The 124,088-nt window shown below is 48.0% G+C and overlaps 15 protein-coding genes across 15 annotated transcripts; 6 read left to right on the forward strand and 9 right to left on the reverse strand.

Moving 5' to 3' along the window:
* Nucleotides 1-4,299: 4,299 nt before the first annotated feature.
* PtA15_8A672 (uncharacterized protein) lies at nt 4,300-5,598 on the reverse strand (the record flags this gene model as incomplete). The annotated part of the gene is made up of 5 exons (XM_053172126.1): nt 4,300-4,438; nt 4,502-4,941; nt 5,005-5,103; nt 5,187-5,348; nt 5,428-5,598. 5 exons carry the CDS (start codon nt 5,596-5,598, stop codon nt 4,300-4,302), a joined length of 1,011 nt encoding a protein of 336 aa, XP_053023321.1.
* A 7,904-nt stretch (nt 5,599-13,502) lies between these two features.
* PtA15_8A673 (uncharacterized protein) lies at nt 13,503-13,956 on the reverse strand (the record flags this gene model as incomplete). Its single annotated transcript, XM_053172127.1, has 2 exons — nt 13,503-13,512; nt 13,586-13,956. The coding sequence occupies 2 exons, from the start codon at nt 13,954-13,956 to the stop codon at nt 13,503-13,505; spliced, it is 381 nt and encodes a 126-aa protein (XP_053023322.1).
* Nucleotides 13,957-14,185: 229 nt separating this feature from the next.
* Nucleotides 14,186-15,498, reverse strand: PtA15_8A674 (uncharacterized protein; the record flags this gene model as incomplete). Its single annotated transcript, XM_053172128.1, has 6 exons — nt 14,186-14,191; nt 14,274-14,645; nt 14,700-14,863; nt 14,933-15,056; nt 15,266-15,326; nt 15,428-15,498. The coding sequence occupies 6 exons, from the start codon at nt 15,496-15,498 to the stop codon at nt 14,186-14,188; spliced, it is 798 nt and encodes a 265-aa protein (XP_053023323.1).
* A 19,339-nt stretch (nt 15,499-34,837) lies between these two features.
* On the reverse strand, nt 34,838-35,908 carry PtA15_8A675 (uncharacterized protein; the record flags this gene model as incomplete). Its single annotated transcript, XM_053172129.1, has 3 exons — nt 34,838-34,921; nt 35,002-35,748; nt 35,810-35,908. 3 exons carry the CDS (start codon nt 35,906-35,908, stop codon nt 34,838-34,840), a joined length of 930 nt encoding a protein of 309 aa, XP_053023324.1.
* A 1,412-nt stretch (nt 35,909-37,320) lies between these two features.
* Nucleotides 37,321-37,685, reverse strand: PtA15_8A676 (uncharacterized protein; the record flags this gene model as incomplete). The annotated part of the gene is made up of 2 exons (XM_053172130.1): nt 37,321-37,461; nt 37,542-37,685. 2 exons carry the CDS (start codon nt 37,683-37,685, stop codon nt 37,321-37,323), a joined length of 285 nt encoding a protein of 94 aa, XP_053023325.1.
* A 1,172-nt stretch (nt 37,686-38,857) lies between these two features.
* PtA15_8A677 (uncharacterized protein) lies at nt 38,858-42,626 on the reverse strand (the record flags this gene model as incomplete). The annotated part of the gene is made up of 8 exons (XM_053172131.1): nt 38,858-39,331; nt 39,412-39,533; nt 39,623-39,961; nt 40,039-40,240; nt 40,357-40,536; nt 40,622-40,681; nt 40,788-42,161; nt 42,234-42,626. The coding sequence occupies 8 exons, from the start codon at nt 42,624-42,626 to the stop codon at nt 38,858-38,860; spliced, it is 3,144 nt and encodes a 1,047-aa protein (XP_053023326.1).
* A 208-nt stretch (nt 42,627-42,834) lies between these two features.
* On the forward strand, nt 42,835-43,587 carry PtA15_8A678 (uncharacterized protein; the record flags this gene model as incomplete). Its single annotated transcript, XM_053172132.1, has 3 exons — nt 42,835-43,111; nt 43,236-43,300; nt 43,420-43,587. 3 exons carry the CDS (start codon nt 42,835-42,837, stop codon nt 43,585-43,587), a joined length of 510 nt encoding a protein of 169 aa, XP_053023327.1.
* A 3,581-nt stretch (nt 43,588-47,168) lies between these two features.
* PtA15_8A679 (uncharacterized protein) lies at nt 47,169-48,377 on the forward strand (the record flags this gene model as incomplete). The annotated part of the gene is made up of 3 exons (XM_053172133.1): nt 47,169-47,386; nt 47,495-47,577; nt 47,656-48,377. 3 exons carry the CDS (start codon nt 47,169-47,171, stop codon nt 48,375-48,377), a joined length of 1,023 nt encoding a protein of 340 aa, XP_053023328.1.
* Nucleotides 48,378-66,391: 18,014 nt separating this feature from the next.
* PtA15_8A680 (uncharacterized protein) lies at nt 66,392-67,553 on the reverse strand (the record flags this gene model as incomplete). Its single annotated transcript, XM_053172135.1, has 4 exons — nt 66,392-66,614; nt 66,750-66,886; nt 66,978-67,046; nt 67,134-67,553. The coding sequence occupies 4 exons, from the start codon at nt 67,551-67,553 to the stop codon at nt 66,392-66,394; spliced, it is 849 nt and encodes a 282-aa protein (XP_053023329.1).
* A 257-nt stretch (nt 67,554-67,810) lies between these two features.
* PtA15_8A681 (uncharacterized protein) lies at nt 67,811-68,099 on the forward strand (the record flags this gene model as incomplete). The annotated part of the gene is made up of 2 exons (XM_053172136.1): nt 67,811-67,849; nt 67,923-68,099. The coding sequence occupies 2 exons, from the start codon at nt 67,811-67,813 to the stop codon at nt 68,097-68,099; spliced, it is 216 nt and encodes a 71-aa protein (XP_053023330.1).
* A 6,627-nt stretch (nt 68,100-74,726) lies between these two features.
* PtA15_8A682 (uncharacterized protein) lies at nt 74,727-78,707 on the reverse strand (the record flags this gene model as incomplete). Its single annotated transcript, XM_053172137.1, has 17 exons — nt 74,727-74,774; nt 74,860-75,086; nt 75,157-75,235; nt 75,309-75,418; nt 75,477-75,573; nt 75,651-75,824; nt 75,901-76,028; nt 76,128-76,357; nt 76,435-76,504; nt 76,589-76,802; nt 76,900-76,997; nt 77,071-77,410; nt 77,480-77,596; nt 77,691-77,810; nt 77,946-78,273; nt 78,435-78,465; nt 78,533-78,707. 17 exons carry the CDS (start codon nt 78,705-78,707, stop codon nt 74,727-74,729), a joined length of 2,586 nt encoding a protein of 861 aa, XP_053023331.1.
* Nucleotides 78,708-79,914: 1,207 nt separating this feature from the next.
* Nucleotides 79,915-82,053, forward strand: PtA15_8A683 (uncharacterized protein; the record flags this gene model as incomplete). Its single annotated transcript, XM_053172138.1, has 6 exons — nt 79,915-80,163; nt 80,252-80,397; nt 80,465-80,683; nt 80,750-81,287; nt 81,353-81,770; nt 81,854-82,053. The coding sequence occupies 6 exons, from the start codon at nt 79,915-79,917 to the stop codon at nt 82,051-82,053; spliced, it is 1,770 nt and encodes a 589-aa protein (XP_053023332.1).
* Nucleotides 82,054-83,657: 1,604 nt separating this feature from the next.
* Nucleotides 83,658-86,740, reverse strand: PtA15_8A684 (uncharacterized protein; the record flags this gene model as incomplete). Its single annotated transcript, XM_053172139.1, has 12 exons — nt 83,658-83,835; nt 83,902-83,966; nt 84,028-84,147; nt 84,234-84,559; nt 84,639-84,731; nt 84,839-84,927; nt 85,001-85,274; nt 85,353-85,470; nt 85,559-85,656; nt 85,774-85,852; nt 85,938-86,179; nt 86,269-86,740. The coding sequence occupies 12 exons, from the start codon at nt 86,738-86,740 to the stop codon at nt 83,658-83,660; spliced, it is 2,154 nt and encodes a 717-aa protein (XP_053023333.1).
* A 3,136-nt stretch (nt 86,741-89,876) lies between these two features.
* Nucleotides 89,877-91,277, forward strand: PtA15_8A685 (uncharacterized protein; the record flags this gene model as incomplete). Its single annotated transcript, XM_053172140.1, has 1 exon — nt 89,877-91,277. One exon carries the CDS (start codon nt 89,877-89,879, stop codon nt 91,275-91,277), a length of 1,401 nt encoding a protein of 466 aa, XP_053023334.1.
* Nucleotides 91,278-102,644: 11,367 nt separating this feature from the next.
* On the forward strand, nt 102,645-105,084 carry PtA15_8A686 (uncharacterized protein; the record flags this gene model as incomplete). The annotated part of the gene is made up of 12 exons (XM_053172141.1): nt 102,645-102,755; nt 102,868-102,926; nt 103,013-103,089; nt 103,175-103,237; nt 103,334-103,445; nt 103,521-103,678; nt 103,767-103,942; nt 104,005-104,073; nt 104,153-104,374; nt 104,444-104,503; nt 104,577-104,611; nt 104,673-105,084. The coding sequence occupies 12 exons, from the start codon at nt 102,645-102,647 to the stop codon at nt 105,082-105,084; spliced, it is 1,554 nt and encodes a 517-aa protein (XP_053023335.1).
* Nucleotides 105,085-124,088: the final 19,004 nt, after the last annotated feature.

Genomic DNA, 124,088 nt, shown 5'->3' on the forward strand with positions numbered 1-124,088 from the left:
TGTTTGTCAGAACACCTAAAGTTGCTGATCTTGCTGCTACGTCTTCCATACAGACCGCGGAATCCGGCTCTTTCACAAATAGGTTATTGTCGACCCACCGGAAGATCGTGGTGAAGTCGAACTCGTGCATCATGATGTGTTTCCACGCGTCTGCTGGTCTGCCAAAGGAGCCGCAGCCGGCAACGCCTCCAAATGTGATCCTTGTATCCAAGAGGAGCATGTCGTCAAACGTTAGAGTCATGAGAAAGGGCCATTGAGCCGGGTCTGTTGGGATTTGTCGGTAAGCCTTTTCCCAATCAAAAAGAGCTAATTGACAGGGCTTCTCCCGGGCACGGAGGAATGCGGATACGACCGTGAAGTCATCCCAAGCTGTGGTGAAATCGGCTTTATCGACGAATGAATTTACTGAGGGAATGCGGGAGTCATGTTTTGGAAAGGAAAAATCATTAATGGGTCTTACTGACCCATCTCCATTGACCACTGCGCCTAACGGACTAGTGCGAAAGAATGGAAATCGGCTGGCGACTTGCTGATGGGTGTAAGGGCCGTGCATCCGACCGCTATCGAGCTCCATCTTGAATGATTTTTCTATCTTCTCTCTAGCCAGCAGGGATTACAAATGGTTTGGTGGTGTATACCAGCGTAGGTCGTCCTCTAGGCGGTGGGGGGGGGATGCCCTGGTCAAAACCCTCCTTGAAGCCGATCAAGATGTCTTTGAACTCGGGTAGGAGGCCTGCTCTGTCTAGAGCTGATTCCCACTCCGGGATATTCATCTCGCATCGCACGCTCGTGGGCCATGGCGGTCCTAGATCTGCATGAGAAATTTGGGAGCAATCACCTGTCAGTGATGTGTTTTGGCGTGGGTCAATGGAAAGTGTATCTGCCCAATTTGTTCTCATCTTTATCATCTCTCAATCTCTCATCCCCTTCTCTCTTTTTTTTTTTTTTTTTTTTTTTTCTTTTTGGTACTTACCGGAGCAGCCCATGTCTTGGTGGCTGGTCATCGCTCTCTTACCCTGCTTCCTTGTATCAGGGTCTGTTTTCTCAATATCGGAGGTGGGACACTCGTGCAATGGAGTAAGTCTGGTACACAGATAGGATTATATCAATTGCCGCAAAAAACAAGACGAGGTGACAAACAAAAACATGTGTGTAAGCCAATGCCAAAAAGGATAGTTCATAAAATTGGGAACATTAGGTTGGTGAATGAGGATCAGAGAGAGTACGAGACGGATTTCGTCGGACCGTATAAAAAGGAAAAGATGAAAACAAAGAAACACAGGGATCCAAATGTCTGACAGAGCAAAACTGTGTAACAATGGAAGCAAATTAAGGTGGGCCTACATTAGGGCTGGGTTACTGCCAGTGTGGCCACTCTTCCGATCCCTAAAGTTAGCCGGGGGGTTGTTCGATCTACCACCAGTTGGGTTGTAGAAGGCCCTATCTCCTCCATAGTAGCCCCTAGAGCGTCCTCCCCTGGATCTCGGGTGTCCCCCCCTTGAGGAACCTTGAGCTGAACTTGCTTGAGTCGGGTCCAAAAGGTTGAGCAAGTTGACGGATTGGCCCTTCGGAGCACCAGTCGCTGGGTCCCATCCTCCTCGCTCGCCGCCAACTCGATAAGGGTTATCTTCAAAATCAATCTTGTTCTTCTTTCTTGCATCTTCATAGCATTGGTCAGCAATGTCCTGGCAAAAGACCGAGATGTCTGGAACAAAAGTTTCTTCTCCAATGGTGATGTGATGGGCAAAGGTGTTTGCTCTCATCTGAATGTCGTATTGGAGTGCTGCGAGGAAGCACACGTTGGAGTGAATCTTGTTGCAGTTGGCCTTGTGGGATAGGAGCCAATCAGCAAAAATCTTGAATCCGTAAACATCTCGAATGCAAACGTGAAACTCCCTGTGAGCTACCGTCCATGCTCCTAAAGAGAGAGACCATTCGCTCGGGTAGGGAAAACCGAAATATCTGAGGCCTTTCTCTGAGCTGTTATCATCAGAGCAAGAGCAATTGACCGTGTGATAGGACATGGCATCGGCTTGCCATTTGCGGTTGAAGATAGTGAGCAGGATCGGGGCTTTGAGTTCCTTGAGGTTCTTGTCGAAGAAAGGTGTGAAGCCGATGCTGACATGCTGGTTTGAGCACCCTATCTTAAAGGATAAGCCTTTCTGCTTTGTCTTGACTTCGGTGGACGGATTGTCTTGTGAAGGGTTGGGAATGGTTTTTGAAGGGGCAAGGACTGGGGTTGAATCTGCGGCAATCAAGTTGGAGAGGAGGGATGGTCTGACGCTTGTCCCGTTGATTATTGCGGGCTGGATAGGAGCTTTGCTATTGTTAACAATTGAAGCAAACATGTTGTAGAAGAAATTTGAACGTTCGAAATCTCCTTCGTTATCAGCTTCAGTGGCTTTCATCCAGATGGCTTCTCTGTTGTCGCTTGGGGGGTTTTTCTCAGCTGGAGGGGTTTTGATGATGGGAGCAAGGGGATCCACGGTTGGTTGACAGTCTCTATCTCCTAGCAACTCCATGATGTCTGGCTCTGGTTCTTTGACGTGATTGTCGGTAGGGAGTCTGGGGGCTCTGGGCACTGGCTGCTTGTCGACCGGCTCTGCCTGCTTCTTCGCGGCCCTCTTCAGCTTTGATTTAGCCCTCGTATTCTTGGCAGGGCCCGCAGTTGGTTCAACTGTTACAGTGTCTAACATGCAACGAAATGTCAGGAGATTGTCTGACCGATGAAGGAACAGATATCATTCGCTGGTGACTTACCCTGAGGGACTAATGCTTCCTCAACGCTCTGCGCTTCCGCTTGTGAGGCTTCTCCAGTCATTGTGAGAGGTAAGTCGTCACTAATATCTTGAGGTTGTTGTGCCGCTAAGGTTGTCGGATTAACCATGCCTCCGGTAAGGGTAGGGGAAGCTACGTTCTTATCAGCTGCTTTAGGGGCAAAAATCTTGGGGATTGATTCGGACATGGTGTAGGCTGTAGGAAGTGGGAAACTGGTTTGGGTTTGGTGAAAACGGGGATTAGTGTAAGATGGTTAAGGTCGAGTGGTGTAGGGCGGAAGGATTGGAATTTGGTTTGGTAATGTTCTCAAAAAAGATAGTGGTTGACCTCAGGTGAAAAAGCGAAAAAGATTTCTGACGATTAGCGATACGCGCTCAGGGATGGAAATGGACTGGATGAGTGAGAGTGGTGAGGTGGAAGCCGCTGGCCGAGTCGACGGCTTAAATACCCACCTGTCGAGCCCTAGGGACCTTGGAGCGCCTATGGGTATCCCTAAGGTCGGTCTTCTGGTGCGAGGCTTGGTCTTCCGCGGTACTCGATCCGAGGCCCTATCGCGTAGAACCGCCTTCGTCGTGAGTGCGCGTATCGTGGAGCTTAGTTCCGGCTAGGTGTCTGGTACCCAGGTTCTGGGAGCGACCCTAGCCGGGGGTTTAGGGGAGGGGCGCCTAACATGGACCTTAGCCCCTTCTGCTGCGCGCCAGTAACTTCCAATTAATACACCGCGGGTCAAAGTCGACATCAAGTTGACACCCCTCAGGGCGTCCCCGCGGCCCCGCACGGCCGGCACGCCCCCCCAACGCATCTGGGCGGGCGCCCTGGGGGCGCCCAGCTGTGGCGTCCTGGTTACACCTCCAAGGCGACATCCCATGGCGTCGCCATCACCCCAGCGCCAGAAGGGCGCGATTCAAGGGCGCTATGGTGGCGTCTCCAGAGGGCGCCCAGGGGGTGGTTTTGGGCGGTTGCCTTGTAGGCGTCCGGCCCGGGCGCCGGGGCGACCGGCAAAACGCGCGTCGGAGGCGGTCATGGGGCGCCGGTTGGGCGGGTAGGCTCCGCCGGGGAGTCATCTTCTTAGGCGGGCTTCTACACGCATTTTTGGATGTCGCAAGATCATCGGGGTCTCGATCATCCAGGCGTTGCTCAGGCTGCCTGGCGGATGGCACTCTGGCGTCTGGATTAGTAGGGAGGCCGCGCAAGATTGACCTCATGGCTGCGTGATTCAGAGCCTTGTTGTGGACGACTTGGTGCAGCCACGACGGCGATCAGGCGGAGGGCACCGGAGGGGCAATATCCGCGGCGGATGGACGACCCCAGCCCTTCTGGGGGTCATGCGGCCGGCGAGACATGGAGCGCGTAGGGGCCACTCAGGGGGGCGCGTAGAATCGGAGCAAAAAGGGATTTCATTGCAGTAAAATAAAAAAAACTGCATTGCAGTAAAAATTCACAGGGGACACATGGTAGAGGAACGTGGACATAAGGTGGCAGAATGAAAAAAAGGGGTAAGACGGGGCATGGGGGTTAGGGTCAAGCATCCGCCATGTCCGCAGCGAGGGCGGCGACTTCCTCGGCGGTCGGGCAGACACAATCGGCCCGGTTAACGTTGGCCAACATGGGACTGGACCCAAAAAAGGCCTTGTCCTTTTGGCAGACGAGGCGGGCCCATCTGCAAAGGGGAAGGGAGGCAGGTCAGTACCCCAAAAAAGGAATGAAAGGGGGGGAGGCTTACGCGGCAGAAGCATCTCCGCCACGCTCGCAAAGGTCGGCCAGGTGGTGGTCAATTTGCTCCCATTGGGAGACAGTCCGGGAGGCCGGATCGAAATGATTTTCAATTGTCGCGAGCCGCAAAAAGGCGACGCGTGCCTTGAACATAATGTTGTCCATGTGGGACAACAGGGTGTCTATCTCGCCGTTTGTCAATGTGGGCCCAGCGTTGAGGTATCTCCATACCTCTCGAGCGCACCTGTTGATATGGGGGATCGCGGGGAGGTCGCCGTTGGTCTGTGGAACAATCCCCGTCAAGAGGATGTTCCTCACTTGATGGCGGACATTCTTGATCTGACGCTTGACTTCCGCCTGGGTGTGGTTTACCGCCAGGCGGTGGCCGGCGGCATACCCCGGCGGGTAGTGGGTACGTAGGTGGGCAGGGGGTTGCCTGTTGATGGTGGCCTGGGCGAGAGAAGGTTAGACGAACGGGAATGTGTGAGAGGCAGGATTGGGAACCAGGCTTACCATAACTAGTCGGAAGACAGATTGCTCGCGGTTGTCCCTTGTATAGGCCTCGATATCCGGGATCAACATGGCCTCCCGGGCTGCGCTGCGCATGAATTCCTGAATAGTGGGAGGGGGGCGAGGCGCAAGGACAGGCGAGAGAGAGCAGAGAGAGGAGCACTTGGGGGGCAGGGTTAACATACCCTCTCTTTCCCGTGGTAATTGAACCGGCGGATCTGTTCCGCCTCGCTTGCGGCCTCGGCTCTATTGGGGCCGGTGGGCGCGGCCCCAGGCCGGGCTCCCCCACGTCCAATAAGGAACCGCAAGGAGGACATTATAATGACGGCCCTCTCCGTCTCATTCATCTGCAATGGGTGTGGGGGAAGAGGTGCGTCACATCAGCGACGCCAGAAAGGATGGTGGAGCACCCGCTCCATTACTTACCAACTCGAGCGCCGCGACTTCGGCCTGCGGAAGGACTGGGACGCCAATATTAACTAGGTATTGCATGTTGGGCGGCAGAACTATTGGGTCGATGGGTAGGTTAGGGACGGGTGGCGCCCCACCGAGCGGCTGAAAAGAATTAAAGCCCGGTGGCAATCCTCCATTTCCCATACGCTGGCGACGGGCAGGGCGCTCTGAATTGTCTGGGGAGTGAGGGTCAGTTGTGGACTTGATAGAGGGATCTTGTTGGTAAAGTGCTTACCGGAACGAGCGGGTGAGAGGCCTCTACGGTGTGGTGGCCCCTCTCGTGGCCAGCTAGTCAGGAGCATCAAGACTCATCAAGGCATCAAGAATCCAAAACATCAAGATCCTCTCGCCTTCAAGATCCTCAAGACCTCAAGAACGTTCCCCCCCCTTTTTTCCTTTTCCCTCTTTCTATCCCCAACTCCTCTCATTCTCAATTCCCAGCCCCCTTCAGCTTCTTGGTCCTAACACAGCACCTGCTGTGGGTTTAGTCTCCTGTTTGTTCCTGGTTTTCTTCTCTTCTGTTTGTTTGCCCATCTCTTCCTTTCCTCCTTCTGTTCTTTGTTTTTTTTTGCTTTCCTGTCTTCTCTCTGACTCTTTTCTTTCTATCTTATCTCACTGTGTTTTTCTTTATGTCCCCTTGTGTTGTTTCTTTTCTTCCTTGTTTCTTTGTTTCTGTTGGCCGTTTGTGTGTGCGCGCGTGTAGCGCGCGGAGGATGTGATGAAATGTATGTGACATGTCGCCCGGAGTCCAAGTTCCGCTCGAACTTGGATGATGGGTGGCCATGGCATTCTGATCCCCAGAATACGGACCATCAAGAGTTTATAGATCATATCTTCAGAGTTTCAACTTTCGGGCTCCGCCCGCTGATCATCTTTCATCGAAAGTCTCACATTCCCTTCCCTTTCTTTTTTTTAAGATCACTCCTCATCCCCTCATCAACAAAACAACCGCCGCCGAGGATCCAAACCCCCCGGCGAACCTCTCAAAACCACCACACACCCACAGCTATCCCAGATCCCCCCCATTTTCCAGCGCTCATTCCTACGGACCATCCAGCCACGAGGGCAGCCTAAACAGCAAATCTCCCCTCACACGACTGCCGCCGCCTAGCACGGACAGGAGTCCCTCAACGGGTGGCGGTTTCGGTTTGTCAGGCACCGTGTTGATGGGTGCTGCTGGGCGTGACACTAGCTCCTGTGTCTGACATATGTTTGGTGAATATTCTGAGGGGGGCAGGCGGGGGAACTGGGTTTCGTGACTAGGACGGGGGCCGGCGGGAGAACACGAAGGACACCGTGGGAGACCAACCTGACTCCTGGGGGCCGAGGTTGGGTCATATCCCCTACCTGGTTAGGTCAAGTGGTGATGATGACATCTTGACCTAACCGGCATTGCGGGGTGCCTTGCGGCTTGGGGGCTGCCCTATGAGCCGCAGCGCGGGTCTCCCTTGCTAGCGCAGCAAGCAAGGCGCCGCCAGGGCTGGCCACCTGGGGGTACGGGGGTAAACTCACGGCCCACCGGGCCTGGAGGCCCGCTGGAACGGGCCTCTAGGGCGGGGTGACGCGCAATGATGCAGCGATGAAACAGGCCAGTCTTACTTTTCATCTGATTACCTTTCTTTGCTATTTTGACCTTTGTGGCTGGAGTGCGCCACCGACCAGTGCCCACCCCCCATGGAGGATCAAGAATCATGAGTTCAAGCTGAGGGAGATCCACGCGAGTTTATGAGAATTGAGTCCGCTTGCCATTGGTGAGGAGCAAGGATACACCCAACTTTATCAAGACGGCCGGCCCTTCGAAGAATCCCAGTTTGCGGAGCTTCCCGACTGACCAAACATTGAAAATGTCCCAGTGGTGGACTGTCAGCCGGAGGCTTTCGCATTTTGATCTTGACCATTGCCCGTTTCAAGGTAAAAGCGGCCTGTAGTCGGGCAGGCTACAAGGCTATGAAAATGGGCCTGCGGCGGAGCAAAGCTACACGCGGCTAAATGACAAAGAAGAGGTGTCTGGATTTCCAACGACAGGGGATGGATGCGGGAAACAGACATACAAGAGAGGCCCTTTTATAAGGGCCGACAATGGAAAAGAGAACCAAACAACAAGAAGAAAACGATGAATGATAATTCAACGGTACAGACAATATGGGCGTGTACAGGTCACGCCTTGTCTGAGAAAAGAAAGAAGAAACAAAACCAACAACCCCTTGCGTGCAGTACGCAGGGGCTTCGGCACCTCTAACTCCTGGCTCGTGCGGAGCCGGAGCCGGAGCCGGAAAAACCTAACACGCGTACAGCGCGCCCCTAGTATGGGCGCCTGTCGCGTAGACAATTGTAGCACGGCTACAACCGCCCCCCCCTAGACAGGGGCTGCCCCAGCACCTTCCGGGAGCAGCTGGCCGTCAAAACGGACGCGTATCTTCCGCGCCGGCTGAGCCGGGGTAGCCGGAGAATCAGTAACCGACGGGGCCGGAGGCCTTCCGGCGCCTTTAACCTTTTTAGCCTTTACCGGCTTAGATAACTTTGCCACCGAAGTGGTCTTCTTAAGCAGGGCCTTGGCCACGCGGGCCTCAGCCTGCCGCTCCCGCTGAGCAATTGCGGGGGGCGTCGCCCACATCCCATTGACCACCAAAGATCGTAGGGACACCGGCTTCAAGCTATTTCCGTTCACGGGCCTCGAGTATTCGTCGCCATTTTGGTCGTTAAGAATATAAGCATTATTCGGCAAAATTGCCTTGATCTCGAAGGGGCCGAACCAACGTGGGCTGCCCTTCGTGTGCTCCTCGTTGCGAAGTTTAACAGATTGGCCCACAACAAGGGCGTCTACATCGCGAGCAAACCTAGTTTTATTATCGAAAGCGGCTTTATTGGCCTCGGCGCGAATGGCAGTATTACCTGCTGCCGCCAACCTGAGCTTATTAAGCTCCTCAATCCTGGCAGCTAATTCATGCTCGCCAGGACAGGCCTCATCTGCGGCGACCATGCGTCGCTTATCACCCAACAGCCGTGGTTTTACACCATAAACAAGCTCGAAGGGCGAGAACTTACTACTATCACTTGCGTGAATCCTAGTAGAGAATAGAGCAGCGGGGAGAAAATCCTCCCACCGTTTGGGGTCCCCAGTTGTATTCAGGCGGAAAAGAGCCTTCTCCAGGATACCATTAAACCGTTCACATTTCCCGTTGGTACGGGGGTGATAACCAGAAGTATTAAGCTTCTTAACTCCTGCCTTGGCCAAAAAGCTGGCAAACCCGGCAGACAAAAAGTTAGACCCGCGGTCCGTGAGGAATTCGCGAGGTAACCCAAAAGGGGTGATCACATGATCAAACACGGCTTCTGCGATAGCATCTGCCGTAGCGTTTTTTAGAGGGATGGCTATTGGCCAGGATGTACAATGGTCGACAATAGTCAAGATCCAATTATATCCCGCCTTATAACTCTCCGGCATCTTAATGAAGTCGGAGGACCACCGCTCAAACGGCATCACCGCAGGCAAAGGGACCTGAAGTCCTGTTTCCTGCGACGCGTGCGCACGCTCATGCACTTGGCACGGCGCACAAGTGGCAATATAACTTTTAACATCCTCGTACCGTCTGGGCCACCAACCTCGGCCACGCAGCACCTGTAGTGTGCAGTCACGGCCACGGTGACCTAAATCATCATGAACCGCTCGAAGTAGATCGAACCGGTGTGCTAGCGGGATAAACGGTGAGCGTTCGAGCAGTCCGGGACGCCCCAGATAGATCAGGGTCTCGTCGTCCGAGTCATATTCAAAGGACTTCAAATTCTGCTCCGCTCTCATTACGAGCCCCTTGGGGACCCAAGCTGGAATCTCCCTTTTATCAATCAAGTAAGGGATTATCAAAGGCCAATCGGTCTCATCAAGGACGCCGCCAATATCATCCACGAGTGATAAATCACTCCGTCGGGACAGCGCGTCAGGAACAATGTTGTCAGCGCCTTTCTTATAACGGATTTCAATGTCCATTTCGGCGAACTCCTCCAGCCAGCGGCAGAGCCGCTTGGACGGGAGCTTCTGGCATTTCAAATAAACCAGGGACGCATGATCTGTATACACGATGGTTGTGACAACAGCGCCATCTAAATAAACATGCCATTTCCGCCAAGCGTGGATAATGGCCAACAACTCCTGCTCTTGTGCCGGGTAGTTAATCTGGGCTTTGTTGAGCTTGCAGCTCTCGAAAGCAACCGGGTGCAGACGCTCATCGTCGCCATATTGCAACAGTACCGCGCCGACAGCAAAGTCTGACGCGTCAGTCTCCATAATGAAGGCCTTAGCTGTATCCGGGGTAAGGAGGATTGGTGTAGACACCAGAGCCTCTTTAAGAAAAACAAACGCCGCGTCATGGACGGGCAACCACAAGATCTTTTCGCGTTTCTTTACGCCTCCAGCCGTCAGGCCATGAAGAGGGGTAGCAATTTTCGCGAAGTTTTTAACATAACGGCGGTAAAACCCGCACAATCCTAAGAAAGCCCGGACGTCATAGACAGTCGTGGGGCGCGGCCAAGATTGAATACATTCAATCTTTTCTTTCATCGGACGGATCGTGTTAAATCCAACAACGTGGCCTACATACTGCATTTCACGCAAGCCAAAGGAGCATTTAGCTCCAGAACACTTCAACTCTTCGTCTCGAAGGACTTGGAGAACCGTGCGCACATGCTCGAGGTGCTCGACCTCGGACCTAGAGTACACCAGGATGTCATCCAAGTATACTTGGACGAACACATCGATGAATTCCCTCAAGATGTGGGTCATCATACGCTGGAAAGTACTGGGCGCATTAACCAAACCAAAGGGCATTACGAGCCACTCGAAGTGACCGTATTTAGTCCCGAACGCAGTTTTGGGTACATCATCAGGGGCTATCCTCATCTGATGGAATCCTTGCTGCAAATCAATCTTGGAAAAGAACCTCGCGCCGCGAAGCGCATCAAAACACTCTTGAATTACCGGCAGCGGGTGCCTGTCTTTCTTCGTGACAGCATTCACCTGCCGGTAATCAACACACAGCCTTACCTTCCCGGAGGAAGGATTTTTAACAAATACAATCGGTGAAGACCACGCCGACGTAGATGGCCGGATAAATCCGGCATCTTGAAGGCCATTAAGTCTCTCTTTCAGAGTACCCAGCAGAGCTGGCGACAGTTGTCGGACCGGCTGATAAATAGGCGCGGCCGTACCAGTATCAACAAGATGCTCGATCACGCGTTTGCGTGTCGAGGCTTTAACAATGGGGGAAAAAAGGTCCGAGAACTCGGCTATTAGCGCACGAAGCTCTTCACCTAACTTCTCTTTCCCAAACACAGTGGGTAGGTCGGCCGAGCGTTCTTCGCGCGGGCCTTCCACGCCCTCCGATTCCGTGAGCGCAAGCAGCTTTTCTGCTGCACCTTCCCAGATGCCACGGCGCCTAAAAAATTTGGGTAACAAAACTTCATCCTCGTCCGTCAGCGGCGCGAGGACTGTCTCCTGAATCAAGGAGATAGCGGGCAAGGAAGGCTGAAAAACGACAACATTACCGCCTGGCCCCTTAAGACGCCACGAGTTGTGCTCCCAATCCGTCGACGAAACGTGCGTTGCGATCCAATCACGACCAAGTATCACGTCGTAACTAGCTAACGGCGCGATCCTGCAAACACAAACGAAGTCCACCTCAGAAAAGGAGAAATGGACGTTAGCAAGCCGGTTATCTTTAATTTTATCACCAAAAGCGCCGGCGACGCAGAATGAAGATGGTGAATGAAAGATGGGAAGAGAATGAGAAGATACAAATGAAGAAGACACGTAGGACGATCCTGCGCCCGTGTCGAGAAGAACTCTGGCCAAGCGTCCTTCAACCTCGTGTAGGAAATCTACACGAATCGTGTTCGACTCAGCAGCCGCGGATGCGGCAGCCAGCGGAACAGAACTTAAACTATCATATACGACATCAGCGGCGTCCTCAGACGGCTCTACTGAGGCGGCTGTCCCCACGCCTGGGGCATCAGCTGAACTCAACGATGCATCAAACTCAGGGGTGGGTCTTCCACCCTGAGGCTCAATAGGAACTGTGACAAGAGATTGATTTCGAGATATAGGAGAAGGGGGGGAGGCGGTCACAGTAACTACAAAGGATGTCGACGGGAGAGACGGTTCCACGTCGACTAAGCTTTTTTCTTCCCCTTGTCAGTAGGGGGGTGGGCGGCCTCGTACGCCGCTTGGCGCTCCGTCTTGGGCTCTTTGCAGTCCGCAAGAAGGTGATCCTTCGACCGACAGTTGTAGCAATACAACTTTTTCTTGCCAGCCTTGTCGCCGCCACCTTCGGTTCGACGCTTGCCGGAACCGGAACCAGAACTTGCCGTCGAAGTCGAAGCTAAAGCGGCGTCGCCACGGTACGCACTATCGTACTCCATGGCCGTAACAACAACTTGATCCAAGTCCAACGGGGTACGTTGGACCTGGCAGCGGGTGATCTCTTCGAAAACCCGTTTCGCGAGCCCCTTCGTCAGACAATTGACGAAGGAAGTGATCGCATCGAAAGGATACCCGTGCGATTTAGCGCGGGACATCCAAGCACGATACCTAGCGTAGAACGCTTGGAGGGTCTCGTTGGGGCCCTGCTTCAACGCGCCGAGCTCCCTAGCTAGTGCCGCCGGACTGGTACCTAGCGGGCTTAAACGAACCAACCAGTGCTTGAATTCGTCCCAATTCTTGGGGCGAGTTCCGGCGAGGGCGGCGTCGCAGTAGTCATCTGAGGCCTTACCACCCAAACGGAGGCCGCCAACCTTGTGCCATATGGCGGGGTGAGCGCTGCGATCATTTAGGTGTACCGCCAACCTGCTAAGCCAGGTTACGGCATCATCGCCCGGTTGCCCCTTGAACTTCGGGTGCTCTTCGGGCCAGTACTTGAGGACTTTCAACGGGTCCTCCTCGTACACGGTCTTCAACGGCTCCGCGTCGACGGGCGGGGCTGGACCAAAACGATTGGAATCTGTCGGTTCCTTCTTCACGGGTCCGTCGAGATTCATCTGCCCAACAATATGGGTCAACATCTTAACAACGTCACTACTATTCGTCGTAGTGTGACTTACAGCATCATTATCGTATCCGATGAGATCCTCCTGGCATTGAGGGAGGTCTCTGTGGTTATCGTACCACAGACGCTCGGCTGGGTTCATCGCCTCGACCTCGCGTTTCGAGTATCGGACGCCATCCTGCGGGGGTTGAGGGACAACCTCGCCGCCAACGGTAGGAAGAGGTTGCTTCCCACTTGGGGGACTATGACCAATGGGCATCTAATCACGGACAGAAACAAAAAACAAAAGGATAATTTCGACACGTCAGTGACTGTGAAGAAAAAACACCAGACGAATGCGCGCGCAGCACGCCAAGCAGGACCCTGCCCCAGAGGACCAGTCGACAAGAGACTGGGGACTCCAACTGAGGCAACCGTGACCCAGACCAAACCAAAGAGATGTCTAATCTTACGTTTTTTATTTGCCGAAGCGCGAAGAAAAAGACTACGATTTTAAAGGGTTGTTTGATTGGTATTATAGGGAAAGCGGTGCCGAAAGTGGAGTCCAAAAAACGTCGGAACGTAAAAAGGAACTCGCTACCACTTGTAGTCGGGCAGGCTACAAGGCTATGAAAATGGGCCTGCGGCGGAGCAAAGCTACACGCGGCTAAATGACAAAGAAGAGGTGTCTGGATTTCCAACGACAGGGGATGGATGCGGGAAACAGACATACAAGAGAGGCCCTTTTATAAGGGCCGACAATGGAAAAGAGAACCAAACAACAAGAAGAAAACGATGAATGATAATTCAACGGTACAGACAATATGGGCGTGTACAGGTCACGCCTTGTCTGAGAAAAGAAAGAAGAAACAAAACCAACAACCCCTTGCGTGCAGTACGCAGGGGCTTCGGCACCTCTAACTCCTGGCTCGTGCGGAGCCGGAGCCGGAGCCGGAAAAACCTAACACGCGTACAGCGCGCCCCTAGTATGGGCGCCTGTCGCGTAGCCAATTGTAGCACGGCTACAGGCCGCAGTTAGAAATTGCTGGATTGAAGGGGTGCCCGTCGCAAGAAATGTGGCCCCGTTTCCAAACACGGTGTGGCCTTGTATGTAGCACTGCCACTCGAGCTCGCCGGCCTGTTCCGCGGTCAACATGATGCGGCATATATTGAAGATCTGGGTATCCTCAAGGGCTTTGATTGCGGCCTTCTTGAAAGCCTGGATGGTCCAGTTCGAGGAGGCTGCTAACGGTGAGATTTTGTTGTCTTCAACGTGCACGTAAGTGTTTTGCTCTAACTCAATCTGGGATTCATAAAGCCATTGCTTTCGGACCCAGACGGAGTAAGTGAGGTGGATCGTGGAGGAGACGGAGTTGCATGCGGCTATGGGGTCTGTTCCGTAACCTGTGGCGCCGGTTTGGAAAGTTTCAGGGAGATCTTGCGAGTCGGGGATGACCACATCGGAGGCCAGCTTGGTCGGTGAATCCATAGTGGTTCCGGTAGAAGGACTTGGCAATATTCTTGTGCTGTCCCCCGGCGAGCTTAACAAAGCCCGCGAGCCCCGCCTCTCCCCGGGGATAAAAGCTGCCCGCGCCGCCGCGTGGACAGGGGCCTAGTTCGGGACCCCGCATTGCCGCGGGGGACTGTCACCCGCAGAGGAGAGCCTCTCCAAGTTAACCTGAACATTAAATCGGGTTTGACCCGATAAGCACCCAGCATCACGCCTACGAGTCAGCAGATATTACCCGGAATCAGGTAAGTATGACCTTCCGTCAGGTTTCCCTAATCCCATGGAGCCAGTCTTACCATCTTGTTTTTGAATGGGTACCATGCGCTCATGTCCACGCGGTCAGATCTCTTGTCAATACGAATAATGGGGGGCTCGGGTGCCTCAGGTGTGTCTTGTCCACCCATCGGATTGTCCTTGTTGGCTACGATGGCAGTGGCCTCTGTTGCAATTATGCCAGGCCAACTTGAACCCTGTGCAGTCTGATGTCCAATGTTTGGTGCATCATCAGGTTGCTCCGAAGCGCTGGGCGGCAGAGCACGGTCGCGTGCATGTAAGGCCACGATGTCGGCATCTAAAGACCTCGGATTGTTGTCTGGGCCGGGGAGGCCGTTGTTCAGCGACATCAAAGCGGTCAGCCGTGCCCAAACACGCTGCTCGTATGCAGCGTCCTGATGACCTTCTTAAAGCTGTGGATGCGAGTTGTCCGGGTTTGGATCACCCACCGAAGCCGGCTGGGGAGGTGCGGGTGCGGTCCGTTGCCTCAACTCGTCGCGGCGCCGGAGGTTGGTTTGGTGGGCAGGCTTCCGGGCGTGCACCTTCCAAGACTTCGCACCTCTGGCTCGGGGGCACACGTTACAGAAGTACAAATCACCTTCAAGGGTGTATTCTACACAGCGGGGCAAGAGATATCAGTTTGAATTTGAGGAGACGCCTCAAAAGAAGTGGGACACCGGACCTGATTCTGCTTGCTGCATGGCGGAGTTCTTGGGCTGGTTGGTTCGTCGGTGAATGGGCGTGGGGGCGGGTCGATCGATGGAGGGTGGGCGATAGCAGGGTCGGATTTGCGGGGCCGTATTGGACTATGGAAGCGGGTGGGTGTTGAAGGAGATGGTTTCACCTCACCACTCATGAGGTGGATGGGGTGGAACCAATGCGCTGTATATAATACAGCCCCTGAGGCATCTGGGTGAGGTGCGACCCTTGGGCTTGCTTGGCGACCCCGGGACACATCGCGGAGGCCTCAAGGCTGCCATCTTGACGGAGTCCGATGGCCTCGCCGCCGCTACACCCACAAGTACGCCCACTTATTGGCGCCATGGGGCCGGATGCGACCCCAGAGCGCCGGCAAGCTGACGCCCCGGATTACCCGTCAGCCCGCCCGGGCCGTCCCAGTGACACCCCACCGGGACGGCCCTATGGCCCGTAGCCTGGTGGTGCCCCCATGGCGTACATGAGGGGACGTCCATAAACGGTGGCGTCCCAGTGTACAACAGGAAGGGCGCCAGCGTGACTGGGGGTCATCGTGGCGCACTCCTTGGCGCCTGTACTGCGGGGGCGCCGTCTGGACGGTGAACTTTTATTTGATCTGCCCCGCTGTGTAGGGGGTTTCAATACACCACTTGTAAAGTGAGTCGCGCGGCGGGCGGACCCTCCCGTCAGATTTGGGTCGGGCCGTCCTGGCAGGACGTCGAGCAGCCCTTTGGGTCGGCCCAACCCTGCCCGACCACCCGTCGGCTGTTCCTCCTGACAGGGAGGGCAGGCCGACCTCGTCCAACCGTGCCAACCCGCGAGGCAGCATGGTCGGTTTGTCTGATAGGTCCGGCCAACCCATCTGCCCGGTGGGTCAGCATGGTCGGCTCACCCTCGAGGTTGTCAACAGGTCGGCTGCCCCCGGAAATGAGCCGACCTTCCCGACAAGTCACCGGACTAGTTGACCTGTCCGTTGGCCCAAGGTCAGAAACACACTTGAAAAAGTGAATTTCCCGAGACCACCAGTACAATCTGCCGAGTGTGCTCGCGGATTGTACATAGAAGAGAGAAAAAAAAAAGTTGGACTTTGCAATGTTTGCTCGTCATGATAAGTAGAGAGGGTGGTATATGATTTTGACTAAGGTGAACACTGATATCCAGATTGTTGTTACCCGGGCAGTTGTAAGTGATTGCACTGATGAGCAAGCAATCCCCGGATCCATGGTGCGGTTGCCGGATTGACTCTCCCAGTGGACAATTTTTGCTCGGATCTCATCATGACCCTGGGCCCCGCGGCCAACGTCTGGGTAATCCCAGCTTGAAGCCCAACATCCGGGTAGGATTCGTGGCCTAGCCCCCGTCAGGGGCAGCCCCACCTTCCCAACATATATGGTGTTGCAAGCGCGTCTGGGCACATACCCAACTCCCGCTTGGCCGAGTGCCTCCAGAGGTTGGGTATGTGCCCAGCGGGCTTGATTGGACAGCTTGCGCGGGGGACAGAGCTTGGCACACAGCCAAGTCCCGCTTGGCCAAGATCAAGCTTGGGGCCAATGGCAACACGCCGGTCATGAGACGCCAGCCCTTGTTTCTGCCTCAAAAGGCAAGAACAGCGTGCCCTCAAGGAGGGGAAACGTTCTCCCTTCTCAACATCGCACATTGGACATCAACAAGGGAGCTTTGCCTTCTCGATGGTTGGTCTGTAGGCTGGTCATCGGGGAGGAAAGACTCCCTTCGCAGTAGGCGATACTTGGATCAATCATCAAGAAGAGAGTCTTCCCTTCTCGATGACCGGTTTGTAGACCGACCATCAAGGAGGGAAACTTCTCTCCTTGATGGCCGGCACAACGTTTGGCGTGCGTGGCACCCTTGCTTGAAATCGGCCCAGCGGGGCTTTGTGCCGAACCCCGCCCACTTTGCGATATGCCAAGCGGGAGTTGGGAGTGTGCCAGGTGGGCTTGAGGATTGGTCAAGCGGGCTTTAGCGTTGGCCACGCGCACTTGGCCTTTTTTCGGCCAAACTTTGGTGAGTGCCCAGACAGGCTTGCAACACCATACTCCTCCCAACGTCCGCCATGCAAAGTTTTACTGCAGGGGCGGAGAGGGGGTAGCCAATGTTGGGCCGGACGTCCACCCGCTGTCCAACTGCACCCGTGGTGTAGAACTGCACGTGTATGCAGGTCACTTTGCATAACCCAGTTTTGCGGGGAGACTGCAAGTCGGCGTTCAACATTTGAGTTGAACACTGGCTTTCCACTTCGGCTGTTGCTCTCACCTGTTACTTGCTGCGGGATACTGTGTGCCAGTCCCCCGCAGCAAGTGCGGGAGGAGAGGCAGATAGGATGATTCCTATACTGACCTTGACCAGGGAAGAGAAAGGAAGTCGGAAGGTTTCTATTGCCGGCAAACATCAGAAAGTGGGGGTTCAGGCGCAAGCCAGAACCCATTTTCTGATGGGCGGGTGGGTGGTGTTTAAAAATGATTGCAACTCTGAAGCAAGCAACACTCTGGTGATCTGAGGTGGGGGGGGGGATTCTACAGCGGGGAGCTTAATGACTGCTCCCTTGTCAAACTTAGTCAGTCCCTCTTCTGCCTTGCGCGAAGTGCGAGCCTCCAAAGGAGGGACTTGGGACTAAGCGGCAAATTTTGGTGTGGGTCCTGAGGACCCCATTTTTGATTTTGGCTGGTGTCAAACTTTGACCCCATGTTACTCAATCATCCTGTGGACCAAATTGGCCGCCCAGGAGCCAAATCGAAGGTCTACATCTTGCCTTCAAGACTACATAGGCCACCATTTTTTTTCTCTAATGGCCTTGAACCAAGAAGGCATGTAACTTCACGACTTCAGAATTCAAGGATTGATCATACACACGTACATGTGCCAAAGCTCAACACTTGGGGGCAAGCCTCTCTGTGAGACAGAGACCCTGTGGGGCTCTCCTCCAGAGAGGCTTTGTTAAGCTTGCTCCCTTGTCGGGGTTCATATATGAAAACCCGTCGTGGCTGGCAAAGCCTGCACATAGCGCCAAGCTCCGGCTTGATCACACAGGTGCCTCATGCTCTAACTTAACAAAGTCCCTCCTCTGCGGGGCTGAGTGGGGAGCAGAGTTAACCCGACCGCAGGGAGGGACTTAGGACTAAAGTGGGGGTTGTGGTGCGTAGAGAATCTTGGAAAAGTGTGGTTCAGCTTACACAGGCCGTAGCTTGCTTGTTTTGCAAGCTACATATGAGTTCCCAGGCAATAATCGATGCTCTGGCATCCCAGCTATCTTTCCGTTGACTCAGAATTTTAGCAGATGTCTTCAAACAAAAAGAAACAATGAAGAAGCCAGACAAAAACTGGCTGTGCTTGGACCCCTGGACTCAAGCACCACACCAGATGAGGGACGTTCTGGCTTGCCTTGACTCATTTCAAAAATCCACCAAGAATAGTCCGGTGGGTTGATTGATGTGGGGGAGAGCTCCAAAAATTGGTGCCATGGAGTAGCTTCTAAATTCCAGTAGCTGGAATGGCCAGCGTTAAAACTACAAACTTCAAATTACAAAGACTACATATCTGTCACTTTGTGGTGGGTGGCCTATGCGCCACGACCCCCACATTAGGCCTAAGTCCCTCCCTGCGTGAGGGGTGGCTTTGCCACCAGCCAAACTTAAGCTCCACCCAAATGAGTTACCCCCGTACCACCACCCAAACTCTGAACTCCAACCTCCCGCATCAGGAGGGCCTGGGCGGCCAATTTGGTCCACAGGATGATTGAGTAACATGGGGTCAAAGTTTGACACCAGCCAAAATCAAAAATGGGTTCCTCAGGACTCACACCAAAATTTGCCACTTAGTCCCAAGTCCCTCCTTTGGAGGCTTGCGCTTCGCGCGAGGCAGAAGAGGGACTGACTAAGTTTGAAAAGGGAGCAGTCATGAAGCTCCCCGCTGTAGACTCCTCCCCCCCACCTCAGATCACCAGAGTGTCACTCGCTTCAGAGTTGCAATCATTTTCAAACACCACCCACCTGCCCATCAGAAAATGGGTTCTGGCTTGCGCCTGAACCCCCACTTTCTGATGTTTGCCGGGAATAGAAACCTTCCGACTTCCTTTCTCTTCCCTGGTCAAGGTCAGTATAGGAATCATCCTATCTGCCTCTCCTCCCGCACTTGCTGCGGGGGACTGGCACACAGTATCCCGCAGCAAGTACCAGGTGAGAGCAACAGCCAAAGTGGAAAGCCAGTGTTCAACTCAAATTTTGAATGCCAACTTGCAGTCTCCCCGCAAAACTGGGTTATGCAAAGTGACCTGCATACACGTGCGGTTCTACACCACGGGTGCAGTCGGACAGCGGGTGGACGTCCAGCCCAACGTTGGCCACCCCCTCTCCACCCCTGCAGTAAAACTTTGCACAGCGGACATTGGGAGGAGTATATGTTGGGAAGGTGGGGCTGCCCCTGATGGCGGCTAGGCCACAAATCCTACCCGGAAGTTGGGCTTCAAGCTGGGATTACCCAGACGTTGGCCGCGGGGCCCAGGGTCATGATGAGATCCAAGCAGCAAAAATTGTCCACTGGGAGGGTTGATCCGGCAACCGCACCATGGATCCGGGGATTGCTGGCTCATCGGTGCAATCACTTACTACTGCCTGGGTAACAACAATCTGGATATCAGTGTTCACCTTAGTCAAAATCATATACCACCCTCTCTACACGGCGGGCGCGTTTCGCCGTCAAGAGGACAGAGATTTCCCGTACTCGGGACTCTGTTTGACCCACCAGTGGTTGACGACATCATGGCGGGGCGCACAATGTCTGCCAAAGAGCTGGCAGGCACATGTTAGATTACCCATATGTTGGGTATCATATGCTTGTATGTAGTTATGCTTATACTAAGCCTATCATATCCACGACTTTACTGGTTCTCTTCCTTTTCCTTTCCTTACTGAAATACTACCATATTTACTCATCAAGTCAAACCTGTGAGTCTTGACAGCTCAGGTTAGTTTCAGTCCCTGGTGTCCCTCAACAGCACACCGGTCGGATGGCCGGTGTAATAGCAGTGCCAATGCCAGCAAGCAGATTGTCCATCCGACCTGGGCCGTGTTGAAGACGACAACATGTGTGGCATTGCGACCAGCCCACCACGCCATAACTTTGTACACCAAACCAACCAGGTCGGCCATTGAGGCGGCAGAATGCTGGCGTTCAGACCCGGGTGGGCCGCCGGCCCAATTGGCAATATTATTGATAGACAGCAACAATATTTACATTAGCAGAATGGTTTTGTTTCAAGAATTAAACAAGGAACAAGATATATGTACACTGAGCTGATACAACTACAAACATGTCACATAGACTACTATTACAATGATTTGAGCTGATTAGCCGCAATAAACGGACCAAAAGGCAAACAAGAAGAGAACAAAGTGGGGATCAAGAGACAAGGGAGGAGCGATGGAGAGAGGAGCAAGGGAGAGAGGAGCGAGGGAGAGAGGAGAAATGGAGAGAGGAGCGATGGAGAGAGGAGCGAGGGAGAGAGGAGCGAGGGAGAGAGGAGCGAGGGAGAGAGGGGGAAGGAGCGAGGGAGGGAGGGGGGGAGGAGTAAGGAAGGGAGGATGGAGGAGCGAAGGAAGGAGGAGGAGCAAGGAAGGGAGCTGGATGGAGGAGCAAGGAAGGGAGGCGGATGGGGGAGATGATGAGGGGGGACTTAAGACTCGAGAAGACAGGAGCAGTGAGGCTCTCAAAGTCAAGAATTTCTGAAGCAGGTGACGTCACCCCTGCTGTTCAAAGTTGCCCCAAGGACTTGGGCACAGGACCGACCGCCATCTGCCCGGGAAACTGACCGAGTTGAGCAGCTCCCAACAGGTCTGGAATCATGACCGATAATATCTGGTCATGATGCCGGTCCCTAGCAAAGCGGACGTGGTTTTGCCGGGGTTGGGTCCGACCTCACGTCCTGGCCGTCAGAGATGGGGCAGCGCGTCGTCTGCAGGGCCCTGATCAGGCAATTTGCCGTTGTGAGAATGATAGCTGGTTAGCTGGTGAAGAATGTCCGCCAACCGCCTCCTTCAAGAATATTGATGTCCGGGCTGTGTGATTGTTGGTAACTCGGCTCCGCACTGCTACTTTCCGCTAGCCTTCAGCGCTCCTCTACCGAGCCTGATCTATAGCGTAATAATCCGCAAGTGAATAAAGCTCCGCACGTCGCAAGCACAATAATCCGCAAGTAACTCTTGATTAAGGATAAGAACGCAGATAATCCTCTCAATAACTCTTGTACGTCCGTAGTTGTAAGTACAATGATGATTCTAATCCCTTCGACGATAGGATAAAAAATTCCCTCCTCAAAACAAAGAGCAGAAAACCCTTCCGTCCTCCCCTCTGCACACATCGCTGTTCCCACCCAATCCCGCACGTCTGACACTTTCCCGCACTAGTCCACCTACTCCGCCCGCTGTGGTAGACGGAAAAGTGGAAAAATAAAACGTTTTTTCTATGCCACATAATTACTCATACTAGGCCTCAAGATACCATCAAATGGACCTCAGAAATGGATTCTACGGCCAATTACACCCCTAGTCACCACTGGAAGCACCCCTGGACCCCCTCTAGCGTGGAAGTTACACCTCATGGACACATATCACATGGCCAGCCCCAGTAACCCAGCTGTCACCTGCCTCAACCCAAGTTTCACAGTAGTACACTTATACATATTGCAGGATACAATCATACATCTCCCTGTCAGGCTACACTCATTACATATTAACTACATACACTCCTTTATATACATAGTATGACATCATTTACACTGTTTCTGCAGCCTCAGACTTTGTGTATACACTAATTCCCCCTGTATGACAGCTCATGCAGTCTACTGTCACCTCATGCATGCGTTAGAATGTTCTGTTGTATATTCTGACACCATTCATGCGCCCCTGAGGGGTTATGACATCATTTGTATCTACTCCCACCAGCTAAAATCCCTCACCCTGTTGTCTAGATTAGCTGAAACCCTAACCCACAAGCCCCTTTGGGGCTCCACTTTTGTCTATAAAAGGAGCTCTCTCCACCCCCAGTGGCCTGCTCCCCAGTTCCTCACCCAGAACTCACAAGTCACCCAACACTCATCCACACTCAAATCCTAAAACCCTTATAACCATAAATCAACCCTTATAACAACAATTCAACCCTTATAACAAAGTAATTAAAACACTTACACTTTGCCATTCAAACAGATTTCATCTGGAACAGACCAGACTTATCACTTAATAAAACTTGCCAAGCTGAGCTTGGTGGGTCTTGTTGACTGATAACAGAAGGGCAGAGCTTGCAACTCCACCATACCCTTCACCATTCAGCAAAAGGGTTTCATTACCACTTTTGAGTCTTACACCGCTATCCCGCTCGTCACTTTCCCAGACTCCGCTCCTCTCCAACGCTTGCCCTCCCACCGTCCTCTGTCTAGCCCCCGTCAGTTGTTCTCTTGCCACCGCCTTCGCCCCGGTTCCACCCGCTGATGGAACCCGCTTGAGCTGTCATGGCTCACCCGCTGACGCGCCGCTGCTACCAGTCCACGTGTGTAGTCCCTCCGCAGTCCAGCCCTGTCTTTTTCCGCTCCGATCCGAGTACCCGGCCCGCAATCCGTGCATTCCAATCCGCGTGTGACTTTCCGTAAGCTTTCCTAGCGTGCTTTCCTGACCTCATCCTCAGTGCTTATGTCACCGGAATGCACCATGCCTGAGTGGCTTTGTGCATTCCCCGCCCGCGCTATCCCCGCGTGGACATTCTACCGCACTCGCCTATATAAATCACCACATCCGCCCCAGTTTTGAAGTCCTGCCCCCAGGATCTTCCCACACATTCGCCCGCTCCCACACTCGTCACACATCCCCATACACATCATCCTCCTTTCCCACACCCATCTCTCCCCGTTCAATATGGTAGCTTGCGATCGCTGTACTCGACTCGGATTACCCTGCATCTACTCCCGCGCTGGTCGTGCGTGTAACAACTGTAGGGATTCAAAACGCCGCTGCTCCGCCTTCACTCCCAAATCCAACAGCTCCCGCAGAAACCGCGAATCTCAAAACCGTCCACCGCCGTCTGGATCCCAAAGCTCTCGTGCGGAACGTTCCCCGTCTGTTATCTCGGTCAGTTCCCGCACCAAGTTGCCCTCCGCACACGGTGAAGATCTTATGACGCCGCCACCCAATTGTGCCAACTGCTTGAGCGCCAAAGAATACGTCCAACAAGCCCAGGTGTGGGCCCGTAAACACGGCGTCGACAAGCGTCTCAAACGTCCTCAAGAACCCGCATTGACACCTGCTGCTGGACCTTCATCGGCTGCCGCGCCTTCTCCCACTGCTGGTTCAAAGCGCCCCTCGGCGGATTCTACGGATCAATCCTCAAAGCGTCCATGCCCAGCCGGTTCTCAGACTCTGAGTCTCGCAGCCCGTCTTTCCGCTCGTCCACGTGACCCAACGCCGATTGTTCTCTCTCCAGAGCCCACGTTTCCCCAGGCTCCCGGTAAGTAACTTTCCACTTCTACTTGTCAAGCCGTCGCTAACCATTGACCGCTTTTTGCGCTCCAGCCACCCCAGCAAGGGACACCGAGATGGCACCTGAAGACTTTTCCCATACTCCTTCTGGCTCGCCGCCCAGCTCCCCGCAGTCCGTTCCGCACGCCAAAGTCCCGCAAGCCAGAACCGCCCGCGCCGCCTCGATCCACACGTTGGAGTCCACGGACCTGCCTTCTCCGCCGGCCGATACCACTCCAAAAGCGCCTTGCCTCCTTGCCCCGTCAGCCGCATCTCCTGACTCTCCTACTCCACGCCCTCGAGCCTCGTCGGTACCTATCCACCTACCGCCGCCTGCCGAGCCTGCCGCGGACACCGAAGCCGCGTTGCTAAATCGCCAACTCGCTGAAATCTCCCGCGACCTACGCGACACCTTCCCCAACAATCCCCTCTGGGAACAAGCCGTGTTCCCCGCCGCCGCCGTACTCGACTTTGTAGGCGCCTTCCGCGATATGTACCGCGCTCTGCTCCACATCTCCGCAATAACGCCCGCACAACGCCGCCGTAGGTACGCATTCTTCCTTGTTGGCATCAACCAGCTTTTCGAACGACTCGAGCTGGCCATTGTTGTTCCCGCCAACGAACGTACTCTACAAGCTCAACAGAACATGGAGGAAGCGCTACGGAACAAGCCGCACCCCGCACAACCCACCGCCGCAGACTATGACGCTCCTATCCTTGCGGAGCGTACCCACCGCTCCTCTGACTCCAGACTTCCCTAGCTTCCCTTTCTCCGCTTTTTCTTCTCTTTCTTTTGTCGTCTCCCCCTTGTATATAGCCCTATCCTGCGGAAACAATGCTTGTAATACACGCGCAGTCTGTGTTCCGCACCTGAATAGTTTCCGCCTAGAGAGCTACCGAGAATCCAAAGCAAAGTGAGCAAAAACAAAGGTCCGCCGTCCCAAAAAAAAAAATATTTATAAGTGCCTGGACCACCCCAGAATGAGAACCACTTTAGTCCCCGCACTTCTTTTTTCCATTTTTATCCTTCTTTTTTTTTTTTTTTTTTTTTTACCACCTTTTACCATACACCATCTGGAAAGAAACCGCAATCCATGAGAGAGAAATTCCGCAAGGTACCTGGTCCGCCCCAGAAGGATTTTTCCACACAAAATCCACGTACCCCGCACCTAGAAATACAGATAGACAACAAGCCAGTGAAACGCATAACAAAAATGAAACCGAACTCTATAAGGTAACAAACATTCTGGGGTGGCTATGTAACCTGGCTGTAGACCAGATAGCGCACCCCCTCACCAATAATCACTTGTGGCTTTTGCCTGCCACGGCTTTCCCCGCCCCGGCCTTTTTACCGCTGTCCCCAGCGGTCCGCAAACGCCGACTCCGTCGCAACGGCAGAGGTACCAGATCCGCACCGTCCTCCTCCGACCCAACTTCTGAACCAGAATCTCCGTCGCTAGCCGCCGCGCCCGTGCCCTCCGCACCCTCTGAGCTTGCTGAAGAAAAGGCGTCCTCAGGGACCCAAACCTCCTCCTCAGAGTCATCCAACCCCGTGGTCTGATCAAAACCCGTAGAACCCCGTGCGTAAAACCGCTTGACATGCGTCGCCGCCGCCCGCCGCTTCAGAAGCGTCCCGTCCAGTTCCTTCAGCTGATAACTTCCACCAGGGAATTGCGACACAACGCGATAAGGACCATTCCACCGGTTAGCAAACAACTTGCCCCACTGAGACTCGAGGCTACAATTGTAAAGAAGAACCAATTCCCCCTTGCGGAGAGAATCCCGCAAGCAATGAGAACACCAACAGTCCCAATATCGGACCGCCTTAGCACAACTCTCCCTAAGGCGCGCCGCCGCCTTTGCGATAACTGAATCCCGCCGCAACAACTGCTCCGCCCGCGCCAAAAGCAAATCGTCCGCCGATTTAACTTTCCACCAATCCACCGCTAGATACGTGAACATCTCTATATCTACCGGCAAGACCGGCTGACACCCAAACAACATCTCGTACGGCAAATACCCTGTCGTCCGCTTAGTGGTAATCCGATCTGCAAACAAAACAGCGGGCAGGTACTGCTGCCACTTCTTACCGTCCTTGCCACACAATTTCACCAGAGTTCTCTTGATTGGCTGATGGCCACGCTCAACCATTCCCGCACCTTCTGGGTAGTACTCCGTTACTTTGCCGAACTTAGCACCACACGACTCCACCAATTTCCGCAAACCGCCACAAAATTCCGCACCGCCGTCCACCGTGATGAGTCGCACACTCCCAAACCACGCAAACCAGTCCTCTTCCAAAAACTGTTTGACTTTTGCCGCCGTAAGATTCACCAGAGGCCGCGCCTCCACCCAACCGGAAAGATCATCTCGCGCCACGATCAGGTACTTGAACTTCCCGGCCATGATGTGCACCGCATCCATAGATATCCTACTAAATAGCGTGTCCGTTTCCGTAGGCTTCCCAATCTCTTTAGGCAGACGCTGACTACGCCTCTGGCACTGCTCGCAACTCCGCACCCATTGCTGCACACTCCTCGTAACACCCGGCCACCAAAACCGCGACTGCACCCGCCGTCTAGTTTCTGCTTTGCCTCAATGACCCAGCTCCTCGTGCAAACTCCGCAGGACAGCTTCCTGATTGATGCGCCGCGTCACTACCACCAAGTGCACCGGTGCGCTCCGACGCCATAGTTGACCCTCATGCACAAAGAAGTCTGCCGCTTTACGTTTGATCCAGCGCTGTACTGTTGGCCCAATTCCCGCAGGATAACGAAGATTTGTCAGGAACGCCACCAAGTACTCGTACCTCGGCGTCTGAGTCAATGGCAAGCCTCCGCCCCCCTTCACTGCCACGTCCTTTGCCATTCGCACATCCAGAATCCGCCGCTCCACGTCCAGCTGTTCCGCCAACGCGAATTGATCCTCATCGTCACCCAGGGGAATGCGGGAAAGCGCGTCCGGCAACGTGAACGTCTTGCCTGACATGTGCACTACTTCAAAAGAAAACAGCTGCAAGAATGCCACCCACCGCATCATAGGGGCATTAGGTAACAATGGACAGTTGATCATCCGCACCAACGCCTCCGCATCAACTAGTAATTTGAAATAGACGCCCCACAGTATGTGTTGCAATCTCCGCACAATTTTTGCCACTCCGCACAGCTCCAACTTTGGCTGAGAATACCGCGGCTCCACATCCGTAAACGTCACCGATTCATACAGCACGGGCCGATCCTTTCCGTCCTCTTCCTGGGTGAGTACTCCGCCCGCACCCAACTCACTTGAGTCCACTGCCAAACAAATTCCGCCATTATTGTAGTCAAGTTCTTTTAACAAGATCTTTTGGCCTACTATGTCCTTCAGCATTGCAAATGCCTCATCACACTCTGGGGTCCAATTCCACTCCGCATTCTTGCCCGTCAATCTCCGCATTGGACTCACAATTTCCGCAAACCTTTCGATAAACATGCGCACAAAACTACATAACCCTAGGAACTTCAGGATATGAGACGCCGTGTGCGGTTTTGGCCAATCAAGTATCTTGTTTCGCTTGGGTTCTGCGACCCGCCGTCCGTCTTTAGACACCTCGTGCCCTAGGACCTCCAGCGCCGGTACACAAACCACAAACTTCTTTCCTGACACCGTAAGGCCCGCTTCCTCAATACAAAACAAGACCCGCTCCAGCGCCACCGCATACTCCCAGATAAAACAATGGATATTAGGGTTTTCCACCAACGCCGCTCCGCCATAGTCACTCCTTGCCCCTTTCACGGCCGCATCATCAATAAATCTTTGCGCCGTGTGAGGCAACTCGTCATGAAGGATCCAGGACATCTGCGCCTGATACACCGCCACCGAATTGGTAGCCCCCTGCGGAAGCCGAGTAAGCTGCAAGCGCCCCAATTGCGTCTTGAATGCTGTCAGCGGCCTTGACTCCGCGTGCAATTCCCGCTGGTCGTATCCGCCCATTACATCCACCAGCCCATAGCACACCCGCCCCGCCATAGTGTCAATGAATTCCTCTATGCGTGGCGGTAATCCAGCGTCCCGTATAGTGACTGAATTAAGCCGTTGCAAGTCGTGCACAATCCACAGACTCTTCTTGTCCTGCTTAATTACCGCAAAGATTGGACTAGAGTAACTGAAGCATGATTGCTCATACAACCCTGTCCGCACCAGTTCCGTCATCTCCCCACGAATTGCCGCCGGTATAGGGATGGGCCGTATCTGCCATGGCTCATGCGGAACCGTGGGCATTCGATCAGGATCCCCAATACACCGCTTGAGTAGGCCCCGATCTTCCGGTCCGAATGACAACGCCCTCTCCCGCAACGTAATAGCTTCGGCCAATAAGTGAAACTCCTCCTTGTGGAGCCACTCCGGTGGCCCAAAGTTGAGGCTGGCCATTTGTTCCGCCGTAATCCGCTTCGTCGGTTCAAACCTTGGCAGAACCCAATGCAGAGGAGTCTTGAACGGATCCCGGCTCCACTTGATCTCCCTCAATGGCGGGTTGAGCTCCTGCGGCATTGCCACGTTCCGCGGCCTCACCTTCCTCGCCACCGGTTTATACCTCCCACCATTGACCCGGCCCATTCTTGCTTCACTGTTGTCGCCAATTGTCCTAGCCACAATCAAACCCCTGCGCGGACGTCTCATTTTGCTCACAACCGTGGCACAATGGTAGGGTTTTGTAGAAAGCCGACTCGGAGATGCATACTTGGGAGGACTTACTTGTACACTGCTCGCCTCCACCGCGCAGTTCCTGGTTTCCGCACCAATTTTTCCGCCCTTGTCCCTTCCCGCTTTCCGCTTGTCACTCGTCCCTGTCGCAGAGTAACGGCTCACCACAGTGGCCCTGTGGTAGTGCTTTGATCCTTCCACACTCAGAGATGCACACGATGGAAAGCTCACTTTGGTATTGGACTGCCTCGCTGTACCTTTGCCAATACCCTCCCGCTTCTTTAATGTCGACTGTCCAGGCTGAGTCAAAGCTTCCTCTGCCCGGATAGCTCGGCCGACAACTAAAAATCCTCCGCGGGAGGCTCCGCACAGGGATGTGGTGCCCCTTCGCCCACCTCCGTCACCCAATCTCCGCTTTGAGGCTGGCAGATGATCGTCTTGTACTGCTTCCCGTGCATCCCTTCCACTCGCATCACTTCCTCTTGCCTTGCGGGACAGAAACGCAGTTGCGCTTGAAAAGCGAACAGTGCTGGTCGACCAAGGATGATTTTGTGAGACCTAGTTACCAGGAACAATAACTTCTTGACCACTTTCGCCACCTCCACAATCTCCGCCTCCGCTTATATCCTGTCCACTTCACAAGTAAACCCGCCCATTGTGCGGATTTTTATGTGAGTCTTCCGCAACACCAAGTTAGCCTCCAACGCCAAATCCGCCGGAAAAATGTTGATCATGGACCCTGTGTCGATCATAGCCCATTTCGTGATGTTTCCTACCCTCATACTCACGTATCCCAGTGGACAGGACAGGGCCGTAGATGGTAGAACGGCAATTGAATCCAGCAAGTGTCCAAACTCCGCACACTTAACCTCCGCAGTTTCCGTGTTAGTGGTGACAGTCGTCGCCGCTGGCTTCCTTTCACCTGACGCCTCTTTCAATACGCTGATCATCTCGTCTGCCATCACCGGGAAAATTGCCGCCAGCTCCCTCAAGGTAAGGGCTACCGTGGTTTCCGCGCCCATTGCTCGCCGTGCAACTTCTGCCGCCTTTTTCTTATTGCCCCCCGCCATCGGAGCTACCGGAAGCTGCTTGACCGGCTCCGGTCTGGCTCTAGGAGCGGGAACAGGATCCAAATCCATCTTCTCCAAACGCTCCCCTAAGAAGACTTCCCCCGTCTGCACGCACTTCACACTGCTGGCCACTGCCGGCGGCTTCCACACCATGCCCTTGACCATCCCAATATTCACTTTCCCTTCCACCTCTTTTCCTTTCACCAAAGGTTGTCCGGCCCCCACCACGTCCCTCGGAATCGGTCCATCCACTGGTGTACAATCCGGCCAGAAGAAAGCGCGCCCCCACGAGGAGACTTTTCCCGCAGCCCAATCCGTTTCAAAGTACTTGCACTGATTCCGCATATGGCCAGTTTCCTTGCAGTAGTCACACACCGGAGGTCCTCGCCTCCACGGCGGCATCCCGCCCGGCTGCGGAGCACCATCTGCCTGAGGAGCCGCTGGAACGGCTGCTGGTGCCACGGCCGCCTGTTGTTCCTTTGGTTGCTTGTGCGCCGCCTTCGGCATGAACAGCTTCAGTTCTTTCAGCGTATCCGCCAGGTCACTCACGTCTTTGACCGTTACCGGCGCCTGCGAAGCCGGTTCTGCCCTCACGACCGCATCCCCTTGGCTGTTCATGAGTTCCAACACTTTGAGCTCCGCCTTGACAGCGGACCGCAGCTCCTTCATGCTGGGCAACAGTTTTGGCCCACCAAGTTGTGGTTTGACCATCAGTCCCCGAAGCACCTTCTTGGTGAAGGTCCGGTCAAATCCGCTTCGTTGTACCCATATCGGCCGTCACGATCTCATTCTGCTCCAGATACCGCAGAACCTGGTCGAAACTGGTAATGTAGGACACGTACTCCGCTCTTGTTTGCACACCGCCCTTTTCCGCATGCTCCAAAGCCACTTTCTCCAAGTCACTCTCCCAATACCTGGGTCCACGATCTTCCCACCTCTCAAGTATCTCCTCCTTGAGCTTGGTCCAATCCTTACTCTCGAACCCCTTCATGTCCTCCACTTCCCGCAAGTCCTCGCCTTCCGAAAAGAAGTTGACCACCTGGTACGCTTTATCCGCATCCGTCAGACCTTCTTGCAGAGCCGCTCTTTCAAACCGGTCGATAAAACGCTCCACCTCCGCCTCTGAAAACTTAAGGTGCGGATAATCCCTGGGCCGTATCTTCGCTCCGCTCGGCGCAGGAGCCGCAGGTTGTTGTCCACCTAGCGCTTCTTCCATGGCCTTGTCTTCTGTCTCTTCTGGTCGAACTCCGTAAGTTCCGCTCGTCATTCCTCCAGCTGACACCGCTGGTCAATTGTTCAGGGTGCTCCGCTGATACAGCTGTTGCCTCCTTGCCGCGATTGACTGACCAGGTGAAAACTGGCTCCGCACCGACGAAAAAGATGTCTGTCCTAGTCTCGGTCCTCCCGCTAAGCCCAACCACGACTGTGTTTTGGCTGGTCTTGAAGAAGAGCCTTCTCCGTTTTCCACAATTACTGTGTCTCCGCTGTCCGAGCCGCCTGATCCGATCTGAGCTTCTTCGTCGCCTGGAGTAAAGAATTCGCCTTCCGAAGGGTTCATTCAACTTTTCCGCGCAAGTCTAGTTCCCGAGTATCCGATAACAACACCAAGCTGGGTTCCCGGCCAGACCCCCACTTGTGAGAATGATGGCTGGTTAGCTGGTGAAGAATGTCCGCTAACCGCCTCCTTCAAGAATATTGATGTCTGGGCTGTGTGATTGTCGGTAACTCGGCTCCGCACTGCTACTTTCCGCTAGCCTTCAGCGCTCCTCTACCAAGCCTGATCTATAGCGTAATAATCCGCAAGTGAATAAAGCTCTGCACATCGCAAGCACAATAATCCGCAAGTGAATAAAGCTCCGCACATCGCAAGCACAATAATCCGCAAGTAACTCTCGATTAAGGATAAGAATGCAGATAATCCTCTCAATAACTCTTGTACGTCCGTAGTTGTAAGTACAATGATGATTCTAATCCCTTTGACGATAGGATAAAAAATTCCCTCCTCAAAACAAAGAGCAGACAACCCTTCCGTCCTCCCCTCCGCACACATTGCCGTTCCCACCCGATCCCGCACGTCTGACACTTTCCCGCACTAGTCCGCCTACTCCGCCCGCTATCCCGCTCGTCACTTTCCCAGACTCCGCTCCTCTCCAACGCTTGCCCTCCCACCGTCCTCTGTCTAGCCCCCGTCAGTCGTTCTCTTGCCACCGCCTTCGCCCCGGTTCCACCAGCTGATGGAACCCGCTTGAGCTGTCATGGCTCACCCGCTGACGCGCCGCTGCTACCAGTCCACGTGTGTAGTCCCGCCGCAGTCCAGCCCTGTCTTTTTCCGCTCCGATCCAAGTACCCGGCCCGAAATCCGCAATCCGCAATCCGTGCATTCCAATCCGCGTGTGACTTTCCGTAAGCTTTCCTAGCGTGCTTTCCTGACCTCATCCTCAGTGCTTATGTCACCGGAATGCACCATGCCTGAGCGGCTTTGTGCATTCCCCGCCCGCGCTATCCCCGCGTGGACATTCTACCGTGCTCGCCTATATAAATCACCACACCGTCATCTGGGGACATTTCGGCGTCAATCTGGCCCGCCCGTCGGCTGGACGGGCTGGATCATCCTCGATCGCTCCCGCCGTGTACTTATCATGACAAGCAAACATTGTGAAGTCCAACTTTTTTTTTTCTTTTTTTTTCTCTTCTATGTAAAATCCGCGAGCACGCTTGGCAGATCGTACTGGTGGTCTTGGGAAATTCACTTTTTCAAGTGAGTTTCTGACCAACACTGGGTAATTACGCTACCAGTAATGGTAGCGTAATGGTAACATAACAATTTTTTGACCATTATTGTTACTGTTATCTGTAATGGACAATTTTTACGTTATAATTATCCATTTGCACTATTTTTTTGTTTAAATTACGTTATCCTGTTGGTGGGAGGGGATTTTTTGCCCGCCGTTACGTTACTGAAGTGCAGGAACAGATTAAATTGCTTGTAATATTATGGATAATGTAGTTAAAAATAAATATTATTATTGTTTTTGAGGGGAGGATCACCTTCAATGCCTTCCCAGCCTCCACAAATTCCCCAGTCAAAGGGATATCCTCGCGAAACCACATCAGGCTACTAACACAGTGCGCCATGGTTGAGGGGAGTAGGCTCCCACAGCGACTGCTACAAACATCTGACGCTGCCAAGAATAATCTCTCAACAGCGCAGGAGCTCCCAGATAAGCGCAAAGATTTGTGACTAAGGATGTGGCTGGGATTTTTTTGAAGGCAAACAGTTGCCCCTGGACCAATACAATTACTGTGTGTGCTAGAGCTTGTGAAAACTATCATTGGGTTGGGGCTGTTTCACCCCTGGGAATTGAGATAACACATTATCCAGGGGTGAAGTGCTATATAAGCATATTATCCAGGAGCGGAGCACTGTACAGCATCTGCTTCACGGCAATAACGCACTATCCTGGAAAATTATCATTACATTATCTGTTTCAGGATGCAAAAAAAACACACACACAATTACGTTATGGGCGCGTCAGGAAATCACAAATTACGGATAGCAGTAACGTAGCTGGGCAGCAACTGAAACCATTATGTTACTGAGATAATGTGGATAACGTAGGGTAACGTAATTACCCAGTGTTGTTCTGACCTTGGGCCAACGGACAGGTCAACTAGTCGGGAAGGTCGGCTCATTTCCGGGGGCAGCCGACCTGTTGACAACCTTGAGGGCGAGCCAACCATGCTGATAGATTGCCACTCCTTGTCCTTGCACTACGTCTCCTCATCAGCAAACTTAGGGAAACCCCAGCCCCGCCAACACAAACAAAACCCTTCAACCCCCCAGTCACGCTTCCATCATGTGTTTCACCGTTGCCGCTTCCTTGTGTCTTGCTCTTCTGAATACCGCCTCTGCCCAGCTCTTTGGTGGCCCGCTTTTGGTCCTACCAACACACTTGTTCAGCCCACAAAACGACGGCGGAGTCAGCTGCGCCAACCAGGGGAACGCGCTCATCATGTTGAGTTTAAACTCTCACTTTGAGTTGAACTTTATGCATATGGGTATGCATAAAAGTACATGACAATCAATTGGAACTACGCTCCCGAAACCTTCTGACGACCAACTTTCAACTCTCATCTCTCAACTCGCCGACAACTTTATTCTTCCCCTTTCCGTTTCATTCCTTCTTCCAATCCAATTCTATCACTCAACAATTATCATCAACTCCAAAAAATACTCAAAGACAATCTCCTTCAGACTTGTTTGAACAAAACAAAGATCAACTCAACCATCGAAGACTCTAAGCTTAAGGAAGAGCTAGATCCAGTCTCCGGGCAGGTAGTTGATTCATATTTCTATTACAACATTATTTGAACTTATGTATTGACATTAATCTCCTTCGGACTTGTTTGAACAAAACGAAGATCAACTCACCCATCGAAGACTCTAAGCTTAAGGAAGAGCTAGATCCAGTCTCCGGGCAGGTAGTTGATTCATATTTCTATTACAACATTATTTGATCTTATGTATTGACATTGTTCTTAACTATTGTTTCAGGCTGGTTCGTTGTGGTATTTCCTTGTGCTTCCGGTCATCGATCGTTGTCCTTGTTCGAGATTTTTAGATTCATTCTGGTTCTTTCTTTTAGGTATTTCTTTTTATGTTATCTTATCTTTACATTCATAAAAACATATATAACCATTGTTTCTTATATCTTTACAAGTGTATTACTTTTTATTGAGTTCTTTACTATACTGTTTCAATAAAGTAATTTGACCTACCATTTTCACACATCAACGCGCTGGCTCTCTGGCTAGCGTTCAGTGTGGCGGCAACGGCGGCTATGCTCCCGTCCAAATGAGCTGTGGCAACCAGGGCGACAACGCCGGCTTCTCCCTGGCTAACATCAATGCCCTCACCTCCATTCATGACTGCTTCCGCTACTAAGACCTTTCCTTCAAACTCTCCGCACAGCACTGATTCGAAGAGGTGTGTTGACTTGCTTCGATGTCCAAAAGTTTCCAAACACCCGCTGACTTTCTCGAGTATTCCCCGGTCTAGTCCCGCTCATTGGACTTCGATCAATCCATCCAGACGACACTGTTTTATCTGTTGTTTCTAATGAACTCCCACACACTCGTTCTCTACATTCGTCTTGCACATCCTTTCTTCAAGGACAGTATATTATTTCCGCACTAATCTCTTCACGAGCAATCGTCCTTCGTCTTGTCAGACCTTACCAATGTTCGAATATCAATTTCAATCGCTTTATTCTGTTGTGATACCGGATACCTGCACCCTCTCCAGTCCCAATCTGTTAAGCTTTCTGTGAGAGAAACAGTTGAGTGCGTGAGTTTGCTTGAGTGATAAAACAACACTCTGCTTTTTGATGCGAGTGCAAGCGTGTTACTTGACGAAAAAGCGACAATTAACTTCAGTTCCAAATCGCCCCACACATTTGTTTTTGTGGTTTATTTGCCAACAAAGCAGTTTGATGCGAGTCGTGTTTTTATGTTGAGATGATATTTCAAGAGAATTACAATTTTGAAAGTAAGAGGCATAGTATATCCAAACCCGAAAGCCACATAGTTTAACCAGACAGAAATCCAAGAAATAAATAAAATCTAAGCAATCAGAGTCAATACTCCGGCTAAAAATCCGACTAATCCAGGTGTCAATACTGAGCCTGAGAGTTCAGAAGCCGAAGACTGTAGGTGCAAATTTCGGGTAGAAACAAAACAATCAGCACCCGAGTGATGAAAGGAGGGGGAAGACATGTCCAACGAACCCTATCACCAGGTTGCTTGTCATCTCCTTTCTTCCCATCAGGAGGAGGTCGAGGACCGTCGGGCTTCTTAGGGTCAGGCTTTTTGTGCGCTGGGTCATCCTTTGGCGGAGGTGATGGGTTGGCTCCATTCGGTGGAGGTGGATCGACTGGGCCAGCGCCCTTTCCGGGACCAGCGTCTTTTCCGGGTGGACCAGCGTCCTTTCCGGGTGGACCAGCGTTCTTCCCAGGCGGACCGGCGTCCTTTCCGGGTGGACCAGCGTTCTTCCCAGGCGGACCGGCATCCTTACCAGGTGGGCCAGCCTGCTTCCCGGGTGGACTGGCTTCTTTTCCAGGTGGACCGGCGTCCTTTCCGGGAGTCATTGGGCCTGGTGGCGGAGGAGCTCCGGGGGGTGTCACCGGTCCTGGTGGCGGAGGAGCTCCGGGGGGTGTCATCGGTCCTGCGGTAGGAGGAGCTCCGGGGGCTGGTGCCGGTGCTGGGGGAGGGGGAGCTTCGGGACCTCCTACCGGCCCTGGTGCCGCGGGGTCAACAGGAGGCGATGGCCCGGCGTCATCTCCCGGACCGTCAGGCTTGGGGCCTGGAGGACTCGGCGGACCCGGAGTCTTAGCATCTTTGCCCGGTGGGCCAGCCTTCTTTCCTCCACCCGGTCGTTTAGATTTGTTGGGGGGAGTAGGAGGCTTCTCGCCATCGACTGGAGCTGGGGTTTGTCCATCTTCGCCTGGCGTGGTGGCAGCCAAAGAGAGGGAATTCTGCAAACAAATCTATCAGTAATTTGCACAATTGACAGGTCCGGGTGAGGGAATTTCTTACCTCTTCGGAGGTCGCATCGGGTGCACCTTGAGGCCGAGAAATTGAGCCTCCAATGACAGAGAGAAGGCATGCAAGCTTGAGAAAGTTGGATGAACGCATGATGATGAATTGATCCCAAAAAATGCAAAGAATATCTGGAGTAATTAAATAAAGGCTTCGATGATTACCCCAACTTCTGCTATGTATGGGAGGATTGTTCTGATGGATGAGATTTTGGCTCCCAACACCTTGTCCATTTATAGCCGAAATCGAAGCCGGCCCACTTTCCTGTTTGTGCACCGAACAATAAAGCGCCCAGATGATGTCCATTGTAACAGTTTTGACTGAGGATAGTGTTGCTGTTAGCAACGCTAACGCAATAGTCCAGATTCTCACCGTGTCTCATCTGATCTCCTCCAACTTTGGGACCCAAACAAGGCTTCATTTCTTCGGTCGTGTCGATTGGAGCTGTCAATTACCATATGATCAATTGTCCATGGGATGATTTTTCTAGCGAAGAGAGATATATAAAACTAAATATGTTTCCTCTATGAACTCACCCCATGCATTTGCCGGTCGTAGCTTCAACGTCCTCTGCATTCTTGTGCTGGGATGATTCCATGGGACAGGAACGCAAACGTTTCTCGTGGATGTGCCAAGATACGAGATACCGATCGGCTCATTTGCGTGGTTCCCATCGACTCTTGATTGAGTCAGAACTTAGGAACCCAGCATCATTGACTCAAGCAGCTCCTTCGTTCAATGCAAGATTTCCCGTCAACCCAGCAGGCAAGTGCCGTAAGCTCACTGTTGGCCAGTCCACGATATAACTCAATTTATACCGGCCATCTGGACGCTCAACACAAATCTTGTTGTCGAATATGCGGGCGATATGAGACTCTACGTGGCCTGAGTGGGACTGCAAGTGCCGTGCCATGTCTGACCAGCATAGCTTGACAACAGCATTATCGATTCCGAGCGGTCTTTGGGGGTTCTGAAAAATATTATGGCCCCTAGGCGTTGCCTTGAATGCTACACTTTTCTGGCTAGGGACGATATTGTGCCACAAACAATGAAAAACACTTGATTTCCAAATGAAGTTGCCTCCCCATGAAAACCTGCCAGGGCACCGACACTAACCTAACTAAGTCCCTCTCTTTGTTCTAAGCGCCACCCAAAGCATAAATGCACCCGTCAACCAAAATTGGGTTGGGCGAAATCCTGCCTGACCATACCTGCGATGGAGGGTGTATTGCAGCGGCTACAAAACCTTTCCACCATGCTATAGGTTGTCCCTCAGGGCGCTTGCTCCAGCGGGAAGACCCCGCACAATTGTTCGGGTGTGGTTAGACATAGACTTGACATTGAGTAAGGGACAACATATTTGGAAATGAGTACGGTGTTGTGCTTGGTAATTGAAACGAAGCCTTCAGAGCATGTACGGGGTTGGGCAACCACGGGCGACTTGATCCCACGACAGGATCAATGTTAGACGAGACTTTTGGTTTATTTATGAAATTGCAGGATCATGTTTAGTCTCGTTGAGCACCAGCCATTCCGACTACAGGCTTTCCCCTCCGGTCACCACCTGGTCGACGATCGGTGAAGATCTGGGCTGAGGTAGCGGCCACGTTAACCGGAATCTTGTCAAAGCCGAGGACCCGGAGCATGTCCTGAAAATTGGGGAGAGGGAAGAGTTAGAATGCGTGTGCATGGTGTATGAGGGTGTCGCTGGGAATGTTAAAATACTAACCTTGGTCTCGGGGTCTACCTCCAAGGCAGTGCCGGTAGTGTCGAGGGCAGAGACCTCCGGAACGTAGTTGTCCTTACGTTCTCGCTCCTCCTCTTGCAGCTTGAAGGAGATACCACGGACAGGACCTCGTTGAATACGTTTCATCAAGTGGGTGGTGAAACCAGCGATCTTGTTGCGCAGACGCTTTGATGGAATGATGGCAACCTCGTCACATCTGACAAATCGACGCGATCGATAATGTTACAGTTAGGCATTGCATCTCCCATAGGAGGAGGATGTCACTTGCACTCGCTTGTCAACGTGGAAGTCGGTCACAAGACGGGGGTAGTATTTCTCGATGATAACTCGAGAGGCCCTTTTGACGGTCTTGGTGCGCACTCGACCCTAGAAGCAAGCAAACGGATGGACAGGGGGGAACTCGTCGGTTCCCTTCTCGATCCCCTTCTCGATCCCCTTCTCGATCCCCTTCTCGATCCCCTGCAAGCCTTGCCTTGCAAGTTGCATGCGCGGGTCTACTTGGAAACCCCTTAATACATCGACTAGACCAAAAGAGTCCAATTGGCCATCGTCTCCAGGATTCTGCACTTCTTCAATTGGTTGCTTGGCTGGGCAGAGTCAGAAACAACATATTTACGGAAAACATGAGAGGAGCGACACCGATCCACCTGGAGCCAACCTGAGCCAACGTCAAAATCATGTTCCCAAATGAGACGACGACGATCGAACGTTGGAAATGTGATGTAGCTGCGAGACTGCGTTCTAAGTTCTACTCTGAAGGGTGGTGCGTCCCAGATGCCGTGGAGGGGACTCGTGGCTGGACAGGGCTGGACGCTTTCCTTCCATCCAGAAAGGATATGGGACGACGCGCAAGTGGACCACCACATTGCACAGCCATTTTCGTCGATGCCAACAAAGAGACCAGTCCTTTTCTCCTCTGTCTATACTCTATTGATGCCTCTGATTGCACATATCACAAAGAATGTAAATACATACAGTAATCTACAAAGCTTTTCTATCACCCATTCTTAAGGATGAAGCTCGGGGACCTGCCTTCCCTTGAAAGACAAGAATGGAGCCGGTCAAACTAGTCTATAACATCATCAATAAATAGGCATGGAGATACAGGCAGCTCGATCCAAAAACACCCTGTACTCTTCGAAAACAACAAACACAATCCATAGGAATTGGAAACTACATACACAATCTAAAAATGCGTGTCTGAGAACACTGTGAGAGAGGGGGTGAGGAAAAGGGGAAACACGGGGTCATACAACACAAAGCCAAGAAGAGAGTGGATAGCACAAGAGGCGGGGATTTCAGATGAGTTCGACTCGCAACCGGTTCCAACAAGAGGCTAAGACTGTCAGATGATCGACTGTGTTTGGCTGACAATCGAAGGGAAGAGAACATGCTGCTGAGGGGTCTTGAAGGGGGAGAGAGGACGGAGCGGAGGAGGCGCCGGAATGGAGCTTCAGATCGGCCAAGAAACTCTTGATGATCTCGTTCTTCGTCGCCAGCTTTCCACTCTCTCGTTCTCCACCCCCCTCGATCAATCCTTCACCTCCCTGCTCAAGAATCAAATCTTCTCGGCCGCCCGCTTCTTGACGACGATGATCGTCAGAATGGAGACCTACTCGCTCGAGAATTCTCTTGAAACTCTGGATGATTTCGAGCTCGTTGATCGCTTGATAGCTATCATCCTCCAGATCTACCTGGGCATCATCATACCCATTCAGTAATGTCAAATTGATCAACACGCTGATCGACCCTCTGATAAACTTCTTCTCGTCCTATTTATTGAAACCAAAACCCTCAGTTGGCATTCATTCCACGCTTTTCCAGCTTGACAAACCACCCCTTCAAAACGTACCAATTTTCCACAAGGAGGATCTATGTACAACTTGAGCAATTCTTCGAACCCGTTAATCGACTTGGATTGTTTTTTTGGTTCGGTCATAGCCCGAGTTGAAGGAAGGACTGGTTCTTGAACTCCTTCGATTCCGCCCAAAAAGAAAACCCCCGATGGTTAGCTGAAGCTCTCTCCAACAAAAGATATAAAAATAACACGTCAAGAAACCCACGAGTTTCTCTTAGCATATCAGTGGCTGGAGTGGATTGCTCGAGCAAGTTAGCCAGCAGTCCCAAGCTGACACACAACAGATCAAAGACGACATCATCGACACGGTTATCATGAGACGGACGAGGCCATTCTTGAGGATGGTTGGTAATTGCTAGAGGACTATCCGCTCGTTCTTTGAGTTTCTGATTCGATCTGTGTTGGTTAAATCCCTCCCGACAGATCCCAAATAGACCACACAAGGCTTGTAAGACCGATGGTGTACTCAGTTCCGAAGCCCAGATCGCATTGTAATTTGTCACATTGACCATCGTCCGTAAACAACCGATCAGGATATCCAATGCTACAGAATATTTAGCCGCGCGTGGATCGAAGGAATCAATAGATTAATGCAAGATGGTTCACTTGGAATTGGCTTACCAGTCATTGCTATTTTCGATTGGTCATGTCTAGCCAAGCTATGACAGAGTGAAATAAGTGATCCAAACACCTGGGCCAATGGGTCTCTGAACAAGTTGATTGAATTCAAAGCGTCCTCGTCGCAAACCGTGCAGGCTTCGATAACATCCATACAGTATCCTACATGCTTCAAAGGATCCTGACCATCTCCATTCGAAAAATTCTTTTTGTTTTTCGAAGTAGAGGTGGGTTTTCGAATTAAGCAGTTGCTCTCCCTCTTACAGGCATGATTCATATCTTTCTGAATACAATCAACCAAAGAGAGGAGAGGAGACGTACTTGAAGTGGGATGGAACTATCAAATAAATTATGAAGCTTTCCACTATAAACCTTCAAGCAATCGATGACGGAGGCAAAAGCGGAGCAATGGACGATAGATCGTTGAGGAAGGAGGCCGGGGCGGGGGACAAACATGGCGATACGGGCCAGACTGAACAGTGCCAATAACGCGGGACTGCTCTAAAAGGACAGGATGTGAAAAACAAAATGTTAGTGCAAGTGTGCTTTTCTTGAGAAGAAAGGAGGCGATAATTGGAAGACTAACGGCTCCTGGGATGTGTTTCCTCAGAATGGATTCTTGAATGACTTCTTGGATCTGAGAATCCTAAAAACGCCAGAATGTTTTGAACAGCAAGAATGAAACTCAGACAAGAATGATCAAGGTCATTTGGGCATTACAGTGAGATGAGAAAGATGGAACTTTTGTTCACCAATGGAGGATGTCTTCGTGAAGTCCCACGAGGTTTGGCAGGCGGTTGGGGGTAAGCCCGACCGGCGACGGTTCCCAAGAGCTGCAAGCAGTCGGATTGCATCGAGAAGACTTGGGCAGAGTCTTTGGGGATGATTCTCAATACGGGCTCGATAAACTTTTGGTCTTGACAACAAAGCAGAGAGATGAAGATCATCAGGGCATGGTCGAGGATCGGATCGCCATCTCCTGCGCCTGCGGTCCTGAAGGAGTTATAGAAATGTTCGATCATTCCATTCGAGCGTAGTTCGTTCAGAAAATCTTGCTCTTTGAGTTTCTTGATCAACTCGACTGCACTGGAACGTTTGAGACTGAGGTCGGGGTGGTCAGCTCCGGAGGCATTAAGGCCTTCGATCAAGTACGACAGCTCATCGGTGAACCGTTTGGAAGATCCCTTAGCACGCTGATGGATGGTCGTCTGCAGGTCATTTTGATCCTCGATCGACTCATCGTCTTCATCCACGCCCCACTTCTTGCGCAGCTCGCTGTAGGTTTCGCGGCTTTGGAACCTCTTGAGAGCGCCCACCAATCGAGACGAGCCCGGGGTCGGCGCAGAAGATCTCTTCGAGGTCCGGGGTGGAGCCGGCGTGGATAGTGGCAATAATAATTTCAACTCGTTCTCGTCTGGTTTGAATGTCCTTTGACCGCCGTAGGTTTTTTTGACCGGATTACTACTACCTGGAAACAGGCCGACTAAGTTGCTAGTGTTGATCGCTTCATGATTGACGGGTATCGGGGGGACATCCGAGGACAGTTGTCGTGAGAGTGGTTTCCTTGTGGTGGTGAGGTTGGTGGAAGTTCGGGTGGTGGATGGTCCGAAGAGATCAGAAGAAGAGCTGGAGCTGAGAACACGCCCCAGTAGTCGGTTATTTGTTGGACGGGCGATCGGACTCGTTGGTCGGGAACAAGCGGAGGCAGCCGAGGGTGAAAGAGCACCAGATTGGGAGGTAGTTTTACCGCCCATTAGTGCTACTCGTGCTTTCCTCTTGGGAGATTGAGTCGACTCGGGTCCTTCGGATTCATTGCAGGTCTTGATAGATTCGAGGATGGCGAAAAGATCAGAATGGTCGTGGGTGTCTGATGATGGACGAGGCTGAAGCGAGTGGGCATGGGGCAAGTTTGACGGTGTAGCGAGGGGTTTGACTATCTGATCTGGCAATGGTGGACTGGGTTCTGGTTGGAAAGGCTGAGGAGAAGCTGGCTGGGATGGGACAAGTGATATCTGAGAAGATGTGCGAGTGATCCTACGTTGAGGGACTTGGGGCCTTGTGAGACGTTGCCTATCCTGTTCAGTTGTGGATACTGTTCGCGGTCGTTTATTGGATACGCGTCGAGGCTGTGTAAGATGCAAAGCAGAGCATATCAACTGATAGATAAGTGAGAATTGACTAGCTGATAGTGGTCTTACTGATGGGCGCTGGCTGGGCTGAAGAAGCTGGGTTTTACGGTTATCTTGAGGAGACTGATTGGTTGATCGAGCCCGCTTGGGCCGAGTGGTGGATGTTTGCGGTTTCTGGACCTGTAGAAGTAGGAGTAGATCTTGATCCAGAGGGGTTGTTTCACGATTAGGATTGCTTGGAGATTGACTAAGCGTGCTGGTTTCGTCGTTCAGCCGATCTGAGAGGCGCCGGGTGGTTTTCTTTGGCTCTTGCTGATATTGTTTCTGTTGGCTTGAAGTCTGCTCCTGCTCATCGCTGCTGTCGCCATCGTACTGCTGGGTGAGTGCCTGGAGTCGTGACTTGCGCTTTCCGTAGGTGAACTTGATTCTTGGGATGTGCGTTGATGAGGAAGTCATCGTCATTCATCCATCGGCCGTGATCGGTTGCGGAAGTGTTGCTGCTGACTCAAGAAGTGTCCCCGACCGGGGGCTGATGGGCCACCGCTTTCCCCGAAGCCGCTGACCGGTAGCTGTCACTCTCGGGGGGCCGAGCCCCGAAGTCGAAGTCTCGAGCAAAGTTCAAGTTGTGGAAACAAACCTTGATCAACAACTTCCAGGAAAAAACAACACCATGCCACCCGCTCACATCATCCCACGGATACTCAGGCGACAGCTGATCACTCAACCGAACCCATCCAGTCCGGAGAGCTTTATCCTACCGATCAGGAAACTATTGATCGAGTTTAACCAGCAACGACAGAACCAGAATGGACTCCGGAACTTCTTGTCACTCTCCTCGGCACCGGAATCGAAAAATCCGAGCCTCTACCAGCTCGTCAAGAAGTTCCCGTTTGTTGAATTCGTCGTCCGACCTACCGGTGGCTCCGGGATCCTCAAAGGCTTCTATCGTCAGTCGGGGTTCAAACGAAATCGGTCCAATGTTTTTTTCTGTCAAACTAACCCATCCGGATCTCTTTTTGGGGCTTTGTTCCATCGTTTGTCATCTCTCATCGGTCGTTGGCCGTACCTAAGTCAATAACAATCGGATCAAAACTGTTCCCGTGGATGGACTGGATCCAAATCAAATACAGAAGAAAGTTAAGTCTAGTCGTTGCTTCTACGGAGCAAGATATGAAGCAACACACATGATGAATTTCTTCGCAGATGGCTTGTAGACTGACTTCACCTTTCTATGTCTGACATATATACAAAATAGATCCAACTCTTGCTCGAATCATCAGGTCAGAAACTCAACACATTCACCCGGAAAAACTCGATCGCTGTCTCTGTGGAAAACTCCAAGAATCCCACCCGAGGACACTACAGTGCCATGCACCACGAACATCATACCCCATTATCCCGATTCTTTCAAAAGTCCAAATAAACATAATTTCTTTAATTGACTTGCATGCACACTTCAACCCTTAGCCAGTACCCCGTGCGGGATATCCTGTAGACAATCCGGGATATCTGGTAAAGGGCTGCGGATCACACCAGATATCTGAGATCCAAGGCTCCCAAGCCTGCGGATATGGACGGATATCTTGATATCTGTGGATATCTCTGGATCCAGATAAGGATGAAATTGCATGGGGTACAAATGTCTAAGTTCAGGAAGAAGTTATACCAACGGTGGGCCGTTACAGTAATGTGTAATTGTAACAGATTGTAAAGTATTGAAAAATAAGTTACAATGCAGTAAGTTAAGATTATTGAGCTTGTAAAATAAGCTAACTATAACATCCATGGGTCCATAAATACCCTTGATAACAGCTGATACAGGCTTTTTTTGTTGATACAGCCTAAAATGCATCATAACCTATTGAAAGTTTGATATTTTTTTTATAAAAATGCCAGTATTTTCTTTTGGATGACAGCTGATGTGTTACACATTGGGGCTCAAAAATTGCAACACAATGCATCAGCCCACCATTGGCTATACTCAGGGTTTGGAAGTGGTGTGCATCCTGATCCAACCCTTGTGTCTGACACATGTCTGCTGCTATGACAACACGATGCACAGACAAAACAAAAACAACCAACAGAACAACCATGCAACACTCTGCAACCAGACAGAAAGAGAAAAGACATCACAATGCAGATATAATCTGCAGACACAACCAAAGAAAGAAAAGGGTTAAATGGTGAAAGAAAAAAAAATTCAAAGAAGTAAAGAGGAGTGTGATAGAAGAATTGATTTGGCCAAGGCTAAACCTTAAATATCCTGGCCCACCACCTTGGGGGTTGACATCTTGATCCTAAAACATCTTGAAGCTTGGTCTGCTAACTCCACATTGTAAATTGGATTCTGCTGTGTGTACTGGTTTGAAAACCACAGTGTGCAAAAGTGCTGTTCACTGAGACCTACAAATGTACAATATTTTGGTATACAGTCAAACCCTTGAAACCGCATACCCCTTGGTGGACAGAATTTGCTATGTGGTTTGGCAGGTTATGTGGTTACAAGGGTTAGCTACAGGCCAAAATTAAATTTTGGTGGACCCAAATAAGTATGTGGTTTGGGAGGTTATGCCCTTATAGAAGTATGCGGTTTCACAGGTTTGACTGTATTGCTTATGAATTTGGGTGAAATCCTGAATGTTAGATGACAAAAGCACACAGAGTGCTTGGGGCTCTTTGAGAAATACAAAAATTGGGGACTTGGCACAGAGGTTGGGGGAACCCAATTCTGGAGTGGGGGACCAACAACCACAGGCCAAGTTACAGGTTGGAACATTACTGTGGTGGGTTGTATGTGTGGACCTCCTGGTACCAGTGCTACTCTAGGTGAGCGGGGGAAGCCAAAGTGGTTTCTGTGAGTGGATGGAGCTGAGTAAGCAATTGTCCAATGGAAAAAGTTTTAAAGAAGTGTTTGGCATTGGAGTGGGGCATACAAGATTCAGAGTCACTTTGGAATGGCAAGATGTGCATAGAGGAAGGAGGGGTTTGGGAAACAGTGGGCCGTTCCTGTTACATTTAATTGTAACATATTGACGTAAAGTATTGAAAAATAAGTTACAATAACTCAAATCAAGATTATCAAGCTTGTAAAAATAGTTGAATTTAACCCAGAGAATTTCAAAATGGGCCCAGGTACCATTTTCACTGCCCGTACCTGCGCAGTTTTTGCCAAAAACTGGCACCCCACACCAAATCCGGCACCGCCTGGGGTCTTCTAGGCAGGTACTAGTGGTACCTGCCAACTTTTTTTCATCAAAAAGGGCATCAAGAGGTGTCCTCAATGACTGGAATGGATGAGTCATCAAGAGGTGTCCTCAATGACCGGAATGGATGAGTCATCAAGAGGTCCTCCCCTCAATGACTGGAACAGGTCAGTCAACAAGGGGAGGACCTCTCAAGGAACGGTCTGTTCTGGTCATCAAACAGGTCAGTCATTGAGGGGAGTGCCTCTCAATGACCGGCCTGTTCCGGTCAGTCATGGTCATTGAGGGTACTCCCCCAACAACCAGCACACACATGTCAGTGAGGTAAGTTTTTACTCCCCTCAATGATTGCAGCAGGACTGTCCTCAATGACCTGTCCTGGCCAATGACTGGTCTATTGTCAGTCATCAAGGGCAGTTCAAAGCTGGCCAAGGGCTGGGGGTCTGGGGGCTACCCAATCAACCCAGCGGGGGAAAGCAGTACTTGGGGGTGGTCCCCCGGTACCACACCGCTTTTTCCAAAAAGACAGGCCCGCATCCGGCACTTATGGTGTTCAAAGTTGGTTTGCATAATTTTATGCATGCATAAATCATAAAATCATAAAAATATTTTGGTGAGGAAATTTTGTATCACATAATCAGACAGTCATATCCCCTGCAAAAAAGATTTTATGATTTTATGATTTATGCATGCATAAAATTATGCAAACCAACTTTGAACACCATAATTTTTGATTAGGGGGGTTCACAATAGGATAAAAATAAAACTTTAGAGCTAATTTTAAGACCTTTATGAACAACTTTTTAAAAAATAAAGATGTTGCTCTGATTCTCAGGGGATACCCAGTCCTGTACACCTTGCCAGATTTTTAAAAATTTGTTGATAAAGACCTTAAAATTGACTCTGAAATTTTACTTTTATCCTATTGTGAACCCCCCTATTAAAAGGGGCATTTGTCATCCAAGTAAAATAAAAATATGCATCATGATAAGAGAGAGGGGAGGGGTTTTCATGAAAGTGGGTGTTATTAGTATGATCACCTTCCCCATTCACATCCTGCTCCAAGTTGTCTGCGCCATCACCATGTCCCTGATTCCCAAGTTGTCCTCCTGGTGTTATTCAGTCTTCCTCAACCCCAATCTCTTCTTGCTCAAAATTTAGTCTCTCTAGTGCATTGTCCATTGGACCCACATTACCCCATGTTACATTGGCCCTGATGGATTTGATATCATCAATCCAAGCATGATGATTTTTTCTATGTTTGCACACTACAAGAAAAAGTCAAGCAAGTGCCACCAGTTGGCATGTGAGAGCTCTAAGGAACCTGGTGATGGAAATTCAGCCTTTGTCATAGTTTGCCTTTGACCAAGCTTCAATGCCCGGTGACTGTGCATGATGCACAGTGACTGAATGTCTGCCTGAGTGGAGCTAGAATGGAAGTTACACAGGAGAATGCCTCATGTCACTTGCCTGACTTTTTCTTGCAGTGGTAGATCCAATATTCCGAGCCCCATTCCAAAAGGGCCCGGTATACATCCGAAAATTATAAAGGATCAAGAGAGCGGGGTCAACTTGTCAAGCCTGGAGTTGAAGATCTCGAACAGCATATTATAACGTATCTGGCGCGGGCTGCGCCTGGGCGTGACTAGTCGAGTATAATCCACCCCTTTCACCAAGGAAAACATATTTACATAAGAAAGAAAACCAAACAACAACCACAACAACAAAGGATGTAAGACTTCATGCTGACCTCTTCTTCTTCTCCGTCTTCTTTCCCCCCGCAAGAGCTGCATAGCTAACCATGTCTCCTACTCACAGGTCCACCACCCATCCACCCGTCATCCCAGTCACGATGACTCACCAGGTCCCCTTCCGACAACCAGCAGTCACCGTACCACTCAACTGGTCCTTCGCAGGCACCCCACCCAACCAATTCCCGCCGAACAGCTTCCTCAGGAAGGAACAGCACCCACCCTTGTTGCAAGCCCAGATCAACGCGAGCTCATCCTTCAGCAACAAGTCTCGCAAACGATCCGCCTCAGACGAACTGGATCCAGACCCCACCACCACCACCTCCTCCTCCTCCCCTCTCAAATCCATCTCCGCCCTACCCAAGCGAACCAAGAGAGCATCCCCCAATACTCCCTCCACCGAAGGCCATGATGGCTTCAATCCTCAGGAGGACCAAGCCGAGCTCGGCACAGCCCTAGGTAGATATCACATTGCATACTCTCCCCCTCTTTCAAAGGATCGCACAGCCAGCCAACTGACACCCCTGACCTTTCCAGTCTCACTCACGAAAAGCGAATTGATCAGCTTGATACATGGCCTGATCCAACAGAAGCCCGAGCTGAAACCGACGATCAAGGGCTTGCTACCCCCGCCCTCCTTGGAATCCATCCTGGCCAAACTGGACGAGGTGGAGAAACAGCTCGTCGAATCTATCCCGAACAAGCGCATGAACCGGGAAGAATACATCTGGAACCGAGTCCGGGTGCCGTTGACGAGCTATGTGAACGACTGTATGGGCTGTCTGGAGCTCGCAGCCAAGACGATCGAGAACCGCTGTGGCGGCTCAGGAACGGGAGGAAAGCCGGAGCTCTCGGTGATCTATGGGGCAGTCTCCGACCAACTGAGTCTGCTGAGCCATCTGAGCCTCTCGATCTCCAAAGTCGAAAACCTCCTCCCCAGCCTATCACCTCAGCCCTCGAACCAGAACGATCAACAAGACCTGAACTGGAACGTCTCCTACCCCTTCCAATCGATCCTCATCCCATCCCTCTTCCAGAACTGGAAAACCTTCATCGAAGCCATCCATAAGCTCATCTTCGAAGACCGCATGATCATCTCCGAATCCCTCATCCGTAAATGGTTCTCCCTCCTCGACGGCCTCTCTGACCCCCATCCTTCGGCGGATCACCAGGACAATCACACCGTCCAACGACTCATGATTGCCGTCAGAGATGAGGCTCTCAACAGATTCGGCATCCTCGTCGGCCTCAAAAGATAACATCCGCCCCAACAACAAGCTCTCGTTCCAATCCAGCTTTGCCCACTCTCCTTCATCTCTGTTGTTTTCATCCATCACATATACGCCATCTTTATCACTATCCCATCTCGAATACTTATCCATTGTGTTGTTTACCAGTCTTGGTTCCTGTGCTTGTGCTTGTTCTTGTTCAGTTTTTCTTCTTTTCTTTCCAGTCCTCATGTAACATCTCGAGACATTATTTTGGGCGGCCTTATCTTACCTTTCTTTCCCCCCTTGTCCTCCAACAAAACCCATCCACAAATATACATTTCCATCATGACTAGAAACATCATTCAATAGAGATTTCTTTTTGGAAAAGAAAATTATGGAATGGTTGGGTTGGGTTAGTCGGTTAGGAACATACATTGCCTTGAGTCCAGTGACTAAGTACACAAGATGAATAAACCATTGAACATGTCTAGAATGTGATTATTTGTTTAGACCAAGTTGGCATTTAAAAACAAGGAAAGTTCCAGGAGTTCCCAATAGCAAAACATTCTGAGTATTAATGCATTCATGTTGGTCCAGTCCCAAGTTCTTGTTGATCAGAGTCATGAAAATTTCCACAAGGTTGTTGTGGCATTTTAAGATAGAATGAAAGATGAAACAAACAAACAAAAATACCACCACCCTCCTTAATGAGGGTTGAGAACAAGTCCGCAGGGCCTTGAATGTGTGGACAGAGTGTGTCAAGACAAGAACACTTGTGTTCTCATTCTGCAGTGCTGCAAACTTGTTCATGTGTATTTTTTGTTGAGATCATTTTCAGATTCTGGATGATATGTATGAAAGAGGTTGATTCTGTGGAAAAAGACAAGAGTTGCTGCTCATCCCAGCTTGCTTTGCTTTCCAATGGTTCTCCAGGGTACAAGTTGAGTTCAAGAACTGGATGAATTTATCACTGCTTGATTGGTGCTCTGGACAGAATTACCAAGATGGTTTTTGTAGTATGGAATATGGAGCCAGACTTCTTTGGTTTACTCATGCATTCCTGTTGTGGTATTTGTTCCTGTGTTTCTATACAGAAAAATATAAGAATACATTTTTCTTCTTTACACATGAAAGATGTTGTAAAACTAACCCCAGAAATGGACTTTTCACACAAAATAACCTGTAGTCACCCACTGGAATTACCCCTCTATCTCCACCGGTTCAGGAGTTACACAGATTTCAACAGGAGCCCGGCAAGCCCCTACTAGACACCCTTACGTGATATCCCGGGAATTTGCCATTTTGAAACGGCTGTAGTTTTCATTTTTTGGAGAGAACCAACTGTTTGAAACCAACTAAGTCAGTATGTTCAATTTGGCAAATTTTGGCATAGTGGATTGAAACAAGTTACATAAGTAACATCTGCAGCCATTTGTGGGGGTTTTGGATAAGAAAAGTGCAAAATTGGTTTTCTGCTTATCATTGCTGATGTATTGATTAACATCAACAAAAAATCACTTTTAGAAGCCTTTCAGACCTTCCCCAACCCTTTTGATGTAACATGGGAGCAGGAGAGAACAGGGAGGAACTAATATGTATGCACACTATGTTTGCGCCTTGAAGCACAAAAACAAATTGAAACAAAACACGTAAGTATGCCATTTTTTCCCTTGGAAGGGAAGACCAGATTGAAACAGGGTACGTCAGTATGTCCCAAAAGAAAAAAATTCCAGTAGTGTCCATTTAAAACAAGTTTCACAGGTTTACGTAAGTATCATTTTTGCCAAAAAAATCATTTTGAAACAATTTATGTAAGGGTGTCTAGTAGTAGTAGGGGCTTGCCGGGGTCCTATTTCAACCTGTCTAGGTTTTTCAAATCTAGGAGTATTACTCACAAGCAGATGAGTTAAAGCAATGTAATAATTTTTCAATTAAAATTGCAGATCATGTACTTTGCGCACTGCAAAAAAACTCGCTGCGCACTACAGGGGGTGTTCACTTTACGTCTTGGCCACAGTGCGCGGTAGCTCAAAAGGCTTTGCGCATTGCAAATTAAAAACCTTGAAACTTCCAGTTTTTTTTCTGCCAGCCGGCAGAGGGGGTTTTTCTTGCCAATCCTCCAATTTCTTGGAGGATTTGGATCCATCAGCTTGACACAAAAAAAAAATGAAAAACAAAAACAAAAAATAAGCTGAGTGCAGGCTCCTGCTCCCCGGGTATTTTCAACCTGTGAAAAACTCATTGATTGGGTACTCAGCCCCTTGACAACATAGTTCAAGGGGCAGAAGTATGTACACCACCATCCGCCGTGCCAATGGCCAGCACAGGCTGGTCCCGGAGCGGAGTATACAAACTCCCCTGATGCCCAGCCACCATGCATGTGGAGTGAAAATAAATGGTCATTGAGGGGATTCAGCATTCCTCTTGATGACAAGAACAGTCCCGGTAATCAAGAGAAGGAAACACACCTCTCAATGACCAGATCATCCCACTCATCAAGAGGAGTAAATACCACTCTCAATGACTGAAACAGTCTGGGTCATTGATAAGAGTAAATAAACCTCCTCTCAACAACCGCAACCAACCCAGTCATCAAGAGGAGTGTTTACTCTTCTCTCAATGACCTGGAAACTTCCCTCAATGACTGGAACCCGGTCATCAAGAGTGTTCCTCCTCTTGATGGGCGGGTCTGTTCCATTTGTCAAGTGTATAATTGCTCCTCTCAGATTAAACATTCTCCTCAATGACCAGAGCAAATGGTTCATCACTCCTCTCCTTGAACAGTTTGCTCCGGTCATTGGGGGAGTGTTTATCCTCTTGATGACTGGGACCATTCTGGTCATTGAGAGGTGTTTAATCCTCTCAATGACCGGGAATGTTCTGGTAATCAAGAGTGGTGTTTACTGTTGCAAGGGATGCAGGACAAAAACCAAAGTTTACCATTGACAGATGAGTGACACTTGGGAGTGAGAATAAAATGGTTCTGATTCACTAAGAGGAAAAACTCCTATGAAAATCTTGTAGAGACTATATACAGGATTGTTATTTTTTTGGTTGAAGCATACACTACATAGAATATAAGCATATCACTATCTCAACACACCCCCTTGCTGAAAACAAAACCTAAGTTAATTGAACTAACTAGACTACTTATGGCTGAGAGTCTAGATTATTTCATATGGGGGACAGAAACTAGTAGTAAAATCAAGTTAGAGATCCATTGACGATAAAAGACAGGGAATTGTCATGATAACAAATATACCAAAAATTGCCAGAGAGGAATTAACTATCAGGTTGTGCCGGAGTTGCGCTTCCTACAAATATATTTGTCTTCTACTTTGGGATTTATCCCCAGACAACATTGATTTCCCAGTAAAAGTCGTTGTCTTCTTCTTCTTCCTTGCTAGGGCCGCCCCCTCAGAGAGGTACCGTCAATACTGCGCCGGCGCAGGTTTCAAATCTAGCATTTGGTTTGTTCTCTGCGGGAGGATTCGGACACACCGAGGAGTGGTGACCAATTTGACCGCAGTTCCAGCAGCCAACCTTCTTCTTCTTTACAACCGCAGGGGACACAAACGACTCCGGAAGCTGATAGAACAACACCTGCATAGATACCTCGTGCGCCTCAAGCGCTCCAATAGCGTCATCAAGGGATATTTCCTTCGGAGAATACACCAAGTGATCCCAGATTGGTTTCCAGGATTCGTCTAAGCCGCGGAGAAGGCAATTGCATATTTGCTGATCCGCGGGAGACAACTTGACTGACTTTAGGTTGGAAGCCGAGTTGTGGATTCGTGCGTAGGCACAAGTGGGAGAAAGTCACCCATCAGACAGAGCCAGACTGTTAGGAAAGACCCCGGATATTTATCATCTTTTCCTCCCTTCCCAATCCAGCATCACAGCCCCATTATGGAATTGGCCACACATGTAATAACCATAGAGATCCCATCTTGGTTACCCCTTGTCCCTTTTGGTTTCAGCCCTTCCCTTTTGTGTGAGGCCTGGCCTACTAAACAGTTCACTATTTGGCTATGAAACTATCCGAGAGGATAGTTCGCCGATTGCTTGTTTAGTAAGCTTTAGGAAATATAAGATTGTGAAGTTCCTGAGTCACGTTGATGAAGTTTATATGTATAAGAGTTTATTGATTTCTGAGTTATAATCTTAATTTCTTAGGATAATCGATAACTATGATTTTGAGGAGAACTATGACAAAGAATATCACAATAGGGAAAGAGAGGAAGGAAGGAAGGAAAGACAATTTGCGAAGAAAGAGTAGGTAAACAAAAACCCATGACATCATGACGAACAAACACGTCATCGATTAAGCCGTTGAATTAATAAGGAAATGCATCTCGATCATGATCGACCGATCATGGCTTACAATTAATAGCGCAAGACAGCGCAAGTCCTATGATTACAAAAGCAATTCGTTACAAAATAAGCCTCGCCTACTACTTCTGAACTGTATTCTTCTTACCTTTCTTCTTACCCTTATTTAACTTCAAATCCCACAACTTGCGGGACTTGTCAAGCAATTGATTAACTGACACCGGAATGTGATTTTGGGAAACCCAGGTATCTTCTCCCGGAGTCGAATTCTTCCAAGAAATTAAATAATCAGTCTTACCTTTTGCCGTACTGCGCATATCCAGAATAGCTTTGATCTTCGACCAGTCAACGATCTGTCCATCAGTGTAATACTTATCTTTAATTCCCAGCAAAGATAATTGTCCCGCCACTGAAACAGGACTCACATAGCGCGTCAGCAAGGATACATTAAACACCGGATGAAGCTTTGGATAATCTCCAGCCAAATCCAACTCTACAGCATTTGTACCAACCATTTTAACAACCTTAAAAGGTCCGATGTACCTATAGTCTAACTTAGAGTTAATACACCGCGATTGAATAAATTTGCGAAGCAATAAAACCTCTTCCCCCGGTTGATAAACCGGAGCGTCGCGCTTACCCTTATTATAATAGATAGCTTGTTTAATGCAAGCTTGCCGAAGGCATTCCACAGCTGTTTCTTGAGTCACCTGCAAATCAACAATAAAATCATCCACCCCCTTGCGGCCCGTGTTTTCAGTAATAACATTAAAACGCGGATGAAAGCCGTAGGTGAAGAAGAATGGAGAGATTTTCAAACTTGCCGAATCCAAGTTATTTATTGAAAACTCAGCCATATCCAAACACCTGTCCCAATTATCCTGATAGTAGGAACAGAAGTGCCGGAGGTAATCTTCGACAACCTGATTCATACGCTCAGTCTGGCCATCTGTCTGCGGATGATAAGCCGTCGACAAAGCTGATTTGACTCCGAGCAACTGCATCAAAGACTTCCAAAAGTCGCTGACGAAAGTACTCCCTCTGTCCGAAACGATCTTGTCCGGCAAAACATGAAGCCGAAAAATATGTTTCTTGAAAAGACCGGCCAAAACCGCCAAAGAGGAAGCCTCCCTGCAAGGAACAAAATGGGTAAGTTTGCTCAACAAATCCACAACCACCAAAATAGAGTCGAAACCGCCTGACAACGGCAGCTTCACTATCATGTCCATGCCAATTACGCTCCACGGTTTTCGATCAGCCACAATCGAGACCAGCTTCCCTTCGGGGGCAATTTGCCTTGCCTTCACACGTTGGCAAGAGTCACAGCTCTTGATGTATTTAATGACCGCCGCTTTCACGCCTGGCCAAGAAAACGTCCGTGTTACCGTCGCCAAGGTTCTCGCTATACCCGGGTGACCTACAGCCGGGGAATCGTGGTACATTATTAAAATCCTAGTATACAAAGACGCCGGAACCAAAACTCTGGAATTGTACCAATAAACATCGTCATGAGTAAAGGAAACTCCTTTTTGTTTAACCTCCTCGGGAGTATAAAACTTCTTAAAGTAAGTCAGCAAATCAGCAGTAGGTCTCTGAAAGAACAAGTCATGAGAGCGGAACGGCGAAGGATTCGGTTCTGATCCCACCGCATCGCAACTCACCATCCGCTTTACAATCAAATCAGCATCAGTACTCAGAGGCCTCCCATCGTAAAAATCATCCCGTCGGCTCGGCCCGTCCGCCGGATTTTTAGAACCACCTATATGATATATCAGCATATTAAAATTGTCTAAGAAAAGCGCCCACCGCGCCTGCTTAGGAGATAAGTATTTAGCGGTCTTGAAATACAATAAGTTAGAATGATTGGAAAACATGGTAATCGGGTTTATCGTACCCATCAACCAAGCCCTCCATTCTTGACAAGCCGATACAATTGCCAACAGCTCTAAGTCAAAAATTTTCCACAATCGCTCTCTGCCGGTAAGCTTCCTGGAAAAATAACTGACCGGAAGGTAATCGCCGGCCGAATTCGGCTGGCTAAGGACCGCCGCAATGGCGTAACCCGAACTATCCACGTGAACAATTCTATCTCTCTTGAAGTCAAAATGAAGAAGCAAAGGCTCCTTTATAAACATAGATTTCAGCTTATTAAACGCTAGTACCGCATCCAGGGAGTTCAAGAGAGTAGAATCAGAATATTTCTCTTGAGTCAGCGTTGTCAAAGGGCCAGCCACTGATGAGAAGCGCGGAATGAAACGCCTGTAGAAGTTCGTGAAACCTAAAAACTTCCTCAAACCCCGAACTGTCAAAGGAAATGGCCAATCCGCTATAGTTGCAAGTTTGTTAGTACTCATCTTTAAGCCTCGGTCAGTAATGTCAAAACCCAGAAAAGTTACCATATTGCAGAAAAATTGGCATTTGTGAAGCGAAGCCTTCAACGAGAATTGGCGAAGCTTTTGCAAAATCCAATCCAAGTCGAGAATGTGCTGTTTCTTTGTTTTAGAGTAAATCAATATATCGTCAATATAAACAAAACAACAGACATCCAGAAACTCGCGCAACACATGCTGAATAAAACGCTGGAACATTGCTGGTGCATTAGCCAAGCCAAATGGCATAACTTGATACTCATATAAGCCCCAAGGTGTTCGAAATGCCGTCTTCCATTCATGACCTTCCGCCACCCGAAGCAAATTGAAAGCCGCCTTGAGATTGATCTTCGACAAAAACTTACAACCCTGCAAGTTATTAAGCAAATGAGCAATCACCGGGAGTGGGTAAGAATCCCGCACCGTCATATTATTGAGAATGCGATAATCAACGCATGGTCGATTTGCTTTACCTTCCACTTTGACATAAAATATTGGCGCCGCCGCGGAAGAAGAAGAAACCCTAATAAAACCTTTTGCAAGGTTCTCATCAACATAAGTTTTCAGTTCGTCTCTCTCTTGCTTACTCAAGTTGTACATTTTCCCGAAAGGCGGAACAGCCCCCTTTTTTAAGTTAATCATGCAATCAAAATCCCCTCTATGGGGCGGAAGGCGTGCCAAAGACTCCGTGACAAACACGTCAGAAAACTTGTCTGTAAGAGCTGATGATTCATTACAAAGGTTAATATTAACTTCCTGTATAGCTTCATACATTACAACGTCACAATCAGAGCCTCCAACAAATGTCCCGGAATCTTTCAACCACGAATTCCCTAAAATAATATCGGCGGATGCTAACTTGGTTAAGTATAAAGTAACATTGGAAAGAAGAAAAGAACCGCAAACGATGGGAATTAAAACACTCCCTTTTACATAGGAAAATATCTCGCCGGAAACCGCCGAAGAACCGTCGAAAGACTTGCACTGTACTGGAACACTCAGATCAAAAGTCGTTACATTCGTTTTCTGTGCATAGTCAATGTTAATAAAAGAGGCGGATGCGCCAGAGTCCACCAGAACACGTGCGTCAGCATAATAATCATTATTAATTAGTAATCTCCCATCGAAGAAGGGACGACTATCAGAAACAGAAGCTCTTCTTACGAAATGAGCCTGCTTACAATCCGATGGTTTCATCTTTTCCGACATACAGGAGTTAAAGAAAATCTCCCCAGCTGACATGTCCGTCATATTTATCATGTCGGCCGACAAAGATGGATTGACGACTCCAGGATGTTCCGTAGAAGGGGATGCTCGTTTCTTGAAAGGCAAACCGTCTACTTCTGCCAAAGATTGGTGCTTCTTCCCCTTTTCCGAACGCTCCACCGGGGAATTTGAACGACTTGCAACAGGACGGAGATTGGGCTTTGGCCGAGCCGAACCGGCGGAACAAGCAGGTAAATTCTCGGGCGCCCACTTTGAATCGCTCCGCTTGACCTTCTTCCGACGAACCGAACCGCCCCATTCTTTCCATAATTCCAACATATCCGTCAAGTCCATCTTCATATCCCTCCCCAAGGTACAACCTCGAGCCTGATAATGAGCGTCATTGAACGTGCCGCCACAACGAATGCATATGTTGCGATCAACACAGCCTTGACGGAACTCAGGATAAGTAAACCCCGTATCTCGCATCGCCGAAGACATCTCATCAACATCCATCGCATCGCCATCGGCCGGCAACTTTGTCTGAGGTTGATGAACCGGTGGACGAGGCTGAGGTGGGTGATTCGGACGTGGCTGAGAAGATTTTGGGTCGAGGATTTTGCTGACACCCGAAACATTTCGCGAAACTGACACCGCTATTTCTTGCTTTGCATTGAGGTCGATAAGATCGTTCCACGGGCCTCGAATTAACGCCAGTTTGACAAGGTTCGAGTCAATAGCCTTATCATAAGCTTTGCACTTTGATCGCTCGTCCAGCTCCAATGGTCGAAGAAGAGAATTAAATAAGATGTTAAACTCCTCGATGGACTTATTCCCCTGTCGCGCAGCATAAAAAACCGTCTCCGCTTCTTCATATTCATGATGATTAGCAAACGTGTGTTCAATCGCATTGATGAAAGAATCCACATTGCGCAGCTCAGCTAATACATATTGCATTCCCGCCAAAGCTCGAAGAGGAGGCAAATGGAGGGCCTCCGCATTGCTCGAAAGAAGACCACGGAACCAAGTATAAGCCGGAACCTCGCCATCCATGCGACCCGTCCCGGAGCAAAAATAAACGGAGATCCACATGATTTTCTGTTTCTCCGAATTGAACTGCTCGCCAATCCGATCAAAAGTATTCCTCATCGTGAAACAAAAATTATTAGTTTCGCGAGGAGAGCCAGTGAAGAAAATGTGTGGTTGATGGGGGGGCTCAATGAAATTTTTAGGCCTCTCCGTCATCGACTGTGTGTTCATTACTTCCAAACGGCCCAGTCGACCACCAAGCGCGGTATTTGATCCCTCCATTAAACCACGGAGATGAGCAATCGATTGCTGATTATCCGATTGAGCCTTCATCAATTCGCCATGGAAAACATCTTTAATGTTCTTTGTTTCCGCCTGTAAAACACTGATCGATTTCTTGTCTTGCCGGGCCTGCGCGGTTAAAAGAGCGATTGATGCCGCCTGCGCCTCAATCAAGGACGATTGATTCGAGTTATCGACTCGGAGATTGGAAAGTAAGGCTGAAATATCGTCTTCGGATTGACCGGGAACGCCGAGATTCTGCGAAGAGACATGATGAGTAGGTTGGCCGCCGGGTTGAGAAGGGCCCTGTAGGGGGATTTGACCACCGCCTGATTGAGGGGATACCGTAGGAATGTGACGAGGCGAAAAAGCCAAAAACAAAGGCGAACTGTGGTCGATTGGTGAAGGACTGCCGATTGCGAAAAATGAAGACTGATGAGGAGTTGATGGTATCGGTATATTTGCTGCCTGAGGTGGAGAGGGTGAAAATCTCGGAGAGTTTCGAAGAGGAGTAATTGGTGCCATGTCGGATACGTCGGACATGATTTGTATAAAAAAAAAATATGTATGTATACGAGAATTTTTGAAGAGATCGTGATATAATTGTGAGGCCTGGCCTACTAAACAGTTCACTATTTGGCTATGAAACTATCCGAGAGGATAGTTCGCCGATTGCTTGTTTAGTAAGCTTTAGGAAATATAAGATTGTGAAGTTCCCGAGTCACGTTGATGAAGTTTATATGTATAAGAGTTTATTGATTTCTGAGTTATAATCTTAATTTCTTAGGATAATCGATAACTATGATTTTGAGGAGAACTATGACAAAGAATATCACGATAGGGAAAGAGAGGAAGGAAGGAAGGAAAGACAATTTGCGAAGAAAGAGTAGGTAAACGAAAACCCATGACATCATGACGAACAAACACGTCATCGATTAAGCCGTTGAATTAATAAGGAAATGCATCTCGATCATGATCAACCGATCATGGCTTACAATTAATAGCGCAAGACAGCGCAAGTCCTATGATTACAAAAGCAATTCGTTACAAAATAAGCCTCGCCTACTACTTCTGAACTGTATTCTTCTTACCTTTCTTCTTACCCTTATTTAACTTCAAATCCCACAACTTGCGGGACTTGTCAAGCAATTGATTAACTGACACCGGAATGTGATTTTGGGAAACCCAGGTATCTTCTCCCGGAGTCGAATTCTTCCAAGAAATTAAATAATCAGTCTTACCTTTTGCCGTACTGCGCATATCCAGAATAGCTTTGATCTTCGACCAGTCAACGATCTGTCCATCAGTGTAATACTTATCTTTAATTCCCAGCAAAGATAATTGTCCCGCCACTGAAACAGGACTCACATAGCGCGTCAGCAAGGATACATTAAACACCGGATGAAGCTTTGGATAATCTCCAGCCAAATCCAACTCTACAGCATTTGTACCAACCATTTTAACAACCTTAAAAGGTCCGATGTACCTATAGTCTAACTTAGAGTTAATACACCGCGATTGAATAAATTTGCGAAGCAATAAAACCTCTTCCCCCGGTTGATAAACCGGAGCGTCGCGCTTACCCTTATTATAATAGATAGCTTGTTTAATGCAAGCTTGCCGAAGGCATTCCACAGCTGTTTCTTGAGTCACCTGCAAATCAACAATAAAATCATCCACCCCCTTGCGGCCCGTGTTTTCAGTAATAACATTAAAACGCGGATGAAAGCCGTAGGTGAAGAAGAATGGAGAGATTTTCAAACTTGCCGAATCCAAGTTATTTATTGAAAACTCAGCCATATCCAAACACCTGTCCCAATTATCCTGATAGTAGGAACAGAAGTGCCGGAGGTAATCTTCGACAACCTGATTCATACGCTCAGTCTGGCCATCTGTCTGCGGATGATAAGCCGTCGACAAAGCTGATTTGACTCCGAGCAACTGCATCAAAGACTTCCAAAAGTCGCTGACGAAAGTACTCCCTCTGTCCGAAACGATCTTGTCCGGCAAAACATGAAGCCGAAAAATATGTTTCTTGAAAAGACCGGCCAAAACCGCCAAAGAGGAAGCCTCCCTGCAAGGAACAAAATGGGTAAGTTTGCTCAACAAATCCACAACCACCAAAATAGAGTCGAAACCGCCTGACAACGGCAGCTTCACTATCATGTCCATGCCAATTACGCTCCACGGTTTTCGATCAGCCACAATCGAGACCAGCTTCCCTTCGGGGGCAATTTGCCTTGCCTTCACACGTTGGCAAGAGTCACAGCTCTTGATGTATTTAATGACCGCCGCTTTCACGCCTGGCCAAGAAAACGTCCGTGTTACCGTCGCCAAGGTTCTCGCTATACCCGGGTGACCTACAGCCGGGGAATCGTGGTACATTATTAAAATCCTAGTATACAAAGACGCCGGAACCAAAACTCTGGAATTGTACCAATAAACATCGTCATGAGTAAAGGAAACTCCTTTTTGTTTAACCTCCTCGGGAGTATAAAACTTCTTAAAGTAAGTCAGCAAATCAGCAGTAGGTCTCTGAAAGAACAAGTCATGAGAGCGGAACGGCGAAGGATTCGGTTCTGATCCCACCGCATCGCAACTCACCATCCGCTTTACAATCAAATCAGCATCAGTACTCAGAGGCCTCCCATCGTAAAAATCATCCCGTCGGCTCGGCCCGTCCGCCGGATTTTTAGAACCACCTATATGATATATCAGCATATTAAAATTGTCTAAGAAAAGCGCCCACCGCGCCTGCTTAGGAGATAAGTATTTAGCGGTCTTGAAATACAATAAGTTAGAATGATTGGAAAACATGGTAATCGGGTTTATCGTACCCATCAACCAAGCCCTCCATTCTTGACAAGCCGATACAATTGCCAACAGCTCTAAGTCAAAAATTTTCCACAATCGCTCTCTGCCGGTAAGCTTCCTGGAAAAATAACTGACCGGAAGGTAATCGCCGGCCGAATTCGGCTGGCTAAGGACCGCCGCAATGGCGTAACCCGAACTATCCACGTGAACAATTCTATCTCTCTTGAAGTCAAAATGAAGAAGCAAAGGCTCCTTTATAAACATAGATTTCAGCTTATTAAACGCTAGTACCGCATCCAGGGAGTTCAAGAGAGTAGAATCAGAATATTTCTCTTGAGTCAGCGTTGTCAAAGGGCCAGCCACTGATGAGAAGCGCGGAATGAAACGCCTGTAGAAGTTCGTGAAACCTAAAAACTTCCTCAAACCCCGAACTGTCAAAGGAAATGGCCAATCCGCTATAGTTGCAAGTTTGTTAGTACTCATCTTTAAGCCTCGGTCAGTAATGTCAAAACCCAGAAAAGTTACCATATTGCAGAAAAATTGGCATTTGTGAAGCGAAGCCTTCAACGAGAATTGGCGAAGCTTTTGCAAAATCCAATCCAAGTCGAGAATGTGCTGTTTCTTTGTTTTAGAGTAAATCAATATATCGTCAATATAAACAAAACAACAGACATCCAGAAACTCGCGCAACACATGCTGAATAAAACGCTGGAACATTGCTGGTGCATTAGCCAAGCCAAATGGCATAACTTGATACTCATATAAGCCCCAAGGTGTTCGAAATGCCGTCTTCCATTCATGACCTTCCGCCACCCGAAGCAAATTGAAAGCCGCCTTGAGATTGATCTTCGACAAAAACTTACAACCCTGCAAGTTATTAAGCAAATGAGCAATCACCGGGAGTGGGTAAGAATCCCGCACCGTCATATTATTGAGAATGCGATAATCAACGCATGGTCGATTTGCTTTACCTTCCACTTTGACATAAAATATTGGCGCCGCCGCGGAAGAAGAAGAAACCCTAATAAAACCTTTTGCAAGGTTCTCATCAACATAAGTTTTCAGTTCGTCTCTCTCTTGCTTACTCAAGTTGTACATTTTCCCGAAAGGCGGAACAGCCCCCTTTTTTAAGTTAATCATGCAATCAAAATCCCCTCTATGGGGCGGAAGGCGTGCCAAAGACTCCGTGACAAACACGTCAGAAAACTTGTCTGTAAGAGCTGATGATTCATTACAAAGGTTAATATTAACTTCCTGTATAGCTTCATACATTACAACGTCACAATCAGAGCCTCCAACAAATGTCCCGGAATCTTTCAACCACGAATTCCCTAAAATAATATCGGCGGATGCTAACTTGGTTAAGTATAAAGTAACATTGGAAAGAAGAAAAGAACCGCAAACGATGGGAATTAAAACACTCCCTTTTACATAGGAAAATATCTCGCCGGAAACCGCCGAAGAACCGTCGAAAGACTTGCACTGTACTGGAACACTCAGATCAAAAGTCGTTACATTCGTTTTCTGTGCATAGTCAATGTTAATAAAAGAGGCGGATGCGCCAGAGTCCACCAGAACACGTGCGTCAGCATAATAATCATTATTAATTAGTAATCTCCCATCGAAGAAGGGACGACTATCAGAAACAGAAGCTCTTCTTACGAAATGAGCCTGCTTACAATCCGATGGTTTCATCTTTTCCGACATACAGGAGTTAAAGAAAATCTCCCCAGCTGACATGTCCGTCATATTTATCATGTCGGCCGACAAAGATGGATTGACGACTCCAGGATGTTCCGTAGAAGGGGATGCTCGTTTCTTGAAAGGCAAACCGTCTACTTCTGCCAAAGATTGGTGCTTCTTCCCCTTTTCCGAACGCTCCACCGGGGAATTTGAACGACTTGCAACAGGACGGAGATTGGGCTTTGGCCGAGCCGAACCGGCGGAACAAGCAGGTAAATTCTCGGGCGCCCACTTTGAATCGCTCCGCTTGACCTTCTTCCGACGAACCGAACCGCCCCATTCTTTCCATAATTCCAACATATCCGTCAAGTCCATCTTCATATCCCTCCCCAAGGTACAACCTCGAGCCTGATAATGAGCGTCATTGAACGTGCCGCCACAACGAATGCATATGTTGCGATCAACACAGCCTTGACGGAACTCAGGATAAGTAAACCCCGTATCTCGCATCGCCGAAGACATCTCATCAACATCCATCGCATCGCCATCGGCCGGCAACTTTGTCTGAGGTTGATGAACCGGTGGACGAGGCTGAGGTGGGTGATTCGGACGTGGCTGAGAAGATTTTGGGTCGAGGATTTTGCTGACACCCGAAACATTTCGCGAAACTGACACCGCTATTTCTTGCTTTGCATTGAGGTCGATAAGATCGTTCCACGGGCCTCGAATTAACGCCAGTTTGACAAGGTTCGAGTCAATAGCCTTATCATAAGCTTTGCACTTTGATCGCTCGTCCAGCTCCAATGGTCGAAGAAGAGAATTAAATAAGATGTTAAACTCCTCGATGGACTTATTCCCCTGTCGCGCAGCATAAAAAACCGTCTCCGCTTCTTCATATTCATGATGATTAGCAAACGTGTGTTCAATCGCATTGATGAAAGAATCCACATTGCGCAGCTCAGCTAATACATATTGCATTCCCGCCAAAGCTCGAAGAGGAGGCAAATGGAGGGCCTCCGCATTGCTCGAAAGAAGACCACGGAACCAAGTATAAGCCGGAACCTCGCCATCCATGCGACCCGTCCCGGAGCAAAAATAAACGGAGATCCACATGATTTTCTGTTTCTCCGAATTGAACTGCTCGCCAATCCGATCAAAAGTATTCCTCATCGTGAAACAAAAATTATTAGTTTCGCGAGGAGAGCCAGTGAAGAAAATGTGTGGTTGATGGGGGGGCTCAATGAAATTTTTAGGCCTCTCCGTCATCGACTGTGTGTTCATTACTTCCAAACGGCCCAGTCGACCACCAAGCGCGGTATTTGATCCCTCCATTAAACCACGGAGATGAGCAATCGATTGCTGATTATCCGATTGAGCCTTCATCAATTCGCCATGGAAAACATCTTTAATGTTCTTTGTTTCCGCCTGTAAAACACTGATCGATTTCTTGTCTTGCCGGGCCTGCGCGGTTAAAAGAGCGATTGATGCCGCCTGCGCCTCAATCAAGGACGATTGATTCGAGTTATCGACTCGGAGATTGGAAAGTAAGGCTGAAATATCGTCTTCGGATTGACCGGGAACGCCGAGATTCTGCGAAGAGACATGATGAGTAGGTTGGCCGCCGGGTTGAGAAGGGCCCTGTAGGGGGATTTGACCACCGCCTGATTGAGGGGATACCGTAGGAATGTGACGAGGCGAAAAAGCCAAAAACAAAGGCGAACTGTGGTCGATTGGTGAAGGACTGCCGATTGCGAAAAATGAAGACTGATGAGGAGTTGATGGTATCGGTATATTTGCTGCCTGAGGTGGAGAGGGTGAAAATCTCGGAGAGTTTCGAAGAGGAGTAATTGGTGCCATGTCGGATACGTCGGACATGATTTGTATAAAAAAAAAATATGTATGTATACGAGAATTTTTGAAGAGATCGTGATATAATTGTGAGGCCTGGCCTACTAAACAGTTCACTATTTGGCTATGAAACTATCCGAGAGGATAGTTCGCCGATTGCTTGTTTAGTAAGCTTTAGGAAATATAAGATTGTGAAGTTCCCGAGTCACGTTGATGAAGTTTATATGTATAAGAGTTTATTGATTTCTGAGTTATAATCTTAATTTCTTAGGATAATCGATAACTATGATTTTGAGGAGAACTATGACAAAGAATATCACGATAGGGAAAGAGAGGAAGGAAGGAAGGAAAGACAATTTGCGAAGAAAGAGTAGGTAAACGAAAACCCATGACATCATGACGAACAAACACGTCATCGATTAAGCCGTTGAATTAATAAGGAAATGCATCTCGATCATGATCAACCGATCATGGCTTACAATTAATAGCGCAAGACAGCGCAAGTCCTATGATTACAAAAGCAATTTGTTACATTTTGAGCCTCTTGTATGATATGCAATCTCTTTCTTCTGATGTTTCATTGTCTCTCCACATTCCAGCCTCTTTCCAGAACTTTCCATCCCCATAGCAGTTTCAGCCTCAGCCCCTTGATTGATAATTTTCATTGTTCCCACAACTCAGCCCCATAATATTTTGTATATAGTCTGCCCTCTTTGGCCCCGACTTTTATTCATCATCAGATCCTGCCCCGGAAATTCAGATAACTGGTCACCATTCATTAGCCTTGCTTATGCCAATAAATCAGATTGGACAAGCTAGATATTGAGTATACAACTATTAGATTAGATTAGTAGACAAGTATATACCTTTTAAGGCATGCCTCAATAATCTCCATAGCCACACCTTTCCTTACCATACTCTGATATTCTTTTTCTTTTCCCACTGAGAGGCAGCCCTTCAAGCACCCAATCCCTCTCAAGCTCTGTTCTTCCCTCAGAGTAGGTCCACACCGCCTTATGTAAATTCTGGTAATCCCAGGTGCTGGATATGTGGGGTAATTGGCTTTTTCCCAATTGGACCCGGTTTAGATATGTAGTACTTAAGGAGGATTTTTTGGGAGAAAGGCCCAGGGGGGCTTGCATACTTCTTCCAAGAGGAAAATTGGACACAACAAAGGCTTTTTGGTTTGGAATTGGACCCAAGACCCAAACATTTGGCTGTTGCTTCTGGCCAAACCCAAAAACATACCAATCACATGAGGACAATCTTGGAAAAGAAGTCAGATTGGATACGTATGTGGTGATTTACATGTCAGGAGCATTTTGCAAAAAATTCTCCCCCGGATGCGTGCTACATCAGGCGGCTTGGTGGGGCCCAGGGACCTCCGGGGTCCTTTGTGGGGGTGAGATGGCACAAAAAAGAGTCCACAGCATGAACATGAAGAAAAGGCTATGTCTGTAAAATGTGAATGTTCAGGGACTTATGCGCTATGTCGACCCCGTGGCAGTAGAGAATTAGAAAAATGATGTTTTTCAATCCTCTCTGGCTGCACCATATGTCACCAGGTGATAAGACTTTGGGGGAGCAAAATGCGCACAACATCATGGAGTTTCTCAATGTTTTGGGGCCTTGGGTGCCCCATGAAGTCCTTTTTTGGGACTGGCAAGTGTCCACTTCATCGTGCATTCCACCTTTTGCACTGGACAGAATCTGGAATCAATCGTGTTGCAACTATGATTGCAGCTCAACCAGAGCAGTTGAGGATGAGAAAAAATAGTAGAAAGAAGGGCACAGCTTAAGCCATCCCAGAAATGTAAACTAGAGAAAAAAAAGGTTCAGAAACAAAGACGGAAGACTGATTTAAAAAAAGTCTCTGCCAAAAGTGCTAATTCTCTACTGCCGCGGGGTCAACATAGCCCGTAAGTCCCTCCTTCAGAGGTCGCTTCGCTCCCCCGAGGAGGGAATTAGCTAAGTTAGAATAGTATGAGATCTGAAATGAATAAGTTTGAATTTTGAAGGAAAAAGGTGCTTCTGTGTGGTTTAGAAACTGTTGAGTCATTCATTGGTACCCAAGGAGACACTCATGGTTGTGCGGCCACAGACTGCACGCGCCCAGCCGCCGCCAACGAAGGGTGGGCCAGTCCCTCTGCGGGCCCGGCACGCCCTGTCCGATCCAGCCAACACGAACATTCATTTCATCCGATTCCGTATACTCATACACGTACATTAAGTGTACTCGTTCATCTAAACACACACACACAGACAGAGAGAGAGGGCCAAGACAACAAGGACGGGGTGCAGACAGGACGGCCACGCCGCACGGGAAGAAGCGAGAGAGAGGCAAGAAAGCGGCGCAGAGGCGGAGGCCGGGTGTGTGTTGAGGAATGAGAGGGGGGGGCCAAGAGGGGGTGTGTGGAGGGGGCGGAGCTCAAAGGTAATAATACAGCAAGATAAGTGTGTGTGTGTATGTGGGGGGGGGGGTATATGTAGTGTGAGAGGTCAGCGGGGAAGAGTGTTCGCAGACGGATGGGCCTCGAAGGCGGGCGGGGGTGCGCTGGTGTCGGGATGCGGGTCGGGGGGGCGGGGGAGGCCGAGGGAGGCGAGGGTTGCGACGGAGCCGAGGAAGCTGAGCTGCTGGGGCGTGGGGCCGTGGGAGGGCAGAGTGAGGCGTGGGAGCTGTGGCGGGGGGGGCGGGGGAGGGATGAGGGCGGCTCGGGAGGGCCTCTGGGCGTGTTTGTGGCCGGCGTCTTCGGAGGAGGAGGCGGAGGAGGAGGTGCTGGAGACGGAGCGGTCGAGGTGCAGGGTGTGGTGCTGGGGCCGCAGCCGTTGCTGGTCTTCTTCTTCTTCTTCTTCCTGCTCGGTCTGTGTGTCGAAGGAGGCGCCCAGGGCGGGGAGCGGCTGGAGGGGCGGGAGTTGTGCGGACGAGGGGCCGGCGGGGAGGGTGGATGAGGATTGGGCGGGGGTCCGCGTGGAGCTCTCGTAGTTCGGCGGCGGCTCGGCCGGGTGTGCGTTTGTGGTGGGGGGAGCGCGCGCGGTGGTGGTGGTGGTGGTGGTGGTGTGGCTGCCGATGAAGCGCATGATGAACGACGGCTGGGGGTCTGTGCCCCGCTGGGCTCGGGCAAGGGTCATCTCGGTGTCCTGGGGGTCGGCGGAGCTGTGTGAGTGGGATGATGGAGTCAGCAGCTTTTCTTTTTTTTTTTTTCGGATGTGTGTGGATGGGGGGGACGGACTATTGGGGGACGGTGCGGACGCTGTCGGATCGGGAGGGGCGGCGGTTGATTCCGTTCATGAGCCTCCACATGCGGTCGGCTCTGCGCTGGCCCTCGGGGCGATCGGCGCCGGTGCCACCCGGGGGGATGATGAACCTGGGAGCGCCGGGGCGGTGGGGGGCGTTGGGGTTGTGGGGGTCTGGCTGGCTGATCCGGCTTGCGTAGAGGTGGGTGCGGCGGTGGACCTTCCTGCGCCAGTAGAGCACCGTGAGCAGTGCGGCCAGGACGGGGACGATGATGATGAGCGCAATCACGCCTGGGGGCAGGTTGTTCGGCGGCGGGGGCGGGCTGGCAGCTGTGCTCTGCTGGGCGGGGGGTGGCTCTTCGAGGGGCTGTTTGGCGTGCGCCGGCGGAGGGGGGTATCCGGCGGGCGAGGGCGGGGGGGCGCTCATGGGGAGGGCGGTGGCGGGCTGGGTGTCCGGAGGGGAGTCGAAGAAGGCGTTCGTCTGGGCGCGGTTGTCGACTGCAGGGTGGCTGTTGGGCGTGCTGCTGGTGGGCGGGGGTGCTGGCTGCTGGGAGCTGTTTGGGCTGGGCGCGGCCATGCTGCTGCTGCTGCTGCTGCTGCTGATGGGATGATCCGCTTGGGAGACGATGTGCAGCAGCCCAGGGGGAGTGTCTGGTCTGGCCGGGGGTGCCACTGCTGGTTGGGATGGCCGAGCTGGACCAGAACGACTTCTCTAATTCAAGGGTCCACCAGTACATAACAGTAACACCGCCCGCGACAACAGCAACCACACACTCACACACCCACCTTCTGGGAGTTGACTGAAGGCACACTGCTTTCGAAGGACGAGATGACTGCTGCTATTATTTCCGATCGAGGGACCCCACCAGAGGGCTTACTTACCACCGACGCCGAGCCGGCTGGCCCACGGAGCAGCCACCGGGACTCCGAAGACACCCACAGACCCACCCCAACCTACAACTACACAAGATAGGCCGCGAGCTGAGGAAGCAAGACCTCGAGTGGGCCTGGCAGCTTCCACCACTATTCTCTTGGAGAGTAAGGAGCAAGAAACGCTTGCAGTAGACGCCCGCTCAGGAACACCGCCAACCAAACACCTCCTCTTGCGGAGCCTACATACCAAGAGCAGCTCCTCTTGACGGCTGGCCATGCCCGGTGGGCTTCCTGTGAGAGACGGCCGCACATTATACCACTGTTGCAAAGAAACCTGAGTCCAAGGCTACGCCCAACTGTGTGCTTGAGCTGCTCACATTTTCAGTTGTACACCACGGACACATACCTCCAAAGGTTGTTCGGAGTTGCTTCGACTGCAAGGCAAATAAACATCAAGCAATTCAATGAGCACAAGCCCACTCAAACTAACAATCTCAAATATTTGTGTTGTGTTTCTTTCCAAATGCTTGTTTAAAGAGATGGAGTAAGTAATGCCCCTTTGCAGTTTCTTTGCGGTGAAATCTTAGGCCCTGTTTGCCAGCGTGATTATTACGCAATAAATAATCTTGCCATGTCCCCCTACATTGTCTAAGACACTACATTTCCGCTAGCTTAACTAGGCCTCTCGAACGGAGGGTCCGGGGGACCCCGCCCGGAGGGCTCTCCGTAGGAGAGGCTTATGAATAATGTCTGCAGGCTGGCAGACAAAGGAAGGATTTTCAATCCTAAAAACACAAAAACACAATTTAAAATTCACCAAAATATGTGCAAGAAAAACTGAATAGACAGTTTTCTTGGCAGTACTGATGGGCACCCTCCCCCAAGTTTTTGAGGCATAAACTCCAAAACTGCTTGAAGGAATCCGTTTTGGAGGTCAAAGGAATCCTGGAGGATTTTCCATTGCACTGAAGATCCAATTTTGGATTTTCTGATAATATGCACAATTGAATATCCTATCTGCAACAATTGGGTGGCTACAGGTGTAGGATCTGCAGATATCTGCAGGCTTGTGAATCCAATATCCACAAGGCATGATGGTTGTAATTCCTTGGTTTACATTTCTTTGTGTTTTTTATTTTTATTTTTAAAACATTAGTACAGAAAAAATGATAAGGATTGAGGAGATGAGACCAGCGCCATTTGAAAGCTGAGATTGAGAAGTGTAATTTGGCTCTGGGGCAGGTCCACAGGAGCTGAGGGGGAGGCTGGGTGATGCTAAGTATTTTTCCTCCAGCCATTGGTGATTTCTTTCTCAGCCAAAATTTTGACTTTGTGCACAAGTCCCTCCCTGCGGGAGGGGCCGCTTCGCGGCCAGCCACAGCGAGCCTCCCACCAGGGGGGACTTGTGTCAAGTTAAACTTTTCCGCCTGATCTTTTGGAAGTGAACTGCCAAGCCTTATGAGGGTTTACTTTCAAAAGATTATCCTAAAAAGACATGTTTTACCATATGTAATGTAGCATCTTTCCTATTAGGACGGTTCACATAGGGATTTTTTAACCCTGCTGATGTTATAAATCAGCAAGCCTTCCTAGCCAAATTGGCTGGGACCGTGGGATAAACTTTATTTTGGTGTTGCTGATTTTGGCCCTACGTGAACTGTCCTATTATTAGATTGTGTAATATGACACTGCCAAACAGGGCCTTAAAAGTGCATCCATCGCGGGGATTCAAAGTTGGCCATACATGACTTGCATATACTTTTGCAAGTTGGTGTTCAAATACCAACTTTCAAAAAAAAAAAAAAAAAACACTCAAGCAGGTTTGGGGGAGGGAGGGGGGTAGTAAAATGTGACTTGCATGCACACTACTCAGTGGATGACTTCCCCTCATCATTTAGAGAGCTCTAGATGCCTCTCTAAATCCTAAATTAAGACACCTATCAAAAACTCAACCAGTGCACATGAAAGTAATGAACTGTAGGGCTAGGAAAACATTTCCCTTTTTGTCAAAAATTAAGGATTTGGGTGTGTAAATTGAGATCTGGGAGGCTCCCAGACTCGACGGGAAGTCCTCCAGTGTTCAAGAATGAACTTGAACACCAACTCACAATTAAAAGTGCATGCAATTTGCGCCTGGCCAACTCCGTGTACAGACCCTCCTCCCTCCTCCCACTCTGCTAAAGAAAATCCAAGCTTGATTGGTTCTGGTCCCGCTTGCTCCAAGGTGTTATAATTCAGGCCCCGTTTGGACGCCCGGTGTGATATTATAAATCACATAATAATATACATAACACAAAAGTGAAAAGCCAATTGTCATAAAATCAATTATGCAACCAGCACATTTATGACAGGTCTGTTTGGCGCGTCCACTCAATAATCATATAGTACTCACTTATTACAAGTCTGTTTGGCAAACCAAAATTCACTCGGTGTCATAACTCATCACCATCCCCCACAATGTCGCCTCCCAGCATGCTTCAGAAAAAACAACAGTACCAGCTCCGACAAAAGAGGATGGCACTTTTCATCATTATCCTGATCAGCCTCCGTCAGTGGTCAAAGACAATCAAACATCCGTACAACAATAGCATCTTAACGGGTCATGAATATGTTAGATACATCCTGAACAGTAACCAACTACGAGCTCAGGCCATGTTCCAAATCTCAATCAATGTGTTCAGAATCTGTTCGGACGAGCTGCTTTCAATTGATAGTGAACCAGTCTCAAGGCTAGTAAGCATGAATGAACAGTTTGCAATCTTCCTCTACATTGTTGGACAAAACGCGACCAACCGGCAAGCTCAAGATCGTTTCCAGCATAGTGGCGAGACTATCTCTCGCATTTTCCACCACATCATCCATCTCTTGCTCCAGCTGCAGAGCAAGTACATCGTTTCTCCTCCTTGCGACGTTGGGCACGAATCTATCCTTGATAACCCGAATTTTATGCCGTTCTTCAAAAGGTGTATTGGGGCAATGGACGGGTGCCACGTCCCAGCAAGCGTACCTGAACACATGGCTGGCCCTTATCGTAATCGCAAAGGAGGATTATCACAAAATGTCCTTGGTGTCGTAGACTTTGACATGAAATTTACATACATGATGGTCGGCTGGGAGGGGTCTGCTCACGGCTCAAGAGTCCTTGGAAGCGCTATGGCCAAGGACTTCAGAATCCCAAACGGCTCTTTCTACCTTGCCAATGCCGGGTACTCCCTCTCAAAGGGTATTCTTGTTCCGTACCAAGGGGTTCGCTATCACTTGCGCAAAAATGCACAGGCAGGAAAACGGTATGATTCCTAGCTTTCTGTTTTTGTTGGCTTGGTTGCTTATTAAGATGATGTTGTCAGGCCAGCAAACAAAGAAGAACTTTATAACCTCAGGCATTCAATGCTTTGTAACGTCGTCAAGCGAACATTTGGCACATGGAAGAAACGCTTCCCAATCCTGGTACACCCGTTGGAATAAAGCTTGCCAACTCAAGGCAATCTTGTACTTGCGCTGGCAGTGATCCACAACATGATCATTGAATACAATGGCCAGTCGGAATATTTTGTGAGAAGAAATAGGTTATGTAGTTTTAGCAATGATTCTCTTGTAATTACAAGAAGTTTTCATCGTGAAAAACAATCAGGTTATGTAGTTTTAAAGATGATTCTCTTGTAATTACAAGAAGTTTTCATTGTGAAAAACAATTGCGCACATAGATTGATAATGAGAGTTTTATCAGCAGAAGAAGTACATGACAGCTTTTTATCTTTGGTTGTCCGAGGAAATCTTGAGTTCAATTTCCCTTTCTATCCAGGCCTGGGCATGCTTGTCGGCGCGGATCGCAAGAAAAGTGATTGCGTTGGCTTCGTTTTGCAAGACGTTGAATCCGGCTACAAGCTCATCAAGGCTGAAATTCACGGCAAAAGCATCTTGGAATTTCTTGAGGGCTTGGTTTACTGGCCTGAGGTTGATGTAGTTTTGGGCTGAGGGTTGGAAGCCAAGAATGCTTCGGCCAGACGATCAATCGAGCTTTCAAACCGGTCGCCTGAGGTCACTCGGTGTCGGCGGGGAGGACGGACGCCTGGACGCTGAGTCTGAGTAGTCTGAGTTGGTTGGTTTCCATTCTCCAAGTCTTCAGCTGAATTCACGTCGTCACCAGAAGGTACGGCCTCTGCACGTGCAGTGATAGTCTCATTCCCGGATGTGCAATGCAATACTCCACTTGCCGTGTTTCCCTCAAAGATTACTTGGTAGTCACTGTACTCTGGGAAGGGGGTGTTCTTGAATCGCTTCGCATTGGGGTGCGACTAGGAAGGTTCAATGAGTCAGGCATGAACTTGTCCTACAGAGCATGAAATGAAAACTTACGACTAAGAAAGAGTTCCAAACATCTTCCGAGGCGGTGACCATGCATTCAGCCTTGTTCCAACCAAAACCGCTTGCTCCTTTGCAAGCCAAAAAAGCATCCCAGACCTTCTTGAAGGTCTGATTGAACTTAGACTTAACCTTCCCAACGGTGAACTCAACACCTGGGAACTCTTTTGCCAGCTCGATTGCAACAGATTGATGTACCTTGGGTTTGAAGCCAGCTTTGCCTCGCTTGCCCGATTCAACCGCTTTCACATACATCTTGAGTGCGCTGCGTTCCATACCGGCCGTCCAGATGAGATTCTTGGTCTTGTCTTTTTCAGGGCTGTCCTCAATTTGGGTCTGGTTGTTTTGAGATTGAGAGTTGGTACCAGTGGCTTGACTAGATTGCTGAGTCTGATTTGATGGAGTAGCTGGAGTAGCCAAAGATGCTTGAGAATTCTTCTCTTTGCGAGCCTGTCCAGCGCGCTTTGGGGTTACATGAAGCTTGGGAGGCTTGGCCTGATAAGTTGGTTGAGAAGATCATGGTCGGGCCATTTGATTTTTGTGATGGTAGACGCTGAGCAGGGGCAACCAGGTTGATATGTGGGACTTGTGGTTTGATATGCCGGACTTGTGGAAGCAACGTTGTCAGGCAAGATATCACCGCTTATCACCCGGAAATAGAGGTCGGGACCTCTATTTTTGAAATGGTGGGGGTGATAAATTTTGTGTGATGCGGAGTAATGTAATTTATTATATTACTGGCTGCCCCAAACATCAAGGCCCTGTTTGGCACCTATGATGTTATGTGAAGTCACACACTTACCTAATGTGATGAACATCACTCGTGAATTTCATATATCTCAACATAACTTGAGCGTTTGGCTGATTATCCTGTCATACACTCCACACATAACCATCAGGCACAAACTGTTTGGCTCGGCACAATATTATAACTATGTATGGATCTCAGCAGCCTTATACCTCACCTCAATGATGAAGACCAGCACAGCTCTCTTGGCAATCCAAGAAATGGGACTGACTCCAACACCGAATCAGATTCTTCACTTGGTAGCGTATCAACAAACTCAGCTTGTTCTGGCAAGACTTTCCAGAACGACCAAACGATCCAACTTCAAACAATGGTGACGATGATGATGATGAAGAAGCCATTGTAGAGGAGTCCAACACTGCCCCAGGCAACCACCTATCACTCGGAGGGGGCAGGCAAGAGGTCGTGGACAAGGTTGAGGGATTAGATCTGCTTTCTAAGCCATCCGACTCAGAGGTCCTTTTGCTGAATTGACATGCACAAAGCTGAGCAACGCTTGGAATGGAATACATCAATGATTGATATTTGCTCATGATTGTCAAAGTCCTTCGCATCATTATCTTGGAAGAACTCCATTGCCCTCGCGCCAGTTTGATTCAAGCTGATCAGTTTGTGCAATGCGCCCGCTATTTGTGCTCCGGTTGAAACGCATCCAGCTGCTTGATGGGCACGTGGAGAGGAAGCATCCGGTTGGGGGGTCTCGCTAGTTTGGGCCTCCATTGGATGGGCGTCGACAGATGGATTTGCTGGAATGTCTGGAGCAGAAATTTCTTGTTGTTGAAGGGAGATTGAATGAAGGTATGCTGAGTTGACAAGGCAAGTCAATCGAGTGTGCCGGAAAATTTTTGCTGCATGGTGTGTGTAGTGTAGAGGTGGCAAAGAGGGGACTTGAACAAATATGGATGAAAAGCTTGTACATAAGGTGGGGGGTGTTGTGTAAGGGCGCCAATATGACTCCAAATACACCCCCAGGGGTACTATATGGGAAATGGCAGGGATCATGAGGAGTCATGAGGCAAGTCGTGATGACCCACATAACTTTCCAAATTTGCCAAACATGCGAGTGATACAATATGGGCCTCAGTGAGGCCCGGTTATAGAAAAGCGGTGGTTCTTACATAACATCATGGGTGCCAAACGGGGCCCAAATAAGGAGGTGTTATACCCCGGTCAACCCCCGTTATAAATCGTGCGATTTATAACTGAATTTGGGGCGTCCAAACGGGGCCTCACAGTTCAGCTAATTGGAAGCCATCTTTGATTCCTTCTCTCTCTCTCTCTCTCTCTCTCTTGCTCTTGAAACCTTCTGAAATGTATGACAGAGTTCAATGGCTGACTTGATTCATCGTAATTGTTAACACTTGGAGCGAGCCTAGTACACATAGACCGATGTCAGATAACTGGACAATAAAAAATGGTGATAATATGTTCATGAGAGGAAGATTATACATGAGTCAAGCCAATAGTAATTTCCGATGGGGGGAGATGGGTGTCGAATCTGTGCAACGGAGAAAGATTGGTATAGGAGGACGAGTCAGGTAAGAGAAGGATTGGCCATCATCCGGCGCTGGTGATAGCAGGACCGAGTCTCATATCCAACAGAGCCTGTAGAAACAAACCGACAAAAAAAACACGAGCCAGTCAACACCCAACTCATTATACTGCAGGGATGAGGGGCGAAGTTCCTCACCTGGTCCTCCAGCCCGCCAAAGTAGTCCTCCTCATCATCATCATCCTCGGGCCGAGGGGGGGCCATGTGGGTATCGCCGACCGCGCCGGCATCCGCCTGGCGCTGTTCGGCCTGCCGGCGCTGGATGTCCTCGAGCCCCCAGAGACTAATCCCGTCCTGGCCGATCTCAAACGGCTGGGCCATCGAGCGCAGGAACCGCTTCGAGATCACCATCGCCATGTCCGTCGCTATCCGCACTCAACCTCATCAGTCAATCAATCCCCCCGAAAAAAAAGCAACATCCCCGATCACACTCACATAGATTCGAAGCCGTGTCTGTGATGTACGAGTTGATCCACTTGGGCAGCTTGGCTCGCTTATCAGCCTTAGCAAACCGCTGACAGCCAAACACATTCTGATCAACAACCAAGAATTTGTTTCCATGAATATTGTTCGAGCTCATAAAATACCTTATCTGCAAACACCATCAATCCGTAGTCCGTCTTCCCTCTCAAGACTCTCCCGACACATTGAGCCGCATGTCGCATCGCATCGAATGTCAAATAGTCATTTTCGCGAACTGTGGGCGGATATAAATCAGGAAAGAGCACGAGGATATTCAAGAGATCCTCGCTCACTTCGGTAGTTATCCCTTAGGAATTCCAGACGGGCCTTTAAAATCCGACTTTCGGTGTATTGGTAGGGAATCCCAAACATGATCACTGCTCGTCCATACTACGTGGGGCGATTTGCATGGTTTTTGCTGAGTTTCTTTCTCAGTAAACTGAAAGAGAAAATGGGGCTTGACATACGTTATGATCAAAATCGATGCCTTCAGAAACTTTACCTCGCGCGACCGAGAGCAGGACGGCCCCCTTACCGTTATCGCATGCTCGTCGATAGTTCTCCAAGGCGATACTCGTCTCGACCGCGTCTGGCGTCTCAACAAAGATCAGCTTGTACTTCCACACCTCCTTGAGGATGCCCTGTCAAGCGATCATAAACCAACATCCCGACTCAGTCCACTTGATCACCAGAGGCCGCTCACATCGAGACCCTTACCATGTCGTGCCATGCTGCTACAATCGACTCCATGTACAGATAGGAGGGGAAGAAAGCGACTATCCCATCAGGAACGATCTTGCAGTAATCGATCAGGATCGTCCCAAAGTTCCGAACCACCGAAGGGTCTGATCAAATTCAACCCAAACAAAAAGGAAGTAAGTAATCAATTGGTTCGGGGGGCTCGGTAGCAAGTTACTTCGAGAGAGAGGGAGAGAAATGGATACCGTTTCGGACTTCGAACCTCGAAGAAATCGCCACCTGATCACTTCCCCGGGTGATCACCAACGGCAAGAAACAGTTCCTGGTGAGAGTCATGGCGTAGGACTCCTGGACAGTAGCCTCAAAGCCCAGCATTTTCGGATACATCTCCAGCGGACTAATGGTCCCCGACGTGATGATCACGCTGCTAAACCGCTCGAAAATCGGCTTGATCGCTAAGGAAGCATCCAAACACCTGTCGATCATCTCGTCATATCGGCGAGACTTGTCAGCTTGTCGCTTTGATGGAGAACACCGATTGTGGAGACTAACGTGAGATGAAAAACTGGATTAGGCACTGTCGCATTCTCAGTTTCGAAGGGTTCCAAGATCAACAGAAATCCTGAATCGAAAGGTGAAATGTTGATCGATTTAACCTTTCCAGTAAGCCCTGCATCTACCACTATATAATGTCGAGGTGGCTTACCTTTTTCGTATGTGGCCACCAGGGTGGCAAAACTGGCGACTTTTTGGAGCGCATTGTACTGATCCAAGTCGGTCAATTCTAATGTTCGAATCAGACTAGTGAGTCGGTCGGCGCAGAACCGCAGCGGCTTCCGGTCGATATATGTGAGATCTTTGACGTGCTGGAGAAATGACGGCGGGGTCTCGGCAACCACATGCAATACTCGCATCCTCGTCTGTCCTCCACATTTTTAGATTATTAGTCCCCCTGGTTGTCTGTGAACAAAGCTGGAGTGTGGTCGGTCGATTCCCCTTGACAGCGGGGAAGCTCACCTTGAGATACTCGACAAACCGGTTAAGAAAAGCGGTGAAATGTTCCGCTCGCCGGATATTTCCAGGCACGGCTTCTTGGAGCAGGTCCTCCGGGAGCACTGGGGACAAAGTGCGATGGTAGATCAGAGCGATAAGATAATTGGAGCAGTGAAAGCTGGCGAGTCAGCATACCTGGATTCCCAAGAATGGCAGCTTCTTCCTCAGATGCCAGACTATCCTCAGACTGGCCAAGCCCTCTGACCAAACGCTCATACTCATTTTGCAACTTGCTCGCATCGGTCCGCTTGATCTCGCGGATCTTCTCGTCCAGCGCGCCGATGCTTTTGCCCGCGTTATCGAGCATGCCCCTGGTGAGATCGATGGAAAGCGACTCGATGCAGACGTTGTCGATGTTGTGCGCCTCATCAAAGACGACGATCGAGTTCGGCAGCAGCTCTTTCGAGACTTGGGTGGCCACCTTCGGGTCCAACAGGTAGTGGAAGGAGTAGATAATGATGTCTGCGTGGGCAAGCTTAATGTATCCGCGAGCTCATGAGCCATGGTACCACAGGCTCTTTTCCGATCCAATCCTTCAACATACCATCCGACGGACTGCGAAATAAGGGCATATCCCGTGTTGATGACCATAAGCTGTGATTTCCTCTAGCGTCCAAACTCCTCGTGGGATAAGATTTCCAGGCTCTAGCTCTCCAAGTTTCTGCCAGTTGTTTTTGGGACAGAAAACAAGTGCAATCAGTCCATTGAGGTGAATGTTTTTTTATTATTATTTATCGCGTCGTTTAAGCACTTACTTCATGAAAATCGCACAAGGGCACACTTCCTGGATCGGCTCGACCTTTCTCACATGCCCATGCAGAAGTCAAGTCTCGACATCGCGCATCGACTACTTTGCCCTTTTTTTCACGTGAGACCTACACACAAAAAGTAGATAAGAAGCAGATTGGACATGTGCCTTTTTGATGAGTGTTAACAGGTTGGTGGATAGTGGAAATCAATCTAAGATGGTGGCTGGCTGCAAATCGGATGGAATTTGATCAGTGGCTCACCTGAGGATGAATGCATAGGTTTTTTCGACTCGTCAGGCCAACGCCTAGGAAATCATCTTCATTAGTGGGAGCAGAGCTGTCGGTCAGGCCAGCACGAAGACGGTGTTGGGCGGCGCGATAGGCCATGAGTCGCTTGAGCTCGATCAGCGCCTTTTCGATCTCCGGCACCGTTCGGGAGCAGTAGACCAGCTTGCGGCGTTCGGGGTAGTACAGCTGGTAGGCGACGATCAGCGACAGCAATGAGATTGTCTTGCCCGTCCCGGACGGCATTTCCAGAACGCAATGGCCTCCCAGGTCGAGCGTTCGCTTGAGATCGCACATCTGCCTCCTCGACCCGGATCAGTCAGTTGCCCGTCGAACATAAGAACTCTGGCGCGTACATAGGCATATTGCTCTGTGATCGAATTCCCCACACCCAAAGCCAAAAAACAGACTTGTGTCAGTATGTTACTACATTCGAGCATGGGCTCGGAACAACTGGACACTTACCGGGATAGATCTTGTCGTATGGGAAAAGGATCTGGAAGAGATTATACACAGGTTGATGAGCGCGAGTTTCAGAGTGGAAATGGATAGATTTGACTGACTTCTAAATCGTCGATCGTGAAGATCATCGTGTCTGGGTTTAGTGCGAGGTTGGTTGAGGTGGTTCCCGGCGAAGTGCGAGTTTGGTGGGTGAAGCTGCCCAATCGGAGTTGCCAACCATAGACAGCCACTCCACCTCACTCCACACAAACATGTACACCGATCAAGCCGAGCCATAAATATTCAATTAAATATTTTCCGTAAAACACTCCCTGCTCTTCCTCCCGAGGCGGAGTGAACACTGGTCAAATTGACCCCACCTACCCCGGGCTAGGCCCCTCCATTGACAGAGGAATAGAGTGCAGCGGGTCTATTTTCCAAATCTTTAACCGCCTGTCTTTACTCTTGGGCGTTGTTTAAAAACGAAATCGTGCACCACAACCACCAAATTTTCCTCTGTCCGATACTGACAGATCATTCCGGGCGACCCACAAATTCGCCTGCCGGGGTGACCACGGCGTGTGAGGCGTCCCGCACAAAGTGCGAACTCCTGTCTCTGTGAGACGAGGCCCACCGGGGCTACCAGGGGCTATCCTTCGGGGCTCTTCAAGAGGCTTTGTTGAGCTCGCCGAAGTGGAGGCTCTAGTGCTCGCGCTAGCCGGGAGCTTTACTCTGGCCGTGCACCTTCCCTCTGAAACGACGGGAGTTGTGGTTTCTAGGATATGAAAGTGAACCTGGAGTAGATCTGCGGGTGTCCTGGATGTTCGCCTCCTAAGCCTCAAAACCGAACGCCACTCACTCCTCAAGAATTCCCTGACGACAATCGATTCTGCGACGCCCTTGTACAAAGCGGGTTGGGAAGTTGACAGACGTGAAGTCGGTCCCATCAGTGGCAGTGCAGGCCTTGCCGTCCTGTGTGCTCGCTGAACTTCCGTTTCTAGTCCAAATAATTTCCAGGATGTATATCCCGTTGGCTTAGTTATGGGTACTACATACCATCATCCACACGGAGCTTACGACGACCCCTTATTAGCCCCAGAAATCTGGATGGCTTGTTTCATTACCTTGAGATGAGCGATGTTTCTAGAAGAGCCGAAACTCCATCAATCATTTGCCACTTTTGCTCTTCACCAGTATATATGAGGTTCGTCAGGAAGCAGACGGTTAGGTATCTTATCTGCCTTCCCGATTCCTTTCTGTAAATACGCTTGCAAAAACACATTGCAACCCAAACTTTATTACCGTCTTTCTTTTCTTCGAGCTCTAACGCAAAAACACATTGCAGTCTAGGCTTAATCCCGTCTTTCTTTTCTTTGGGCTCTCACAACAAACGTACTGCCCTTACTTTACACTTCGAATTGACTATTCACTCAAAAAAAAACTCCACATCCTTCCAATTCAATTGCTCTTCCATTAAGTGTCACGGTCCATATACCCTTTAGTTATGATTGCGATCACTAGTCGGCATTCCTTCTGCTTGATTTACCTTGTTGTAGCGAGCATTTGCCTCTTTTTGGATCCTCGACGTGCGGGAACCAATGCCCATAGCGTCAATACTCCAGAAGAACCAGACCCGTTTGGTATCAGAGACAAAACGAATGGACGTTGGTCGCGTATAGTGAAGGGGCACACCGGGGTTGCAGCCATGCAGATCAGCGTTGTCAGCGACAAGTATGCCTTGATTCTCGATAAAGCAAGTCGCTGTCCACTGTTTATTTCTTCTTGAAAGTTTCATTTTTTTTCTTTTTGCTAACCAATTAATGTTTTGTGCTTACCAACAGGTTGAAAATAATCCCCTCAAAATCAACGGTCATCGAGCCTGGGCAGCGCTATACAACTTTGAGACAGATGCAGTCACACCCATAGACCTGAAATCTAACTCTTTTTGCGCCGGTGGAAGTTTCTTGGGTAACGGGACTCTGATCAAGTAAGAAACAACACAGGCTTCCTTACAGCCGCAGAAGCAGCCATTTGACTTTGTTTTTCCATCAAAGCTTCGGTGGTAATCCAGTAGGCCGCCCGAAACCAGGTGACTTTGGACCTACCAATGGCCTGCAGTCAATCCGATTTTATACACCATGCGATGATGGAAAATGCACTGTCGCCGAATACGATTCTATCAAGTTGACGAGTGCCCGTTGGTATGCGACGGCAGCGCGTCTTGCAGATGGCACTATTATGATCGTCGGAGGAAGTAAGAGGGGAGCTTTTAGGTGAGTCTTAAATAATTCCATCGTGTTGGCTTACGGAATGCTCACAACTAGTCATGGTGCGTACAGAAATTCTGCCGAAATCAACAACCCGACGATCGAATACTTCCCACCACGACAGCTTCCATTTGCGACTGATTCTAAAAAAACCCAGATTCACTCACCTTTCTTGGACAGGACTCTTGTTGCCAATCTGTTTCCGATTGTAATCACCCTTCCCAAGCCTGGCTTGGTCTTCATGGCAGCCAATAGAGACGCAATCATCTACGACTACACAACAAACCGCGAGACTCGACTTCCACGAATTCCAAATGGTGTCAGGGTCACTTATCCTATGACCGGTGGTGGTATTCTACTTCCATTATCTCCTCACAACGACTACCAACCCGAAGTTTTGATCTGTGGTGGAAGTGATTTGAATGACGCCTTAGAGACAAAGTTAATCAAGGCAACTGCTCCTGCCACAACTCAATGCGTTCGGATGGTCCTCACAGAAGCGGGTATCAAGGAAGGTTGGCAGGTGGAGCACATGCCGCAGGGAAGAATCATGCCTGATATGATCACGATGCCAGATGGGACGATTCTAATTGTGAACGGAGCCCAAACAGTGAGTTTCACCCTACCATTTTTCTTGTACAGCTCTCTCACTCAAAAGGTATATTTTATGATTAGGGCGTAGGAGGTTTTGGAAGTCTTGAAAAGATGACTGGAAACTCAAATGCGGAAAACCCAAGTTTCACGCCCGTGCTATATCATCCCGACGCTCCAGCGGGTAAAAGGTTTAGCACCGAGGGACTGCCAACGACAAACATTGCAAGGCTTTATCATTCGGTTGCCACTCTAACACCTAGCGGTCAAGTGATGCTTGCCGGAAGCAATCCTAATCCCGACGTTACCACAAACAACTACCGAACGGAATACCGCGTCGAATGGCTAAGCCCTCCCTATATCAAAGACCCTCATCGACCAACAATCTCGAGCCTTCCAAAGATTGCAAACTATAAGGAGAAGATCAAAGTTAAACTTGACGATATGGACATCAAGCTAGCAGAACAGCATGTCGAAGCAGTCTTACTAGATTTTGGATTTGGTAATGATCCCTCTCACTTGGTGTTCATTTCAGCCTGATAGTCAAACTAACGCAGACCTAAATGCATTTTTTGACATTTCTAGTAACACATTCGACACACATGAACTCTCGCCTTGTCAAGTTGATAACCAAATTCGATTCTCCTGCCAACAAATTAAAAGTCGTCATGCCACCTTCACCAGAAATCTACCCACCTGGATATGCCTGGCTTTTTGTCTTGGTCAACGGAATCCCCAGCCCCGGAAAAAGGATTATGGTTGGTTCCGGCAAGCTCTTGATTTAAATTTCGAACAGCACGGAAGAAAAATGGAACAAATCCAACGTAAAAATGAACACATGTGAATTGTTTCGATACATAATTGGTTATACCCAAGCCATCTTGTAAATAGTGTTTTCTTTTTGTACATCAACTATCTTTTTAGTCCAATCCTTCCTCCCAGTTCAGTGTCTGTTGTAACCTCACTTCCTCTCAGGAATATACGAAGGCCTCCTCATGTGATTCTGCCTGGAGAAATATGTAAAATACCACACTCTCATTACAAGCGATCAATGAATAGAAAGGACCACTAGTTAGCTGATTTTGCACCAAAACCCATCACCTATTGAATTTTTGGAGCACGTTGCATGTGGACTATTTTGCTTCAACACCACTAGTACATTCCCCAACTCCAAGTCAAGTTTAACCGATTTCATTATAACCAAGACATTATTCCAAACAATGACTGGGAAATGCAGTAGACATTGATTCTTTGATAGTTAAGCTTTCCCTTATCCATTATTGTGATGCTGTTTCTTGACCCCTGCTTGAAATGAAGATTAAACTTGGCAGCAATTAAGTATCTGTGACAGTGTGGAAGGGCTCAGTCTTGATGGCAGAAATTTTTGGAAATATGAAAGAGCAAAAAAAAAGGAATCACTGCCAGAAAAAGTCAGGCAAGTGACAGCAGTTGACATGAGGCATTCTCCTGTGTAACTTCCATTCTAGCTCCACTCAAGCAGGCATTGGTTTTTTTGGCACAGTCACTGCATCATGCACAGTGACTGTGCATTGAAGCTTGGTCAAAGGCAAACTATGAGAAAGGCTGAAGTTCCATCACCAGATTCCTTAGAGCTCTCACATGTCAACTGGTGGCACTTGCTTGACTTTTTCTTGTAGTGAATAGCCTTTTAGGGGAAGTATAAATATATATACATAGTTGTAGCACTTAGCTGGCAGAAAAGCTAAATCATGAAATGAAGACCAGCAACTTGATCATTGGATCAAGTCTTTCACTCAAGCAGATTAGCCATCCAGAGCACACAATGCAACATGAATACTCAACACACTGATTCTAAAACTGAGATTCATTTGTGTCAAGTTCATAGTTTCTGTAAATTTAATGGCTGGACTAGGATACCTCAGAAGTGACTATAAACAGAATATGAAGCTGAACAAACTCAATTGAAATGAGTTTACAATAAATTGAGCATCAGCAGGTGATTATTAGACACAACCTGCATAGACAATTGACAGGAAGAAGGAAGAAACAACAAGCAAAAGAAAAGCGCAGTACTGTTACTACTCATGACAGAAACAATTCAAGAGGGAAAACATTAAAATCAAAAAGAAAAATGCGGGCATCTGTATGCGCATATAACGAAGGGAGGAAGTGGTTTGCAAACTAGAGGAAAAAAGTCCGGATGAAAGATTCACAGATACATACACGACGGGGAATATACATAATCGAACGGTTGAATCAAAACGAAAGGCTTTTTGTCTGGCGAACTGTGAAACAGATGATGACTACTCAAAGAAAAGGCCAGAAAAAAAAAACGATTTAAGGATTTGTATGTTGAACCAAAACGAAGGATGCTTAAAACTCGTGCTTCGTTTTTTACAATACGATTTCATCCGACGGGAAAGGTCAGGGAGAGGTAAAGCAACACGTAAGTAAAGGTAAGGGAGACAGTGAATATATATTTAGGAGAACAAGGAGAAAATGCAATTACCGAATAATGTTTTAGTTGGATGTTTTCGAAGTTGGGGTTGTGTTTATCATCAGTAACGTGCCATGATTTGGCCAGTCTGGAAACAATCAAGAGCATATTAAATTAGCGCTAGGCTTCTATTGAGTGATATTCGAGAGCTTACCGATTTAGGTCTCTAGTGACAATATCGAGATCGATTTCCATTGCATCTACAATGAACTGTCCAATCTACGAAGGAATACAAAACACAGGTTAGGGTAAGTAGTAGACAGGCGGAGAAAGTGCTTACCTCAGTGTTTTCCCGGTTTCCGAAGAGTTCCTTGGTGAGATCGGGAGGATAACTGTACAGATTTACGTCGACTCCCGAGTGTCCATGAGTCGACCATCCGACTTGGGTTCTTCGAGAAATCTAGAAATATATGTGAAAGTGGGATGTGGATGAAAAGAGAGGAAAGTCAGAAATGATTTAGAAATAGGGGAAGAGAGTATATCCACCATATCAGCCAAGAGGTAATCGACGTTCTGGCGTGCGCCCAAGTCGACCAATTTGTCGATCTCCTCGTTGGAGGCGTCGACGATTCCCAACCCATCCCTAAGGATCTCATCCACGATGAACTGGCGCGAAACCGGCTGAGAGGGCCGGACGGCCATGGAGATCTTCTTTGCCAGCCAAGCGGTCGAATGGGTTGCATTCGCCAAGACCTCTGGATACCATGCATACACCGGATACTTCTCCGTCAACTGTCGGCCGAGCGCTAGTCCGCCCGTCTCGTGATCGGATACCGAGATCATTACCGTAGGCCAGCCCGCTTTGTTGGCCTCTATATCGCATCAAACCGTCAGTCATAGTCGATCTCGGAAAATACACCACTACTCCTGAATTGACCTTCAGTAACTCACCATCAACCCAGCTTTGGACCATCCTGACGGTCTCTTGATATGCCAGAATGTCGTACAGATGACCAACTGGATCGTTCGAATGGGCAGCCATGTCTGAACCAGAAATAAAACGTGGGACATTCACGTCGAAATTAATTGGAGTCCTGAAAAGAAAGCCTATTGGCTCTTGGGTTGTAAGGGAGATCGTGATCATGACTCACCAATCCGAGATCCTTCGATCATCAAGAAAAACCCATGAGCAGACTTGTCCTTGGCTTCTCTTGAAAGGGTCTGGAGCGCAGCCAAAGACCTGCATGATCTCGCCACGAGCAACATATTCAGCAAGTAAATGAAAGAAAGATGATGCGTAGTCTTGAGCGTACATGTTCCTCAAAGAAGGCTCTCGCTTGTCGGTGTCTTCCAAGCTGATCCTATCGATCTCATAGTTCATGTGATTATCATTAAAGAGTCCGAGGACGGGGGTCTTGAAGTGGCCGTTCGCAGAAGTGGGGTCCCAGGCTTTCTCGAACGCCTCGGTCGAGTTGAGGATCGTGAAGCCGTGTTTGGATTGGGCGGTCGCCAGTAGATCGTGGTCGTCTGAACGAGAGGAGGTGAGGCTCGAGCTGGGAAGAAAGAATCTTCGGCCACCACCGAAAGCTTTTTGAAATAGGGATGGGGACCTGCAAGTAAATCACGGGCGTAGAAAATGTCTAGTTGTCAAATTTGCAGACTCACCTAGGTCAACACTGCGTCCCAGTGGACCATCGCCCGTAAGAAACGTCGCGATCTTGCTCTCCATGTCTCTGTCGATCACATGTGCATAGAAAGAGGCCGGTGTCGCATGCGTTATGCGCTACGGAAAGAAGATGAAATATCCGGACCAAAGATTTCAACTCTTGAGATCCGTCCGACTCATAATGGAAGATACTTTGTAAACACACCGATGTGGCCACCAAGCCAGTCAAGTATCCTCGGTGTTTTGCGGCCTCTAGAACTGTCCCACACGGTTTCTGGTTGACAGGCTCCACAGCAATCGCACCTTGGTAAGGAAAGCCAGACACGAAAATTAGATCAGCATTTTTCAAAAGGGCACAACAGTGCAAACTTTTCTTGGATGCTACAGAATCCAGAAAAAAGAGTTTATCGGTGTACATACCATTATATGTTTTCAGAGCACAGGAAAACGCGGTTGCTCCAGCGGCTGAATCTGTAATCAAAGAATTGCTACTTCTAGTCTAGATGAATGATACCACAAAATTATCAAAAATATGGGAGGGCTGCAGGGGTTTTTAAAATGATTTGAACAGGCTCATGACTGACTCTGGAGCTGCCGACAAGGAGTGGATCCAAGGGGAGAGGACCGAAACGATTTTTTGAAGGTCCAGTGCGTTTGAGTGGCGGTTGAGCAGGCTTGGCTTCAGGGAACGTCCACCGAGAGAATTTGGCCTGTTCTTCTTCTGTTAGGTTCTGGAGATGTTGGACAAAGCCGCGGGCGAAGCTTTCGGAGGCCGGTCCGAAACCGTCTGAGATCATGAGAATCACATTAATCTGAAGTGAATGGCCTGTGATGTCATACAAGCCACAAAGAGCGCACTTTTGGGAGTAAGTTCATTTTGATTGATTACAGGTTACACAAGATGTTTTGACCCACCGTAGCGGGTTCCTTGGGTGGCGAAGAAGACGATCATGTAGGCTAGTCCGACCAAGGCAGAGGTTCCAAGGAACAGGACTCGTTTAGTATGCGCTGGGGGTTTGTACTTCAAGGAGTGGGTCCGATGGGTTGGGAGAGGCGAGGGCTCCGGTCCGCCTTCGAGATGGATGGGTTGGAGGCTGTGGGGCTCCTTGGCGCACGTATAGTCCTGGTAGTCGGCCTTGCTGGGCGAGTCATAGTGGCCCGAGGATGGAAGGGTTGTCGGTCGGGAGTGGGGCAGCTCGGGTGAGTGCGGCGCGTGCAGCTTGTCGAGCTCGTCGAGCTCGTCCAGCCGCTCGTCCTCCTCTCGCTCGTCGCTGTCCTTGTATCCGACCGGCTGGAGTGGGACTGGCGAGGAGTAGCGCATTCGGGGGATTGGATGTGGGGCGAGTTGGTTGATGTTGGGTTGCGAGACTGCCAAGTGCAGCGACATCCTACATCTTCAGTCTCCCATGACAACCCAAGGCTTGAAATTAACTCTGACTACTGCGGAGGAAATCCCAGCTTCAATCACCAAACTGCAAAGTTTTATACATATTTAAATAAGTTTCCAGCTTAATTCGCGCCAACGCCAACGGCCTTCCCGTCAAGATCCGCCCCCCCCCCCCCCCACGGATTGGACTTAAGAGCCCCAAAAGCTGGATTCCCTGCAAACTTCTAAGCTTTTTGAGTTGCGTCCCAGATGACGAGAACTCACCGGTGATATTTCCTGACAAAAATTTTAAGCAAGAAGAATGCTAATTAAACTAATTTGAACAAGGCTCAAGCTGCTTGCAAAATTTGGTAGAGATCCTTACTGGGATCTTGTCTTGATTCTCAAGGGGAGCTGCCCACCGCACTTGAACAAATTCCTGCAAGAAATCAGCAGAGATCAACTCGATTTGAAACCAGTTTCTAACCAGCAGGGAGAGATGTTTGAGCTTATAGGATTAGGCGCAGGTTTGGATGACACTGTACCACACTGCTCCGAGGCCAACCTCTCTAGACCTTGTAAAAATTGTAGGTAGATTACTTTATTGAAACAGTTATAGATAAAGAACTCAATAAAAGTAATACACTTGTTAAAAGAAAATATAACAATGGTTAGTTTTAACTAGCTGAAAGAAAAGGATAAAAGTATTTGTGAATGAAAAAATACCTCGAAAGATGAACCGCAGACAAGTGGAAATCTTGACACAAACACAACAACGGCGACGAGTAAGCAGCAGGAATGATCACAACGAAAACAGCCTAAATATCATGAAGAAAACAATAGCGGTTAATAAACATGCATAGTCAATGTAGATTATAAACGTTCAAAAACAACTACCTGCCCAGAGACTGTTTCTAGCTCCTCCTGGATGCTTAAAGTCGGCGATTGATGTTATTGAGTCTTCGATTTGGAATTGAGCTGGGAACGAAGGAGAAAGACTTCGAGTCTTAATCGGATCGATGATTTGTTCGACGAGGATGTCGGCGAATAAGAGGTGGGAAGAATAGAGTTATCGGCGGATAGAAATGGAATAGAGTTTGTCGGAGATGCGGGGAAGATGTGCGGAAACCAATCAATCGACAGGATGCCGGAGGTACACGTCATATGCATAATGTGATGCATAGACTTAAACAACGAATTGAATAATGTCCGAGTTTAAACGCGCGACAGACCTGACCTTGGGCCAGCGCGCTTTCTGTCAGTGCCTCTTGGGATCCCTTTCCTACATGCCATTAGGCTAAACAACAGGGGCGTCAGGGAGATACTTGGGTTTCTGACCTGGTTATCGTTCCAAGCACGAAAGCCGCGACGCGCCGCAAGGTCTAACTTAACAAAGTCCCTCCCCTGCTAGGCTGAGTGGGGAGCAGAGTGAACCCGACCGCAGGGAGGGACTTAGGACTAAAGTGGGGGTCGTGGCGCGTAGAGAATCTCGGAAAAGTGTGGTTCAGCTTACACAGGCCGTAGCTTGCTCGTTTTGCGAGCTACATATGAGTTCCCAGGCATTAACAAATGCTCCGGGATCCCGGCTATCTTTCTGTTGACTCAGATTTTTAGCAGATCTGTTCAAACAAAAAAGAAACAATGAAGAAGCCAGACAAAAACTGGCTGTGCTCGGACCCCCGGGCTCGAGCACCGCGTGAGATATGGGTGTTTCTGGCTTGCCTTGACTTGCTTCAAAAATCTACAAAAAATCTTCTGGTCGGCTGGGTGAGGGGACAATCAGCTCTAAAAATCGGCACCATCAACAAGCTTCTAAGTTCCTGTAGCTGGGACGGACAGCATCAAAGCTGTAGGCTGTAAAATTCAAAGAGTGTGTTTTCGCCACTTTTTGGTGGGTGGCCTACGCGCCACGACCCCCACATTAGGCCTAAGTCCCTCCCTGCGCTAACTTAACACAAGTCCCCCCTGGTGGGAGCGCTGTGGCTGGCGGCGAAGCCGCCCCTCCCGCAGGGAGGGACTTGTGCATTATCCCAAATTTTACGTGGGAGCAGAAAGTTCATTTGGCTGAGAGGTTTTTAAAATTTTTATAGCTCCTCCCCCAGCCTCTCCACCAATATGCCCTATCTGTACCCTATGCTACTTTTCTTTCTCTACAATTTGATCTACTCAGATTTTTTCTATCTCAATCTGTTGACCTTTTCAAAAGATCAAAAATGCACAAGTCTTCCAAATGAGGCTCCACTTGTTTGGGACTCCAGGAGTTGTTTTTCTGGCTACAAGATAGATAAGTGGCTCAAATTCCTTGCAAGAACAGAATCTACAACTCTGTGTATTCAGTTTTTCTATATTGGTTGGGATTTTTAGTGTAGCAGATCCTTTCTGCTCCTGCTTAAATCAAGACATAACTCATAAGCCTCTCCTGCGGAGAGCCCTCCGGGCGGGGTCCCCCGGACCCTCCGCCCGAGAGGCTTTGTTAAGCTAGCTCCCTGCGGGAGGGGTGGCTTCGCCACCAGCCAAACTTAAGCTCCACCCAAATGAGATATCCCCCGTACCACCACCCGAACTCCGAACTCCGACCTCCCGCATAGGGAGGGACTTTGATAAGTTAGCCGCAAGGTCTGCCGCTCTACAAATAAAGACCTCGCTGCGCCAGGTTCTCTGCCGACATACTTGTGAGCTTCGGAGACGCAGGCGGGAAACCGTAAAGGTATTTAGTTCATTTGCTTCATGGAATCATCTGAAGTGGAAGGGAATTATAAAATGATTCCAATCATGACTGGAAATGAGGATAACTGTTCTTTCATGAACTGCAACAAGTCACTTCTGTAATCCTTTCCGGCAAGAGGACTTCCCGACGAGTGCAATGATATTACTCTATCCATACGCGACGGGGAATCTAACATGAGCCGAGCATGGGTCAAACGTTACCCCTTTGTACCGTAATAGGAGTGTACATAGTGTTCCATTGTGCCGCGGAAGAAAGCGGCTGTATGATTTCGGCAGATGTGTTCCGGGAGAAGAGCCCAGGGGCTCAAACCGCCGTGTATCCGCCGAGTTTTGCCCACTCTCAGGCCCTACTCTGTGATTATTTTGATAACCCTCAAGAAACTGAAAGTGGATAACAAAATCTCGAGGATCAGAACATATCAGTATCACCATGAAGGCCCTCGCCACCTTCTGGATCGTCGTGACGAGGCTCCTGACATGCAGAGCAGACCATGAAATAGATTTGGCTGACCTGGATTTCTACCTGGGTTTCTATGGGGAGCATTGCAACCCTGGCCCATCGACACCCCCGTACATACCCAATACACTCGCACTAGACCCCACAACTCCGGTGATACAGGAATCGTCTACTATGGAAGACCATGACATCAGCAGGTCGTTGACTCCTGGGGATTCGGCCCCAAACGAGCCAACTAATCAGGTGAAGAGAGTAAGGCATACACCAGTCAGTGCACACGAGGAACCCCACGAAGGAAGTTCATCAGATGCCCGTCCCACGAAGAAAAGGCGCTTTCCAAAGAAATTCAAGACAATGACCGAGCTCAATCGGCCTCAAGAAGGTCAATCCAATGAAGAGATTGGACGCACGGAACCTGTAAACGACCGCGATAAGCTGACTGAATCGGCTCCTATTACTACGACGCCAACGATTGCCCCGCAGATTGAGCGACCAGGCGATCAGATTCACATTTTCGAGAACGAGAGGAGGAATTGCCGATTGGTTTTTGATAAAGAGGTCTTCCAATTCCTCGGCCGATCTAAAAAATTCAACGGCGTAACGCAGATGATGAAAAAGCTGATCCAAAAGCAAGCCAAGGATGACTCGAATCAGGTACTGCTCATCAGACCTGGAAAACTTAAAGCCTTTAAGAGTTATTTCGCGGTGATGTGGAAGGAAACACAAACTAAACACAATAAACGCGGCCCCAAGCACGATAGATACACGACACCATCGATCATGGCGAGTCTGGAATTAAAAGTAATCAACACACATATGGATTCATGGCAGCAGGTGTACGAGAATCGACTAGGAATCGATTTCAGACAGTTAGAACAGAGGATCAAGAAAATCTTAGCCGACAGTCCAAGTCCAAGGCTGGCAGCATTGGGAGAGCGGTCGAAGGTGATGAAATTCTTGACGCGCTATCTCGTCTTCGTTGACATGATCATCACCATCCTACCCCAACCAACAGCGACAATCTTGAAGAGACCGGAGACCTTCCGAACTGCCTTAAACTGTTTTGAAAATAATACCGAAGAACTCCTCCACGGCAAAAAATTTAAGATGGCCACACTCAGAAAAATCACCCCGATTTGGCAGTATGTCACCTATTGGTTAAGCAAAGACCCAAATTATTCCAAGGCAAACATTGTGGAGGGAGGCAAGTTGTCTGCCGGAGGAAGGTATAAGAATTTGGATATCAATGCGGACTTGAAAACATTTTTTGGTTTGGTTTTCGCACATTCAATAAAAACCTTAACCGAAAGAAATTCAAAGCTATCCGAGCCTTTTCCTGCTGAGCCAATTGAGGTCAAGTTGGAAGACAGTTGACTGGTAATCGTAGGGACGTGGTACACTCCGAGGCCTCCTCAAGAACAACTTCCAGCACTCTGAACAGGTCTCCATCCCTCTGGCCTTCTTGATAATATTTTCTCGCCCCTTGAAGCTAAAATCACACCTTTTTTTTCTTTGTTTCCTTCCTCTCTTGGATAATCATTCCTTCTACCCCTGCTTGAGCTCCTTGTTACTTTCAAATTATATCTTAACCTATTTTTCTCTCACCCTGCCATGTGACTGAGAACTAATTTTCCCTTCCAAGGGGTGTCAGAAGCAAACCCCCAATAGTTGAAAACTGGAGAGTGTCCCAAACAACCCAAAAAAAATCACATTTTGGCTGCACACCACACTGCAAGAACAACTGCAGAAACTGCTAGCAGGTGAGATGCAGAAGTTCAAAGAGCTTGAGGTGCTACCCAAGCCTTTCTCAAATCTTAGTTCAACCAAGGTTGAATGCACAGTCACTGTGCACATTGCACAGTGACTGTGCATGAAAGGGCATGATGTAATTATGTGGAGTTAAAATGGCAGTTACACTGGAGTATGCCACATGTCAGCTGCTGGCAGTTTCTAGAGTTTTTCTTGTAGTGGGCCACTTCCTTTTGACCCACAAGACATGGCGTGTGCACTGACACAGCAATTTTTGATGTACTGCACTGGCATGTGCAAAATTTCAAACCAATTCATCAGGGAAGAAAGTGTGGTACTCTCTAGAGAGTGCCAGGCCGTAATTTTGTATTTAATTTGGTCTGATGTGAGTTCAATGTTAAATTTAAATCTATGTTCACTTAGGGTGTTCAAAGTTAACTTGCATAAAATCATAACACCATAAAATCATAAAATTCTAAGCTGAAAAAAAATGTTGCACCCAAGCACTCAAATTAGAGCAACATTTCTAGAAATTAGAATGATACATGTGAAATCATCACTTGAAAGTTTTATGATTTTATGATTTTATGCATTGGAAATTTTATGATTTCAACTTTGAACACCTTAACTTTCTTCCCAATACAAGTGTAACTGTAGTTCAATTTTATGTGAAATGATCTTTCACTCAATGCCAACCCACAAGCATCTCTCTGCTGAAGTTTTGTGTGTGTTTTTTAATCATTATTACAATTAGCTTCATTACACACAATCTTTGCCAAGAATGTACCTATCTTTATCCTTAAATATATTCTTAGCCAAGTACCAGGAAACTGTTTGAATTGCAAAAAATTTCATTCAAAAAACACATAAAATCACATTATGCAACATACTTGTAAGATATATCAAATTCAGAGGATTGGCAAACTGGTGGATGAATCTGTGTGGCATATTTCTGACATGCCAATTCCCATATCAAATTGGGAAGAAAGTGGTTTGATGTAATATTTCTATTCTTCAAGTATCAAACCCTGCCAAAGCTGATAAAACCTGTGTAACATGCACTCGTACTCCAAGCAATATGAAATGTGAAATTACCGGATTCAACTTTTACCATTGTTACCAAGGGATGAACCATAATTTTGTAAGTTTTCAGTGTCAATAGCTATTCATTTTGAAGTATGCATCTTGCCTAGTACACAACTAAAAATTGCACAATTTTCTAAAGTTAACCACAACTGACTGAAAAATGCAGTCTAGAATCCTAAACAAAGCTTCTCAAGGGAAAGAGGGTAAATTAGAGTGAATAATAAAAGGTGCACCAATATTCTGTTTCTCCTGGAACCAGCTGGAGAAATAATTCAACAGTTGGTCTAAGACCTTCAAAAAGTGGAGGACTTCCCGTCACGTCTGAAACCATCACAGATGTTGATATATACTCAAAATGTTTCTTTCAGGCAAATCTAGATTTTTGGGTTCTATATCAGTAAGCCATCCAGTCAATTATTATACCAAAATGCACATCCCAGTGTGGTTAGCACCATTTTTCTTGTATTTTGATCATCTTATATCTTTTCACCAACCATTTTCCATTAATTTTCTTCTATTTGCAGCATTATTTTATCATAGGTACCTTTTTTGCCATGTGTATGGTGCAACAACATGGTGTTGATTTCTCTCATAACATGGTGCTGAAGTTGCAACGGCTGTCAGTTAAGACTTCTGCACTGCGGTCCAGCTGTATCCAGACCACTCAAAATAATTGGCTGTGGGCCATCAGGAGTGGAAAAAATATGTGAGGAAGAGTGTTAAAAAATTGTGTCTGGAGGTTTGAAGGTTGGCACCATTAAACTATGGATGCGTGGGGAAACATGGATTAGCTTAGCATCCCCCTGTTTCCCTGGTGAGGTTTTTTCTTTTCTTTTTTAATGTCCACCCTCATGCATGGGTGAAAGTTGGGGTGGACATTGGCAAAAAGGTCACACATTTACCCGGACTCAATGAACAGTTGGTGCTGTTCATTGCACTAGGGGAGTCCCGTCTCAATGGCCACCACATGCTGGCCATCCATTTGGGCTTTTCTGAGCTCAGTGGACAGTGTATACTGCATCAAAAGCTTGGAAAGGCTGGCGCAATGACCAGTATGTGCTGGCCATTGCAATAGGGCTCCTCTGTCATTTTTCCACTGCAACGTTTGGCCGTACCTTACAGTGGACAAGTGCAGTGGACATCAATCTGCTGCCTCCCCAAACCCAAATTGGTGCTGGTCTTTGCAATAGGGCTCCCCAGACTTGGGGACCCCTGACATTTGTCCACCGCAACATTTGGCCGTTGTGGTGTGCCAAATGTGTTTCAAGTATCAAATCACATAAAGTCACAGTTTACTATTGAGAAGGAGACATATTTCTAGATGTATTATTGCATAATTGAATTCTACAGGTCATTTAACCCCTAGTCACTCACTGGAACCACTAGGCTAGCTGCACTCAGTCAAAAGTTACTAGTATTATACTGTGTTCATAAGCATAATTACATACTGTAGAGATATTTTGATAGTACATAGTATAAAATTAGACTCAAGGACATATTTATAGTGTATGTACACCACCGGTGCAATCGGACAAATTCTTAACATCGCCCTGACATCGGTGTCGCCAAGATGTCAGTGCAACACCCTGTGACATCAGGGCAATGTTAGGAGAAGGTTGGCATCGGCTTGATTCCCGGGTTGATGTCGGTCCAACTTGATCGTCGCCCTGCTGTCCCAAGAGAAATGTCACCAGGATGTTGCTTTGCTGTGACATCCTGGTAGTATCTGAGCGGCGATCCCCGCGACGCCCGCATTGCATGGGCGTTGAGTATGCTGGTGCGCTCGCGCAAAGAGCAGTTTATTACATATATGTTGCCGCAGTGCCTCTACCTGCAACATGCACTGTAGTCAATGCGGGGATTTGTGCCGCTGTCCCCAGCTCCGCACTTGTGCGCCGCAGCTGCATGGCGAGTGTTCGATTCCCACCTGAAGCAGGTCTTCCCTCGGGGTGCCCGAGTGCTTTTTGGGGGGGTGGGTATCTTCCCGCGGCATCACCCCAACACCTCCAGCACAGTGAGGTGTTGTCGGTGCCTGACACCCACCTGACATAATGTCGTGGCGACCCGACTAGGATGTCAAGTCTTGCAGGGGCTGGCAATATTGCCCCGACATTGCCCAGGCATCGGGTCAATATCCAGCTGCACCGGTGGTGTAGTGGCGTGGTTTGGCTCTGCCCATGGCATGGTTCCACCTGTGGACACCTCCCAGGTTGTTGTTTGGCTCCACCCACGTACCGCTCCACCTGTGGACACCTCCATAACTTTGTAGGCTCCATGGACACCACCACATGGACACCATATGGGCACCACAACCACAACCACGTGTACACCATATGGGCACCACAACCACAACCACATGGATACCATCACCACATGGACACCTGTATGGTGGTCACACCAGCAAAAATCCCTCACAAGGATCCCCACCAGCAAAAATCCCTCACATTTTACTATAAAAGGAGGAGATTTTCCCTCCTCAGTTTCAGCATGCCACTCAGGCAATCCTAACCAGAACACACATCTCACTCAGAGTTACAAGCCTCATCCACATAAATCCAGCAGTGTGATCTCAATCAAGTTGCCCATCAACATCTTTCATGCCTCAGAGTAGTTCTAAGTAGTCAGGTAGCTAGTATCACCACTTGTGCTCTTAACAAGTTGGAGTGATCTTAACCCATTGTGCTCTTAACTGAAGGTTAAGGAAGAGGGCAAAGACACTTTGAATAGTTCACATATAACATCAGTTCTCTCAGAAGTTTTGTATCAGTTTATCTCCACTTTCATATCACAAACATATAAAACCATATAAAACATATCTTCTGTTTAGGCTCATTTCCATTATCTGACTCAAGGCTGCTGTAAACCACTCTAACTCCATTTCCCATACAAAATTCACTATCCGCTGAATTCAAGTTTGATCTAGGTCTGATAAGAGACTGCTGCACATAGTTTTCTCTATCATTAGTTTGCCACAACAATAAATAAATTTGTTGTGAAAACTCTTGTGTAGTATCATAGAGGGGCAGGTCTTTCAAACCACCCGTAACAGTTGTAATAGCTTCTTACATCTTTGAAATATTATAACTGGTATTTCCCCCTTGCAGAACTGCCACCCGTCCCAAGGGAGTTCTCACACCGTACATTATGGTGGACAAGTGCAGTGGGCATCAATCTGCTGCCTCCCCAAGCACAAATCCAATGACCAGTACCTGCATGTCATCAAATGGAGGCCCTAGCCTAATGACCAGCATATAATTCATCAAGGAGGGGCTTTCTCATCTTGATGAACCAGAAGTAATATGAAATTTTCCGGGAATTCCCCAGAAAATTTTATATTACTTCTGGTTCATCAAGATGAGAAAGCCCCTCCTTGATGAAAATCATTTACTGGAAATTTAGCTGGGTTTTTCAAATCCCAGTAAACTGTAATCAAGTGGAAGGCGTATCCACTCAATGGCTGGTATACACCAGTTATTAATAAGATAATCCATTAACTCAATGGCCATACACAACAGTCATTGAGTGGAGGATTTTTCCACTCTAATGCTGGTATATAGGGTCATCAATTGGAGGATGTATGCAATTCATGGCCAATATACAGGATCATGGAGTGAATAAACCCACCACTTGATGGCCAGCTAAAACAGTCATCACCTGTAGGGTTTCTCCACTTAATGGCCATGCAACCCAGTAATCAATTGGCGGTTGTCTCAAATTCATGGCCGGTACACACCGGCCAGTGGAGAATATGTGTGTGTACTAACTGTTGAGTGGAGAAAGCCATTAGTTGAGTTTAAAGCCCCAAATTCAACAAGATTTGATACAGATGAGATAGGTTTGAGTTGAGGATGAACACACAGCCAACCCAAAACTCAATTACATATGGGCAAATGGTTCATATCTGGTAGACTTCTAGACAGAAATTACGGTCTGGCACTCTCTAGAGAGTGCAACACGTTCTTCCCTGGTGATTCATCTTGCTTTTGATAACCTGGGTCAAGCCAAAAACAGGTCAAACTCACGGGAATTTCTATATTTTGTGCTGAAATAAATCAAATTTGTGCACTGCAAGAACTGCTTGTTGTTGAAAATCACCTGAGGGAGCAGACACAAGGTGAGGAGTGTGTTTGGAAGGATCAGGAAAACAGTCAGGGTGTAAATGAGTTGGGCCCACCCAAAACCGACCCAAGACCTGTTGGGTTTTGGGTTGGGTTCAGGCACATTCTTAAAGAAAACAACATGACCCAAACCCAACCCAACCTGACTTTTAAAATTGTTGGTTGGGTTTGGGCAGCCTATTTTCTAATCAGGTAAGCCTTTGACCCAACTATGATGCCTCCAACAGTAAAGTTGGGGGTTTTTGGCGCCTGATAGGTTGGGTCAACCCAACACCTGAAATGGTATGATGTTGGGTTGGGTTTGGGTAGCATATTTTCAAATCTGCCCCAACCTGACCTGACCTGCACTGAATGTTGGTTTGTGCTTGGGTGCTGTTTTTTGACCTCAACCCAACCCATTGGCACCCTGAGGAAAGAGTCCTTGCAAGTGCTGCACCCTCAGGTTAATTAAAGACACTGAGAATGAAGATGAGATGTTGCAACATGTGACAGGAGACTGAACTGAGGATTGAAGTGGACAACATTTTCAGAGTTAAATCCCCCCCATCGTCCAAACATAGTATTTTGACCTGTTTGCAAATTGCTTGTTCCAAATGCAGTATTGTCTCCATAACTAGCCTTGCCCTTTTATTTGTTATACCCCTTACCAATATCTCAAATAGTCAGAAGATAGCAGCCGCCATTAAAATTTGCAACCTCAAATATGTGAGATTTCTAAGCCAGGCGAACAGTCTCGACCTCACAAAGTGAGGAAGAGGCTGGGATCTAAAATAGACCCAGAGCAAGGTAAGCAACGCAAACCCTTTCCCGCAGCCATAGCTGTGCGCCGGGTGGCAGGAAGAGCTGATGCAATCTGCACAATGCATACAGTTTCAACCGCCTCCACAACGCACAAGGTTCTCAACCCAGAGAAACCATGTTGCAAGACTTTAGCCAAACAAATTGCCGGAATCACCGCTGAAGGTGAGTCCATGACAACGTCAAAGCAAAGCAAGCCAGATGAAAGTTAACCAAAGCAACATCATTACAGAAAACAACGTCCCAGCCAAGCCAAACCGAGCCCAACAAGTTGATCCCCGAGACAACTCAGCTCAAGGTAAGAGACTCAGCCACAAGCCTAGCGTACAAATGCAGAAGAACTGAAGCAACTTTCATGTTGTAGAACATGACCGTTCTTCCCTGCTTCATTGTATCACCAAGGCGTGCCAACCTGGATCAGGCAGGTCTTAAACCAGAATAAGAGTAAGGACGCACCTCATCTCATCAGACAAGCTTGAGCAGTTTTGACTAACATTGCCCACTTCTAATCAGAACAATCTGTCATTAGAACAACCAGAAAGAACAATAGCAAACAAAGACATTGTCTCCAGTCCTCTCATCTATTCCTTGACAAGAGAGAGCAGCCCCATCACCTGCTCTTAGGTAAATTTCACATTCCCATTCCATTCCCATTCCATTCCCATTCCATTCCCATTCCATTCCCATTCCATTCCCATTCCATTCCCATTCCATTCCCATTCCATTCTGTTAAAACTAACAATGCATTTTGCAGACGCTTAGCAGAAAATGATTGACTTGGGCAGGATTTGAACCAGCGACCTTAGCTTGAAGCTAAGACACTATACTAGAAGTGCTGCCTTTACCAACTAGGCTACCAAGTCCATGCCTGATGTGTTGATTTTGACCACTGAGGATTACAACATTTCAACACATTCCCATTCCATTCCCATTCCATTCCCATTCCATTCCCATTCCATTCACATCAAATCATTTACTTATTAGTTAGAACAATTATCTAACTGGAAGTAACTCTTAGTTTTCCACATTCTTTCAGATTCACAATCTCAATTGAAACAAGAGGTAACCTCACCTTGGTAAACTAGGAGCAGGTCCTTAACAATGGCCAACCACAATGGTGAATCCAGTGATTCAAGTTACGGTGGTAAATCATCAATGAAAGTCTCTACTTTCAACAGACAGAATTTTGAGATATGGGAGCAGAAAGTCAGAATGGCCCTTGCCAAATTTAACCTGAAACAATTTATAGACAACCTGCCTCTTCCTGATATGACCCAAAAGCCCAGAAAGCCGCCAACCTCATTTGCTCAAACCTAATCAACGGAGTTTTCAACACAATAGTAAAAAAGGAAAACTCAAAGAACCCATACGAGCTCTGGCAAATTTTTAAGTCAGTCTACGCATTGGACTCTATTCTATCCAGCTACAAGGTGTGGGCGCGCTGGGAAGACACCCAATTCAATGATGAAATGGCAATGTATATTGTTGGCATAGAATAATGTCTTGCTAATGTCAGCTTGCTTTGCATGATTTACCCGGATTTCTTTATCTGCTGCAGTATCATCAGCAGGATCACAAAAAGTCCCTTCTTGATGCAGGGCTTGTTTGGCAATCTTAACTCACTGGGAAAGCCAAAGCAAGTCATCAATTGGCTCAGGGAGATTGGGCGCTTTGAAAAAACAAACAAGAGGAAGGCTTCCAACATCACCCCTGAATCCTTGGCAACAGCTCTAGCCCTGGGACCACCACCCAAGAAGAGAAAATAAGTTGTGAGAATAAAGCCTGGTATTTTGGTAGAGATGTCCGCTAACCGCCCTCTTCAAGAATATATGTGTCTGGGCTGTGTGATTATTGGTGACTTGGCTCCGCACTGCTACTATCCGCTAGCCTTCAGCGCACCTCTCTGAGCCTGATCTATAGCGTAATAATCCGCAAGTAAATAAAGCTCCGCACTCCGCAACATGTGAAGCTGCTGAAGTGCCGTGTCAATCTTCTTGGGTCCAAGCGCTTTAGTGAGAATGTCAGCGGTCATTTCATTTGTTGATACTTGTTTGACTAGCAGGAGCTTCTTCTGAACTTGATCTCGGACGTATTGATATTGAACCTCTATGTGCTTGGAGTTAGGATTAAGCAACTTCCTGCCTAATAAAATTTGCGCCGGAATTGTCATTGAAAATGATTGCAGCTGTTATTTGAATTTTCATCTCTTGAATCAAGTTTGACAGCCACCAAAGTTGCTTTGCACACACATTGATCAATATGAATTCCGCCTCTGTTGTAGATTGAGCAACAACATCCCTCAACAATTGTGATGCCGCCTTGACCAAGCCATAACCAGATCCCATCCAATGGTTTTTGTACTTACGCTTCCACCACCTAAGCCGCCGTGGTCCAAATCAGCAGTGCTGCCATCTGGACGCTGGGTCTGGCGTTGATCTGCGACATGGTGCCAGAGGCCTAGATTGGAGTTTTCATGCTGTAAGAGCTTTTAAAGTGTGCAGGAGTTTTACTCAATGATGATCAGACTCTTCCTGGACAAACAAAATATCTCCTCAAGACTGGCTGGTTGATCGGCACTGTTATTGACCCATTTGACGGCGGCTTGCTCTACGACTCCTTTGGCTATGGAAAATGCAGATGATGGCAATGAACCCGTTAGCTGTAGCTGGGCAAGTGACCATGGTACCCTGCGATCCCAACCTTTTGATCCAAGCTGATTGATGGCATGGCATCCCTGAAGTTCAATAGGCTCAATGATGGGCACCCTGTACACCTCTCCCAACAACACCATCCAACAATGTGGCTTCTGGGTCATCTGCACCGCCTCCTTGGTTGTAGTTCCTCATCTTAATCAATATGAATTATCCAATGTGTTTTTTACATGTCTTTTTATTTTCACGTGTGGTTTTGGATCAGATGCACTCAAAAAATACTCAGTCTGTTTATTGTTGTTTTAATACGCTGAGATGCACAACTTTAGACCGGGTATCCAGGTGGGGCATCCCATGGTCCACAGATATGGATGTGAGAAGTCGTTCAAGACTTTTGTTGGAAGATGCATTGTCAGATAATGTGGTGTCCTATTCTCAATTTCACCCAGCTCCACATGCTCCCCTGACGTAAACATAATGCATCGGACTTCTAGCCTGCTCACAATCAACAGCTGTTTAGTTGCTATCAACAAAAACTTACTACACATGATAAGCCATCTTTGCAAATCATATTTACATGGTCTTGCTTTTAGTCGCATGTGTTTGAGTACTGAAAAACAATTGATTAGATTAAATGATCAATGAAAACAACAATGAGTTTTAAGCCAAGAAGAGAAGGCAACCGGTGTCACAAAGTTGAGTTAGACGAGCCGTTGATAGGATGAATTGAAGTTGATAAGAAGTCAACCTAAGAAAAATCAGAATATCAATTAGAAACAATCACTTGAGGAGCAAATCCAAACAAAACCCAGGACTAACTTGTTTATTTATCGCCCATATGACTACATCTCATGCTTTCCAGGCCGGAGAAAAATCAGAGAATCAGATGGGGACCGTTTGAGTCGAGTCCGAAGGTGGTAGCCCAGCTTGTCCCAATCAAAATATTCCTGTGTTTCCATCCATTTGTCGGCTGGCTAATCCAAATAACTGGGAAGATCCAACTTCTGATGGATCTTTGTTGTAATTCTCTTGATTCTTGATTTTGGGGTTTTCGGGCGTAGCGGCTAGAGTCAACGATGAGCGACCGCGTCCATATGAGGCCAGTAGTACGCGAGACGGGGAATATTTTGTTCCTGAGAGGGCGCCTTCGAGACGTAGGAGGCTGAGATGGATCGTTCAGGAATTTGGTTGGCGGGATGGAATGAATTCCGGGAGATGTGGGCATGGGATCGGGAGGAGAGGCTGTCAAGTGACACTTCGATCGGTTTGAGTGGCATAGGATGAGACGGCCATGGAATGACGCGCCCTTCCTGGATCTCGCCGAGTCAACTCGTTCTGTTCAAAGTGCTGGTTGGAAGCTGACGTGCTATCTTCTTCGACTGGCGCTTTGAATCCGAAAAGTTTGACCGATGGTTATCGAGAATGAGATTGAAGGATTCGCCGGAGGAAGGCGGAGTTGTCAGCGAGAGTTGAGGTGGTTGATCTGAGGCAGGCCATGATTTTGCACACCAAGCTCGAAATCGAGTCCAAGCTTTTTACAAAAGACAATAGTACCGAGGAAGCTGGCCATACAGGGATTGATTCTCCACATTAAAATAACATGAAACAGTCTCAAGTCAGACCCAAGCGCGATACCAAAATGTACAGCATATCTTGCATACCTTTTCCGGGATGGTGAGAGCGCAAGTTTGTTTCATCTTTCCAACTTCGCCCAGCCTTGTTCTCCTCAATGGCCCCTCGAGCCACGACCAAGGTCAGCGCCATGAACAGTATGTATGCATTTGAACGTTTCCCCTCAGCATCATCCATCACGAACTGTTGGAGATCCTCTACCGCAGACATGAAGTTTGAGTGCTAGTATCCCAAGCTGAACTAAATAGATATCCTTCACCTAAAACCCAAGACTTCACGGGAATCAGATCAAGAGACTCCTTGTTGCTCGTTGGCCCGTCTATGATTTCGGTGCACATACCCCTCTCAAATTTCTGCTGCTTTCTTATCTCAGCTCTTGTTGTTTTAGCCTATTGAGACTGGGAGTGATTCGGGACTTCTTGGCATCTTATACCTCTAACTCGAATAGCCCCAGATGCTCTCAACATGCATGCTTTGATGGCCGGCGGTATCCAGTGCTCTTCAAGATATCCTTGTTCCATCGCAACCGTGTTCCGCCTTCCTTTGTCAACGTGACCGTCACACTGAGCTTCCCACAGCATCTTTACCAAAACGATTCATAACCAATTTATTTCCTCGCCGCCTTTGGGCGAACTATAGTAGTCACTTCTTCTTCCTCACCGCGACCTAAATCTTGAATATCTCTCTCCACAAGACAAGTTCTCAAAATGTCTCGACTATCACTTAACACCGCTCCCGGACTCACTTGCGTCACGTCGAACTCATCATTCACCAATGTCTATTACGCCATTCACAATCTGCTGAAAGCTAAAAATGATGTAGGGCTCGGTGAAATGAACCTCTCACTTGACTGTATAGATATCTTGGATTCCCAATCGTAGCTCACTGAAGGTGGTGTTTTCGCTCCCGATCATAATCAACTATCCACAGCCTAGCACTTATTCGTGGTCCAGGGTCACCTTAATCACTATGCTCGTGGCTCATCTCATGTCAGTAGCGCAAATTAAAATCTTTTAACTTGCAGGGTAGGAGAGACATAAATTAGAGATTGAAAAATCATTTGTGTCTTTCATAGAATGCTTGTCATGGCGTTGAGCGTTATTCTAGTTAGATTGTCCAGCCGGAAGTTCATGCTGGGGTATATAACCAGACGTAAGTGATCTAAATAGTAGGAATTCCACTCCCCGATCAGATTTATAAATCTTCTGATCATTTTAATTCCATTCAAAACCCCCAGACGGAGTCCTGAGGCCAAACGCCACCGGTTGTGTGACGGTATGCTACATATTGTATGACATTTGTACGTTAGATTTGTCCAGTTCCTCTGATGATTTTTCAAGCAGATTACCATACAAGAGGTTGATTGGGAACTAACCTGAATCCCTTCCGATGTTAGTCGCTGTGGTTGGACTTGGGATGCAACTAGCAATAGATTATGGGATCAGTAATCCAGAAGCTAAAGTCCACATACCGGGAATTAAATACGTGATCATTTGGATTGGTGTATGGTAAGATAGAAGACCAATAGTTGACCAATTGCTCAGACCAAATATACTAATTTCAAGCCCTCTCCCCTCGAATAGGTGTTTTTGCTGGAGCACTGCTTGCCAGTACATTTGCGCACGATGGGATCCTCCTTGGCAATCCAATTCGTCAGACAGAAAGTTGAACATCGTTCCCTACTCGGTAATTGTGATGCTAAACATAATTTTCATCGGAGTAGCCATTTTCAGTGTCGCAAGTAAGCTAAACACTTATTTCTCTTCAAGAGAATATTTGGTGCGCATACATACTTACCTCAAAAATAACCTTGGGTTGAGCACCACTAGTCATTGTCACAGTGTTTTCACTTTCCAACTCCCAGTATATCTATCTTCAACGAGCCGTTGACTCCATCGAACTGGCTCTCGCCCATGCAAATATGACGTCAGCCAATCCCGAAACAGCTTTCCAGGTTGCTTCTAACCTCCCTGGAAATCCATTGAGCAAGCTTCATCACTTGATTGTAGGTCTGCATATCCTGGGCCCTCACCTATGTGGTTTTACTAACATGAGTAAATCTGGCAGCATCAATTTTCGCACTGGCTTAAAATCAGAATCACAACCTGTTTAGCTCTCAACAGCTGCTTGCTCATGGTGAGTTCCCTGAGGGCCGCGGCGAGCTATTGTATCCTTTCAGCTACGGGCTTACGCATGTGTGCTTTGCTTGATACAGGCATATACGCCTTTCATTTTTTCTACGTATCGTCAGCTGAAACAATATAAAAAGCTGGCACCCAAAGATTGGGCAGAAAGCAAAAAAGGACCGCAAAAGCATCTCCGCCCGCAGAAGAAGGGGGCAAGAATTGACTGCAAAAAGGAAATGAGAAGTCTTCTTCTCACTGCGGGAGTAATCTATTCTGTATTACTCGTCGAATGGCCCCTTCTTGTATGGGAGGTACGTAGATATTGCTTTTACTGGAGCTCACAAAGTTTTTCCGTAAGCTGATGAACACAATAATTGTAGTTTATGCACATCTCTGCTGGGAAGTGCCGCTCGGGAGATGGACTGGCAATTCGAGAAATGGTCAGTCAATTATAATCTGGGTAAAGAATAAATTGGAGCGTCAATCTTACTATGAGTTACCAATGATTCATAGGCATCCGATGTCATCATTTCAATTATTGGGAACGTGTAAGTACCCAAGGATTTAGATTTATGATGTGAATACATAGTACTAATCAGCTTTTAACAGTATCATAGCGGTTATTCTAGCTCAAACAATCAGAATAGTTCAACCTCGACCATTTCATTTTTTGTGCTGCATGAGACGGAAAGAAATTCCAATCTTAGGTCCCAACAAGCCTGAAAACGGCCAGAAAGAAGCCAAGAAATCCAAGTTAAGTAGGGTCATAGGCAACAATCCTCCTGTTCGGGAACTAACTGTCAGTGTGGTGCAAGTAACCCACTCTCAGGCATCCGAACCCCTTGAACAACCCAACTTTGATCTGCTACGGAATTGGGCTCAAAGGAAGACTGTACAGGACGACGTCATTCAACATCATCTGGATCTGGATTCAGCCTTGGATCCACAATTTGAGGAAGAAAAAGATCTTGAGATGGACTGCTTGAGGCCAAAGTTGGAGTACGAACATCTCAAGCGCTAATAAATTTGAAATCTTTATCTCCCATTTTCAATCTTGAGTTTCAAAGACTACACCCACTGGTTCAATAGCAGTTCTGTTTGATTTCATCCCATGTAAAACTAGAAGTTTTTTTTAAGATTCTTGTTTTTACCCTGATATTGCATTTCCACTCAAAACGAGTCATCTTATGTATGCTTACTTTTCATCTACAAGGGGTTAAATTGGGTTCAAATCTAAATACAAAAGAAATGTAACATTTGAAACTTTTAAAAATTGCTCATTGTGCGCTTACGAACTTGCGGCCTAACTACCCACATAACAAAGAACTAGGGAAATGGCAGCTGCGCTGCAGAACAGAGTTACCTTTATTGAGCAATGCAAACATGGGACTATCTACAAAGTCAACTGGAAATGAACAAAGCGTGACAATTGTCAAGCAGCAAAAAGGTTACAAAAACATAGCTATAAACAGGTTCAAGGCATGTTTGTATACTTCATAACTACGCTATTTATCCACATGTGACAAGAGTAGTGCCTTGTTTACGAAATTTGTTGTAACCTCGGTTTCTTGTTTGGGTACATAGGCAACACCCATGCATTTAACAGTAGTGGCCCTGGAGATGGCCACATACGGTTGTCCATGGGCAAAGACAGGCAGGGGCAGGAAAACGCAGACATGATCTAGTGATTGGCCTTGACATTTATTTATGGTCATGGCAAAGGCGCTGACTACGGGGAATTGAAACCTAGAAAATGAACAGGCAAATTCCATATCCGGTTTGTAATTGAGGGTGATACAAGGTAACACTACCACTTTGCCAGTTGTGGTACCAGTCAAGATCTTCACGCGCAATACCGTCCGCTCAACATCAAGTAACAACATTTTTGTTCCATTTGCTAAGCCATCTTGGAGACACAGGTTGCGAAGTGATAATAAAGGTTGTCAAATTTTCAATTCCAGCCAATGCTCAGGGAAATGGAAGTTGAAAAATTGACTCGCAAGAAATAAATTGACTCCCAAAAGTCGTTTACATCGCGCGGACCGCCTCTGGACGTCCGTCCCCAGTCTGCAGGACCAAATTCTGACCCGCTCAGGCACTATTAACTGTGCCGGAGGCACTATTAACTGTGGCGGAGGCAATATTATCTGTTGCGGAGGCACTATTATCTGTTGCGGAGGCACTATTATCTGTTGCGGAGGCAATTAGTAGCAGATATGACCAAAAGCCCCAGCTGCCTCAGAATTATTTTATGCTGATGTTTTACTGCCTTGCAGCTAACCATTTGGGTAAAGGGTATTTTATTTCATGATCCAAAACTTTGATGCACTTTGGGGCACTGTGGCAAAGGCTTTGGCGGATTTCCTTTGTAGGAAATCCGTCAAATTAGACCCACAGTAGCACACCCCTTTCCTGGGGTTTCATACTGCCAAAAATCTCACCATGTGACTTTCAGAGGCTTTCATTCCCACTGTAAAGTTTTGGGGGGATTTTGGGCACTTTATCTAAGGCTTTGGCGGATTTCCTTAGTATCCAATCTACTCTTGTGTTCCGCCTGTCAGCCTGTATGTAACTAACCCTGTCTGAGAGGGTTGTTACTATCAAGATGATGGTGTAAGATGCCAAGGATGGGCCAATGGGTTCGTGGTAAGACCTGTAAAAGGTTTCACTCTATCAGTAATCTTGACTGAGAGGCTTGCTCAATTAAGGCGCATCCAGATCAACACAGAGTGTTAATAGGCATCCAAGGAATAACTCAACTTGGGTTCGTGGTTTTACCTACAGAAAGGTAAGGGTAATCAAGAGTTGAGAGTATTCCTGAATTAAATGATGGGTGAGAATGAAAGCACTGTTTAACTATAGTATGGGTTAAACTTTGCTGTAAATATATTCTGAGGGATAAACAGTCCTGGGGGGTGTGTTTATATAGAGGGGAAAAGAGCAGGAGGGAACATGAGGCGCTTCAGGACCAGGGGGGAACTGGAAGCGCTCAAGGGAAGCAGATCCTCATGAGGATCAACATTGGAAATGATCAGGGCAGTGTAATGATCAGTACTGATCCTAGATCAGTACTGTAGCTGTGCACACTAGCTGATCATAACCAATCAGTGATTCTATTCAGTGCTCTTTGAATTGGATTACATCATGTATTGTTTATGTATTTATATCATAACCAATATATTATGTAAATGGGGACTGAGGCGTAACAGGGATAAATGAGTGATACCTGTCTTGGGTATTTCACGTGTACAGTAATATTACAATGTATTGTAATCTTACTGTTGCACGTAACTTAACTCTCATAACAACAGTACATTATGGTAACTGTATTTAACTATGTTTATCTGTAATGTAATGTATAACAGGAGTACATTCTTAAGCTTGTATCTAATGATGTACATATGTAATAAAGGTGTAAAAAGGAATGTACTATATGTAATGTGAACAATTGCAGGTACTTGGTACGTGTAAGGTACTGTGACATGTACTCTGTGGCTGACACCGCCTCTGAGGCGGGCTGGTGACTCTTTTGTCCCCAGCCTACTTTTGGTTTACTTGTTCAGCTTCTGGACTTCTAAACTTTGTCCTATTCGCCTAGGGTGACCCAGGAGCTACCCTGCAGCTCCTCAAGTCATCCAAGTATGGGATAAGGGTGGCATTTCCTCCCTCTTCTCCTAACCCTAACCCTTTCCGCCTGCTGCGGCGATGGCCGTGAGTTGGGTGGGAAGTGGGAGGATAACTGGAGGGAGAAGTTCTCTTCCTTCTTGGGAATTAGAGCTCTCTCTCTCTTTGTGAGTATTGAGCCCTGAGTTCTGAGCCCAACACGTAACTCCAGGTGGCCTGGAGCCTGCTCAGACCCCGTAACTCTAGGCCTCCTTGGAGTGTTGTGCCTCCCTTATCTTTTCTTCACGTGGTTCCTCCCGTTGTGGTATGCTTTATGGTTACCCATCTAGCCCATTTCAAAAATTCCTTTTTTTCTCATATGTACACTCTCAAATCAACCAATACGGCAACACCACTGGATTCTACGGCCAAAACTACACAGCACACCATGTACAACACACCTTACACCTCTGGATCAGAAGACACAACCCCTTCAAGACACCATCAGCCAGTTTCACACACACAAACACTGTACTCAGGTCATGTAATCCGTTACATGAACCACACTTACCCAGGACATGTAATCCGTTACATGGACCACACTGACAGCTTGTCTAAACCTTTACATATACTTTACCTCATCAGCTGCACTCATTTCATTGTGCTATGCACATGTCATGCAGTGTCATGCAGTGTTATGCACACTTGATGCAGGCTTATGCAGTCTTATGCAGGTGCATGCAGACTAGTGTAATAGGGCCTGCAGTCTGACAGTTGACAGATGACATCATGCAGGTGTCAAGATAGCAAAAACCCCTCATGCAGCTTGCAGATGACATCAGTTGACAGGCCAGGCCAGCTAAAATATCTCACCTCCTATTTCTCACTAGCTGAATTCCCTCATATGACATCATGACCTCATGTGACCTGTCAACCACCAGCCAAAATACCTCATTGTAATCTTCAGGGCAGCTAAAACCCCTCATTCTCTTGTTCCCCTGGAGCTAAAATGTCTCACTCTTTTCTATTTAAGGAGGCTCTCCTCCCCCCAGTTGTAATTTTGCTCAGCAAACTACTTGCACTCAGCTTACCCCATAACAGTACAATACTTGCTCACTCTACAGTATTAGCCCACTATATATTGTGGTTTACACCCTTACATACAAATTACAACCTCATTACAACACTTACACATCAGCTACATCACCATAACCCTTAAGCCACCTGCTCAAAGTAGGCTATCTTTTGATACACCTCCACTATCACTACATAAACCTTCCAATCGTAGATTGGGGGGGCTTGTTTTAGTGTCTAGTGACCCAGGAAAGGCAGAGGTAACCTCATTCATCCCTTTCCGCACTCAGCAAAAGGTTCTCAGGAACACTTTTGAGCTTTACACCGTAAGGAAAGGTGGATTACTGTTCAATTTCTAGCATGTTTAGGACTGCTTTTCCTTTATTCCGTTACTTGATCAACCAGCGCCTCGAGGTCCCTTGGAACCGTTATCCTCAGCTGATCTCTATTCCGGTGTCCTAACCAGATCCCTCTTGACAGCGTATCTGCGCGGTTCTCCGCCAATGTCACCCTCTTCGCGACTAGGTTTATCTGGTTTTCAATCAGCATACCTTGAATTTTCTTCCACTCATGGTTCACAAAGCGGTCCTTTGATTTCCTTTTGAGGACGACGCTCTCTGTTGTTGTGTTATCTGTCCAAACTATGAAAGTTTTCCCTTTCTGCACACCTAGCTTCATTAGCATAAGAAGTCCGAGGCGTACCGCCACTGTCTCCAGTCTTGATATGCTTTTCTCTTCCTCTTCCCCTTCCTCCATATCTCTATCTAATTCCTCCATTGATCTTAGTCGGAATTGCGCCCACCTCCTTCCAATGAGTACTCCAATTCCGTAGCCAGTAGACGCATCTCCCACCCAACCTACCTCCGTTGGGTCTTGCCGCGCGATGAGCCGTGTGGGTTGGAAATTCTTCAATGTTGTCAGCCAAACATGTAAATCTTCCTCTGCATCTTTGGGGATTGGGTGTTGTTTGTTCCGGTGGACCCAGTCTTTCAACCACCGGTATACCCCGCAGAGGTAGCATCTTAATTGTGGTAAGATATAAGATATGTGATTTAACCTTCCGGCAATGAATTCGACTTTGTTATATGAAAACTCCGCTCCAATCTCTAGGAAGTATTGTACTTGTTGTATCCGCTTGGCTGGCTTTTCATCTGGCAATCTTACGGTCTTATTTGTACCGTTCCAGATGAACCCGATGAACTTCTGTTCTTCAAGAAAGGGGGAGTACTTCTCCTTATTGGTTTTCACCCCTAGTTCGTCTGATTGCTTTACCACGTTGGCCATTAATGTTGGGGAGTCATTTCTCTTGATAAACAAGTTGTCGTCTACCCAACGGAACATTTTTAACACATTGAATTTGGACATCATTATCTTTTTCCACACATTGGCTGGACGGCTGAAAGATCCGCAGCCTGCGACGTCGCCAAAAGTGATGCGCGTATTGAGGAGGATTTTATCGTCAAAGTCCCTTACCATGAAGTACGGCCATTGGTGAGGGGCTGTCGGGATTTGACAATATGCTTTTTCCCAGTCAAATAACGCTAACAGCACCGGTCCTTTCTGTTCCTTAAAAAACTTTGAGACATTAATGTCAAAGTCATCCCAGGTGGTTTGGAAATCCGCTGCGTCCACGAAGGAATTGATGGATGGTATGTCACTTCCCCCGTGCGGGAAAGATAAATCATTTATCGGCCGTAACAAGCCATCTCCGTTGACTACCACCCCTAGCGGGTTGGTCCGGAAAAATTTGAATTGCTTGGTGACCTGTTCGTAAGTGAAGGGCCCAAACATTCGTCCAGACTCTAGCTCCTTTTTGATGGATTTCTTGATTTTCTCCTTAGCCATTAGAGCCAATGTGTGATTTGGAGGAATATAGAAAGGGGTATTGCCTGGTATCTTATGGGGGGGAATCCCCTGGTCAAAACCATTGCGGAAGCCTTGTAGCACATCTTCATACTCTGTCCAAAGGTCAGCTTTCTGGAGTGCTAATTCCCATGCTTCAACATTCATCTCACAGGCCACCGTTGTTGACCACCCACAACTGTTTGCTTCAATATTGCTTTGTTTGTTATCCACCTGTTGATCTGCTGTTTCCGCTCTTTGTTCCCGGCTCTCTTTGGCCGCACTATTACCCAAAAATTTGTTCACAAAATACCATGTCAGATGACCTCCTTCCAATTATCTGGAGTTTCTTTGTCTTTTCCCTCCCTCATGCGGAATGAATGACACCGCTAAGCCCTTGGCTTGATGATGAGGCATTATACAACTGGATTATATTGCAATTGTTGCATACTAAGTGGATAGAAGAATAGAAAAACAATCAAACAGTGAGGCTAACTAGTAGTTTCCGCCTTTACCATGCCCCTTGTTCCTTCCTCTCCCCCCGCTTCCACCTCCTCCGCCTCCCCCGTGTCCGTTCCCCCCTTGTCCACCGCTTGACTCTCCTCAATCACAATACCCTCCGTTATCTCGTTTGTGATAAGCCGGATTCCACCTGCTTCATTTGTAGCCTCCACCTTTCCCTTGTTGGTCCTTCGAGATGCTGTGACCTTTGGGTGGGTCCGATCCCGGTTTCGCTCCGGGTGCAGAGCCTCTAGTAGCATGTTGATGGGTTAACTGCAGGTGCAAAGGTACTTTGCTCGCTTGGTCTTCTTTCTTCGCTATTGGTTGACCGGTTGTTGGATCCCACAAGGCGCAACAACATCCGATTGCGTAGGGGTTGTTGTTGTATTCAGTCTCCCCAAATCGAATAGCTTTTGCGTGCATGTTAAGGGCGATCTCTGCCCGGAACACCGAAATATTAGCCACCAACAACCTCCCATCTGGCAATCGCACTCAATGAGTAAGCGCGTTGGTTCTGACGTGTATGTTGTATCTTAATGCCGTCATGAATCCGTGCTGCCCAATTATCCCGTCCACATTTTTTCTATGTGCTATGAGCCATACCGCCAGGTTTGCGTGGGTTGGGATCTTGCTGATTGCGTTATAAAACCCTTGATGGTTCACGGACCAATCTTGATAGGTCTGCGTATATTCGCTTGGGTATGGGTACCCGGTATATTGAAGCTTATCTCCGTTTGATTCTTCCGACTTGCTTCTCTTATCTGCGCAATACAAGATCGCCTTGTCTTGCCATTCTTGGTTAAATATCGTGAGGGGAAGTGGTGCCCTGAACGCCACTAGATTCCGTTCAAAGAAGGGTGTGAACCCAAGTTCGTCGTTTGTCGGGATAGCTGAATCGTCAAATATCACCCCACCGTCCGGTTGTTGAGCACTTGAGATCATTTCATCATGGTCTCTTATTCTCGCGGAGCTTTGCAACGGGGGGATGGGGACCTTGAGCCTTGGTATGGAATGGGTTGTTGGTGGTGCTGGTTGTGCAACGGGGAGTGTTCCGGCCAGTCAATCTGTGACTGTGTGATCTTGCGGGGTCTCCATTGCACTGTTTGCTGGGTCGTCGACGACTGTCCCTCCTAAACTGGCGCAAATCTGGTAGAACATTAAGGCCTTGTTCTTCTTCCCGGCCGCCGCCGCTGTTTTGGCTTGTTTGATGATGTCCAACATTGCCCTCCTCAGCTCGATCTTTCCCCCATTTGTCTCCGCTTCTGCCGCTGCTTCGTCAGCGTCCACCGGGTCATCGACTACACGACACACGAGAATACATCAAGTCTAAGTTTGGTTCCTTGTTGGCATTCCTTGGTTGGCATTCCTGATTGGCATTCCTCCATGACCTTCCTAGTCGGCCGAGATTGCTTACCTGTTCCTTTTTGATGCCCGGGACTCCCGGTATCTCCTCCTGATTCCCCTTCCCCTTCTATCCACCTATCCATTGCCTACATCATCATCTCTTTCCGTCGGGCCAAGTTGATCTTCTGGGATCTTGGAGGTAGATCTGGTTGTAACCCTCCTCGCCGGTTCTTTTGGCGCGGTGACCTTCTTCGGCTTTTTCTGTGTCGCGCCTTTCTTGTTTGGTGGGTTGTTCCCTTGTCTCTCCGCCGTTGGTGTGTCCTCCAGATCTCCGGTTGCGCCTTGCACTTGGGTTGGTTCTGTCTCTCCATGTGCTGGGGCCTCCGCGTCTTGGTCCGGTCTTCCTCTCGCTGCCATGACCGCTGCTGATGTTTCTGCAATATTAAGTATAGAGTTAAACATTGTGTTAGTGTCCTAGTTCTCTGATATTGCTAATGGAAGATCTGGGCGAAATTTATCCCTGCGAGAATCGGCGGATCGAGTGACGGCGTCTAGGCTGAGGGTATTGGCGTGGCTACAGTGCCCCGCATCTCTTCTCGACTACCCCGCGCCTGCAAAAATTTTTGACCCCCCATAACATTTTGACCATCAACCCTGTAACTCCATACAACACATTTTTGAGCTCTATGGAGCTTGTAGAAAAGGATTTTATATAGCACATCCCTCTGGGATGTCTCCTTCAAAAGTTATCATTTTTTGGGTGGTCAAATTTGGAACACTTGCCTATACTATGGGTTTAAATGTATGTACTATGGGTTTATAAAGTATGTTTTATGTGCTTAACGGAATTATTATGTATATAAAACACTGTAAACCATATGATTACGGCATTTGGCGAGTGCAATTGGTTGAGTTCTTGCCGGTGGGAATTGATCTTTGTCAGGATTGCAAAAAAATTGTTCATCAGCCTGTTCACCCTCATTGGAAATCTCAATAGGACAGCTTTGATTGGAATTCAATTTTTTCTTTTTGATCGTGTGGCCAACCTTCTTCCTCAGCATTGATTCACATTCGCGGCGGGCTCTTTGTGCTTTAGAAACTTTGCTAGCAGGCGCCATTGTGAGTTGTTTTTTTGAAGGTCTCTTCATTTGCCAAAGCCAGGATGCCAGGAGACTTCACAACAACCATAATATGTACACTTATGTAATATATTCAAATATGTATTACAATGTATGTATAACATTTATTTCTCAGGCTAAAAGTGTCAGCCTCCTGCTAGCTTAGACAGCGCAGAGGACGACAAATCGCGCCCTAGCACAGCCTTGCTAATGGGTCGCGGGCCTCTTACGGGCTCTTCACCCCGCCTCTCCGAGTGAAGCGTCCAAGGAAAAGCCTTGGCTCACAAGCAGGGCCAACGCCGGCGCAAGAGTGAGTACATTCCTGTCTACCCTGAGGAATCATTTACAATGATTCCCAGGATTTGAGATTCCCTGAACCGTTAGGATGTCGAGTATCTTCGGGCCAACCACTAGTTGGCCACGCAAAACATGAGTATAAGTACAAGGAGCTTGTCCCCAAGGAAGAGCTCCCCAGATCAGTTACCACACCCAACTTTATTGTTGTATTCGACCGCTTACGCCGAACACAACGATTGGGGTTATTCTTGATCTTCTTTTCCTTTTTCATCCTTTCCACTCTTGACCCGACTCCCCGGTTTGACTAGGTAAGTCGGGCCTCTTCCTTTTCCCTCCTCTGTCCTAGAAAGGACTACCCTTCTTGTGAGCCTTCTCATAAAGGCTCCAGGTTGTATTCACTCAACCAGCCCCTTCTGAAGAAGGCGCGGCTTCCTCCTTGCGCCTGCGCGGCCAAGTCGAGCTCCAGCTCCCAGCTGTGACAGCTGAGAACAGCTCAAACCTTTGATATCTCGAAGGTTTCTATTCACGGCGGCGTCACTAAAGAGACCCGCCCTGACAAAAAGTTCTGACAGCTGTTGTACAGCATCATTTTCCCCTAGAAACATCAGCAATCATCAGAGAAAAGCCCCTGCCCCCAATTTTTATTTTTTGGATTTTTCCCCCCAAAAATTTGGAACAGCCCTGTAGGGGTAGTCAATAAGAGGTGCGGGGCACTGTACTGTTTCTAGCCGGTACCGGTTGGCCTCTGCCTAACTAGGTTTGCATCTTCCGGCTGCGCACCCGGGCTGCGAGGCGCGCAGGGGTTTGTCCCGGCGCGCCCACACGCAGCCCGTCGTCTACTCTACTGCCGTGTCTTGGACTCGGCCCACCTCCCGTTTCACTCCCGGTAAGCTACCAGGAAATCCGCCAAATTAGACCCACAGTAGCACACCCCTTTCTTGGGGTGTGCCAATGCCGTGAAGCCCATCAGTTGCTATTCAGAGTGCTTTATGGCCTCTGTAAAATTTTGGGGGGCTTTAGGTGCCCCAGTGTGGAGGTATAAATTTTTCTTTATTTTCCATCATTTTTTGTGAAATTAAAATTCTGACTCCCATTCTGGAGAGTAAAATTAATTTTCCAACTCCCAAAATGCGCGCGGGTCAAAATTTGGTCCCGAGGACCGGGGACAGACGTCCAGAGGCGGTCCGCGCAACGTAAACGACTTTTGGGAGTCAATTTATTAATTCTTGAGAGTTGATTTTTCAACTCCCAGGGAAATTAGGAACATCAATTTTGTTCAGAAATTCTTCTGGCAAAGCCTTTTCCAAAGAATAAGTCATTTGATCCATAGCAGTTGAGATATGGAGTTCCAAGGGCATTTATCTGAGACACTGCTTGTTGATTGCTTTGACATATTTATTCAGAGGCGTAATGATAGCCCGCGCTTTATAGTATTCAGTCAGAAAATTCTCTGCAAACGGCCGTCGTGCCAACACCGCAACAGCTGCGCTTCGCTGACAAAAACACCACAATAGCGCAGCGAAGCGGCCATCAGCTGTTCCTGGAGCCAAACAGTGATAGCGCCAACGGCCGGGCGCTGTTTTCAGCGCCAGCGCAGCGAACTTTCCGCTGAGCGTAAATTGGCCTGCGCAAAGCGCAGCGACAGCGGGACAGCGACTGGACCCGCTTTTAGCGTATTTGTGCTGAAATAGCGTGGATAGCGCACTGCGCCGCTGCGCTTTTGGCTGCAAAAGTAGCAAAATTACACTAAGAATAGCGCTACCAGTGCAGTGTGCCGCAGCCGTATTGGCAGCTGAGTTACTTTTTTTGCCAAGAATGGAGTCCAGAGCGCAGAAAACCCTGCGCTTTTGTGCGCTGAAGAGTGGGGATCAGCAGAAATTTCCAATTTTCAGCGCTCAGCGCAGCATTTTTCCGCTGTTTCAGCGTTCAGCGCGCACAGCGACCAATTATCGCTGTTTCAGCGGTTTTCCCGCTTTTTAGCGCCCAGCGCAGCGGTTTTCCGCTATTTCAGTGGCCAGCGCAGCAAAATACCGCTGAAATCTTCACATTTTTCCTTGAAGATGAATCGGTGAAAAGCGCAGCGGGCCGCCCGCTGCTAAAAGTGTAGCGTAGCGCGGCAAGAAGCGCTGCGCTTTTGCTACGCTTCCCGCTGTGCTCAGCGCACCTGTTGCGGTATTGAGACTTGTGCCGTAGTCAATTCACCGTAGATGAACTTGATAATATCTGAGCTGAGTGATTGGATTGATGTATCTCGCAACAATGTCCTAAATCGCAATGGAACATGTTACACAAGTTTTTTCTGGATTGTACCTTTGCCTCCATTAAGTTGCCATTTATTGAACTGAACCACACCAGTTTCAGAAGACGCTGAGCCTGAGCCTAAAAGCCAAACATTGCAGCGCAGGTGGTATTTTGTTATTTTGTCCCAGAGCGGTGACTTCAACATGCAAAGCTTTGCTTGTGAGAACATTTCGCCCATCTTGACGACAGGCAGAGTATGTTGAGAATCACCACCGAATACAACCTTGATGCTTCCAAATGGAATGTCGCGGTTTTTCAGGTCCCGGAATGATCTGTTGACTGCTTCAACCAATAATTTGTTTTGCAAAGAGATTTTGTCCCAGATTATGATGTCTGACTCAGACAGTTCTTGTTGAAGCGCTGACTGAGGCTCCCAAGCACAAATTGAAATAGACTCAGAATTGACCTTCAGAGTTATTTTGAACTTAGCATGAGCAGTAGTGGTGTTGTGTAAAACAGAGATGCAATCCCTGAAGAGGCCACCGCAGCGAGTTTCAGACCTTTGTTTGTAAAGTAATCAATCAAAGCATTCATGAAAAAGTTTTTCCCTGTGCCGCCAGGTCCATCAATATGTGCAAGCCAGACACACTTCTTTCAAATGATCTGGTAATATCATCAACAATTTGGCACTTTTTGGGGGTGATTTTTTTGTAATTGTCCTGATACCGTTCAAGTGGATTACATTTAGTCATTGTCTCAGACAACAGAAATTGTTCAAATTGAGTGAACAAGTTCTGGTCAGGAAATGTAAAACCAACGAGCATTGCCATCCAAGGTACCAGAGCTGAGTTGTTGGTGGTATGAAAGAGAGTGCTGCATTGGCAATTGAGGAGATCATCATGATGTTTGAGGTAGAAGGAGTGAGTTTACGGTTTCAGATGAGGCGGAGAACATCAAAAAAATGTAACAAAGCGGAAAAGGCATTAGTTTCACGGGCATTGCCATCCAAGTTACCAGGGCTGAGTTGTCCGTGATATGAAGAAGAGCACTATGTTGGCAATTGAGGTGATGTTTGAGACCCTGGCAGATTTATGTGGTGCATTTTTTGTGGAGGCAGAGGGAAAGGAGGACTACTATATATAACAGGTGGAATGGTGTAGTACAGGTAGTGTGTCCAAACAAGGGCAAAGTGCAACGGGGAGGTTCCAGTTTCAGATGAGTTGGAGAACAAAGAAATATTTGTAAAAAAGAACAAGTGCTTTGTGCAGGTGGAGAGGTCAAAAGTTATAAATAGAGGGTGTCAAAGAGCGGAGGAGTCTCCAGGCGCCCAAGTTTCAGACTCATTGCGGCACTGGCAGCCTTTGATGGGGAAATGCTGGATTTTTTTTTCAGGAAGTGAGAAATCTCTGTAGGAGATTTGGATTGACCTCTTCATTGCAATTGCTTTTCCAAGGCTATGTCTGGTAAAAAACAATTGAATGCATAAACACAGATCAGAAGGTTTGTTTATGAGATCCTTGTGTAAAAGGGAATTCAACAGGGGGGCTCAATTGGGCTTCTTCACTTGTTGTTGAATGTGGCTTCACACATCCAGACAATCAGGTTTTAAGGACTTTATCAGCAATTTTTAACAAATCTAGCAAGATTTACAGGACTGGGTTTCCCCATAAAATCAGAGCAACTTCATCAGTTTTTAAACATTTGTTTATAAAGGCCTTGAAATTAGCTCTAAAGTTTTATTTTTATCCTCTTGTGAACCCCCCTTTGTGTTGGCCCAGAAGAAGCTGGAGGAGCAGATGTTCCTTGTGCAAATTTGAGGAGGCAGAGCCTGGAATTAACACTGCAATACATACAATTCATGGAGCATATATGGTAAATGTTTTTGATTGAAGATGCATACCATAGCCTACTTTGAGCAGGTGGCTTAAGGGTTATGGTGATGTAGCTGGTATGTAAGTGTTGTAATCAGGTTGTAATTTGTATGTAAGGGTGTAAAACCACAATATAGAGTGGGGCTAATACTGTAGAGTGAGCAAGTGTTGTACTGTCATGGGGTAAGCTGAGTGCAAGTGGTTCGCTGAGAGAAATTACAACTGGGGGGAGGAGAGCCTCCTTAAATAGACAAGAGTGAGGAATTTTAGCTCCAGGGGAACAAGAGAATGAGGGATTTCAGCTGGTGGGTGACAAGTCACATAATTTCAGCTCCGGTCTCTTTGGTGACATGGAGTTGATAGGGTTTTGAGTTCATGCTGTAGCGGCTTGGATAGCGGCCAGGGGAAATTGGGCCACACTATAGCTTAAAAAGCCAGTGGGAATAAACCACACCTCAACACTGAATAGCAGAGGGGCTAGCTCCCTTACAAATGTAAGGGGACGCGGTGATAACTCGAGCCAGGTGCCGTAGCTTCCAATAAGGAAAGGTTATTTTCTAGGTTACAGGTGTGATAACAATCACCTGTACCTAGAAAATACACAAGTAGAGGTCAGAGAGCTGTAAAAGGAAGAAAAGGTTAGTTTGAAAACCCCCTCACTTTGATTTGTAGTAAGGTGCACGGGTTTGTATGGTAATAATCTTGGGGGAAAGATCTTTCCAGAGGAAAGATTCCCCCCTTTTATATTACAGGGATCAGCTCCTCCTTTGAGTCAAGGCCCTGAGGGATCCTTAACTCCAAGGAAAGTGAGAAATCCACGGAATTCAAATGAGGGATTTACATAAATAATTATGTAATCCCTCATTTGTGTATACATTATTCTTAATCAGGATAAATACATAGAGAGATAAGAGTATCTCTCTCTGTATGGACTATATGTAATAAATGTGAAATAAAGTTAATTACATACTCAAAAGAGTGTAAAATATGTAGTTTAATACATAATAATTGTACATGGAAATAAAACGTACATTATTAATGTAATTACAGGGAATTAAACTCATGACTTCATGTACATGAGTCAATTACTAATGCAGTCTTTAACCATTAGGTTATGAGACATGTACTTTACAGTTGTAGACACATGGGCTTAGTGTCTCAGTTTCTGACACATAAGGTAATGATGTCATACAAGGGAAGGCTAGCCTGGGCTGTCAAATGATGTCATGGTCACATGCTGCAACAGTGTGCCGCTACGCTTAACTACGCTATTTTAGCCCTAATGTTTAAAGTAGCAGCAAAAAGTGCCGGAATTTTTTGAATAGTGTTAGCGCCGCTACGCTGAGCTGATTTTCAGCGGCGCTAACAGCATGCCAATTTTTGTTTAGCTTTAGCGCCCCGCTACGCTACGCTACGTTGCAATAAGGCGCTTTTAGCGGAAAAAAGACCTTTTTTGCCGCAAAAAGCGCTGTAGCGCAGGATAGCGCGCGCTCTTTTGCGCCCTGCGTGCTTAGCGTTAGCGCAATTGCGCGCATCTGCGCTAACGCTACGCTAAAAGCTAAAATAGCTTTGCACCCTGTGTGTGTAGCGTTAGCGCAGATGCGCACAATTGCACTAAGGCTACACTAGAAAAATAGTGCATTTGTGCTGTGCTACGCTACAGTTGCAAGGGGTATATTACTGTATGACCTCGCCCGCAAAATCAGATCTGAGACGCAAGCCAAATGAATCCCATGCATATGGGCTTAATACAACATGTAAATGATAGTTTTGGGCATTTTGGAGGCTGTAGATTCTAGTTCTATCCAGGCTAAGGTTTCTGACCAGTTTGGTAACCCTGTTCTTGTTCATACTACCACTTCTATATCTCATAAAACCTTCCAAAATACCTCATTATTACTTCATATTCAGATTCTAAACCCCATTTTACCCCTAGTCACCCACTCATTTCACCTAGGATTTCCAAATGGATCAGAAGTTATTGGCATTCATAGTTTTGGCAGGTATTTTCTTCATACATGTCCTTAGCTTTATTACATACATCATTCATTAGTATCATAGCTACATAGGGCTGCAGATTATACATAGTTTCATTACACATTTTTCCCTTGATATGATATCAGCAGTACATTCCTTCATGGTTCCTGTAGCTATTACCAAATGCTCATATTCATTATGTACACTTCTTGGAACTCATGTCCGTTACTTCTGTTCATCATTAAGGGTGTTCAAAGTTGAAATCATAAAATTTTCAATGCATAAAATCATAAAATCATAAAACTTTCAAGTGATGATTTCATATGTACCATTCTAGATTTGTTGCTCTAATTTGAGTGCTTGGGTGCAACATATTTTTTTCAGCTTAGAATTTTATGATTTTATGGTGTTATGATTTTATGCAAGTCAACTTTGAACACCCTAATTACTTCATCTTCTACATAGTTACCTTTCATGTACACTCCTTTGTCATTGCACCTTCATCATTACTGCTCATCTTCAGATATTGTTACTATGTGCTCATCATGTATTACCCGCCCTGTAGCACTCCTCACATATATAAACACCCCTCTAGATGTTGTATCCCCATCATGCACTTTCTACTACATCCCCTCTGTAGCACCTTTTACACCTCACTTAGATGAACTTTCATCACCATAGAAATATATCCCCCAGCATATATCTCTTTACCTTTACCTCAGAGCCTTGACCCATCCCCAGTGTCTCAAAGAGCTTCTGCCTTTTCCCCCCCATCTCACTTCTCCTCTCTCACTCAGTAAGATTGATACACCTCAAACTCATAAAGTGTTAAAGTCATCTCAGTCAAAGATAATCATCAGCCACACCCTTTTCTTTTTCTTAGTGTAACCCTCTCTCCATCAACATTAGTCAAGAAGGCAGCCTCACCAGCACCTGTAGCCTCTTCTACATTATTAGTAGTGTAGTTGACTATTTCCCCTCGCAGCTCTTTCCTGATCTTTCAGGAGTTCCACAGCGGATCAAGGCTGAAAAGGCCGGGCAGACTTTTCAAGAAATGGAGGTGCTCAGGAATAGACGGAGTAGTCTTTTAGTATTGGTGCTAGTCAAAATTTAAACAGAAATGAAATCGACCCCCGATGTTTCATCTCTTGCTCCATCACAACTCCCAGAGCCACACCCCAGACCCCATTGCCCCCTGCCTCCTTCCTGATTGATTCCAGAGCAACTCACAATGTGCTGAGTGAATCCTACGCCGCCGCGGCTGGATTACTTGGCAACGCCACCGCCTCAAAGCAGACTGTCTTGGTCTTTGATGGATCCACATCCTGAGTGGCATATGAGATTGATCTGACCCTGAATGAAGAACCCGCCCATCAAAATTCATCATCACCCAACTGAAAGACACATACAACGGCATCCTTGGGATGCCATGGATCCGCAAACACAGACACCAAATTGACTGGACCACCTGCACCCTCTGCTCCAACCACTCCGACATTGCAACTGCCTCCGCAGTTTTGTCCACTCCAAAAACATCCTCAACAGAGGACCAAGGGCCCATGATGGGGAAAGCTAGTATTTTTGACAAGGGGTGTGTGTTTTACTGCCCCCGCGATGTGAGTTTGACAGACTACCCTCATCCATACTCCCTGAAACGGCTGGCAAGCTTTTTTTTCCCTGTAGATAGCACTCTGCACCCCGGCTGGAATCCCGCCTTTGCAACCTGAATGGAACCCCGCTGACCCCACCTACAATTTTGCTACCGCTTTGGCGGTATTTTCCACTCTGCAAAAATCCTCAACAGAGGGCCAAGGGCCCATGATGGGGAAAGCCAGGAGTTGTGACAAGGGGGTGTGTGTTTTACCGCCCCCGCAATGTGAGTCCAATGAAGTTTCTCCGCAATCATTTTCTGAAGCAGCTGGCAAGTCCTCTCCTAGAACATTACCCCACAGAGATCAGCACCACCAAGACATCGTGGTTGACCTCCGCTTGGCTAGTGGCGGCAGGGAAGGCCGCTATTGCAGCGCGGACCGCCAAAGAACTAGTCCCACAGTGTTACCATTGATGCATTGACATGTTCCAAAAATCCAGCGCTAAGAGCCTACCGCCACAAAGAAAGTATGACTTTTGTGTTGACCAAGTCCCCGGAGCCACACCGCAAGCAAGCTGGATCATTTCACTTTCACCGGTGGAGAACCAAGCACTTGACACACTGATTGCGGAAGGACTGGTGTCAGGCTTAGAGTCAACACAGCTGACCTAAAAGCTGCCTTTTCTACCTTTTTACAAATGAATTACTTCATATATTTTTCATCTTAAGAGATAACCTTGTTTTGACTTCATATTCTGTTTTCCCATGCAATTTTAACCCTAGTTAAAACTTACCACTTCTTTGTAACTCTAATCCTTCCCTGAGTTCTGGAGTTATGGCGCGCATACGCAGTTGTGAAGTGGCAGCGCTACCAGGCGCACCAACCACTTGCACATATGTAATTATGTAAGAAAACTCTGAAAGTCTTCGAAGTCAGGATCCCCCCCTGCCTGAGGAGGATCTACAGACTTCAGCACACCAGAACCACACCCCAGAGACACCCAGGATCACTAACCAGAGGCCACTTCACTCCCAGTATCACCACAGGATATTGACAGTAAGTACCCTCTTCCACTGGCCTTGTTTATCTCAGATGAAAATCTGTTTCCCTTGACTACTCTCTCCCTGTTACTGTTTCTCTCTTCTGCATCAAAAAGATCTATAGGTTATCTCTTGTTAAGACCTTTAAAACCAGAGCAGAGTAGTCACCCTACTTCTGATTCCCACCACCGTTTCCTTGGTGTGAGTGGAGATTGTTGCACTCTCTTAGCACAGTTGGTAGCCTACTTTCACAGGTAGAGCTTGGCCCATATTAAATCATAAATTAAAAAGATCAAGTTTCTCTCTTCTCAATTTCTCTCTTCTATTTCTCTTATCTCTACTGCTTGTATTTCTTTGTCAGCATACGTGATGCCAAGGATATTATCCTTCTAGCTAGACGTGGTGCAAATCAAAAGATTAGAGTTGTGAAACTCTAAGACAAAGTTATAAGGGATAATTCCAACGTAAATGTTGGGGTTTATGGCGTAAAAAATAGGGCAATTAGGGCCAATTAGACATAATAAAATTGATATAATTAATTTTAAGAGGGCCCTGATAAATCAGGGGTGTTTAATCCCTCAAAAGTAAACACTGGGGCCTGTAAACAGGGGTATTTTAAATCCCAGCAAGAAATGGCGGAGAATCTCAAGAGAAGGGGCTTAAACTTACTGGTATAAGACCCTGGAGTCATTTGAGGTTCTTCAGGCGTGAAGTTGGGCAGTTGGAGGCGCTCAGAGGAGTTAATCTTGAGGGCAGGGTGGTTACTGGACAGCTTCAAGGCGGAAATTAGGGCTAAAAATCACGAAAGTAGGTTTTTACCTGGCAAATCACAGGCTATTGAGGCTTGTTGAAGGCAGGTAAAATTCTAATATGTAATGTAAATCTCGGGAATCTCTTTTTGAGCGGAGAAAGAGCACTTTTTATAGCCTAAGCAGGCCTCCAGGGGCGCCCAGGGGACAGGGGGACACTTGTGGGCGCATTCTGAGGCAATTTGGTTGCGCTAGAAGGCGCTGTTGGTCGTGAAACCTTGGGGCTTGGATACAAGGGTTGCCAAGGACCATTTACAGAGGTTCTGCGTGATTTTACACATGCTTTAACACGTGATGGGGGCAGGTTTGGGGGTTCTGTGACGCTTATTTCTGTGGAAATGTGCCACAGAAGGTACTAGAACCAGCTTCTGTGCATTTGTACACGTGTAAGCAGTGCTTTATACATGTTCTGGGGGCTCTTATTGAATGCTCCAGTTCATTTAATCCCTTCTGAATATTTACTGCAGTTGTAATTTACTTGTAGTGAGGCTTGGGAGAAGCTGGGGCGCTTTCTAGTCTCTCCTGAGCACGCTGCAAGTGTCCTTTTCAGTCTAGAATGTTTTTATATTGAATGACGTGGCAATTACATCTTAGTTGGTGATTAATTACATGTGTACAAGATATATAACACATGTAGTATTGCTATTGAGGTGTATTCTGGCCCATTCTCACTTACTACTGCCGGGGAGTCCATCCACGGGGAAATCACGCGGATT

Source organism: Puccinia triticina, chromosome 8A, assembly GCF_026914185.1.
Source record: "Puccinia triticina chromosome 8A, complete sequence".
Classification (NCBI taxonomy): Eukaryota; Fungi; Basidiomycota; class Pucciniomycetes; order Pucciniales; family Pucciniaceae; genus Puccinia; species Puccinia triticina.